The sequence below is a fragment of the Phoenix dactylifera genome, chromosome 9 (genome assembly GCF_009389715.1).
Source record: "Phoenix dactylifera cultivar Barhee BC4 chromosome 9, palm_55x_up_171113_PBpolish2nd_filt_p, whole genome shotgun sequence".
In the NCBI taxonomy this organism is placed as follows: Eukaryota; Viridiplantae; Streptophyta; class Magnoliopsida; order Arecales; family Arecaceae; genus Phoenix; species Phoenix dactylifera.
This window is the reverse complement of record NC_052400.1, coordinates 18585007-18727060: the sequence shown is the minus strand read 5'-3', so window position 1 is coordinate 18727060 and position 142054 is coordinate 18585007. Positions and strand designations below refer to the sequence as shown.

The 142054-nt window shown below is 39.6% G+C and overlaps 10 protein-coding genes, 1 long non-coding RNA gene, 1 other non-coding gene and 1 pseudogene across 45 annotated transcripts; 7 read left to right on the top strand and 6 right to left on the bottom strand.

Annotated features, from left to right (window-relative positions):
- Positions 1 to 7130: 7130 nt before the first annotated feature.
- Positions 7131 to 9196, bottom strand: LOC103702629 (basic leucine zipper 61-like). The gene is made up of 4 exons (XM_008785174.4): positions 8439 to 9196; positions 8266 to 8356; positions 8044 to 8170; positions 7131 to 7718 (listed from the first exon to the last, which is right to left on the bottom strand). The coding sequence occupies exons 1-4, from the start codon at positions 8909 to 8911 to the stop codon at positions 7588 to 7590; spliced, it is 822 nt and encodes a 273-aa protein (XP_008783396.1). The 5' UTR covers positions 8912 to 9196; the 3' UTR covers positions 7131 to 7587.
- A 3837-nt stretch (positions 9197 to 13033) lies between these two features.
- LOC103702712 lies at positions 13034 to 22236 on the bottom strand. 8 transcript variants are annotated; one of them, XM_026803842.2, is made up of 3 exons: positions 19705 to 22236; positions 18760 to 19023; positions 13034 to 13468 (listed from the first exon to the last, which is right to left on the bottom strand). In XM_026803842.2, the coding sequence occupies exon 1, from the start codon at positions 22078 to 22080 to the stop codon at positions 19759 to 19761; it is 2322 nt and encodes a 773-aa protein (XP_026659643.2). In that variant the 5' UTR covers positions 22081 to 22236; the 3' UTR covers positions 13034 to 13468; positions 18760 to 19023; positions 19705 to 19758. The 8 variants fall into 8 exon arrangements, with proteins under 8 accessions (XP_026659643.2, XP_008783665.2, XP_026659662.2 ...); XM_008785443.4 differs by having other exon boundaries at positions 18764 to 19023; XM_026803861.2 differs by having other exon boundaries at positions 18798 to 19023.
- Positions 22237 to 25946: 3710 nt separating this feature from the next.
- Positions 25947 to 29476, bottom strand: LOC103703061. Of its 2 annotated transcripts, XM_008785790.4 has the most exons (6): positions 27806 to 29476; positions 27610 to 27726; positions 27284 to 27441; positions 26984 to 27197; positions 26754 to 26912; positions 25947 to 26443 (listed from the first exon to the last, which is right to left on the bottom strand). In XM_008785790.4, the coding sequence occupies exons 1-5, from the start codon at positions 28340 to 28342 to the stop codon at positions 26772 to 26774; spliced, it is 1167 nt and encodes a 388-aa protein (XP_008784012.2). In that variant the 5' UTR covers positions 28343 to 29476; the 3' UTR covers positions 25947 to 26443; positions 26754 to 26771. The 2 variants fall into 2 exon arrangements, with proteins under 2 accessions (XP_008784012.2, XP_026659759.2); XM_026803958.2 differs by lacking the exon at positions 25947 to 26443 and having other exon boundaries at positions 26588 to 26912.
- An 8884-nt stretch (positions 29477 to 38360) lies between these two features.
- Positions 38361 to 39285, bottom strand: LOC103703132 (RING-H2 finger protein ATL17-like). The gene has a single exon (XM_008785910.4). The coding sequence runs from the start codon at positions 39283 to 39285 to the stop codon at positions 38803 to 38805; it is 483 nt and encodes a 160-aa protein (XP_008784132.4). The 3' UTR covers positions 38361 to 38802.
- A 2662-nt stretch (positions 39286 to 41947) lies between these two features.
- TRNAI-UAU lies at positions 41948 to 42021 on the top strand. Its single transcript has one exon. It is a non-coding gene; the product is annotated as a tRNA-Ile (tRNA).
- A 1283-nt stretch (positions 42022 to 43304) lies between these two features.
- LOC103703212 (protein IQ-DOMAIN 1-like) lies at positions 43305 to 50167 on the top strand. Of its 5 annotated transcripts, none has more exons than XM_039130325.1 (6): positions 43305 to 43658; positions 44669 to 44762; positions 46565 to 46708; positions 48530 to 48781; positions 49363 to 49476; positions 49566 to 50167. In XM_039130325.1, exons 2-6 carry the CDS (start codon positions 44688 to 44690, stop codon positions 49950 to 49952), a joined length of 972 nt encoding a protein of 323 aa, XP_038986253.1. In that variant the 5' UTR covers positions 43305 to 43658; positions 44669 to 44687; the 3' UTR covers positions 49953 to 50167. The 5 variants fall into 5 exon arrangements, with proteins under 5 accessions (XP_038986253.1, XP_038986252.1, XP_008784249.2 ...); XM_039130324.1 differs by having other exon boundaries at positions 43307 to 43658; positions 44684 to 44762; XM_008786027.4 differs by having other exon boundaries at positions 43313 to 43658; positions 44684 to 44762; positions 48554 to 48781.
- A 2159-nt stretch (positions 50168 to 52326) lies between these two features.
- On the bottom strand, positions 52327 to 55412 carry LOC103703352 (transcription factor PCF5-like). 8 transcript variants are annotated; one of them, XM_039130322.1, is made up of 4 exons: positions 54934 to 55412; positions 54741 to 54847; positions 52914 to 54650; positions 52327 to 52817 (listed from the first exon to the last, which is right to left on the bottom strand). In XM_039130322.1, exon 3 carries the CDS (start codon positions 54170 to 54172, stop codon positions 52961 to 52963), a length of 1212 nt encoding a protein of 403 aa, XP_038986250.1. In that variant the 5' UTR covers positions 54173 to 54650; positions 54741 to 54847; positions 54934 to 55412; the 3' UTR covers positions 52327 to 52817; positions 52914 to 52960. The 8 variants fall into 8 exon arrangements, with proteins under 8 accessions (XP_038986250.1, XP_026659949.1, XP_008784441.1 ...); XM_026804148.2 differs by having other exon boundaries at positions 52914 to 54676; positions 54757 to 54847; XM_008786219.4 differs by having other exon boundaries at positions 54757 to 54847.
- A 4996-nt stretch (positions 55413 to 60408) lies between these two features.
- On the bottom strand, positions 60409 to 63895 carry LOC120111931 (magnesium-chelatase subunit ChlI, chloroplastic-like). 2 transcript variants are annotated; one of them, XM_039130320.1, is made up of 4 exons: positions 63566 to 63895; positions 63267 to 63382; positions 62809 to 63087; positions 60409 to 60654 (listed from the first exon to the last, which is right to left on the bottom strand). In XM_039130320.1, exons 1-4 carry the CDS (start codon positions 63891 to 63893, stop codon positions 60634 to 60636), a joined length of 744 nt encoding a protein of 247 aa, XP_038986248.1. In that variant the 5' UTR covers positions 63894 to 63895; the 3' UTR covers positions 60409 to 60633. The 2 variants fall into 2 exon arrangements, with proteins under 2 accessions (XP_038986248.1, XP_038986247.1); XM_039130319.1 differs by lacking the exon at positions 60409 to 60654 and having other exon boundaries at positions 61205 to 63087.
- Positions 63896 to 66264: 2369 nt separating this feature from the next.
- Positions 66265 to 78836, top strand: LOC103703494. Of its 6 annotated transcripts, none has more exons than XR_003385465.2 (7): positions 66266 to 66855; positions 66926 to 67261; positions 68108 to 68257; positions 72052 to 72196; positions 72324 to 78058; positions 78178 to 78297; positions 78373 to 78836. It is a non-coding gene; the product is annotated as an uncharacterized LOC103703494 (long non-coding RNA). The 6 variants fall into 6 exon arrangements; XR_003385463.2 differs by having other exon boundaries at positions 72052 to 72212; XR_005513424.1 differs by having other exon boundaries at positions 66292 to 66855; positions 72052 to 72385; positions 77873 to 78058.
- Positions 78837 to 98520: 19684 nt separating this feature from the next.
- Positions 98521 to 124489, top strand: LOC103703632 (transcription factor GTE4-like). 9 transcript variants are annotated; one of them, XR_003385532.2, is made up of 8 exons: positions 98525 to 100461; positions 100561 to 100606; positions 100693 to 100812; positions 100931 to 101007; positions 122329 to 122512; positions 122613 to 122683; positions 123631 to 124106; positions 124236 to 124489. XR_003385532.2 is itself a non-coding variant. In XM_039130316.1 (6 exons), the coding sequence occupies exons 2-5, from the start codon at positions 98857 to 98859 to the stop codon at positions 100990 to 100992; spliced, it is 1833 nt and encodes a 610-aa protein (XP_038986244.1). In that variant the 5' UTR covers positions 98534 to 98661; positions 98778 to 98856; the 3' UTR covers positions 100993 to 101007; positions 116943 to 117475. The 9 variants fall into 9 exon arrangements, 4 of the variants coding, with proteins under 4 accessions (XP_038986245.1, XP_008784809.1, XP_017696864.1 ...); XR_005513421.1 differs by adding an exon at positions 122756 to 123541 and having other exon boundaries at positions 122329 to 122683; XR_005513422.1 differs by having other exon boundaries at positions 122329 to 122683; positions 123717 to 124106.
- Positions 123978 to 124489, top strand: LOC120111930 (signaling peptide TAXIMIN 1-like). The gene is made up of 2 exons (XM_039130318.1): positions 123978 to 124106; positions 124236 to 124489. The coding sequence occupies exons 1-2, from the start codon at positions 124000 to 124002 to the stop codon at positions 124357 to 124359; spliced, it is 231 nt and encodes a 76-aa protein (XP_038986246.1). The 5' UTR covers positions 123978 to 123999; the 3' UTR covers positions 124360 to 124489.
- A 2668-nt stretch (positions 124490 to 127157) lies between these two features.
- LOC103701274 lies at positions 127158 to 132266 on the top strand (annotated as a pseudogene).
- Positions 132267 to 138341: 6075 nt separating this feature from the next.
- LOC103703872 (GDSL esterase/lipase At5g45910-like) lies at positions 138342 to 141364 on the top strand. Its single transcript, XM_008786935.4, has 5 exons — positions 138342 to 138624; positions 138875 to 139090; positions 139174 to 139322; positions 139424 to 139697; positions 140926 to 141364. Exons 1-5 carry the CDS (start codon positions 138396 to 138398, stop codon positions 141138 to 141140), a joined length of 1083 nt encoding a protein of 360 aa, XP_008785157.1. The 5' UTR covers positions 138342 to 138395; the 3' UTR covers positions 141141 to 141364.
- Positions 141365 to 142054: the final 690 nt, after the last annotated feature.

Sequence of the window (142054 nt, the reverse complement as noted above, 5' to 3'; positions counted from 1 at the left end):
GGCATCCTACAAAGCGGTAGCTCAGCCAGCCACCAGTCCTCCAAGATGTCAATGGATTGCCCATCCCCCACCATCCACCGATCGCCGGAAGCAGTGAGGGCACGGAGGAGCAGATCTCCCGCCAAATGAAGGAGCAATGACGCCCACTCCGAAGCTCCTCCCACGTCGAATGGCCACCATACTTCGCCCTTAACAAGGTGTATTACAAACTATCTGGCTCTAGAATAAACCTGGCTGCGTGCTTTGCTACTAGAATCTCCCGCCGCACTAACAGTGACTGGACCCCCAAGCCCCCAAGCCTGAGAGACTGACAGACCACCTCCCATGCCACCAGATGAATGCCTCTCCTACCCTCTCTCCTATCCCACATGAAGTCTCTGAACAACTGCTCCAAAGTCCTCAACAGGGAGATCGGCACCTGAGTATTCACCAGGAAATACATAGGAATCAAACTCAGAACTGACCGCACCAAGATGAGCCGACCCATCATGGAGAGAGCATCCACCTGCCATCCCTCTAACCTTCGTCAGATACTCGTCTCAACCTCAGAACAGTCACTACGCCGAAGATGCCGGCCAGTGATGGAAATCCCAAGATACCTCATTGCGCCCTCTTGCTCACCCACACCCAGGATGTCTCTAATGGAAGTCTTGGTCCGTGGCTGGACCTTGGGGCTGAAACTAATAGCAAACTTGGCTCTATTCACCATCTGACCAGAAGCAGTACAGTAATCATCCATGATATCCCGAATCACCCTCGCCGCTCGCCGGGAGGCCCAAGCCAAAAGTTAACAATCATCGGCAAACAGAAGATGCGAGATCTGACATGACCCAATCGCCGGACTTTATACCTCTAGGACCTGCCGCTCCGCCGCCTTCCTAAAAGCCCTGGAAAGAGCATCAGCACACAGTATGAAAAGTAACGGGGACAACGGGCATCCCTGCCGGAGACCCATCATCGTCTCAAAAAACTGTGAGGGTGACCCATTCACCAGAATGGCAAAGGAGGGCGAACAAACACACCCCATAACCCAATCAATCCACAGCCCGTGAAACCCAAAGCTGACTAGTGAGCTGCGCAGGATGTCCCACCTCATCCTATTATAGGCCCTCTCCATATCTAGCTGGATGCCCATCAAGCTCCTCCGGCACGGGGCTCGCCGAAAATCGAACATAAACTCCTGGGCGATAAGGATGTTATTTGTGATACTGCACCCCCCTACGAAAGCATCCTGCTCCGGACTAATAAGTCTGGGTAAGACAACCCACAATCTGGCGACCAGAACCTTCGTTGTGGCTTTGTACAGGGTAGTGCACAAACTGATAGGCTGGTAGTGGGCCGGCTCTGAAGCATCTGACCTCTTCGGAATTAATGTGACAAATGTCCTCTTCCAATCTGCTTGTAGGACTGCGAAGGTGAAGAACTGTTGTATCACCTCAACTACATCATGCCCAATGATCGACCAGTACCTCCTAAAGAAAGCCGATAGAAAACCATCCGGACCTGGGGCTCTATCCTCCCCCAACGACCACAAAACCTCCCTAATCTCCTCCGTCGACACGGTCCTGATCAAAGCAGAAGAATCCATTAGGAAGCTGTTCCTCCTCTATGACTTTAGCTGGCGGCGGTGGTGGCGTAGAAGAATCCATCCGATCTGATTGGTCCGTCCACCTGGACCTAAAGAACAGCTCTAGCACCTTCCTAATGGCTACCGGGTCCTCTGTCATCTGGCCATCTGAATCTCTGATACCCCTGATCCTATTCCTCTGCCTCCAAATAATAGCTGACTGGTGAAAGAATCTGGTATTGCGGTCTCCCTCCATGATCCACTGAACTCGAGACTTCTATCTCTAGAATGTCTCCTGCTGGCGGAAAAGAGAGTCATGGGTAGACAGATGTGATCTAAGCTCCTTCAACTCCCCTGAAGTCAACCCACCACCCTGCACTTCCTGGGTCTGCAACCTAGAAATAACCTCCTCAGCCGCCTCCACCCTCCTGAAAATGTTGCCCACCTCCTCCCTGTTCCACCTCCGCAGTTGTCGCCTGGTAATCTCCAATTTACGAGAGACTCTATTCATGGCATTCCCCCTAACTGGTACCCGCCAAGCCTCATGCACCACCTCCCAAGACTGAGGATATGCCAACCAAATCTTTTTGAATCTAAAAGGACAATGAATAGGGGTAATCGAGAAGGTACTAACCAAGATAGGACAATAGTCCGAGGCTATCCGCGGCAGATGGCTCACCCGGTAATCTAGAAAACTCTGCACCCAGCCACCCGTGGCGAAGACTCTGTCGATCCGTTCCCAAATCCTGGCCTGCCATTGCCGATTGTTGCACTAGATGAACCTCGGGCCATCGAACCCAAGGTCCACCAAACCATTACATGTGATATCTAGCTCAATCTTGACTCGTTTTGGCGGAAGACCACCGCATGTATCAACAAGACAAGCTAATTTTCTTTCGATAGAAATGATTTTTATATTATAGTTGACTGCACATATCTCATCCTATTAACCCAGTCCAATCAGAATAAATTATTTGCTATACATAATCAGAATGTGGTCGGTCTAGTCACGTAGCCCAGTCCAATCCCCGCTGATTCAAAACGGAGGTTGTGATTTCTATCCTGTGCCCTACCAATGGGCGCTTACACCATTGCCCAATTCAACTTCAGCGACGGCCTGGCCGACCGATTGGCCACCCTAGGCTAGCATGGGCCGGGCCTTAACAGTCAATAATATTCATTGTCATGGGCTTTGGATCGGGCCTACTTACAGTTTGATATTTTTTAAACCCAAGTGTGGCCCATGATCGATTCTAGTTTTACTTAATGCCAATAAAAGTTGGGTTGCAAAAGAGAGAAAAAAAAAAAGAAAGAGTGTGCGCCGACGCTTGTGGTTCCATTAGATCCTTCTAAGGTTTAGAAAATTGTAGAAGGAGGTGGTTGAGAAATTACCGTCTTTGCTTAAGGTCCAAATTGCTTGATCTGGATCTACATTTAAGCTACACTCACCTATCATAACTGAAAGTTCTTAAAATTCTTCAATCAACAGCCCAGAAGGGGATGATGGCAGCTTAAGGTTCCATGATGTAGTTCTCGAATTGTAGAAATTGGTCACACAACCTGCTTTCTTCCGGCTAACAAGAAACTAGCTCGGAAATAATGTTTTAAGAGGCGAACATGAGAACCAGCAGTCCACCCAAAAGAGAGCAGTGAGGCCGTAGACCACCTTGTATATAATCCAATCCCAAAAAGGAGTACGAGCTAAAGTGATATCTTTCCAACAGTTTCGTTGAGCATTCCATCTTGGGCTAAGCTTCACCTTGCTAAAATAGCACCATCTTAATTGCCTTTTCCAATAACTGGAGTCATTCCGAAGCAATCTCCAAAGTATAGCTTTGTTGACCAGTCTAAGATCTTTCACTCCCAAGCCCCCTTCTTCCTTCTCCAAGCATTACCTTCGTCCAATTAACTTGACAAACAACCCTCGAAATAGAGTCCGATCTTCTCCATAGGAAGGCTTTTCCGATTTTTTCCAAATTTTTCATGACCCAGACCGGTACCTTATAGAGAGAAATAAAGTATCAAGGAAGGGCAGTCAGAACTGCATTTGCCAAGGTTAGCCTACCTCCAAAGGATAAGAATTTTCCTTTCCAAGCTGCTAATCTAGATTCAAACCTTTGGATCAACAACATCCAATTTTCTTTGGATAATTTGCCTGTCTTAAGAGGCAAACCAAGATAAGTAAACAGTGAAGAATCATACTTACAATTCAACCATTCGGCACGTAATTCGACTTGAGAGGAAGAATGCCCAATGCTCGCCTCCAAGCTCTTTAAATAATTTTTGGAGAGTCCCGATATCAATTTGAAGGCATATAGGATGATTTTCAAGATTGCAATGTTATCCTTCTTGACCTTGGCAAAGATCATTAATGTATCATTAGCATACTGAAGTAATTTGGTGCCACCACAACTCCATGGATTACCAAGGCCTTCATATATCTTCGCTAAAGAGGCATCATTAGACATCTTACTAAAAGTGTCCACAGCCAAGATAAAGAGATGTGCGATGGAACCAACCCCGTAACACCCTATTGGTGTTCACAGCAATTTTCGAGGAGAGAAGAACATTTGGCATCCATCCAATCCACCTTACTGGAGAGCCTCTATGATTAAGTAGATCAAGAATATAGTTTAAATTGAGCTAATCAAATGCTTTGGAGAAGTCGAGCTTACCCAAGAATCCTTCTACACCCTCCTTCTTTGAATGGTAGATAATCTCACTAGCACATAAGATATTATCCATGATAGACCTACCTTTTGTATATGCCAATTGGGCTTGGTCAATAAGCAAATTCATAAAGGGCTTCAATTTGTTGGCTAAGACCTTCGTGATAATTTTGATGCAGCTATGGATAAGGCCAATGGAACAAAAATCGGTAGGTGACCTTGTAGCTATCTTCTTTGGAATCAATGTGAGAATGCAAAGTTGAGTCTCAAAATGTCCAAATTGTGATCATGGTGCTGCTGAAAAAGTGACATCAAATCCTCTTTGACAAGCTACCAAAAATATTGGTAGAGGCACATGGAAATGCTATTCGGCCCCAGATTCTTATCTCCCTTGAAACTGAAAGCGGCCACCTTATATTTCTCTATGGAGAAAGGCAAATCCAAAGAATGTAAGTCCAGGAAGAGTGTGGAGCATATCTTCCCCCAGTCCGAATCCACCCCCGACTCCTTCGGGTGATCAAGTATCACTCTAAAGTAATGGGTGAAGGCTTCTTTAATTTCTTCCAAGTTGATGATCTCACTGCCATTATAATCTACACTTTCTTGTGATAATCTGCAATCTTATGAAAGAATTTTCTATAATTGCCACCTTCCTGAAGCCATTTCACTTTTGCACGCTGCTTTCAATAAATTTCTTCCCCCCTGTAGATAGTTTGAAGTTCTCTTTTCAATACATACCGTCTCTCTCTCTCTCTCTCTCTCTGTGTGAGGGCAAGAGAGGCACATTCTATTCCTTGTCAAGCAAAGCAAAGACGTTTTCACTTGTCTAGTAGTCCATCTTGCGTCTGCGCTTTATCTCTTAAGCATCTTCCTTGTAGCTCTGAGTTTATGGACCAGGTTAGCCGTTGCATTGTTAGAGACTTCCACTGAAGACCACGCCTTAGCAACTACCTCATTAATGTTGTCATTTATTAACCAAGATCAGTCGAACCTGAACAATGATTCTGGCTTCCATGTACAATCGAAAGATAACTAAATCTATACACGATCCTAGCATGGATTAGGCAGGACAGATTGTGATGACCTCGGACAAAGCTCATTCCACCATGTAGATATTGGAAATGTATCAAGCTTTGTCAAGATTGGATGCTCTCTATGATTACTCCAGATAAATATTTGACCTTTTAGCAGGATATCAATCAATGCAACGTTCGCCAATCCTGGTCGGTATCGTTTATGGTTGACATTAGGCTATATCGATCTGATCGTCTTCAAGAAAGTGACTAATAGCTTGAGCCGTAGCCCAAATTTTTATAGCGTGCTCGATAGCTTTTAAATTAACCTTTGCCTTTTGTTTGTTTTGATAGATACCTCTCATTATATAGGTCATCGGCTCTCTACCAGATCAGATGACCCGCAAGACTGGCAAGTCTTCCGTGGGACTTTGGGCAGAGGACAAAACCAAAACATGCTGGAAAAAATAAGGCCAACGTACGAGAGCTTGTAGGACATCAAGGCTTGTGCTTGAACCTTAAGATCAACTACATCTCTACTAGGTTTTTTTCTCCCAGGGTTTCCACGAGAAGGCATGCATTTGTCAGTCGAAGCAACAGAAGTTGAGGAGGATCTCAGACACATCTACCTTGAGGCTGGCCAAGTTCACAGATGCTTCGCCTGAGAATCACAAAAAATATCCCTCGTTGCGGGGGACAATGATGCACCTAAAAGAAGGGCTCTTTAACTGTTCATGTTACTCTGTTTCTCGGGGGATAAAAGTCAATTTTAACTTGTTCGGGTGTTTTTTTTTTTATTTGAGCACCATTGTACCTATGCATTGCGTTCACCAAGATGCAATGGAACAGTCATGGAAAATTGTTTGGTGTTTTACCTTTGAAATCTTGTGTTTACGTGAGAAATTTGTGTTTAGCTCTCCCCGTATGCTATCGAGCTACAAACGTTTTGGAAATGGACCATGAGAGAAAATGGCTCATTTTTCATACAAACATTGAAACAAGAAGCAAGCTTCGAGTGTCGTGAGGTGAAGCAAGCTAGATGATCGATGTTTGAGCTTCCACAATTATTCTACGAAAAAAAATAAAATGACTCCTCAATCAAATGGGTGAAGCCAGCCTCTGGATTATTTGATAAGGTGTATATAATAGACCTGGCAGGGCTTTGAACAATAAAGATATGACTCATACAATTGTTCAACTATTAATATATATGAACCATGTTCAAAATTCCGTAATTACAGATTGGTTTTCAATGTAGCAATGCAAAAGATCTCCAGCAAACATTCTCTCCCTTCTATGAGTAGAGTACTTGAAGACAATTCTGCCATGGTCATAATTAGCTTGTCTACGTAACCATGCAAAATAATAAAATAAAAATGATTTCTTTAGGAATGCCTAATATCTTTTAAGAAGCGTAGATTTGGACAAATTAGCATATATATAAAAAGAATGTTATACAATTAATTCAAAAAACAATATTAGATCCAATGACTATATCTTGTGTTCGTTGAATTATAAGTACACCACCCACTAATCATCTTGACCTGAATTTTCTATTTTAATTGTGAAAATTTGTTTTAGTGAAGCTTGAATTGTAAACTAGAATTTGTTATTATATGAAGACCTAAAAAAATTATATTTGATTCCCATTAAAAAATATTTCATAAAACTCACGAAGTTCAAATCCTTAATGGCAGTTTTTTAATTCTTAAAACTGTACAATAATATTATTAAAGGATTATTAATAATGTATGATGTTATTATCAGAGAATTATTAGAAAATTATTAAAAATGTATAAGAAATAATTAGAAAATAAAGTATAAAATTCTTAACATCAGATAGAACTTACAATGAAATACTGACAGATCATTTAGGATAGCTTTGGACTGAGTAAGGGTCTTTCGAGCACGTATGTATGTACTAATGGTGCATAGCAAAAATGAATCTTAACAAGATGAGCTCCAAGCTGTTTTCTTGGCCTCCATTCAATGCATTGCAGCCAGGGGAGATGCCCCTCGGTGGTACACATTAAATCCCGGCAAACCCTCCAACGCGGTGCTTCCCCTCCCCCTCCTCGACCCCCATTCTAAAATAAATTAAAAATAAAAAATAAATGCGATAAAGTTGCACAGGTTGCAGCTTTCACCGCCACCATCCCCACAACCATCACAACCCCCCAAACTCGGTAAAAAAAGGTCAAAAAAATTTACCCCAACCCCCAACAGGAATAAGTAACAGCTTGTCGTCCGCCAATGGGGCCTTCTGCCTCGGAAGGCTGGGCCCTACGGCCCACGAGGGCTTCCAAGGGGAAGCGCCACGGAGTGGGCGCCGCCGGTGCTAAGGAGCAAGGAGCCGGTTGTCAGCGGGAATGGCGGGGTCCGAGGTGGGAGCGCTCATCTTGTGGAGGCTCTGCTGGTGGTAGACTCGCCTCAGCCTCTCCAACTCCTTTTTCAGTGCCTCTTGATGAGCTGCATTGTTTTTTTTTTTTTTCTCTTCAGACGTAGAATAAAAACCAATAAACGCAGATCCATCTCAATTTATTCCAATATGATCGCTATTTTTTTTCATTATTTTGGTTAGTTCGCTTCATTCATTATTCCTATGCCCGTTGAATTATGTTATGACTGCATGAGGGAGGGAGAGACACCAATGCATGTCAAGACTGCTAAATTTCTAGACATCTAAGATAGCTGTTGTTAAGGTCTGGCATTATTACATAAACAAAATCTCAGTTCATGCAGTCATTATGAAAAATTAAGACTTGATTTAGTAATAGAAGTCTGAAGCACCCACCGTCCTTAAAGATATTATCCTGAGCAAGGGCAGCAATCCGTTGCTTGAGATGGCTATTGCCCACGGTGAGGAGGGAGCGCTGGTGATCAAGGAATACGACTTGGGGAGACAATGCCGATACCTCAGTCTTCATTTGGACAACGAAGAAAAGGATCAGCTCAGCTAGCTAATGAACATAACCTAAATTTTGAGCACTCGCATGAAGTCTAAGGCTTTGAGTACCTGCAATGCTGCTACACTGCGTTCGAGCTCGGAGACGTACTGCAGCTTCCTAACTCGGGATCTCTGCGCCGATTGCCTGTTCGCCAAGATCCTGACGAACCCGAACAGAATTCAGAGATTTTTGAGGTAAATTTAACGTAAGAAAACAGTTATCTATGCGGTGAGATCATCACCTCTTGACCCTCCGGGGATCAGCAGTTGGCTCCGGCCCTGCAGCCTGCGGCGCGGCTGCCGGTGTGGCCCGAGGCTCCACCTTGCACGCACTCTGCGCCTCCTCCCCTGTCTTCTCTTCGCTGCTGTTGCGGTCGGAAGGTGTCGACGGGGTCGACGACGAGACCGGTGCCACCGAAAAATGGGGCACGTCATCCGAGAATATGGACAGGAGCTGGTCGTCATCCAGGCGGTCGAAGTCCTGGGCCCTGCTCTCGTCGATGCTGCCGTCAGCCGGGGGCTCGAGGAAGGTGACCGAGTCGCTCACCGACCTGCGGTGGGCGCCGCGCTTGGCGGCGGAGAAGCCCAAGAACTCGTCCGCACAGGAGGGCTCGGCGGCGGCCGCGACGAATGTGCCCATCGAGGGGGACTTGTGGTAGCCAAAATTGGGCCAGTTGGTGGATAGAGTAGGGATCTTGGGAGGCAACTGGGCCATTTTCCGTAGTCCAGGAATTAAACAGCTTGATCCGAGCAAATCAACGGACCAATTCTAGATTGAAATTAAGGAACCAGACAGCGGTACCAGGCAAGTGGGAGATCGGCAGTTCGAGTAGGAAACCAACATTGCCATATCTCTCTAGGATTGGCATTCTATCTTCGTTCCGTTTCTCTGACATCCCCTCTGTTCTCGTTGGTGTGGTGGGCGGCGGTGGATTGGATGCTTTCGTTTCCGCCAATGAGGCGGAGGGAGGGAGAGGGGAGGATCACATGCAAGGGGAGAGGGGGACAGCTAGCAACAGCTGTAGACGGAGAGAGAGAGAGAGAGGGTGGAAGGTGGGAGTTGGGGCGGAGCGGTTATACGGGAAAGTCGCAATTTAACTGGCGGTCTCAGCAGCCACGTGCCGTCGTGACCGCAACTTTGGGTGCGCAGCCTACAGGCGTGTATTTAGTATACTATTTTATTACAATCATGCATAATCTTTTTGTGACAAAAAATATACATGCCAGGTTGAAATCTTAAAACAATTTAATATATTTTTTAGCACCGTACCCTTTAACATGCAAAATTTTTAATTCTATGATGACGAAATAAAGATAAAAAAAAATAATAAGATTAAGACTTTAAAATCTCAATAAATATGATAATCTAAAATTAGCATTTATGTTTATATATAGATTTGGAAATTTAATAGTTAAAAAATAATTATAAATATGAAAAACAATATGCCGAGTTGTTTTATGAAACCAAGATAATGTTTTATGTCATATGAGAGGATATCTAATATTAATTTAAACTGATTGTTGAACCGAGATAAAAAATCTGGTCTAAGATATCAAGATAAAGTTCGATATGGTGGTGAACGTAGGTATTGGCGATGGGATGGAGGGGTGGGGGGTGGGAGCTCTTGGAAATGATAGGAGCAGGAGGGGCATTAGAAAAGGGGGAAGCGTAGGGAGGTGACATGGATCTAAATGATGTCTTCCCATGTGCGGCGGTAGCACGCTCTTTCTAGCTTTATCCCTAAACTATGCTATATCACATGCGTGCCACATGTCCTATTTCTATCTCTTCCCACTTCTTTGGTTTCTTTCCATTTCTATGATATTCTTCTTGTTTTTAATGAACTTTATATCTTGGTCTCTGGCTGGAAAGAAACCAAATAAGAGTATTTTGTGATGGGTCGGTGTTTACTGTAACTGGAAAGTATGTACCATTAGCACTGGGGCTAAGAACCTAGATTAGATTATCAAGTTGAGTGATGGATAGTAGATCAGCACCGCCGGATCAATAAGTTAAAGAAAACTATGGAACATGTGAGTATTTGTACAAGCGTATGTTTAGTTTCACATCGATTATTTCATAGATAGATCTTGAGTATTTATATAGGATTAAGGAACGTAAATATTATCTTTTTGCTCGTCTTTTTGAATGAGGTTCTGAGTTGTCGAGAAACATATATGCTACACATGCTCTTAAGAAGATGGAAACCATCATTTTACATAGTGATCTAGAACACATCATGGCTAGATACTAGTGGTAGTAGAAACCAGAAATATACACGAGGTCAACCTCCATGCATTGGAGCAATCTTAGAGGGGATCCACTATATCCATCGATAATCCTGGGAAGGCAGTCGTTAGGTTGAGTAATTTAGGAATTCTAGCGGTGATGTAATTCTGGAGCCGCAGCTGATTCACTTGTGAACATCTTATGAGTCATGTCTTCACGTACACAAAACTATACATAGAACAGATGCACTTGGATTCCATCCCGTCATATAAAATGCAGCTTAATATCTGTGGCCAGCTCTCTCCACATGCATGTTAAGAAATTATGTTTCGACTTTATTTACTTTATAGCAAAAGCCCGAAACAAGCGCCAAACCACATGCTTCAAAAGTCGATAGAGTACCAAAATCCCTCGTATCCTTTGACGCTAAAACAACTCCTAGGGCTCGTTTGGTTCGCGGGAAAAGAAGGGGGGAAAGTGTGGTCAACGGGAAAGTAATGAGATGCCTCTTGTTTGGTTGGAGTTTTCAAAGGAGAGAGAAGGGAAAGTTATACTCCCATGGGAATGTGATTCCCACATTTCATGGGAAAGTCTTTCCCATGAGAAACATGGGAAAGTTACTTTCCCATGAGATGGGAATCACTCCATTTTTACTTTTTCCCAAAAAGTCCTTTCAGCATTAAAGAAGCATTAAAGAGGCATTAAAAACCTAATTTTTATTAAGGGCATAATAGGAATTATATATAACTTTCCTAGGAAAGTGGATGGCCAACCAAACATAAGTACCTTGGAAATTTGTCACTTTCCCATGGTCAACCAAACATGCCAAAATTACTTTCCTAGGCATCCTCTTCCTAGGAATTTGTTTCCCAGGAATCATATTCCTAGGAAGGAAAATGCTTCCCGCGAACCAAACGAGCCCCTAGTAAGAATATGGAGAGCTCTCCAATCACTTGTTTGATGTTTTGTACTTGATCTAATTGTTTTTTAATACAAATCTAATTTTCCTAAGGTCATGTGAATGACCTGTGAGGAACAAGGAATGAAGGATCTCAGCCAACAAGAAGATGAACTACCTCCTCTTTATGTTATTATAATAGGGAAGGAGAAAAGGCTGCTCTAACTCGTTATTTAACATTCTAACGTTCCGTTATAATGCAAATAGCAGCCACTTCATTTGTACTATTCCTCCAAATAAAATATTATTATTTCAATATTCAAACTTTTCTGCATCAATTATCTCGAAGAGAGATTGTACTTTGTAAATTTTAACCAAATAAACATTATTGGAAAACTAACGGTCAACATTTTCATACTAAAAAAGTCTAATAGTACTTTTTAGGACAAATAATGGCTGTTATAATCCATTATAACGGTCAACAGCAGTTTTGGTAGGGCCCATCAATAAAGGATGTCCATCCAGTTGTCCAAGTTAGTTGTGCCATGTGCAGTTGTATTTGTACTTGACGATAAAAAAACAATATTTTTCTTCTTGCATTTATTTTAAGAATAAGCCAGCTGGAAGAAGTTCTTAACAAGGATATAAGGCAGCCCCATTATCCTTCCCTTTTTAAACTTAAAGCTGAGCTCCATGCTGCTTTCGACACCTCTTGATATAGATGTTAGGCTCGCTTTAGCCGGGCAAGATCTCCACCTAACGTGCAGCCCCGGGGTGCCTATCCTCATTTTTCAGCCTTACACTTCTTAGGCTTAACAAATATCCTAGTTTTTATCTTACTCCTTTATTAACATTTATGCATCATTTATGTGTATATATATGTGTACCTTTCTATACATGTATAGAATCATAATAGATATGAATCTTTCTGTATGTAACGGGTTTGAAGCTAGGGTAGTACATGGCATGTAAGTTGGGATTTAATAAAAAAATGGATCCCTCCATGAGGCAGAGGAAAAGAAAGACGGCATGGCATTGGTCTTTGAAACGCCACAGATGTTGATAGAGGAGAAAAGTGGGTGTGGCATGCCAAAACCAGACACCACGACAAGAATCTCGAATTAAGAAATGTCAACAAGCGATGCTCACCAAATTCAAGACAGCGCGCAAATATCGATTACACATGCTCGAGCCGTCCACGAATCTGAACTCAAAACAGGTACATCTGAAACAGGCTGGTTACGAAATACCAGCTCCCAACTTTTTTGTGCGGATCTAATCAGGTTTAGCATGCAACCCCGTTTCTTGTGCAAGTTTTGTCTAATAATAAAATAATGTGTGGGAAAGATCTCCCCTAACTTTCAGCATTGAAGAAGAAGAAAAAGGAGAGCTTAGAAGAACAAAAACAAACAGCAATCCACACCAAATTCAAGAGGAATAAGGTACAAAGATAAAAGAATTAAGTTCTGGCAAGTGATCTGCTCAGAGGATAAAAAGTTCTTGCATGAAATCACCCAGGAAAATAGCTCTGATTCAATACGTCCTGATGAACAACTGACCTAACAAATTTCTGGAGTTCGTCCCATAGATGTCTTAAGCGGAAGTCTACCGACAGACTAAAGAACTCCCCTCTTACATCGGAGTTGCGTTCTTTATTTCTCTAACTATGACAGACAAAGCTACAGCATTCTAGATATAGCTGCATCTAATGCATATAATGTGGGAAGATATTAAACTGAATGCAAACAGTATTACCATTACATAAATCAGGTACATACTGCACGTTTCACTTTCCAACAGAACTTAGAACCAAAAACTAGCATAATCTGAGACATAATTCCATGTCACTGCGAATGCAAGACCACTTTAGCCCAACCAAAGCCATAAGTTAATTTTTAACCATGATAGTGATTAAACATCTTGCCGAGGCAGACATACAGGAATGTTCTGGATGAATGCATTTTCTGAAACAGACACCTAGTGGCCCTCCCTGGGCTCATGCAGTGACAGTCACACACAGCAGGGGGCCATGCAGTGCACAGTCCACTCGGCTCAAGGAACAACCCCCATCATACAGGCCAATCATGTATGCAGCACAGGCATCGCCACCACAGAAACATAGTCATTCTGGAGATCCTTTAAATCTGGAGAACATGGATGAAGTGTAACTAAGAGCCTTGCAGGGAACCTTGCAATGCACTAGTATCACCACAGCAGGAAAAACCAAAGCACTGCATGATACTATGAAGTCAGCACAGATACTAGCATCTACCATGCATCCCAAAAGATCATTCATTTGCAACAACTAACAAAATCATGACATAGCCAACGGCTGTTAGCTCAGCTGGTTAGCGCCCTTCTCCTAAGGGCTTGCCCAATGAGGAGGTCTAGAAATGGAGACAGATTCCCTACCGAATGTCGATATGTATTGATTCCACGACCAAGGGCAAAAATGATGAACAGTCTGACAACAAAAAGGGAGCCTGACGCATACCCATCTGGGTTTCCTGTCCATAACAGTTCTCAGAATTCTCAGAACAAGAGGAAACATAAGATGTTACCCGTGGTTGGAACATGCAAGTGAATAAAATATGAGAATTCAAGAATCCATAGGACCAAAAAAAATTAAACATGTCAAATAGAGTGTTGGTTTTATCCTAGGAAGCTGCCTTCAGGAAGTAATGTAAGCATGAGAAGATTGCCAGGATCACAGATCTGATATGGAAGGTACAATTCATCTCTACCTTAAACATGTCTAATAGAGTGTTGGTTTTATCTTAGGAAGCTGCCTTCAGGAAGCAATGTAAGCATGAGCAGATTGCTGGGATCAGATCTGATATGGAAGGTATAATTGTGAAAGAGTAAATCTTTACTCATGAACAGGTTCCAAACCTAGAACGAAATGTTAATTGAGACCAAGATTCGCCGTACCGGTACCGGACCCGTACTGATGCCATACTATCATATTGTTGGTACGGTACGGTACGCAGTACGCCTAGCGTCTCGAGTGTCAGTACGCCACTAGTACCAGTACCGGTACAGTACGGTATGCCCGGTACCACACGGTATGTTACGGTACAGCATACCATGATTGAGACAAAAATCATGGTCCATAATAGATATGCTAGAACTTCAAAGTTAATTTTACTGAGGAGCTGATTTACTTTCCAAATACACAAGATAGACTTTATTTTTGGCAAAAAGTTCAAAACTTGTCTGCTTCAAAACTGGTATGCGAAACCATGGTAATACTTAATCTCTAAGCCGAATAGATTAGCATTCTAGGAAAATTATACAACGGAAAAACAAAATAGTTGTCCAGGTAAATATATCATGAAATGAATTATGTACAAATTTCAGTGCCTGCTTGTAATACTAGGGGTTAATGGCTCCATGACCAAAAATTGGCCATAATCCTTGATGCATCTGCAAGAGATGATCTCCTAAGCTTACAGTAAACATCTTTAATTTGAAACAAGGTCATTCTTGTGACCTCTGGAAATTTTCTGAAACAGATTGTGCTCTCCATTTGGACATTATATTTGTTAATGACAAACTTACAAAAGGGGCTAAAAAATTTGGACCTTGCAGCTCAAACCTCTGAAGATGTTATCAGAAAAATAAACTATTCATCTTGATGAAGAAAACTCACAAAAGAGCATAAATTCAACTAAGACTGCAATTATACTGGTTCCTCAAGTCTGGGAGAGATATTAACTTCACCCAATGAATTAATTTGCAGAAAGCCATATGAGACAAGAAATTGAATGTATTATATTATTTAAACAAACTAGCCATACAAACAAGATGCATGCTGAGAAACTGATCTTTGCTCCACCAATTGTCAGTTGTCAAGGGCTGATCAACTGCAACAATATCACACAGGCAAAAGATCCGCCTGCACTATGCCCCTTCCTGCAACAGGTCAGGAATCCTCCCTATCAATTAAATTCACTCACTCTCAACTATTTCGAGTTGGCTTCACAGATTCTCATTTGTTAAGTGCTTATTCCAGGCCACCCATATTTGCAAACTCCCTATTTTTTTTCCCAACTTCCATCTATGTTCCCTTTGAACTTCCCCACCTCTTCCCTACATCCTTCAACACAAACTCAGGTACACCTCCTTGCTAAAGCCCTCCCAGATCCTTGTAGTAGTTAATAAAATAAAATAAAAAAAGGGAAATAGATAACTCAGATGTCACGGCTTTCTTCTGCATTCTTTCTCCTTATTCTTTTCAAGCAACAAAAACTCATAAAAATAAATGAAAGAAAGGGGCCATGGAGAATAATAAATAGGCCATGCCAACTACCAATGTTACTGAATTTCAAACCGGTTACACAAAGGAAAATGTTAGCAGGGTTGCAAACATCAAGAAAACTTCACTACAATGAGGCACACCAAAAGCAACTCTCCAAACATCAAGTTTTCTTGATTACGTCAAGGAACACTAAGAATGCCTCTCTTGACATCAAGCATACTAGAATTTTGAACCACTTACACAATGGAGAATGTTATAGGGTTGCAAACATCAAGAAGCTTCACTACAATGAGGCACACCAAAAGCAACTCTCCAAACATCAAGAAAACTTGATTACATCAAAGCACACCAAGATCACCTCTCCCGACATAAAGAAAACCTCACTCCATCAAGTGCCCAAGAAAACCTCACCGTATCAATTGCCTAGGGAGCTAATTATTCTCTGCAATGCCCAAGAAACCTCACCGTATCAATTGCCTAGGGAGCTAATTATTCTTTGCAATTGTCTTTTCATTGCACCGCAAAATACCAAAACCAGAACCAACAAGTCCATTCCAACTGTTTTGGTTTGGCTTCTGAAGCCTCTTTAACTATCGATAACCAGTAAGGCTATATCCACTGTCAATAACCTTTGCACATTTCCTTTCATTATTATGTTACATTTGTTTTCTTTTCTTACATGACCCTCTGATACAAATCTAAGACACTCCATCTACTGGAGCCCCTGGAGAATTCCTTTGCCATATTATTACCATCTTATTTAGTTAAACACCAAAACACACAGTTAGAGAAACTCTTAGACTTCCATCAACTGCTTGTTTAAATGCAATTTTTCTGATTTTGCCACACATCCATCCCTAAATCTTCATCTATGGGATGCTTATCACGAACTTGAACCATCCATTTACCAGTCAACATCCTAATAAATATAATATCTCAAGTCTTGTAACTTTTACTTGAAATGTCAAAGGTAGCAAACATACAAAACCTAAGAACTTATCCAAGTATGTAGTTTAAAGGTCACTGGTACATAGCTATCCAAATTAGTTTATATAAAATATGGCATAATATATCCCTAGAAAATCAAAACTGGATCATGATTAATACAGGTATATAGTCTTCGATGGGTGATTTCTTGATGAACACTGTTTAATGTTCAGCCACATCACCCTATTTTATTATCCAAGGGACCCCTGTCAACCTCTTCCCTGGATTTTCCTCTTGCACATATTACCTAAATTGATCTCCTTGTACTTTTCTGATTTCCTCATAATATTTCATGAACCTGAGGGGTGGCTAAAGTTTTGCATAAGCATGCACTAATATCTTTATTTTCCTACTAATTAGTGTTGTCCGTGGAAACTACTTCACCGCTTCTTCCTATCCATTTCAAGCCTGCCAGAAATGGAAAGCACATTCTCATCCCCTGACACCATATCCATCATGTGTTTTCCCTTCACACCCTCTTTTGCCAAGCATCCATGACCCCTTTCTAAAAAGATATTCAGCAGTGAAAATCCTTCTCAAGATAACTGGTCATGCAACGAATGAATCATTTGTAGGGCCAACATATTCAATATATGTTACATATATTACATGATTTTAAATTATGCTGCATTGCTTGTAATCTTAGTTTTCATAGTTCTGGTATTTTTTTTGACTAAAAGAGTAAAAGTATGAAGAACCATATTACCAGAAAAATTGTTAAGAATCAAAGAAGATGTCATAAAATTTGTTCATTCAATTGTTTTGACAACAATTGATTCTTAAAACACCAAATAATGTAGCTTTAAAAGTTAAATGCAGTAAGATAGAATCATATGAGTATGAAGATTGGATATAATGACAAACATTATATCAATCACCAAGTACCAGCAAAAAAATCTATAATCTAGCTGATATTAAAGATACCATAATTAGATATATATCAGTTAAGTGCCTTTAAGATTTAGCTAAGATCTAGCATAATTAAGATTATATCTTCTGAATTTCATTATTTAGGAGGCTCGCTATACTACACAGACCCTTTTCTTTCCGAGTTTTTGTTAAAGAAGTCTTCCGACAGCCTAAAAATATTCTCTGCAGCTACAAGGTGCTAGCTTTTTCTTAAAAATTTTAGAGCAACACCAAATACCAAAAAGAATGGAGAAACATCCCCAAAATGAGACATAATCTCTAGCCAACTAAAATCATTTTGGCTGAAACCGACCACCACTCAGCCGAAACTGAAATTTCAATCTTATTTCAACCAGGTTTCAACCAAAAATTTAAAATTTGCTTGGACCATATGCAAGACCATGAAAATTAGGAAAGTTTGTAGCAGAACCAAATAAGGAAATATTGCATACCATATCAAAAATCTCATCAAAGAAGCATCCTCACACAAAATATACTTGCTTGATGAAAGATACAAGCAACTGGTTCTAACCACACAACCTTAGAGATTCTCTCCCTTCCAAATAACTTTCACTATTATCCAAATCTTGCTGGTAACTCCATCTTTCCTAATCCCTTATCAAGCTTGAAATGGTTCTTATGAAACAGCAATGGTCATGATCTACAACAATATCGAATTGAAAGCTCAAGAGCAGCGGAAGCAAGTGAAACCATATGAAGTGGGTTTGACACCTCAAATAAAAGGTTCCCATACCCAGGGATGACTGCTGTAATAGTAACCATAGCCAAATTGGAATGAGAAAATATTTGGTGTTATGCAAAACCACAAAAGAAGGCAATACCTCACATACCAACGTAGTGAAGCTTTGACATCATATTGGTCAACATTCTGATGCTAGTTTAAGTAAAAGCATCCCTTCCACATTTATCAAAAAAGAACCTCTCTTCAGTGCTATCCTATTAGGTTCGCAAATGGGAAATCATGATGTAAACAATTTAAATTGTATAAAGAAATCACATATGAATATCATCAGGACACACATGCAATGGTTCTCCAATAAATGGTGAAGCCATTTGAGAAGCCAACAAGCAATCAAAAATGTTGGTATCCACACAGAAGCGTATTAAGTAACTTAAATGGTAAAGCAAATATTGAACCCATGCGTAAGAAAAAATTAGTTTTCTATCATGTCAAATTTCAGTAAAATGGAGTAATCCAATCAAAACAAAGAAATTATAAGGATAATATGGAGAGTGTGGGAAGGTTGTGACCACTACCAACCCAGATTGGTGAATCGTGTGAAATCAACTTCAACCTGAAAAACCAAGCAGATGGCTCCAGAACTTTGGGTGACGTCGGCAGTGCCCATCAACTGGCGCAAAATAACTTTAAAGCATGATTGATCTTGATGGTACAGAAACCTTTTTGACCTTAGATGACGTGTCTTCAGTTGTCAAGGAGAGTTCCCTCAAGATAATTTGCAACAATGGCATTAATTGGAAAGAAGGGATGCCATAATTGGTTGAAGAAGACAAAAAGACCTGCTGAATCCGAATCAGGTATTTACTCTAAAGATTTTCTAGTAACCCAAATCACAAGTCATTAACTATTTTAAAGGCCTCTAAAACAACATGTTGACGGACAACTATGAACACTAAGCTACGAAAACAAATTGGGTGATGTTGGCAGTCCCCATCAACTGGCACAAAATAACTTTAAAGCATGATTGATCTTGATGGTACAGAAACCCTTTTGACCTTAGATGATGTGTTCTCAGTTGTCAAGGAGAGTTCCATCAAAATGATTTGCAGAAATGGCATTAATTCGACTTGATAGTAACCCAAACCACAAGTCATCAACTATTTTAAAGACCACTAAAACAACACATTGAAGGACAACTGTGAACACTAAGCTACGAAAATAAAGACCAATATTTTCAAATAGAAAAAGGTACAGATACTTTGCATCACCACGCTAATGCATTATAAAATCTCTCTAAAGTTGTGTGCAATATGGATAAATACCTCCTATACACAAATAAACAAGCATGCCATGCTAGCAATTCAAAATACATATTTTAGGAATGAAAAATATCCTGTTTGAGTCGTGATACTAATTATATGATAAAAAGCATTAGTTGAAGACTCATTAACAAATATTTTGTTAAATAACAGAGAGAACTAAGAGGATCATTCTTTAAATATTAATAAACATGGACATACTTGACGAGACCGTCGGTTCCATGTGCGGCATAAGACAAGGTTCCTCCAGACAAGTCATGTGGAGCAAGTACCTTGGAGGGCTTGGGTCTTTGAACCCTTAATTGCAGCAAAATTTTCTTTTAGAAGCCTGATTTCTCCTTCAAGTTCCATAATCCTCTTAGTCAACACTGCAAGAAATGAAGCATATTGGTCAAGCTTACCCAGCCAGTCCTTTTGAAAATTATTTATCATCTCAGCTACAGCAAAACGCATTTCCTCCTCTTTCTGCAGCCGTTGTCTTTCCAACTCCCTAGTACTAAGAACCATACCACCAGTCCCACCAACATCTTTGTAAAGAGGCTCATCGCCCTGTGGAAACTTCTTTCTATACTCTGCAAATGCGATGCGGGTTTCCCTCAAAGCCTTCTTATAACCGAAAACCAGTTGGGCCATCACGTTGAGCTCATGCTCATATCGGTGAGCCTCCAGCTGCCACTTCTGTTGCTCTTCCACCCTTGTCTTCTCCAAGGAGTGGATGATCTGATCCTTCTGCTGAAGCATCTGGTGCATGTACTGCAGCTCCAGTTGGGCATTCATGCAAGCCTGCTCTTTCTCTGCAAAAAGAATTTTAGCCTTTGCCATACAGCTCTGGACTTGTTCCACGCATGTCTCAAAATCCGATGGTGCACGTTCCCAAAGTCCACCACTTCTCATCCTCTTTTGATGATTGTTTTGGGCAAACTGGTGAATGTCCTCATCATCGCCGTCCTCATCATCATCAATCTCCCCAATTTGCCTTTTGCCATTATTCCCAAAGAAGAAAGAACTGCCTGGTCCATGGTTTAGCGACATGGTCTTCTGAGCATCAGCTCCATCAGCTCTCATTGCCAAAAATTCTCCAGAAGAAGGGTCAAGGGTATTCACAGGCAGACTATAGGGAACATTAACCGTGTCCATTGCTTGGAGTAGGTCAGTTGAAGTTAGTCTCTCCAAAGAAGCAAACTTTGCAGATATATCATCAACATAGCCTTCTTCCGCTCTCGCTTCCCCAGCTTCTTTAGTCAAATTTTCAAACTCCATACCCCGACCAGCACTCGAGCTGCAGCGACGCAAGCAATGATCAACACCCTCATTCCTTTCCTCTGGAAGCCACTGCTCCTCATCTCCCTCCTTACACTCTTCAAAACTATCCATAACATCCACATCCGCATCCCCACCAAGTCCCAAACTCAACCCAGGCCCATGCTTCTCATGACCGGCATCTGAAAAATCCTCTAAACTTCGAGTCCTTGTTACACCATCATCTGCATCATCTTCCTCTTCTTCCATAGGTACTTCCTCTTCTTCCATAGGAATTTCAGTGGAGGGCTCAGGCTTAGGCTCAGACTCTATCTCATGCTCAGGCTCAGGGACAGGCTCATACTTGGGTTCTGCTTCATCTTCAAACAACCCGGGCTGCTGGTGTTTCATCAAACACTGGAGGTGCGAAGCATAGTAGCAATCCCCAGATTTTGGCACCTCCAAGAGCTCTTTCTCCACGAAACTCCACATCAATCCCGCCCAATCCACCTTCTGCGACTGACCCTCCTTCACCATCCGGGTCACCGTCACGACCTCCGCCGGTAGTATGCACGCATCATCCTGGAACTGGAACAGCATATAGGTCGACATGAAGTCCATTATGGCCGTGACCGACTCCTCCCTCGAGAAAAGCTCCTGCTGGGAGTCGCCGCCCTCCAAAGCACCGGCTTTCTCCTTCTTGACGGGGAGCAACAGAGCCCGGGCAAGATCGGCACGGCTGACGGAGAACCGGACATCGTTGACGAAGCTCCTGCGGTTAGGGGGATCGTAGTGGGCGATGAGAGCTATGAGGAAATCGGAGCGGATCTCGCGGTCCACCTGGACGTGGGCGAAGTCCCAGAGCCCCAGGGAGCGGAAGAGCTGCTCGTGCTTGGACAGATCTAGGGTTTTCTCGGGGACGAAGGGGAAAGGGCGGAGATTCTCTTTGAGGAGGGCGGCCTTCTGCTGGACCGCGGCCCGCTGCTTCTCCGTCAAGGGTTTCTTCCGTTTGCCGAGTGGTTTCCGGGAGGCCGGAGCAGGGTTAGGGACCGGGAGCTCCGGTGCGGCGACGTCGGGAGGGGGAGGAGGGGAGGCCGCCGCGGCCTGGGGCTCCTCTTCCCTTGCTCCTCCGTCTTCTACATCTTGCGGAGGCGCCGGCGGCGGCGGAGGCCGTGTGGCGGCTTCTTCTTCCCTGGCCGGAGACTGGGATTGGTGTTGGGGCTGGGGAGGGGGATCTTGGAGCATGGTAGGATTTGGGGGGAGACGGAGGAGTGGTTGTTCTGGGGCTCGCGGCGGGGGTTGGCGGGGCTTTCCTCCTTTCTTCTTCTTATAAGGCATGGGAGATTTGGGGGAGGGATTTTATGGGGTTTTCCCTTCTCCGGGTTGGACTAGGGTTTATGTTCGCGTGGCCATGTGGGCATTGAAACGGGCTGGAAGGACCGGAGGAGAGATGAGCGAGATATCGCTTTCCTCAACTAGAGGAGGGGAGAGAGAGAGAGAGAGAGAGAGAGAGAGAGAGATTGGGCTCCAGGGAGACATTTGAGAATGCTGAAATAAGCTGCTAGACTTTTGCCCTTGAATGGTACAATCTAATGTGGTTTACCCCAAAAGGCCAAAAAAACAAAAACACACACACACACACACACACACAAGCTAATTTGACTAAATTTGTAAAAATTTTGAATAACATAGAAGGTTAGAAAAATTATTAGAAAAAAAAATCAAAATTTCAATATCTAGGGTGATAATATAGGATCTGACCTGAGATCCAGAAATCTTGCTGAAACTATAAAGTCATCATTAGGGAGGATTACATGTAGGGTTAGGGAAATTATTTTAAAAAAAACATGCTTTTAGAATCTTGGGTAATAATATAGGATCTGATCTAAGATACAGAAATCTTGCCAATATGAGAACACCATAATTAGTGATCACTTTAGGATATGAATTTAAATATTAAATAATAAAGATTAAGGTTGCAAAATATCTAAGATTGATTAATATCCATGATTAGTGGATGTATTAAGATTTATTGAGTCGTAAAAGCCAAGATGCCAATTATATGTCTTATCATTGAGTGCGTGGTATCCATATAAAATCAACTATCATATACAATATCTAGATTTGTATCTGAATATCAAGTTTTGTAAGCTGCCAATGTTATATGTACAAAATCCTAGCCCTCTATCTTGGTTAATACAGTTACAAAATCTTTACTCTCTATATTAGCAAATATTATCCTGGCTAACATAAATTAATACATTCTGAGATAATAGCTAATATACTAATCAAGATTTTTTAACCTCTTTCTAAAATTGTAGATGATTTTTTTTATAATACAAAAATGAAGCAATGACTTAAAAATGATGCCTTAATATCGACTTAATCACATTTGTTAATAGTCTAATGTCATGATTTCGACATCACCTCACCAACTGAAATTTTAAGATATCTCAAGTATGCCAATAAGTGTTATTGAAGTCTTTTCAGGGTTTCTTACATGTTAATCACGGAAGAGGAGAAGCACCAGTGACAGAAAGTTCGGAATGTGAACCATGTACAGAACTTGTATCTTCGCCTACCTATAATATAGTTTTGTTTCTAGATGCAAATATATTGATAAGAAACACATTTCTCTTGTGCATGCAGCATTAATCATGCTTCTCCATTGTTTGTTTTAAAATAGGGAATATCCTGCATCACGACTAGCTTCCTCAATTCCTACTCACCATTTAACTTAAATGCCTTATTGGTCTTTTTGGATTGAAGATTGAATCATCAGAATGCCTTCCATGTTGAATATAACCAAACTTATCAATTTTTCATCCCTTGATCTTTTGAGCTTCTCGCTTGGGCAATATGTATTGCTTCAAGCATTCCGTTTTCCAATTCTCAGATTCTCCTAATGATCTTAATATCAGTAAACAGACTCACGAAAGTATGTGACTCACAACCGAGGGTCTCGGAGGAGTTCACCTATTTCTTGAAACCATGTGTTGTTTGGAAAGGTTAGATGAGAACCCAACCCATACTAATCAAAATCAAAGCCAACCAAGCCAAATATGTACATCTACTACGTTGGTTAATTTTGTGCCTACTTTCACGATCCGTAGGGTCGGGTCAGGCTCAGGCCGGGCCTATCAAGACCAAACCATCAAGTCCGAACCTGGCGAGGGGGAGAGCAATTTAGGGTTTCTATGTCCTCCTTTCTTTCAGTTTCTTTTACTCTAAATTTTAAAAATTATACAATATAGTATCATATTAGAATATTATATATTATATATGTTGTGTCGAGCTGGATTTAACAATGCCAAGCCCGATCCTGTCTAGATTTGAAATTGAGCCCAAGTGTAATATGTGGTGAATGGAAGCACAAGTTATTGATTGCCTAGTGTATCGATGGACCTTTTTTAAAAAGTTTTAATTTAAGCATTTTGGGATCAAAGAAACATATTCACTGTACAACTATTTTGTCCAACAATTGTATAGATAGAATCAAAGAAAAAGAACATTTATATTTCTAGAAGTTTGAAGCTTTTATGCTGTAGTTACTGCATGCAATTATTGACAGGGAGATAACTTGGTTGATGACTTCAACCTCCGGAAAATTATCATCTTAATTTACTATCTCAATAATTTAAAATTACATGGTGAATTTTCTTTTTTCTTTTTTGGTTGGAAGAACATTCCTGGGGAATTCAGAGTTAAATGGGTTTCTAAGAAATTCTACAAATGTACCCTTCTAGCTGCATTACTTTAAATTGGACGTGCGAGCATTCCTTGATCAAGTTTAAGCTCACCACCCATCTTACCTTGAGATATTTTACCAGGAAATCAAAAGTTTACATTGAAAGTGGTAGTTGGAGAACTTTTCAGTAATGAACGGGACACATCACTAGAGCACATAGTATGAACTTCATAAACTGGCTATTATAATCCTATTATGTTCATACTCTGTCATTATCACGTTAGATAAGCTTATCCATTATGCTGTACTACTACAAGGTAGCAACTTGGTCTCATAAGTAATAAAACTTGTTTTAGTGCAAGTTACCAAATCAATGGTATTATATCTTCAAAATTCCAAGTCGTGCTCTCTCGCATCTCCTTCATTTAGGCTATGTGGATGAATTTCCATCGTCGAAACAAAATTTGGACCCACAGTCTTTATTGTTGACCACTCCATTTGGTCCAGACTGCATAGATACAATTCAACTGCAAACTAAAATAATAAATAAATCGATAAATGCATTGATGGTCCAAGTTTAGAATGACGTTGTGCTTTGATTTTACTTAATTTTTACTAAGGTAGATTTATGGTGGGATGGCCATGAACAATACACTCTTCTCGACTGTGCTAATTGGCCTTCTTTATCTGAGACATTTGATCTGAGACTTCTCTGCTGAAGTACTGGTCATTCTTATTGTTGGCTTTGTCATGGTAATGTTCGCCATCTTTAGCACCACATTCCCTCTTTGGACATTTACCATCGCGCACCCATCAAATGCGTCGTCTCTGGTGCTCATTCATGTTCTTGACTTTGTTTTTGATTGATCATAAACTCTAAGATACTAGTAGAGGATATGAGAAGGTTTTGATGGAGTAGTGCTAGCCCAAAGATTTGTGGAATTTTCTTTTCCCACGTTTGTTGTGTTTAAGTGGTTGATTGTCAATGCAATTCTTAGTTGCTGGTGGTTTGTTATGCTATCTGCTTGTGCCTTTTGAATTCTACATTGTTACAACCTCTACATGGGCACTTGGTCTTGTATAAATGTTCATGTGAATGACATGTTGATATTATGTGCAGATAGTTCACAAACACATCATTACATTGAAGGTATTTATAACGATGCTCATTAGTTGAGGAGCATCTTGCATCTCATGCATGGACCTGTGCTTGTCATGTTTGAGTTCAACAAACGTTTTTGAGTGGTGTTTGAGACCAATTTGTAGTGAATAGATCAGCTTCTGGTGCTTGTAAGCCATTGTTTCAGGTTGCCTGATCAGTGGAACCTGGTCTATCAAAAAACTAATGGATGTTTGGAACTGAAAACAGTATGAAGAGTAGATTACTCGTCATATCACCCAGCTTTTTAACTTAGATATTGCACGTATGAATGCTTCACCAGTTTGAAGACAATACACCTCTAGAAGTGATGCTCTGGTCCAAATGCAAGTTTAGCGTGAAATCGATAAGCTTTGGTGAAACTGCTTGCACTCGGAGATATTAAATTAGTGTTAGGTCACATGCCACACCTACCAGCTCCTGTGGACTTAAACTTTATGTTACATACCATTCATTTTAGCTCGCTGCAGCACTGCTTAAAACTGGGAAACTCAATCGATTTGAAGATGCAAGGTTGTGGCACAAGTCTGGCAAGATTCCCCCTCATCTGATGTTTGTAATTGCACTCAAGTTCCATTCAACTCCATGGTGCTTGCATTCAGAAACCCAACTGCAACCTCTAGTAGCTAAAGAAGCTACTAATTGACTTCAAAGAGGGAATCGAAAAGGCATTCACCGACCAATTTATGCATGTTGTTTTCCCTTTTGAACGGTGGACGACAGAAACTTGATGAAACCTTGGAGTCTCTTACCAAAGATTAGTGTATCTGGCATTGCAGTGCAGTTGCTTCCAACAGCAATGTGTTATGTGTAACTCTTCATCTACCAGGTAGGATGGTCGGATTCAGCCCTTCCTAGAACAATGAACACTAATAAAAATTATTTGCATGGAATTGCAACTCAGTTCTCATCCCCACAATAGCAAGACAAGTATAAAAACACATTTTTCTTGGAACTAAACCTGAGTGATATGGCTTTAAAATTCAAGAACACCAAAATTAACAGAAACTGGAAAATCATTTGGCATGAAATACTTGGTTCTAACAAAACCAATCCATATGTTACTCTCTCTAGATACACATACTTCAAACAAATCCCGTTACACCTCACTTCATATTAATTGGCTGCAAACATGCTGCAACAACATAAGCATCCGCTAAATACCTTTCCTTGGCAGGACTTCTACAGCTTCAAGTTGAGATCAACACCATCCAGTGCTTCCCTTCTAGGTTCATTCAAAGTTTTCTCACAGCTGTTTGGTCCCATAGGCAAGAAACTGTAGAAGGGCGGTTGCGATGAAGAGATGGCATCACTCATGCTTCCCTGCATCGAACCCCAACATCAAGTGAAAGTTCAGCAGAATCATAACAAAAGAATGTCAGATATGATCTTACTTGAGAGGGCACAAAGCTGAATTCAGGATAATCTAGAACACTGGGGGGTTGGATGAGAGTTGCCTGCTTAAGTTTTGGGATGCATGATGCCGGCGAAAGGCCTAAGCTGAGGAAACCACCATCCATGGCACCACCATTTTCTTTATTGCTATTGTCAAGATCGACAAACCTTTTGCATTCAATGTCACATATGCTAGAACTGGAAGTTTCCCCTCTGCAGTCAATACATCGCATCGCATCCATAAACAACCAAAGCTAGAGAAATGATAAAAATTAGGACGAAACAAGCGACATAATTACCTAAAATCTGTTGTTTTAGTTTCGGATTTTATGAAGTCGTGCATAGATTCATTTGGTTTTAGATGTGAGCTCGAGAATGATGGATTTTTGCAGGGGAAGGACGTGTGACCAGGCATGCCGTCGAGATGAAAGGGCCATCGCCGCTTCATGCCAACCACCTATACTAGATTCTAACCAAATCTACAATTAGCAAATAGATTTTAAAAGAGATCTTCTTTACTGAAATCTTTTGAATCAACAAACACATCTGTTTTCTTCTGTGCGTATGCATTCTTTTAAAGATGGTAAACTATCTGGCATAAGCACAAGAACAATTTCATACATACCCTCTCCTCCTCTGGCCAGAAGGAGGACAAATTGTAGTTACTGGTATAACTTTGGTTTGAAGGGGGCTCCATCTGAAGACTAGCTCCAGACGATGAAGGCGGCAATGCCTTGTTCACCTGCGCAGGGACACAAGCCTCAGATATATATTCACTACAATAAACACAACGAAGAAGAAACTCGTTCCGTTCCTCTCACCACTGAAATAGGCGAGACCTGCTGCTGTTGCCTCCTCCGCAAAAGGCCAGAGGACCGCCATTCAGCATCCGGCGGAGTACGAAAGCCGAAATCTCTAGGCAGTGCCCCCGCATTGAGAGGGCTCGGCTCCGCTGTGTTCCACAACATGGGCAAGAACCCATTCCCAGAATTCCCCGAACCAGCAATGGAATTTTCCAAGACTTGAGGCAGGGTGTTGTTGAAGTAGCTGGCTGGGGTCGAAATAGTTTCTGGATGCCCGAGCAGGGGATCAGGATTGACCACCGGCCTCAGCATTGGATTCGGATCATTTGGGGCCGTCAGGAAGGGAAGGATGGGCTGCTGTGAGGGGAAAAGGCTCATGCCTTGTGAAGCACTAGAGGAAGAAGAGGCGACGTTCTTTTGCTGCTCTTCTATCCGTAGCTTCTCTAGCTGAGCAACTCCGAGACCTCGCTGAGGGATTTTGTTCTGCTTATTCTTCTTTTTACCACCACCTCTACTGCCACTGCTGTACCTCGCTTGCTCTTCTTCTAACACCATGATGCCTGGCTATCTTGATGCTTATGGAAACCCCCCTTCCATCTAAAAAGATTGCACCCAGGCAAAACAACATTCACCCAATGTTGATACTAATCTCCAGACAACGTTACAATATATATGCCTAGATCCAAAACAACATACACTACAGATACACAAAACAAAAAACACCTCTAACGGAGTCGATGTTTCCTCTCTTTAACGTTCAAAATTTAACATACATTTATCAACAACGCGCAAAAGAACTCATCTCGACACCATCAACTCCTACTTAAATGCTCCCAATCCACAACAAAAACAATAAACCCAAAGGACTAGAGGTGGCATCTACCATCCATACAAACGACTCAAAAAGCCAGGCCCTGGATCAACAAGAACCACGGAGGAGAAAGACAAGACCAAGACACGCGCACGTATCATTGGAACGAGCATCTAAACAAAACAAAATTAAAAAGAAAAAATAAAAAAAAGGGAGGAGAGCTTTGGATGGAGGAATGAGGTGATGGGTGGAGTTATATTAAGAAGAGAACGTTGGAGAAATTCATTAAAAAAGGGAACATCTATCTCCAAGCGCCAGAGATCTCGCTAAATTGGCAACGATTGCTTTGTCTGAGGGGTTGCGCAAAGCATGAAGATGGAGAGAGCGGGGGGGGGATCCAAAGGGGGTGTCGATCGAATCTTTTCCGGCGGCCGATTCGGCGCCCAAATCCTCGCTCCACTCCCCCCCAATCCTCGAGACCAACTCCACAAGATCTGTCTCACTGGTTTCCCCCCGGGATCCAGCGACCCTCCTCCTCCCTTTTTCCTCTAATACTATCTTGCGATTTAGATTCGCGTTTCCTTCGATTCAAGAAGGCCAACAACGGCCCTCCTCTTCCTCAATAATCGAACGGAAGGATCCTCTCTTTCCGCCCACGCCGCGCGTCGGACACTTTCCAATTTAAGCTTGTTTATGGCGTATCGCCCGCTGATAAATTAATAATCCTTTGTATCTAGAAAGAGAAATACTCCCAAATACTTGCTCCCACTTCCAGAAACACCAAAACCCCACGCCCTTCTACAAACGCACACCAGGCTATCGCATGCGGGGATGAGAAAGTGTATACTTCCAAGTTGCTCAAGAATGAGGAGCAGTTGTAGCCACTGAAGAGATGGTGCATCAAATTTAAGACATGCCTCAAATAGAGATCATGGTGACTGAATGGTGATGAAGCTTCCCAGAATAATTTATGCATATAAATAATTTTCTTGCCATGTAGCAAGAGAAAGTTGGTGCAATTCGTGGGATTTGTTGCTAAGTATGAAGTTAGGTTGATTATAATGTTGTTAAACCAACAATTGTGGACCCAATGAACTTTTAATGTACTCATAATAGGCACTCCAAAGATCTTTCACTGTAACACCTAGTGCTGTAGCATGTAATCCCCTCATGGTCAAGGTATTTCTCAAAACAAATTGGAATCGAGCTTACAAAGTAACTTTTGATTCAATGCAACAAAATGGGGTATATGTACCAAAAAGATCGTGCTTTTGACTTTTGGTTTTTCTCTTGCACTCGTGAAAAGATAATTAATCAACATGATGAAAATTTATTGCGTACAAATTACTCACTTCATATTAATTGTTATCACTAGCAAGATTGCCATTAGAACCTGGACACCCTTCCCTTTCTCTTGATTCGATCATACAGTTCGTAGCACTTATAAACTATTTGTTATAAATTCCAAGTTTGATCATTGTAGATTAGCTCTTTTAACTTATTCTGCTTTTCTTTTTTTCTTTCATATATGTGTATATTCTTTCAGAGATTCATTGATCTTGAGTTTTATGGTTTTTTCTTTATTAACATCGTACATATGCAAATGCAGCTACTACATTATTTTAGAGCACAAATAGTTTAGATTAGATATACATCTGTAGCCAGACAATTATTTACCTTACTTATTAAATATGGCTTACCTCTTTGGAAATGGAATTATAACACTTAAATACAAAGACATATCCAACAAAATGAGTGCTTACAATTTCTCACTTAGTAAATAATTAAAATACAATATGGGACAGGGCGACTTGGCAGGCCACTTAAAAGTCTTTCACAATTATATCGTACCAAACACGTTTTAAAGTTCCACTGTGCTCATTCATGAACTCTTTCGCTGTCCTGAAAGTATAGATTACTTCAGGAAGATGTTTGCGTTAAAGGTGATATGTTAAAAAGATGGCCCTTCTATTTGCTGTGAGTCTGTGACATGGGTGTTGTGGAGTGGAATCTAGTCATCGGATCTCCTTACGATGTTCCAATTGGAGGCACCTTTCGGAGCGGTCCCCTCCCTCCTCCAACGCCGCATCTGTAACTAAATCACGCCACACCTATTGGAGAGGGACAAGTGGGCTGCCATGGGACCAATTCTTACGCTAAAAGCTCCACTCCTCGCATTACACATGATGTGGAAAGCAACAAGATATTGTTGTTAGATACGACGACCACATCAAAGGATACCCTCGTCTCTCGTCTGGTTCCAAGGATCTTCCATTGTTTGCTTATTAATTAAACCAAGAGATAAGATCTATTGACATCCTCATGCTCCAATGCATCACCTCCGTTCCTTCCTTTCTAGCACTTAGCCTTAAACAACTTGTTTCTCAGCTTAATCCCTATCCTAGACAATAATGAGCTGAAGAAATCTAAAAATGTCAATAGGCCGAGTAAGAAGGAATGGTTATAATCCCTAGATGCATCAAAATGTAGTGTGAGAATCAGTGTAAGTATATATTTAGTTCCATATGGTTATATACTAAGTAAATTTTGGATATTTATATAAGACCAACAAACTAAAATAGTATTTTCAACTAGTCTTTTTAGGTGAGATTCTAAATTAGTACAAATAGTATCATAGTGGATCTGGTCCGTAATCTATGTAGACTAAGGAACATTGCAATACGGGTCTATTTAGATAGATCATGAGTTGATTGTAGAGTTGTAATTGGATTTGAATCTTCAGCCTGACGAGAGAACTATGACTTAATTGCGGAGAGCATGTGAAGACCTATGCGAGCGTATGTTTAGTCTCATATTGGCTATGCACTCGATAGAACTTAAGTATTTATGCAGAGTAATAGAGCCCGAATAACACCTTTTAACTAGTTTTTTTTTAAGTGAGGTCCTGAGTTGTTACGTATAATCAATGCAAAAAATAGCGACAACTAAGTTAATGTTCAAAGCATTATATCTTTGATAACATCAACTATATATGATTGTTCTGTCTCTCTTTTAGAAAATAAACGGTGATGAATGATTCAAAGCATTTTTAGACCCGGTATTCTAATTATGAAGATAAATCTTTTAAAGAGAGTGCCAACTAGCTAAGCTAGTATAGTCATACAAGAGATCTAAGTCTAGTTACACCCTCACTTGAATATTTGGCCAGGTTTTTGTCTATCTTAGTTCTCAAAAAGTCAAAAAAAAAATATTATTAAGATTTTTTATATTATAGGAGGAATATTAAATAAAAAGGAAATTTATGTAGTGTGTAACATGTTTGTTCTTACCTATATAGCATAATACATCTAAATATCATAGTTACACAATCGAATTCCCACCATATTGTCATGAAGTTATGGTGATATTTTGGGTGAACAAAATGAAACTTCTTTTTTTAGTTTTATTTGAAAACATTTAAATTAATGCCATTTTTTCCGGAATGGAAAGCTTACAGACCACCTTTTTCCCACTAGGGGATGGATCCCAAGTTAGACTTGCATCCAACATCTTTTCCTATAAATCTTTTGGTCCCCAAAGCATCATTTCCTTGCTTGGCTCTCTCATGTGGGTGCAGCATTTTGAAGCAACTCCATCAATACGTTGTTGTGCTAATATGAAAGGTGTGGTGCCAGGGTGGTTGTGTGGCATGCTACAAGGTTGTGTGGGAGCATCCGTCAACCTGCCCATCTAGAAAGGCATGCCTGAAAAAGGCCATGTCATGTACGCAAGGAGCTGCAGAAAATGCCTTCCATGGGCATGACAACCCCAATGGGTAGGTCATTCACATGCAACTCATGTGCATCTCAGACTGTGAAAGGTGATGGGGACTTGGACCGAACCATTGGTAGAAAGAAGTTCTACCCAATCCTGTGTGGGAGCCCCATCTAAGTACCTTGTCAAATGGAAATCTATGAGATTGGATTGGAAATGGTCCAGGGCTGAGAAATTTTGGAAGCAAGGTAGAACAGGAAAGTGGGATCCAAGGCCTGAGCTGGCTTCTTTTTGACACAGTGAACCATTAAGTTCATCTACTATCGCCCTCTTAAAAAGAGAACGATTTCGTCCATTATTGTTCTCCCAGTTTAGTAGCGCATGGTCAGATTGAGGAGGGGACCAGATACATCTTTGTTTGGCCAGCGAGTGAATAGTCACAAGAGAGACGGTTGTACTCGAATTTTGCATGCTATTACATATGACTTGGGTCAAAATGCGAGGATCCTTGGGATTAATTGTGATGCTCTCCATGATCCAAACCTTTTTCTCATATAATCAAGGAAAAAGTATTGGAATCCTCTCATGTTATGCATCCAGAGAATGCGATTCCGATTGCACAAAAGCCGGTGGCTCTTCCAAGTCATGAGTCAGCAGGGTTGGAGCCCTTGTTTTGCAAAATATGGTTTGCTCTGTCATGTGATATGTATTGATCAAAATCTAACAAATCAGCAAAATGTTAAATTTCTTTCTTTTTTTTTACTGGTAATTTATCCTAAAACCAATCTCTTTACGTGAACATGATCACCAAGGCCTTGACCTTTAACGATCTGCTACTTTGGCTGTCAAAATCAGTGTCATTGGAGCAATTTTTGTCTCTCTATTACATTTTTCATGGTGGAGTTTAGGGCAGCCTGGAAGGAACTGAGCTACTAAGCCACTAGTTGGAGGATGATTCCATTGCTTTCAATTTTCTGGGGCAAATAGTTGGTGGCCATCCTGGCACGCAAAATTATGTGGGTGATCTTTGAGGCTTTATAATGTTTTATACCTTCTTCGAAGGCCATTCAAGTCTCGATTGGCTCATGAATTGGGAGAGCAAACATGCCCAAATTCAAAGCCCATAAAGGCCCGTGAACGCCTTAAATTGCGACAAACTCTTATCATATATGACGACTGACCAACTTTGATGTGACTGTTTTCCGCAGTTATCTACCGCAATTTCTGTCGTCAAGGTTCGGCCGTGCCGTTCCACACCATCTTGGGTCCATCGCCATCACTGGTATGGATTCTAAAAGAACAGTAAAACTGTACAATTTTTTATACCTGGCAATCGGATCGCGTCGGATCATAAATGGATCGGATCACATGCAGATCGGATCAGAAAATCATAAACCTGAACCCGACCTATTTATTAAACAGGTCAGAAATTACAACCTGAACCTGACCTGTTTATTAAACAGGTAACCCGACCCGACCCATTTATTAAACAGGTAACCCGATCCGACCTATTTAACATGTTTAATAAACATGTAACCTGTTTATCCAACCCGATCCGACCTGTTTAATATGTTTGCCCACCCTGACCCGTTTAACCTGGTTATATCCGTTTAACCTGCCCAACCCGACCTGTTTAGACCTGTTTAACATGTTTAGACCTGTTTAACCTGTTCAACCCGCTTAACCTGTTTAGACCTGTTTAACCTGTTTAACCTGTCCAACAGTTAAACAGATTAAACGGTTTAAACGGATCAGACATCTAAAATCCGTATCCGACCCAATTAATAAACAGGTTAAACGGGTCGACCTGTTTACGATCCGAACCTGTTTAGGCCAAACCCAAACCTGTTTATGGTGGGTCGAACATGGGTCGGATTGGCAGGTCGAGTCATATTTTGCCACCCCTAACCGTCAAGCTTTTACCACATAATTTGTTTATTTTGTTAAAGAAGCACACTAATCGCTCCATGATAATTTGAGGCAAGCTAGTCAAACGCCGGACAGCCAAACTAGCCTTTATATATATATATATATATATATATATATATATAAACTGTTTTTGATATGGAAATCAGTTTTGTGGTATGGCCAGTATGGTCAGCTGAATTCAGGTGGCTCTTGCTGTGTTAGTGGGAGGTCATCCTCTGCTTCGGAATATTTGAGCTATAGTGGATGACAGAGTGGTCTTCCAGATCAAGCATTTATTCAGAAAGACAAATAGGGCTGCGGATTAAGTGGCTTCGTACGTGGCCAGACAATCCAAAGGCACCATGTAGGTTGGAGATGGAAAGCTGCCTAAAACGCTCTGTAATCTTTTATTTTTTTGACTTTATTGAATGTATCTATATGAAAGATGTATGAATCATCCGTTTCAGCAAAAATAAAGCAACAAATATAAATAATAATTATTTATAATAGTTATTTGTCCGACTAATCAGATTGTTTTTTTAGGGAACATAATGGATCCTCGATAGAATGACAAGGACCATGCATAGCTATTTTTATTTACATTCCTTTTTCTTTAGTGATTAATGATGATTTGGATGCATATTTAAGCAAGCTTAATGAAACCCTATTTCTTTTATTGACCGATTATGTGGGTTGAGCTCGAAACTACAACTCGCCCAGCCCTAGCCTTCCAGTCATGCATCGTATTCGTCACACTCCATTGCCATATTGGTTCACACTTCAACAACCAGCAGGCAAACACGGACTCAAGACTTGACGCATACGCTCTCCTCCTTTCCCCTTCTGCGTCTCTCTCTCTCTCTCTCTCTCTCTCTCTCTCTCTCGTCTATTCCCCTCCACACCGCAGGCCCCAAAGGCCAGCTTCGGCCTCCAACGGTAACACAGCACTCCCTTCGACATCTTAAACTTATTCTTTTCGTAAGTAACTCCAGTTTCAAATTTAATAGCCCATCCCTTCTCTTTTATTAATTCTTGGCAGAAACCAATACGCTTCCCACTCTCTCCTCGCACCCTTCTCCTCTTCCCCTTCTCTATTTGATTTCACTGAAAAAGCACTCGTTAGAAATGGCGAGAGCTGTTCACTTCTCATTATTCCTCCTCCTATTCTTCTCGTTGGGCGGCGGGCGAAGAAGATGTCGAGGAGCGGCGGAAGGACGACGAGGGGCCGGCGGTGGCGACGGTGGGGGAGCTGCGGTGCGTGGCAAAGAACAAAGCGGACTGGGCCTGCGGGCCAGGCGGGCCGGACTGCCGGGCCATCCTCGAGGGCGGGGCGTGCTTCGAGCGGGAGGACCTCTAGGCCCATACCTCCTTCGCCTTCAACGGCTACTTCGTCCGCCACGGCTTCTCCTCCTCCGGCACCGCCGCTGTCACCTCCCTCAACCCCGGTCCCTCCGAGTACAAATTCTAACCTCGAAGGAAAGATGCAGCGATCATGACCTGCAATTTAAATTACAAAAAAAAAGCCATTAGGATCTATCATCTTTTAAAATAAATGAAAGGAAAAAAGGGAAAGGAAAAAAAGAGTAGTGATTAGGAATCATTAACTGGTAGTTCATCTGCTTGATCGAACTAAGAACATGGGATGGTTAACATCCATTGCATCAACCTTATCACCTCGTAGTTTGTGTACTAAATAAAACTCTGAGCGGACAAACACTTCCATTTTACACCAATGTTTTCTCTTATCTCGATTAACGGACATAATGTAACCATAAAACGTCTACTAGCTTATGCCGAAAGCCGAAAAGGACAAACTATAGAAGTTCCACAAGCAAAACCATGGCAGACCTTTTCAAAATTAATGGTAATGAAGTAGACAAAGTCGCGTACGCTCGTTGCTAACCGTCTATAACTTTCCACTACTCCCCATAACACACCAGCAATGAAAACGTTGACAATTCCACTTGCAATTCGAAATTAACCTCACCATCGACCTCCCATCCCAACCCCTACCTTTATTTTTTTTTTTTTCCTTTTGATGTAAACCTCGCATTATCTTGTCCAAAAGGAGTTGATACATAGGGCAAAATAAAGCATAACTAAACGCACCTACCATCATTTTCGAGGGACGGTTTGTATCTTTCGCAAAGGAATTATTCTGAATCAGCCATTGGTCACTTTAAGATCTATACAAATAAATGAATGGCAGAGTTTGTAGTACTTTGAATCTATATTAGTGATACCTTGTGAAAATAAAAAAATCCTTCTTTCGTATGAAAGATGCAACCCGTGTCCCATGACAGGTGCACTTATTTCCATTCTTGTAGTTAGTTATACATATTTTCTTATGATTTTAATATAGCGCACAAAAAGTTTTAGCCAATTTTTTTGCATATAAATCAAGTGAAACAAAAGGAAGCAATTAGGAAAATGCCAAGTTTTTTTACCAATGTCCCGCTAAACTTCAACAACATCCTCCTGCATCAATTCACATGATCAACCACTTGCCTACATGTTATTCTCCGTAACAAGGATTCCTGCTGCCATCTGGCGTGACCTTCGCCAGCGTCCCCTTAAAGGCACCACCGGCAAAGTTAGTGGGCCGATTCCTCACCGTCCTTGACTCTCTCGGCCACTTTCGGCAGTGGGTAAATCAAGTGAGAGTGCAACCACATGTCAAAGCACTCCTTCATGGGCTAGGCCAAGGCTGATTGCACACTGTACCAACGTGTCTTTGCCATTGCTATCCAGGGTTCTTCGATAGGTCCAATGGCCACCATAGGCCCATGAGCCTGGCCCGATACCAAGGTGACACATCTCCCATCCTATGCTGATTAATTAAAGGGGTGCCACATGGGTTATAAGTCTGAACTTAACCTTTTGGGCTGTGAGTCCATGACAAGTGGTATCGAAATCAAGCCTATTGTGCATCACCATCTTTATTAGTTATGTGGATTCCTTATTAAGGGATACCAGGATCAAGAAGGATCAAGTAGGATAGAGGACTTGGGCCATGATGCCCCCTATCTCGAGGAGAAGCCTATCATGACGAACTTTTGGGCTATGAGTCCTTGATATCGATATCGGACTCCCCTCTTTTCCTTTTTATTTGCGAACCCAAGCCTCCATCACTCTTTTACCCTCCTTTCTTCTCTTCTCACCAAGCACGACCACCACCACACACCCGCCACCATCACCAATGCCACCCGTCTCACTATCTTCTAGCGACCATCTTGCTGTCCTCCCTTTTGTTTATCTCTTTCTCGCTCTCTTGTCTCCTCTCTCTTGCTACCGGCCTTAGTTCCTTCTCTTTTTTCTCTTTTTACTCTTAATGCATTTGAGCCCTTCTTCCTCTCTCCTCTTCTCACCGTTTTTTTGGTTTCCTATCTCTACTAGGTAAAATCCTTGACTCTCTCTCCATTTCTATTGAGATTTCATGCCACACAATCTAACCCTTGATTTTGTTACTTTTTTAGGAAAAGATGACCACCACTTTAAAAGAAAAGAGATCAGATTTGACTTCCAATTCTAACAAGAGATATAATTGCAATAATTTTTAGCCCTATTTCCATATTATTTGACGGATTAATGTAGGTTTGAAGTAGATTTATGGAAACACTAGGTCTGGTCTACGTATTGGTTATGTTCGATATCTTTTCAGCCACATGTCCATATCTTTGGAGCTCTTATGTTCAATGGTTCCAACAAAACTAATCTCGTAAAATTTGAAGATATTTTGTTAATTATGAATTATTTTTTTATTACAAGAAGTGCCTAAATCTAGAATTGAATGCTAATAATATATTTTTACTTTCTCTCAAACATCTACTGTTTTTCAAATTTTTATCCGAAGGATCTGCTGCTAAACAAAGTTGGCAAATCTTTAATACTTTCTTTCTTGTTTACGAATCAGTTTGGAAGATCAACCCAAGCAGGGCAATTTGATTTACCATTCATCAGTTCACCGAATCCGATCAGACTGGGTTTTGGCGGCAAGAACCCGAAACTAAACATATACAAAAACTCTAATAGGCCTAGCGCGAGAACCGGGCTGAAATAAGATCAAATTTACATTGCGGGTAAGACCGTTGACATCGTAGGTTGAGTGTATCATTGTCTTACTCCACCGATTGACGCTGGTTGCAAGCCAAACTGCTGCCTGATCATTCATTCAAACCATATTTAAATACACAAGAATATCTCAACAACCATACAGCCTATAAACAAAACTTCTACGCAAGTCACCGGACAGACGAAGACAAACCAAGTCCTTTGCCCTTTCACCGAGTACCAAGTCTCTGAACTTCCGCTCCCCCATTAGCCAATCACGACACCACCTAAAGCCATGAAAACTTGCAGGTAAATACCTCACAAAAGCAGACAAGCCCTTCACTAAACAGAATTTCTACAGCAGGAACCCTTCATTTCTCTCAAACCGATGATTTACGAAATTAAGGTAAATCAAAAGAATAAATCTACAGAATTTCACAAATTACTACTGCTTCTCTAAGTTCTCTCTTCAGCGCGCAGCATCCTCCCCGGAACGGCGAATCCATCATCCTGGGCTTCACCAGTATACAACTCAGACGGCGGTGGTCGCGAGGTCGACCTCGGCTGCTCCCACCTTCTTGGCCATCTTCCTGGGCTCGGCGGCGCTCCGACATAAGGGGCAGGTGGAGTGGGAGTGCAACCACATGTCGATGCACTGTACATGGAAAACATGCTTGCAGTTCGGCAACAACCTCACCTCCTCCCCGTCCTCCACCACGCTGATGCAGACCGCGCACTCCGCCGACGTCCCCTGTTTGCCGGCGCCGGTGCCGCTGCCCTGATCATAGGTGGCTCTTCGGTAGGCGAAGGTGGGCAGGGCGCGGATGGCGGAGCGATCAAGCCCGGCCGTGGCGCGCTCGTGCCAGGTGCTCCGAAGCAAGCTGCGGGAGAAGAAGAAGATGATAAAGAGAACGGCGCAGGAAGCCAAGAAGATGCCGACGAGAACGAGTGTTGTCACCGCGCTGCAGCAGCTGCCCGTTTGGTCCTCCATGGTGTTCCCTTCGTGGCTGGACATAGCGGCCCGGTGGGTCGAATCTTTCTCCGTTATCTATCTCTTAATCTCCTTAATGACAAAAATTAAGCTTTGCTAATTGCTATTACCATGCAGGGTGCAGGGATGCAATGTGGAAAGAAACTTGTGGTTTAACTGGAGCTTGATTTTGAGATATTTTGTTACGATTGGATAAGATGGAGGCATCATGAGGATAGAAACTTGATGTCTATCAACTTTTTTTCGTTTTTTTTTTCTTAGTAAACATCAACTGGTAGTGAGCCCAATACTGCGGTAGCCCTCAGTTTGGTAGCAGGCGGAAGATTTTTTTAGCCCAATACTGCGGCAGCCCCGGTTCGGCGAGATGCAGTAAAAATAAGGATAAATTAATAAGAATGGTTTGTATGCTCCAAAACTAATATTTAAAATAATAATAATGGATTGCCAGCTCCAAATAAGGAGTCTCGGGACAAGCGGAAGAACTTCGTTGTCCGACAGCTGTGATGACACGATTTTTTCTTTTTTCTATTTAGAATACGTGATGGTACGATCTTCTTAATATTCCTATATATAATATTTTTTTTCCAGATTAAAAAAAAGAAAGTGTTAGCTGTAGGAGAAGAGAGACCATCTGTACTCATCTGAGATGGGAATCCGTAATTTGTATCCGGAAATATAATATCGAAGTCTTAAGAAATAAACGCCATTTAAAACCGAATTGACCCTTCGCTTCCAAGCAAGGCATGATCATTAAACAAATTCAGCATGTTTTTTAGATGATATGAGACCAGAGGTGATATATTGTTCAATGAACGGTCCCAAGCCCACATAAAGCGGGGTGGTTCGAGTGTATTTCGCATATAACTACAAGTCGCTCTAGTTGCATTTGAGACTTACTTAATATTTCAGCTCATTTAAATTCAAGTTTAGCGTCTGGATTCAACCGGACCCACTTTTGGGTCAGATCAAATAGATTAACAATATTAATTTCAATAGGGAATATTAGTTAGGTAGGTAGATTGGGCTAGATCACGGGCGATCATAGTTTTGTTGTTGGATCAGGGTAGATCTCTGAATCAAGAGAAATAGTCATAGGAGAAGTTCGTTGTCTGATAGCTGCGAGGCATGATTTTTTTTTTTTAAAAAAAAAACTCTTTTTTGGAGTGATAGCACGATCTTTATAATGATTGTTGTGTATTGCGATTTTCTTTTTTTTCCAGATCAGGAGAAAAGTCGTCTCTAAGACGCGAAGATACCTAGGCTGATCCAAGACATGAATCCATGATTTGCGCCTGGGAAATTCTGGAATAAATTACCCAGGGTCGAAAACTTGAGAACCGTGTTTAAAACTGGAAACCTGACACCTTGCTTGACCATCGAGCCCTGTAGTCGTCGTCTTCTTTTCCTTTTTTTTTTTTCTTTCAATATGACTTGGGAGTGGAGTTAACATGATGGTGATCAAAGTGAAGTTTTACACCGTTAACTTTTAGATTACTAGTAATTAAAACCATAAATTTTAGAATTTGGCAACTTAGTCAACAATGTTGATAAATATTTTAGGAGAATTATCAGACTCTATGAACTATTGTGGTTTACTATGGATAGAGTTGGACAGAATCTAAGAGCGAAATCTGTTATATTAGAAGTCGAGTCGCAAATCGAATTTTCGGAGACCATAACTTAGTTATATAACGTCCAATTGAGATTTTTGAAATCGGCTAACTTTTTGAAATCTACAACGTGAAACCTTCTGTAAAGAGTATGGCACACTCAGTAATTAGGTTCAAATTCCATCAGTTGGATCTTGAAACAGATCAGTCAAGCCAAAATTTTTCTTTTGAAAAGAGATTTTGATTGAACGTATCTCTTAATCCAAGAGAAATCATATGGAGCGACCGAAGGCAAAATTAATATAGAAGTCGAAATTTACCTTCTTTAGATTTTTAAATTTATCGAGTTTATTTATATTAGTCAAGTATATTTTAAAAAAATGAGTCCTATTAAAACCAAAAGAGGAATCTAACGTGAATTGTACAAAAGCAGATCTCATCATTATAAATAGAGACGATGTGTCTCGATATTATGATAATCAATAAAATAAAAGAGGACGTAAACTATAATTTTGAAATTTTTTCTTTTTTTAAATTTTTTTGAAAAATTCGAGCCGATCGAATTGAGAAAATTCTTCATTCTCCTGATTGGATCAACAATTACGCAAAATCAGAAAATCGTACTAACTAAGCTCGATGCTATCTGCTCTTTAGTGTCACATGATCACACATGGTTTTTAAATTGCCGATGTGGCAACTAATGGATTATAACATTGCCATTGGAACAGCAACCCTCCCTCCTTCATTGAGTCCAGTATTTAACATAGTGACAGCTTTTTTCCTGCCAAATAAAGCTCCCACCATGTTAAATATCTTTTAACACCTATGCTAGATTATCACAGCTAGTGAAATCACTCCACTGTTGCCTCTCTAAATATTCCAATCCATTCGTATGCACCCTTTTCGCTGGCACCTGTCCCTACTCGGCATCTCCAGCTGACCCACCACTATACGCAGGCGATGGTGGGGGCCAACACCTCAATCATCTCCACTTTGGCTTCCAAGCAAAGGGCATCGATCAAAAATAGCTCTGTTTATAACTATATTATTAAGCTAATTGCCGTGTTCGCGTCTTTGGTCCCGTAGCTCAGTCGGTTAGAGCGTTGGTCTTATGAGCCGAAGGTCGCGAGTTCGAGCCTCGCCGGGACCAGTAAAATTAATATTAAGAAACCTAAAATTCATATTTTTAGTTATATTTTTCAGTTTTGTGTCAATGTCCACTTCCTTATAAATACAATTATATCTTTGCATTAATATCATGCAACTTTCATGCTAATTTAGCTATAAAATATATCGGTGGATTCAACTGATGATGCTGGTTTTATGATCTATAATGACAATCACAACCTTAAAAAAATTTAGCACTCTTTTTTTTTCTTTTTTTTTGTCATAGTGCCGAGCTTTTTCATTAAAGAAACAAATGCCCTCCTGGTCTACCTGCAGCTCATCGTAGTTTGCTCTTTTGTTTTGATGCGCTGATGCTTAGCTTCTCAGGTTTCATCTTTGCCTGCTTGCTTTCCCTTAAACTTGCATGTACTGCTGATACCTTGTTACAATCAGTTCATGGTACTGTAATATAGTAGTTGTTCTACCAAAACAAGAAACAAATGCCTTATTATATGTAGGGCTCCATCAATCAGGATGATCACACAAAACATTAGAAAGACTTCTATTTTCATAAACATTTTTGAACGTTTCATATGTGTCAACTTTTGTTTCATGTTTGGACCCCAATGAGACCTCTTTAAACTCCATTCCCTCTTAATAGAAGTAGTGTTTCCTTCTCATTTTATATAAATTGAACATGAAGTAACGTATAAAGAAGTACATCTTTCTCACTGTAGCTCATCCCCTTAATCCAACCAAGTATGTTTTTATTCCACATCAGCAGATCAAACTATTGAGGCAGGATCGGCTTCAGATTGTCTTACAAGCCTATAAAAACAAAAAAGAGACCATGCGGCCCCATGGATCGGCATCAGATGTTCAAATCCCTTCACGTTGGTTCCCCGGTCGCTGTTTTGGGGTCGGAACCTGGCAGCGACCACGCCTTTCTGATTGGAGAGGCTTCGGCTGTACTCAAATTTGATATCTTCTCTTCTCCTTTAGATTTTTTTTTTTTTTCGCGTTAAAGCGAATATTTCATACACTACGAGTATGAATAGATCCAATGAAGTCAGCAAATAATAAATTATGAAGTGCTCGGGGCATTGTCTGCTCTTCTGCCCATAAGATGCCTCCCGAGTGGTTAGCCGTATGTGTTGTCATTCAGTCAGCCATTATGTTGACCTCTCAATACATATAGTTGGCCTCAAAGACTACTGCATCACTACTTAAGTTAGAGCTATATAGAATGCTGCATTTATTATAAGAAAAGAAAAGAAAAAAAAAGAAAAGAAAAGAAAAGAAAAAGATGAAAAGAAGACTACTGCATCACTCACCATACTCCTTTGGATCCTTTGGAGAGAAAAAGAGATCGAAGAGACCGAGTGAAAAAACCAAGCTCGAAGGCTGAAATAAAAGTGAAAAGGGCGACGGCAATAGATATCGTCCCCACCCGCATCTTTCTCTCTGACTACCAATCCACATTGCTTCGTCCGGGTGGCTTCTGTCTTCCTCCACACCCACTTCTCCTCCTTTGAAAGCCCCACACCACCATTAGCCTCTTTTCCTCCGTCTTTACAGGCCTTCGTCTCGGGCGCTGTCGCCGCTTCCGTTTCTTATTCTGCAGCGGAGTTGATGCACACGACGTTTTTGTAGATTTTCGCCGGAGTGTTCCAAGCAGAGGTTAGTGGGGACTCGTGGGTTTGTTTGTATGTGCTTCGATTGACAGGCTAGATTAGTTCTCGTGTTTCAGGGCTTCATTAGTCCTTGTCATGTATGGTTCTTATGATCTGGTGGGCTGTTTTGCAAACCGAGCCGTGATATGCTTTCAATTTGGACATGCTTCATGGTTTGCTTATACGTTGTAGACTTTTGATGAAATTACTTTGGTGCGGGAAATGGGATCTGAGTTTCTCAGAGATTGTTATACCGTGAACTTTTCTTCTGAAATTAATTATTGTTCTGTCTGGAGTTTCGTTAATTAATAACTTTCTGCCAGTGTGGATTGAGCAGATCCCATATTGGATATTTGAGTTCGTGATTGTCATTATTTAGTAGCTATTTAATTTGGTTGGACAAAAGTGGTTGGATTATGCATCAACAGACCTTAAATTCATGAATAATTGAAAGGAATGTGATTAACTGATGTATTTTTTGGCAATATTCGGCTGATAAAAAATAAATGATCAGGAAATGTTATGGATGGGTGTTTCAACTTTCTAATGCTCTTTTACTTATGAATCTTCGATCATATGAATATCAAAACAGTTCAATAGGATTTGAGACATGTAGAGGGTAGAATGATTGTTGTTTTGAGTCAAATCCTCAGTAAGGCTTAGAGGATTTTAATTGTAAGCTATTCATCAAGACTGGGGCATTGTGGATCTAATAGCTTGTTTTTACAGGCTGTAACTCAACAATATTTCACCAGGAGTTCATTACATTAGAAGCCAGTTAGTTTTTAAATCTGCATGTCACATATCACATATACCTTGTTTAAATAAATCACCTCAGCTGAACATCTAGCACTCTCAATTCTGTATCTAGCATACTTTCACCTCTTACACCATCTCTACATTCTATCACAATAGGGTTATATGGCCTGTAATAATTCGTTTGCATGATGATTCATTTGTCATTTTGTTATCAAGGTTACATTAACATAAGTTTTGTGTTTTATGTCTGACATTAAGTGAATTGCACATTAGGAGAATGGGTTCTGGAGATTGGTTTAAAACAATTATTTGCCGGAAGAAAACGAAGCAAGATCAGTCAAAGCAAGTGAAGGTAAAACATTAACTTATTTGATTGGTTATCTGCTTCTTATTTTGACCATGCTCTAACTTTCTATAGCTTGAATGAGTAGAGGGTGCATGCATATGGAGGAGTATATCGAGATTCTCAAAATATCCTGGAAGTTGGAATGTCTAGGAAATATGAAGTAATGTTAGCAATAGTGAAGTGCTAGATATCGACTTCTACGGAAACTTGAAATTAGCATATAATAATTGAATTGAAAGTTGAGCATTTAACATATGTTTTGCTTGTAGAGCTGTAGTTGGTAATGCAATCTGATGATCATAGATTATGCTTAACTAATGAGGGAGTTGGATGTGTCAAGGAGAGATGCAGTCATGAATACTACAAGGATCAAACTCTATGGCATTGGTTTGGGCCCGCATGGGCACCTTCATAATCTAGGTACATAAACACATGGCATTTTAGTAAAGCCCTAATGCTCCTAAAGCGTCATAGTTGATGCCTCTGTGCCTAGACAGACAACTTCATATTTAAAGTGGTGTCAAAAACACAGATTAGTGCTTAATAAATTTGAAAAATGAATGACACTCTAACTGATTTGCTGTCTTGCATTAACATGTAACAAGAAATGGTTTCAGCATCATTTGGAGAATCCAAAACTACGTACCTGATTTTTTTTTGTGTGTGTATTTTCACTCCATCCTGTTATGGTGTAGTTTTAAAACCCGTAAAGGTGAATATGTAGTACAAAAGTACATAGCGTAAAACTATCTTCCAATCTTCTCTGATAGGCTATTAGATGTGTTGCTTCATACTTCAGTATGCAAGGGATAGAGGGCTTGATATGTAAAAACACTTAAATTATGTTTGAAGGGTCCAGCAGGTCTCAACTTTTTACTTATCTGTTCTTTGTTGCTTAACAGAAACATGCGAAGATTGATTGGTTGCAGAGTTGGGGATGAACCATGGTCTGTTCCATACTAGGTTGAAGGTGGGGCTTATAGACCATAATGGGGTAACATCAACATTTAAAAATAGATAAGAATTACAGTAATGGGATTTGACTTACGGTATCTATCTCGACATGCTAGCTAATTCAGAGTTCAAGATCGATACAGGGACATGCTGTTGCTTTGAAAGTTTTTTTGTCAAGATAAGAGGTCAAATATCATTGACCATTCACAAATTATAGAAACAATCAAATAGGGTTTCATGTTTTACTGGAAAAGAAGAAAAGATGAATTGGAAAGTTGAATTTATGATGTAGAATTATTAAACTTGAGCTAGCTGCAAGGTTTAGGGAGATGTTATAAAGAAAATTGAAATAAGTCTGTTAACTTCATTATGCATGAAAAAATAGAATACCTCATACACAAGCGAGTAAACAAGAAAAGAAAGAAAGAAGATGACATAAAAATGCCATTTGTTAAAACTAAAAAGTTCATGCTGTAGCTGTAGAAGCAAAGCAACTGGGACAGATAAATCTAGGGAATGGTAACAATATCGGAGCAGGAGTCTTATCTACTATTACCAATTGTTCCCCTAAAGGATGAGGCTTAGTAAGAATAAATGAACCCACTTAACAAATAAATTGCTCACCAGTACTTGTTCTTTTATCTAATCAAAACGCCATATGGCTAGATGTATGACTTAGTATATTTGTTCATAATATGGATATGGAAGATGGTTTTAAATTGCTATTGTTTGATGTACTGGTTGATGTTGATGTTGGTTCTGTAATATTCGCCTTCTGCTTATTCATGTCAATCAGCAATTGTTTCTTGCATGTCAACGTATTCATGATTCACACAAATCCTGCCTCGGAACAGGGCACTTCTTGTCAACAATCAAATGGGTTCAAGTGGAGAAATCAATCTCACAGAAAGTCTAAAAAATTATATAATGGTTGTGGTAGCATGAGTATTGAGGACTTAGCAGCCATTCAGATTCAAACTGCATTTCGAGGCTTCAGGGTATATATGAAAACATTTTATGCTATATGCCCTTCCATGTCTTTCTTCCGCAAATGTTTACGTTTAGATTATATGCATAGCACGAAGTCATTCAATTTGATATGAGTTTCTTTTTCAATTCACTGTGGAGCATGATTTTTATCTTAATTATAGTTCTGCTGCATCCATGCAATCAACTGTTACCTGTAAAATTGTTTCATGAAAACTTTTTAAGCTGTATTACCTACTTCATGCCTTTTTGCACATCAGATTGTGCTGTAAATTATGAAAAAGGGGTAAGGTGGGGGCAGGTTGCTTAAGTATAGAGTTTTTGTTTTGTTGGTCTGCGAAAAAAGGGTTGAGAAGTGAAAAAGGGATTATGGAAACCTGTCATCTCAGGGCTAAAGAAAAGTATCATGCCATGTTGACACGAATATGAGTGGATTTGCATTAAAGAGCTACTATTGTGGCATGTGCCATGTGCATGCTTTAATCAAGATGAGGGAGCATTTGAGGGATGCCTGTGGTAGGCTCATCCATTAGAAAGGCTGATCCTTGAGAAGCATCAACAAAGAGAGACACTCCGCACAGTAAGATATTTGCAGGCAAGTAATTCTCGAAGGAATAATATATAAGCCATGTGTCTGGTGGTATTTATGGATGTGTGGATGAATGAATGAGAGATGCCAGAAATTATATTAAAAAAGTGTCATGATATCCAACTGCCACGCATGGCCGGATCCTAACTCTTTGCCATTATAAAACACTGTAGATGTATAGGGTGTGACTGTAAAATATCAGACTGCCATTCATCTAATTACCATTTTCATTTTCCCTCAATTAATTACTTTCATGATCATCCTATGCTTTGATTAGTGCCTCCATAGTACCATCATTTGCTTTCTTGTCCTTGTCCACCTCACTCCTAGGCTACAATTACTTTATTTGGCTAGGGAATGTTGTAATCAACTCTTCACTTCTGGCTTCTATATGTCAGCTGGAGATTCCCTCATCTTCTTGAAAAGAAAGAAATACGTTATTGTGTTGCTTAACTGCCATGGAAATGTATCAGTGCTAAATCTCATGCTGCTAAAGAGGTTGTCTGACTCCATTACCTTATCGATTATGCTAGTGTAACATCTAATACCACGACTTTGGAATATCATGATAATTGAAGTGCTATGCTAGTATCCATGTTGAGTTTTTCCTTAAGTTGGGAGAGCACAATATGATTGATTGCCACTACTGTTACCGCTTCTTCCCATATTTACTATATCCAATCTATATAACAATGTCCAGAATTCCTTATCAAGATTCATACTACCATCTCTCTTATTTTATCTGGAAATATCTCTACTGGTGATCCATTGAGGGGATATGTCACAGATCCATGTACGGTAGTATTATGTGACTTGCCTTTTATTGGTGGATTTTTTGCATTTTAGCATGGCATCTTTTAACTCCTCAAAATGCAATTTTTTGTTTGTGTGTTATTTGTGAACCTCATTATGACATGTTGAGATCTTCAGCATTTGCAATGAATATAATTATATGCAATTTTCACAGTTTTGTAGTGACCAACTCCTTGTTAGTGAAGGGAACACTATGGTGTCTAATGCTCAGTAGCTTTGTATAATAAATATCTGATGTCCTTTTCTTTCTCCTCCCACAAATTGCCCACCTCCAATTATGTATTGAGCCGTAGTAATGGACTTTTTTTTTTCTTATGATTACTTTTGTTAATTGGCTTTCCTACTAATCTATTTCATATCCAAACACAGATTCTTTGTCATGAAACTGTATTGATCTGTCACGGCAGGTAACTGCCATGGTGATCTGCAGATTGATAGAATAGTATGTATGCAGGCTAGGAAAAACCTTTGTTCTTTGAAAGGGACAGAAAGACTACAAGTCCTTGCCCAAGGCCATTCTGTTAAGAAGCAGACATCGAGCACTTTGAGTTATATCCAATCTTGGAGCAAAATACAAGCACAAATTGGAGCTCGCCGTATTTGTATGGTAACTGAAGGCCACATTAGGCAGAAGAAACAAGACAATCAATTGAAGCTTGAGGCTAAGATTCATGACTTAGAGGTAAGTGGTGTCTATCATGTTACTTGTTTTTAACAGGTCTGAACTCAATCTGTTCTATTAGAACTTACGACGTAACATTGCAAAACCTTAGTCATAGCTTAATGCATGTGGTATGACAATAGTGGCTTTCTGAAATAGTCATAATGGGACATCAGTTGATTTTGGTTTTGTAATGAGTGCAGCGGCATTTTCATGGTTTACTGGTTTTAGATGGTTGTTAATTTTGTTTGATAGAACATAATCTAATACTGGTAAAGAGCCTTCATGTTAGATGACCGGCTTAAGGATTATGCGCTGAAGATTGTTTATTTGTTTTGCATGTCAATGGCCTTAACAGTACTCATTTTGATAAAATACAAGTCACCTCTTAGTCTTCCATGTAGGGCTAGAGCTAGAAAATTGAGCACTTATGGGGGCACCAAAACATTTAAGACGTCGTATCGTATCTCTTGCACACGTGATGAATTTTTATCAATTTGGGCTGATTAGGTACATTTCCACATGGTTGAGTCAGGAACCAACAAATTATACCTGCTTCCCGTTCATTTAGAGCCTGGTCCTGACCTTTGATTTTCAAACAGGTGGAATGGTGTGGAGGCTCTGAAACGATGGAGGAAATACTTGCCAGGATACAACAAAGAGAAGAAGCAGCAATCAAGCGTGAACGAGCCATGGCATACGCATTTTCACATCAGGTCAGGTTTGAAGAACTGGCTAGATATCTTAAGCATGTAATTAATACAGACTTGCCATGGGACTCATGTATTGTTGCTTCTGCCTGTAGTGGAGGGCCAACCCTGGCTTGAACCAGGGGCCTTTTGTTTATGAATGTGGGAAGGGTAATTGGAGGTGGAGTTGGATGGATCGGTGGATTGCAGGTCGTCCATGGGAAACCAGGCTGCCCACTGTGATCCCCAAGCAAGCCCAGACCAAGGCAACAAGCAAAGTTGGCAAGAATACAAATCCGTCAGCCGAGACAGCATCAGATTCAGTTAAACCTGCAGCGACTGATGGGAAAGGCTCTACAAAGAGATCATCTCAGTCAAATGATGGGAAAATGGTTAGCCGAGAGCAAATTGCCAAGGCTGCAACTTCTCATCAAAAAACCAAGAATCCAAAGATGAAGGAGGAGCAGCAGCTTCCTACACAGACAAGTGACATTACTGCCTGAGTCTAGCTTGAGATTATGTGCCGGATGAAACCAATTCATTGTTTGCAGAAGTGAGAACATTCAGACATATATCTATATAAAAGTGATGGTGTGAGTGATAATTTTCTGTTGTTTTTTTCTTTTTTAAATCATTGATTATGCAGAATAAAAGAGGCCACTTGCCATTGATGCTGTAAAAATTATTGAGTATATAAATGCATGTGCTTTCATGTGAAGAAACGTTGTAGATTGGCTGTCCAAGGAGTGGGCCTTCTTGTTCCTGCTAGGTTCTTTCACCAAGATTTGCATGGCCACCTGGCTGACTGGGACTCGACATGCTCTTTTCTGGCCCTGGCTGTTGTGGAACAAAAACCCTTTAAACTAGTGTCCATTTGTAATCATTCTTAATGCTTCATCGGTTTTTCTGTGTGTTTTGTTGCTTGGGGCAAGGATACGGAATTCGTCCGCATGTGGAATGTTAACCGACCGCATTCTTATATACTGATGTCTTCTTCATGCCACGAGACCCAAAGGTAATTCACAAACCTTAGATCCGATGTTGGACATGTTGTGCCACTTTTTTAAAACCGCAGCATCGGCGGATGCCATCATTATGCTCCAGAGGACGAACACCATTTACGTATTTTGCCGGTGGGGTAGCTCATTCAGAACTATTAAGAAGTATTCAAGTTCTCGTCCAACATCGTAACGAGCATATAACAAGATGGAAAGTGTAAATCTCAACTTGGAATGGATACATTTGTTTGTTTTGTGCTTAACCGTGCATTGATGGTGGGTGGAAATCAGTCCAGCCTTGCGTTCAGAGATCCAGCGGAGATCACCAGCCTACTCATACCTTGTTTGAGGGATTCATTCTGCTTCACTTGAAATGGGGAGTTTTCCAATTTTTTCAGGCTTAGCACAGCGTTTGCTTAAAGAGTCTGTTTTGTTGCTTTTGCCTCTCAGTATTGCTTCTTTCTTCCTGTTGTATTTCTCTGACTTTGTATCTCTACCCCCTCCCCCCCTCGTATCTCTCTGCTAAATTTTTTGTAATTTCTCATGGTATTTGATCTTTAATAAAGCCGGGTGGCTGCTCTTCCAGCATCCCTTATCATCACACACACAAAAAAAAAGCCTATGTATACCTCCCTAAGGATTCTTGCTTTTAATCATCTGGCAATGCAGTTACACCGTGCATGAGCTGGTGCCATCTCATCCTGGGTGTCGACTGCATCCAAGACAAATCCGCTCACGAGGCGTCTCATGTGATAAAGCCATGAAGGGATGGGTCTTCTTCTTGTTTGTGCATGAGGAATTGCACGCTTTCTGTATTGGCCTAGCAAGGCATTGGGCTGAAGTTAGATCTTGAATGGCTTTAGAGGGCCCTCCGGTTCAAACAAGCTGTTTTGCTTAATTTTCAGGAAGACAAGAAGAATAGCACAAAGATTCTGCTTGTCTTTTCATACTAAAAATGAAAGAACAAGGAGAGGTACTTTCAGATCACTTATGGGCCCCTTTCACATCATAATTCCCTCAAGAATATAAAATTGAATAATTCAATGCGAGAGATCTTCACACTGTAAACTAGGAATTATCGAGGCCAATTTTAAATTGGTTGTTTCCTTTTCATGCTTCATAATTGAGAAGTATTATTGTAGGAATATGCAAGTGGGTTCGAGCTAGTTCTATATAATCAAGAGGAAACAAAGGCAAAAGGATTTTATCCAAAGACTGGAAGCAGATTCCCTCCAAAGAGAAGTCCTCAATAAGGTTTCCCCACCAAAAGCAGCATTCCGAAGAGCGAGATAGTACAGACAAGAGAGACATAGGAAAAGCCGATCAACAAATAAAGAAAAATAATGCAATCAAGGAATCTGTCATACGGGGAAAGAGACTCAAAATCATAAAGCCATTCTTCTGAAAACAACGTTTTAACAGTCGCAGTGAAAGGGCCCCAAGTAATCTGGTAGTGTTTGTGGCTTTTTTTTTTTTTTTTTATGGAGATATCATGCCACATACTGTAGGCAAAGAGCCCACGCAGTCAATTATAGCCGCTTGTTTCTATAAACTTTATCTCAGTTGTATCTTTATGCCATCTGAGTGTGACTACATGATGCATGCAATCTAGGATATAATGTCTCTTTTTGCTGCTCAAACTGGAAGTTTGGCTAATGAGAAATAATATAAGCGGCCGAGCTATGAAAGCAGGTATGACCATGAAAGTTTTCAAATGGTAAAAGGCCTATGTTCAGCATTTTCAAATGGGATGGCAATGTGCAATCATGAAAGTGTATACTAAATCCATCTACTTTAGGTTTTTGAAAAAGTGGAAGCAACATCAGTGCCGTGGCTTCTCTTTTTAACACCAACACGAAACATAATATAGCCAAGGAAGTGGGAAAGGGACCATTCGTTTCCAATCAAAGCAAAGCAGCCTCCATCTCCTTATCGGTATGAAAACAACATCTGAGCTTCTATGTCAAAAGCTCAATAAGAGTTTTTGCTCCACTCGATTGCGCAGTCATCGTGGAACACTTAACCATCTATTGAATTCAACACAGAACCACTCACTAAAGGCATTTCCGGGTGACCAGAATCCAGGGAGCCCTCTCCCTTTTGACGACAGCTAGAAGGGTAGACCGTCACGAGCACAAGGAGCAGGAGCAGCGGCAACATGAAGCAAATATAACAAACTACTACAACAGCAACCAAGACCAACCATGGCAAACGAACGAAGGGCCGCTGAAGCCCATTGAAACAAAACCAAGAGAAGGAGAGAAGAGAGGAACCGACCAACCAGAGAATCAAAAGAAATGGCTTCATACGTATCAGCAGAAATATTGTTTCCTTAACTTCCATCACCTTCCTCGACAAAACCACGCAATCCTACCAGGGAACAAAAAAGTTGGCATTTTTTTCAGGGTGAATGCTAATGAGATAAGCAACAGTTGAAGTTTATAGAGGGAGTAGAGGGTAAATTACCAGGGGAGGTGGGATTTGGTGGTTGTCAGTTCTCTTCTTCCGCTCCATCAATGGTGAGAAGCAGAGGAAGCAGAGGGCGGCTTGTCGGAGATTCCGTCGTGCTCCTCTTCGCCCTGAATCCGTGCCGGAATGCGAAACCCCGAGAAGCCGGCACCAGATGCGAAGCCAATTGACGACACCGAGGGACGGAGCGCAGGGTGCATCTGGTGGTCGGTTGTCGAAGAAATGGGGTCCGCCCAAGCACGAATGGTGGGCGGGCTACTGGACTGAAGGGGTTCCCTCTGAGTGAAAAACTGGCTTTGGCCAAGCACCGGGTGCAGCGGCACAGCCTGCGGCGGTGCTGGCGGCAGCACGTTGAACTCGTATCCCCCGCCGCCGCCGCCGCCGCCGGTCTCCGCCACATTCCACGGTACCATCCTCTGGCTCTGCTCGGACCAGCCGGCGGAGGCCGTGTCAAAGGCCAAATGGGCGGAGCCGGAGAAAAGGGCGTGCTGAGTGGAAGGAGTGGGGTCCTGGTGGTGGTGTCGGCTGTGGGGGTGGTGGCGGTGGCTAGGGTCGGGGTTGTGAAAGATTGGGTCTTGGAAGGATTGGAGAGAGAGGCGGAGGTCCTGGCTGCTAGTGTGCGACGAGAGGTCTGGCGGGTAATTCTGAAAGCCGATTGGAGGACTTGAAGAGGGCGCGGTGGCGGCGGGGGCGGCCATTGGGAAGAAGGACTTGATGGTGTCGGCTATAGCATCAGAATCCAGAGACGGCGGGAGAAAACTAGCACTGCCGCTGCCACCACCAAAGCCAAAGGCTGCAGAAGCAACCGGTTCAGCAACTGGAATTGGCGTGTTGCCAGAATCTCCACCGGGCTGGTTGTCCGCGGCGGCGGCAGCCTGGGTTTCCTGAGGATTCGAGGCGGATGGAGGGTTGAAGGCGGAGGCGGTCGGGTACCGGCCAGGGAGCTCGGTGAGCTCGTCGATGGCGGCCTTGGCGTTCTTGATGAGCCAGTCGACGGCCTTGCTGGGGCGGTCGTAGCCAAGGCGGTCCTGGACGTCGTAGAACTGGATGGCGGTATGGGCGGAGAGGCGGACGCGGCGGTCTCGGGTGCCCTTGGCGGTGCACACCTTGCTGTGCCGGTCCTTGCGCCCGGTGGACCGCACAATGTGGCCCCCCTGGACCTCCACGATCTCCCCGGCGCCCCTCAGCCCTCCGCCGAACCTCGGCCGCTGGTGCTGCTGCTGGTGGCCGTAGCCATGGACACGCGCCTCGGCCATCCGGTCGGACAGACGGGCATAGTCGGAGGAGGAAGCCGTGGCAGGCGAGGAGGAGGAGGAGGAAGGGGACGGAAAATAGGAGCGGCCCCCGGGTGGTGGGTTCCAGTGACGGTGGAGGGGATGAAGCTGGAAGCCTTGGGGTTGCTGTACTTCTTCTTGTGGTTGCCCTGTTTCCTCTTCTTCTCTCTCGCTTTCTCTTGGGTTCGGAATTGGGTGGTACGGAGTCCTCCGGGGATCCAGATCCTCGGCCGCCCTCTTCCGTCTTCCGTCCAGCTTTGTTTTTGCCGCTAGTGGGATTCCTCTCTCTCGGCTCCCTCTCGCCGCTTCTCTTGCCTCTTCTGCTCCTGCTGCTGCTGCTGCTGCTCTGGAAATAGTATGCGCTGGTGCTGGTGCTGGTGCTTTTCTTGCCTCCGCTTCCAAAAGGCTTGGCCATCCAACTCCCAGAATCCCATCACCATCAGCACCACCTCGGCTGGGACTAACAACAAACACAGGCCACAAATTCTTTTATAAGGAAAAAAAAGAAAAAAAAATCAGAAATCGAAAGAGAAGGAACTGAACACGCTACAGGTAAAGCCCTCGACCTCTTACTGGAAAGCACAGGCCTGTGCAAGCGTGCACAAGGAAAGAACCCAGCTATTGGCTTGTATGCACTACTCGCCCCTCACCATTCTCCTGCAAAGCAACCACTAGCCCAATTAGAGAACCAGACCGGCCTTTTCTCTGGGGACCAAGAACCCAAAACAAGCTTGCAATCTCACCCATCCCATTTTAGCACGCAGAGGCGGAGTTCAGGATCGACGAGAGAAAGGAAGAGGGACTAGGGCAAGGAGACCATGTACAATAAAAAGAGAGAAGGGATTTGCGGTTTGGTGGTAGGGAAAGGAGAGAGAGACTAGGGGACAAGTGTTATCTTGGGCCGGGCCTATACGAAAGAGGACAGGGTTGAGGTGTACTAATGGTGGGGGGGGTGGGTGAGAGGGTGGTGGCACACACAGACATGCATTCAGAAATTAAAGATCCTGGTCATCTCAGCGGCCCACCCATCTCCCTAAACAAAATCCCCAGCTCCAGCAGCAGCCCTCTCGGCTCGGTGTCCTGTTGGGAGCTCCAACACTCGTCCCCTCCCTTTCTCTCTCTAGTCTCACCTTCTCTTGCCCGTTTGTCAATCTGTCCATCTTTTTCTTTAGAGTCCGGACGGCGACTCTCCAGCTTTCGGTTTTTTTCTCTTTCCTTTTATTGCTTGGCCAAAAGAAACATCGCCTTTCCCCGCCCACGGTGTTGCCAAATTATCCCCCCCCCCCCCCCCCCCCAACGCCCTCCCCGCTTTCTCACTGCCCATGTTTCCCCCCGTGAGCCCACTGAAACACTGCCTCACGCCCTCCTGGAATAGACGGCATTACTTGATTCAGTAATTATTTAATCTCCGACACCATTATTCTAGATTATTGTCGTGACGGGTGTCGCAACAAAGGTAATCTAAACAGGAAGAAGGGACTCAAACAGAGCCACGATGGAACCTACCAAAATTCCCAATATTGCCCCCATCCCACTTCCCTTCTCCAAATCCACATACACCTTTGTTCCTAAAATCCACCTCTTAATTCAAGGCATATGGGTGACGGATAGAATTGGAGGGATCTTTCAGACCAAACATGTATTCAGAGAGACCAACGAGGCCGTAGATTAGGTGATTGTTTATATGGTTAGTTATTGAAACAACACTCTGTGAATCTGGAAGGAAAGTTGCTTCAGGCACTTTGTAATATTTTATTTTTAGATTTTATTAAGTATGTTTCGTACTTGTATGGTATGAAGTCCGCAATAGAAAAAAAAAAAATCATCTAAGATTCCCACGCGGTTGTTTTGATTTGATTGTGCGGATGTACTGACCCGATGATTGGTGGCCATGCACGCGCCATATCGCAGCCAATGCAATGTAACATAACCGCTTCTTTATCACATACTTAAAAGTGGGTAAAAAAGTGGAGAGACTAATGATATGGTATTCGTCGTGAAAAGAAGCAAGTCTATTCTATCCCTATCTATGAAATACATTTATTTATTAATTGAGAGCGATCTCTCTCTTTTTTGGTCCACAAGCAACCTCTCTTCATTAGCGAGGAAATATACCATCTCGTGGGGTCAAAAAGATCATTTGACAGGACAGGAACGGGAATGGGAGGGATATCCCCTCATTCTCGGTTCAAATGCGGCTCATAATAAATGGAACTACCTACGCCTGTACAAATTAGAACAGCCAAAAGATGGGTTTCTTGTATTTGTTTATTAGCATTTGCGAGGGGCGATGGATGGGCGGAGGAATTGGTGGGGGGTTCCATCATACGAAAAAAGGGGAGGATTTTTGCGTGCCGATGTGCTGTGTGGCGTCGCTTTCTATTCCTCGCCGCCCCACAACCCCATCCATCTCCTTCTATTAACGTCTCTCTCTCCTCACTCCTTTCTCTCTCTTTCTCTCTATTTTTCAAATGTCAGCGGGCCAGCCCCAGCAACAGCCAGGAGGAGCAGAAAATAGCAGAAGCGGTGGACTCTCTCATTCTCTCCATTTTATATTTGTTCACAGGCCAACGTGTTCACTCTTTACGGTTGGTCTAGTTTATTGCAGGCCTACGCTAGCTCACGCTCCAAAGCTAGAACTCTACGGCAGTAGCAGCAGTTCGATCCCTCTCTCTCAATCAGCCCATCCATCTCTTTATTTCTCTGTCCCTCCAAAGAATCGGCATGATTAGAAGCCACATGGGCAATGAGCAAGGATGAGCTGCCCAAGTCTAGTACGAAGGGAAGAGAGAGAAAGAGGGGGCGGTGCAGGACATACGGCCAAGAAGGTACGACAGCCAAATCGATTGAAAGAAAGAGAGCAAGCCAGCACACAAGATTTTTAACATAACGCATGGAAGGGAAGGCCGGTCGTTTTAAACTTTAAGGCAACGGAAGTTACGTCCGTGCCCTGCCTCTTTTTCTTTCTAAAGGCGGATATACCTGTAAGGCTCTGCGCGTGGTTTGGACGGCTTGCGAGCTTGTACGCGAGTAAAAATCTAGGACTCGAGGGGGGAGGAAAAGGTAGGGACATCTCTCGGTCGCCGCCACGCGCACCACCGCGAAGGGGTCCCACTACGGCACCAAGCGGCGTCCAAGACTGGATTTTGCTTTTGATGGGAGATGGTCCTTCAGAGAGAGCCAGATGCATGGGTTAGCTGCGACGGGAGCGGGACGGGACATTCTAACGGATATAAATAGATAAAACGAACATTCCTGATGGGTGTAGTCTTCTCACGAGTAATGCTATGATAAGACGAAAAGAGGATGACAAGCTTATGTGTCGCGTCCGTGGTATGTCAGGATGGCGTCTAGTTGGCATGTAAAACCCCAAAGATCGTCTCTTTTTTATGAGAGAGAGAGAGAGACAGAAAGGGGAAAAAACCTTCCTTCTAGAGCTGATCTTTCTCATCGCTGCTACTGGCTCCCGGTCGCCCATTGCCGCCGGTGCGACCACCGACGCCGATGAAGATGACCCATGCCACAACCTTTGCCGTTCCTCTTGGCTTGGCCCATCCCACCACCCTCTCCGCTGCGACGTCGAAAGGCAAGTGCAGGGTCGGCAGCGGCGGTATTGCGCGACCAGGAACCGGGAGCAGTGGCAAGAAAAGGCATAGTTTTTCCCATACTCTATGCATTTTAACCAGCCCGCTAGCCTCGCCATTTCAGACAAGGAATTTGGTTTGACATCTCTCTATGTCATAAAATGAAAAAAGAGAGTTAAACTGTTAATTGTTGCCGATTGGATGCTAGCCTAGCACGCCACATATGCCGACATAAAAGCGAGTTATTTTTTGTGTTATATTTCGTATGATTGATGATATGTAGCTGATAATTGACAACCAGCTCCTTTAATTATAGTAACTTGGGGTATACTCCATTTGGAAGGAGCTCATGGATTTTTATCATGGTGATATTGTTTTTCATATATGTTGATGTTGTGGAAATAAAGAGTCTCGAACTTAGTTCCATATCGACTGAATGGCAAAAAGATCTGTACCTTAAATGGAGGGCTCGATTACTTTTCCTTCAGAAGACGCTTTTTAAAGAGCAAAACTGTGAGGAAGGCCGACCTGTGTCGTACCCTACCCTAAGGCAGACAATATTTCCTGTGGGGACGCAGTCTTCTTTCTCTGTTTCAGTTTAATGAGGGCTAAGGTCTGAGGTCGGAAGAACCCCCACCACATCATTGGCGCGCCAAGTAGGGGCCCTTGACCTCGGTTCAGACTTTCCCGTTGGAGGAGCTAATGTTGTGGGAATAAATAGTCTCAGACTTAGTCGCACATCGACTGAATAACGGAAATGTTTGTGCCTTAAATGAAGGGCTCGATTACCCTTCCATCAGGAAGCGTCTTTTAAAGAACAAACCATGAGGGAGGCCGACCTATGTCATACCTGCTCCAAAACGGACAATACCTCCTATGGGGACGCAGTCTTCTTTTCCTTTTCCAGTTCGGTGAGGGTTAAGATCTGAAATCGGAGAAACCCTGACCTCATCATATGTAATCCACCTAGTTGGGTTTATTGTTTTTAGGTGTTGAGTTTTGAGTGGTGATATATAGGTGTTTTTTTCAGATTTGTCTATCTTTTGTTGGGTCTAGACAAATATTATTTCTACTTATAATTTGTGTGCAAACCTCTTTGATATTGGTAAATTTCTAAAGAGAAATTTCAATCAATAATGTTTTATCGTTATTACACATCCACATATAGAAAAAAAAGAGTGTTTAGATTTTGTACAAGTTAAAATCAACATTTACTCTAAGTACCAATTTAACCAATTCGTTCATATCGCAACAGGCAGAAAAAAATAAATACACACAATATTTATATGGTTCAATCTATTGATCTACGTCCACGAGCTAAGATGATTTAAAAGTTTTACTATAGAAAATTGAAGATTAAAGAGTTCAAGATTTTCTCACAAACCTTAGCCTCTAATACATTATGGGCTCGTTTGGTTCGCAGGAAAAGGAGGGGGGAAAGTGTGGTCAACGGAAAAGTAATGAAATGCCTCTTGTTTGGTTGGAGTTTTCAAAGGAGAGAGATGGAAAAGTTGTATTCCCATGGGAATATGATTCCCACATTTCATGGGAAAGTCTTTCCCATGAGAAACATGGGAAAGTTACTTTCCCATGAGGTGGGAATCACTCCTTTTTTATTTTTTCCCAAAAAGACCCTTCAGCATTAAAAAAGCATTAAAGAGGCATTAAAGACCTAATTTTTATTAAGGGCATAATAGGAATTATACTTAACTTTCCTAGGAAAGTGGATGGTCAACCAAACATAAGCACTTTGGAAATTTGTCACTTTCCCATGGTTAACCAAATATGCCAAAAGTACTTTCCTAGGTATCCTCTTCCTAGGAATCTGATTCCCAGGAATCATATTCCTAGGAGGGAAAATACTTCCCGCGAACCAAACGAGCCCTATATCTTTAAAACACTCAATTGCTCTATTCTATGGAACATTCTACAAATCTTATAAATAAATTTTAGGGAACATTCTATGGAATGAAACATGAACTTTATCTCATGTGTAAGGAAGGAGGCGCACTATTAATATATGCTAACATACCATGCACTTTATAAGAACCTTTGTACCTTCATGGTGCAAAGGCTTGGCCATCGTGCAAAAGATTCAACATGAAAGGTTGCAGTTCATAATTTACTTGTGTAACATGGAATTATGGATTGTTATGAAATTGTACTTAGCACGAGCATAAGAAAGAGGAATAAGACAAACAGTGACACATGGCATAGTTATGCCTATAGATTATGTGTGATTTTTATCACATTGGAATAAGTTGAAAATTGAAATAAACTATCCATTCCTTTGAAATGACACAATCAGCAATAACAGCTCAGGCTTTATGTAGATTTTTAGTTTATCAGCATCAAAAGCATCTCTCATATCTTATGAAATGTATCGGCCACCTAGTATCGCATGCAAAAAATCATGGCATGGGAAAATGATACATATGAACATTGGCTCTCTTTGTGATACTTTCTTGGCTGAAAACGGGCCGAAAAAATCCGGCCATTTTCATTTTCAAATAGGATTGGATACGGATAGGAAATCTGGCATCCGATGAGATGAGACACAATCCGCATATTATTGGTAACTGGGATACATGTCTCAACTCTCGAGCACTTGATCAGGACATGTACTATCACTTGGGTGCCCTGTACCAGGGCAACATGGGAGATAAAAATTATCTGCTTAATAATCCCAAATCTTTACAACTAATTCAGTATTTCTAGATTTCATCAGTTTGGCAAACAATCCCCAACTACAAGATTGTGTTTTACCCTCCACCACCATCATCTTATCTTCCCCGGCCACCACGATCAGATATCATTGAAGAAGCAGCAAATGCTTTGATCCAAAGAATACCAATATGATCAAAGAAAACCTACCATAAGCTAAATACAGAATATACCCTCCATTAGCATATTACAAAAGAAGAACCTCAAATATCTCATTTCAGATAAAGTTGACTACAAAATTAATAACTAAACTAGTAACTTTCTCTCAGGTATCTATATCATAGAAGGTATAATATTCTTTATATTGGCAATGGCATGTATTTGCATGTGCGCATCCTCGTTAAGTATACATGCTATGTAATGTTTACAATTTTCACAGCCATGAACCTGCTAAACAAGTACATGTTCATAGATTTTGTGTTAGATGCTTCTATGTTCTATCACTACTTGCTCATTTTCTTTTCTTCATCCTGAGTGTAGATTAAATTTTAATAATAGTAATTATGCCAAGTATACTGATGCAATCATTTCTCGAACATCCCTGGCTTAGACCGGGGTGTTCCCTGTAAATGAATTGGGTAATTGTGATGATATCAAAGTTTTAGTTTTATTCATACTAAGCTATTGTTTTCATGATGACAAATAAATAAATAAGACAGGTTTTTCAGTGGTATTGTAAGCTTTGATGTATGATTATACCCCTGCATTTCTGTAAGCAAAGCACAAAAAAAAAACAGCTTCATGCTGCCTTCTTTTCTATATCACATTTAAATCTTTTTGTTCCCACAAGCAACTTTCACTGTAGGTCCATAGAATACATATGGAACTGAAATATCAAATCAGCTTTCTTTCTAACTTCAACATAGCATTGAATGTATTATGTTCTCAGTTCTCCTTTCACAATAACACAGAGACATAAGTCCTCTTTTTTCACTTCTTTTTACACAAAAAGGTAGACTGCCACCCTCTTCCATTTCACAGAACTTAAAAAAGTTCAGCTTCAAGAGCCATATCGAAATCCAACCCCATTGAGAGGAACAAACAACATGTTTTCATGATGAAAAAATAAAAAGGAACGTAAACAGAAATGACTGAATTTGAAGCATTAACTTACCACTGGATGTTTCTGTCGCTCCTAAATAGATGAGCTGATGAAAAACTTGGATGTCCAATTCAAAGAAGTGTCGTTCATGATGAATCATTCCCTAACTAGTTTAATTGTTATGAATTAAGGTAAAGTTCCACATGCAGCAAAACAAAGGCAAAACTCCACAAAAATATTACTACTACTGATAAGAAAAATTCTAGAACACATTACACATCCTCTTTCATATAAGTAAGGCTGACCATACCATGACAGTCCAACCTTCTCCCAACAATAAGGCTGCTGAACTGAACTAATTTCTTTTTCCAAAAAAATGAAAAATTCACCAAACTTCAAAAGAGGGGCCACGGTACCATGCTGATCTCAAGTAGCTTAAGATAACAGACCTTCCATGTAATGAACTTAGGCAGTTGTTCTAAATGGTTCCATCAAAAACTATTGTGTCAACATATGGTCGAAGTTGTTCAGTCTTTACTATGATTATAGTTTCTGACATGCACTTTCTAGTACTAAATCATTATTTCTTTCGAAACTAAGACCACGGATTGCATCTCAACTCTAGCAGACGATTATGCATAGCTGCATTTTTACCTTGCTATATTTAACCACCAAATTGTTTAAAATTGAGACAGCTGAACTAACATGAGTTGATTATTAAGTAGTAAACACCTTAGTCTTCAGACAATTTAATCTTTATACAACAATTTTCCCTCCCTTTGCACAAGAAACTTCGGTTTTAACTAGAATCAGTACTTGTGGTTTCCAAACACATGACTAAATTTTCTTATTTCCATGAATGGCAAAACTTGCAACAAACAACAATCTCATTTTCTATTACAATGGATAAGATGTATCGTAGCAATACAAGTAATGTTGATTATTTAAAGCTGGAGCCAAACATCAGTTTGTCATTGCATTTTCTTTTAAGGTCCTATAAATAATCACTAACACCAGATGACAAAAGAGAAATAGACAATCAGCAAGGAATAATTTATCGTGCAACAGTAATCAATTAGCAGCAGTAGTTGGATTCACGAAAATTAGGACCGATGTTTTTTAAAAAAAGGAGGGGAGGAAACCTTAGTTGGATACTTCAAACGTCTTCTTGATCCCTGCTAGTCTGAACTTTATATAAATGCTTCAAAATTACAGAAAACTAATAGCTTAGAAGAACAAAATGATTTGCAAGAAAAGGAAGAAAAAACCTTCATGACGCACTCCCTGACCTCCATGCCCATGGACTCAGGGTCCTCGGGGTCCGAGTTGAAGGGGTGTCCGACAACCACCCTGATCTCGGGAAGCAAGTCCACAAGGGAGCGGATGGTGGCCGACTTGCCGGTCCCGCGGTCGCCCATGATCATGACGCCGCCGTTCTTGGGGCCGATAACATTGAGAAGAAGGCATAATTTCATCTCGTCCTGGCCGACGATGGCCGAGAAGGGGTAAACCGGTGGCTGGCTTTCCTTGGCCGCCAGCTTCTTGGCCTAAGAGTAACAAGATTTTAGTGGATAGAGATTAACTCTAATTCTATATAAGAAATCAATTCTTATACATGAAGAACAAAGTTTCAACGAGTAGTATCTGTTTGATGGAATGCAGCGGTCTCAGATGTGAATAAGAAAATTAGAGGCTGAAAAGAAGGGGGAAGGACAGAGGGATTTACTGCTTCAGTGGAGCTGATATCAGGGACTGCGACAATGGATATGATGGAGCGGCGTGCCCCTCTTCTAAAACCGGTTCCAATTTTTCCATGGAAGCTCCTTCGATGCTGAATGGGGGCTGTGGAAGAGAACAAGAAAGCAAATGATGGTGGGTGCAAATGAGCTAAGGCTTGTAAAAGGGTTTCTTCGTTGATTTCTTTACTAAATTGGTTCGTTCTGTTTTTCGATGTATTCGTACCCATGATGTATGAAATGACCGCTTTAGCAAAAAAAAAAAAAAAAGAGATGTAAGTTGACTTACCGGGAAAGTGAGGCAGGGGAGAGAGGTGCGGGGAAGGGAAGCAATGACGGTGGCGGATGAGAAGGAGGTGGAGGAGAGTGCGATTTGCACCGCCATGGGAGGACGGGCTCGAGATGTGGCGTGGTATGGATGGGTAATCCGCGGCGCTCCTTCGAGTTCCGGCCTCGGCCCTCGGGGACGGAAGCGGAGGAGACGGGAGTGCATTGGATTGAGGAGGAGAGGGGAGGATAGAGAATGCCGGATTCTGGGAGGGCTTTGGTTTGGGCTTGGGGGAGTTGGACCCAAATCGGACGTACGGAGGCGCATATGCGTTAGGGTTCGGTTTCATTTACCCGCTTTGCCTAATATTTGGGGGAGAGGTTTAAACTTAGATGGCAGCATTCCCACCATCTTTCTTATGGAAAAGAGGCTATATCTTCTTCCTTGTCTAGCATATTTTGTGCATTCTAGATCTCTAATTTATCAATGAACTTTAGCCTCAAGAATTCTAAAAGAAATTCTTGCTCTATAAGGATGGATTCATTTGAGAATAAACGGACCACTTACGTAAATTTCTAGCTCCCTTGCAGAATAGCAATCAACCTTACAAATGTAATGCTTGTTGATTTCTAATATTTCTATTTGCCTATGCATCTATTCTACCATATAATGTGAAACCTTGTATGTGAATCGTGTAAGGCGCTCGTGTTGTTGGTATAGAAATATTTTCTACTTTTTCTTGATTATATATCTTTATGTTTAGAATCCTTTCCTAAGTATGTTGTCACTATATCATGAATCCTTTCCCAATATGAATATCTAGAATCCATCTCATGTATGAACTCCTCACACTCATTAGTGTGTACTTGTATTGTCCACTGTATTCTATTTTTTTTCTTATTTTTTAGGCATATATATCATTAAAATCACACTCGAGTTTTAAGAATAACAGCGAAAGCATTGCTAAGATTTAACACTAGGAAGATTTGTTGTTTACAACAATAGTGGCATGGAGAGGTGCTCGAGGCGTATGTGGATGTCCTTGAAACTAGAGGAGTTTGTGGAGAAGGAAGAATCTTTTCAGTGGAGAGGAGACCCACATTAATCAAATCTTTGGTCTTGTTCGCTATCGCTCAGTATCTAAGCCTTTCTCTAGTTCAAATTTCTAATACCCTTTTGAGAGAGGTTTGTGTTTTGGATGTAGCGAGTCAAGACACTTCCATAAGGAGTGCAAGAATAGATCTCTAGCTTGGGAATTTCAAATCTCCCTCTACAATATTCTTGAAAAATCAACTTTTTTAACTTTTTGCCTACTCTCCGTTCTTTCTTATTTTACCTCCTAATTTCAGAGCCAAGAGTTCAAACCCATAAATTCATTCTCTTTCCTTCTGACTCCAAACTTTGAATGCTAAAAAAAAAAAAGGAGTTCAAACCACCCTAGAAAGGTCTAAATTCCATTTCTCCATTACAAATACCCCTCCCCATCCTATCCAAAACTAATACTAACCATCTTTCTTCATTCTCTTCCTAAGAGACCTTGCCTCTAAATGACTATGGAACTCCTCTCCATCGAACATCATGATAAGGAGAATCTCTTCCCCTTCTCTACTGGCTTCTTATGGCCTTCCAAAGGGTCAAGCAAGTAGGAAAGATGGCGGAGGATGAGGAGAGTGCCCCTCAAAGGCATCACCCCATACTTCACCACACGAGATGGTCTGTGTTTAGGGAATGGCACGATCCTTTCGCTTTGCTGGGTTCTAGCATGGGATTATTGCATCAACTAGCAAGCAAGGATGGACCACCTCTAAAGAGAAGAACGATATATGCCTCAAAAAGGACTACTTGTGTGTCTCTCCTGAACGTTAATTGGCTTTTTACCTTCCATCTATTCCATGCGCTTTGCCTATTATAATCTTCTACTATATAATTGTTGAAGAGGGCTCTGGTTCATTTTTTCCAAATTGGGATTTTGGATGGACTAGAGGATAGTGCTATAAGCTAATATACATGTTAATGTTACCTTGAAATTTTATGTTTTCTTGTTCATGAAAAAATTAGTTATGAGAGAATTATATGGTTTTCGTTAGAACTTGGAGAGGTGTTCTTCAATGCGATGTTTTTCCTTAGTTTCTCTCCTCTTGTGTGCCTCTTGGTTGCACTTTGTGAGAATTATCTTTTATGTTATAGATCTATTTAGCATTTTACTTGATTGGTTTTGCTAAGAAAAAATAATACTTGATTGGCCAAGATATCAAAGTTAATTCATTCTCTTTATTAAGATTTTATAATTAGTTATGAAAGCAATATCATGCATAAATACACTATTTTCATGATTAAAATTGATAACATTAGCTATCATGCATCTTGAGATGCCCACGCATGCACCTCTAGATGAGTTGGGCATTTAATCGGCGTACACAAAATTAACCATTTTGTAAATCTGCTTTTTTTTCTCGAAGCAAAATTCTACATAATTTTAAACATTCATGAAATATTTGATGATCTTTTTTGATGTTTCAAAAAAAAAAGAAGTGATCCAATATTTCTGTCCACGGTTTACAGCCAAAAGAAGGAGCTAATTAGCGATGAGAATTGTAAAGTAGGTGAACGGTGATCACAAGAGGCTTTAAGTTCAAACGGTTGCAAGAACCCCCGACCTACCGCCACACCGGTACAATGCCGACCAGGGTCACTGGAACAGCGGAATACCCACACCGTGGGAACGGATATTATGCGACACTTGGCCCTTTCTCCGAATCTCCTCGTCATAAAGAATCTCCTCTTTCCCTCCATTCCCCATCTCGTAAGAAACGGGAGGTACGGACAACTTGGCCGGAGCCTGTCCAATGGTTGTGCTCCGGCTCTCTCCTCCCCCACCACCGTCAAGAAACCCCACCGACCTTCTGTTCCATCTCCCTCCCTCGTTTCCCGCACTCGGATCCCTTCGACTCCCTCCCCCCAACCGGCCCCCACACTTCTCAACTCTCAAGAACCTCCCGTCTGCTCCTGATCGCTCGTGGAGGCGCCCGTTTTCCCCCCTTCCTCCGAGGCCCACCGCAAGGACGGCGTCCGACGGCGCCCGCTGCGGCGGATCTGATGAGGAACTGCGGTGCCCTGGTCCTCGTCCCGGAGGGGATGCAGCGGAGGGTGGAAGACCACCCGGTGCTCCGCCAGCTCATCGAGATCGTCATGGATTTGGAGTGCAGCCCCTCGCCCGTTTCCCCTCCGGCGACTTTTTCCTCCCTGACCGCAACATCTCCGACCAAGATCTCCACCACGCCACTTCCAAACCCACCCAAGAAGCGAAAAAGGTAAAAGAAAAAAAACAAAACAAACGCCTCAAGAACCTCTTATAAGTAGAATTTCATCCCTTGTTGACAGGTGGTGGACTTCGCTGTGGACAACCGTGAAGGGATTAGTCGGACTTTGCATCGGATTAGGGCTATCAGCAACCGAAAGGGCGCGATCATTAGCCTCACATGCCAGGTGGGGCGCGCAGTATCTTGAAGTGCCAATATGTTGCGCGATTTGGTGAAGAATAGGGGCTCTCCGTTGCTCATTGGTCCTCTGGGAGTTTGGAAGAGCACAATTATAATGTTTCTGTCTTTCTTAATGCAAATTATAGGGTTTCATCCACTGAGATAATGTATCAATGTTATAGCCGGCGATCTTTGGGTATCAAAATGAGGTTCAATTAACCTGGTTTGCTTTCGGAGGGTATAGACTAAACTCTACATGAGTAATTGGTTAATATATTATTCGATAGAGTGTTTTTGATATTAAAATATGCCTAATGAACCTTCCTTTCTTTCTCAGTCTAATTTGTGCTTTAGTGAGTTCTATGTGCTGCATGTACTTGCTAGCCATTCTTGTTCATATAATGTGCTAATTGGTGGAATGCCTGACTGATAGGGTAATGACAAAATCATGATAACATATGTTTTGCTGTATGATTAATGAATTTAAATACTTTAGCTGATTGAATGCACTGGTTATCACTCTATCAGTTATCCTTTATGGCACTAGAAATTTGGGATGAAGCTTGTTGGTTATGCTCATGGTCTGCAATGTTATTTCTTTGTTGACCAAAAAAAAAACTATTTTGTTTATGGACTACATGGCAACATACGTGACTTATTTGAGATATTTAAAATTAGCTTCTTGTTATAACATGATACCAAAATGGTAATGCAGCAATGCAGTTTTGTAAGTAAACTGAACTTGTCATACTCAAAGAATGCATCATATAATATGATTATACAACTTAGTAAGAGAACTGACCTTACCATACTAGAATAGGACATCATAAAATGAATTTACTTTGACTTTCCTAAACTTTCGCGAAATTAAGGACCTGTGTTTTAGCCAGATATATTATTGCTCATGTGATAAAGCCAATAGTTGGCTATTCTTCCAGATTTAGAACAATTAATAAGTGCACCTATTGGCTGAAACTTCCCAAAACACTGCATTAGAATATGTTGGCTTCTGCTTGCTGATTGGTTTATTGGTTTACCTGGATTTTTAGCTACCATGAGTTAACCTGGTATCCATATTCTGCAGAGAAATAGCCCGATGCTTGCAGATGATTATAAGAGAGGAGTCTTGACAGTTGACACCTCAAATGAAATAGGTGGAGATGGTTATATTCCTCATGCTGGTATTCACAGTGCTCCTAGATTGCAAGTACCTAATTCTGACATGCAGCACAAGGTTGGTTGATTTTTTTTGGAGTTTCAATGTATGCTTTCGCATACAAAGGATATTGCTATAGCAACTAACAGAAGCTTCTTTCCGGTCTTTTGTGTGTTTTTCCTCTAAAAATAACATATGCATTAGCATACATTTTCTTAGTTTAATGCAGTGTTTTTACTTGTTTTAATTTGTTGAGATGTGCAGTCGGGTTACTTACTGCTATACGCTCCTTCAGAACCTACTCTTCTTGCTGTATCAGAAGTCTTTTTTTTAACTAATAAAAAATATGAGTTAGCTCTATGAATAGGATAATGTTGGTTTTCCTTGGGCTGCTTAATCTTTCAACTATATTTGGAATGTTGCCTAATCATGTTATTAGCCGGCTTCATTCAAACTCAAAGGGATAGCTTGGAAAACCCCCACCGACACTCCAAAGTTGCACAAACAATTCCTTCATGACAGTGAGCATATATGATATTCTCTCAATAACTGATCATTATGATATGCGGTTTTCTGATTCTTTCTAGGCATTTGTGCTTTTCTATTCATTTTTTTGCACTCATGTTCATTGATTATTTCTAATGTATTATGCTATTGGTGTTTGATACTCAAAGAAATACATGTAAATGACATGTGGTTAAGGATGAACCTCACATATGGGTAGCAAATCTTAGTAGTTTTTCTCAGTGATGCTTCACTGTTTATCCTGGTAAAGTGATCATTCTTCAATCTGCATACTAATCAGGTATCGACTGAAGCAATAGAAAATCACATGCCCCAAGTAATTATAATTGATAAAATTGGGACCAAGCTGGAAGCGATGGCTGCTAGTACAATTGCACCACAGCATTCAGCTTGTTGCCACTGCTCATGGAGTAACTATAGAGAATTTGATAAAGAATCCTTCACTAGAACTGCTAGTTGGAGGAATATAGGTATGCCCTGCTTCTACCATTTTCTTGCATGTCTTTTACATTATTTGCAAAAATAGATCATAAGGAACAGGTCAAGAAACAGAAAGGGGTAATCTTGATTTCTCTTATGGACCACTGGATTTTTAAGCTATAACACCATGTCTGCTACAAAGCAATATGTTGCATATGCTTGAAGTGCTCTATCCAAAGACCAACTTTTGAGTTAAGACTTCAGATTTGGTGAAAGTATTTGAAGTTATCAAGGAGCCCATTCATGAAGAATATAATATCATCCCATTTGCAAGTAAAAGAGTGTCTCGTCAAAAAAAAGAAGAAGAAGAAAATTCTGAAACATCAAGGAAAATTATCAGCATAATCACATGGGGCAGGGGAAGGCTAAGACCCATCATATGGGTGGTCAGAAAGACAAAGAATAGGACAAAGAAAACTCACACTGTTTCCACACAAGGTTGGTAAATGGTTTTTATAGTACAACATCCATACAAAGGGGAGTTCAACTCCTCTCAGTGCCATGCCAAGTGTCGACCGTTTAGCATGGAACATGTCAAATATCTGAGGAGCCACGTGTTAGTATGTGACAAGTGGGTACGGGCCCAAACCTTTACACAGACCAGACCTATTATCCATTAGAGAAGGGGCGGCGGAGGTCCACCCCTCCACCATGACCCTGTAAAATCCTCACCCCTCCCATTCCCCCGTATGCCAAGGATGCCCAACGGCATAGCTGCCTGTTTGATCGAGCGTGGCTCAGAGAGGGGAGGGATGTGGCTCCCCTTTTATTCCACCCCTCATGTTCTCCCCTTCTCTATTTGTATGCTCCCACACGTCGGAAATTGCCATCGTTGATGCCGCTTGTTCTCTCTCTTTCTCTCGCTCTACCCCTTCCCTCCTCTGAGCAGCGGCCGGTCGCTGAGAACCACTGGATCCAGCAACCAAAAAAGTCCCCCTTTTCCCTCTATTTCGCAGTTGAGCCCTCACCTTTGTTGCCGCCTCCAATAAGTGGGCTCTGAGCTTAATCTCTCTCCCTCTTCCTCTCCCTCCTCTTTCTCTCTCTCTCTTTCTCTTTCCGTTCCCTCTCTTCCTCCCTCGGATTCTGCCAAGGAAGCCAATTTAAATTAGACGGGACAAAGAGATATGGTTCACTATTCGGGGGGTAGGGGCCGTACTTGGTGGCGGGGAGGTGCATCGTGATGTTATCTAGGGCTCACACCGGCAGAGATTGTTGTAGTCGGTAGCGATGAGCATGCCAGACTTGCGGCCCTAAACGATTGACTCTAGGTATCCTCCATTGATGTTGAATGTTAGGGCTTCAAATCCGTACATATTTGCCTCAAGATCGTCCTAGGGCAAGTGAGGAGAGTTGATTTGAACACCAATCTCTTAGATCTGGTGCGAGATCGAAAGAAAATCGAGAGATCAAAACAGATAAAGAAGGAAGGGAACATAAGAAGACGATAAACCCTAGAAATCCAGAGGAGTGACCAAGAGCATCAATAAGAGAAGGGAAGATAGAAAGCAAATCCATGGCTAAATAAAGGAATTGTCATTATAGTAGCTAGAGTGAACATTGGGCTGGGCCAATAATATAAGCCGGTTGGGCTTAAATATTCATAGGCTTCGATTATCTTGGTTTACAAAAATTCACCCAAAATAAATAGTGATTTGAGCTTGGACCGGTGGTTGTGAGCCTGCAAGCCCAAATCAACCCAGCTCGATATTGAATAAGGTGCACTGCATTTTGCATAAAACATCAATTAAGTATTGATTTACAAGGGAAACAAAGTTTTTTTTCTTTTTTTGTTCTAATGATACACATCTAGGGGTCTTTTAATGATTTTTTTCTTGGATTTAAGTATGGGACAAGCAATGGTCTAAGCAAATATATATTGGATATTCAAAAAAACATGCATTAAAATTTATATCTAGCATTTTATATGTACATTGAGAAAATATATCAATCAACTCATGCCTATAGCATGTCAGGGATGCAAGGTAACTCTTTGGCATAGTGGTTAGGCTGTGTAGCATTTATCTTACTTAAAAGCAATATATGATTTGTGGTTTGGCATAACCCTCCATGGAAAAGGTCTAGGCTTAGGTCATGCTTGCTAAGAAGGAAAACATGAAGTTGTATGTCATAGTAGCCTAGAAGATTGCTATTAATAACAATGATGAAAGTGGAGGGCCATATACCTGTCATGTTTTTAAAACTGAGGTAGAAGTAAAGCATGGAGGTTTCAAATGTTGAAAAAGATGTCTTTTGAAAATCTGTACAACTACATTAATTTATGTTTGGTAAATTCATAACAGATCTTTGATATTGTGAGTTTGTTAATATCCTCACAAAATATGCATGGTGGTGCTTCGAAGAATAGTTTCAAAAGAATGGAAGGTGATCATTTCAAAGAAATTTATCAGCACTTTGTACGTCATCGAATGTTCAATACAACCAGAAGTTTTGCTTATCTCTACCACCCTACTATGTTTTTTCTGTTATTTAATTTAATCCTGTTGCATAGCTCAAGTTATTTTATAGTGTTCAAAATGCATGACACCGAAAGCAGGTGAGACTAGAAGTGGATGGCTGAGTGTGCTGGCTCTCTTAATGATATCAATATTGGCATCATAAAAGCTTGGAAATTGACTGAGCAAAGCATGGCTGCCTTCATCTCTCTATCAACAGTTTCTATAAATCTAATTTACACCAGCAACAACTGAATGAATTGTTCATTATTCATCAATAGAACATAGTAATTATTTGCAAGCTTTAACTATTTTCAATATTTACATATTTCAATGAGGATTGTTAAATAAAATATTTTTATAATTCCTAACTCTCCATTAATATTTTGCTGCATTGCTTCATGTGTTTAACAGTGGTACCTTAGGTGATGAAGAGGCTAGCAGGAGAGGAGCCCAAAAGACTGTTCTGGAATGAAAAGGACCTTCAACATTTACATGTGGTGCAGAGATCATGTTGAAGACTGAATTATGAGTCCATCGTAGCTTGGAGGCTATAGTGGTAGCTCTTCTTCCAGGTCTCTAGTTTGTTATCGCTCCTTGATGAGGCTGTTATGTGTGAAATAATGGTCAGTGGTCCCAATAATCTTTTCACAAATTCAGATGGTTTTATAGTTTTCTTAATACAGGTCCATCTCCAACCTTTGAAGTTCGCACGATAGAGCAAAAAAGGATGATAAACGGTGATAAGGTAGTCAATCATGAGTTTGCAGGAAAAAGTGTAGAGAGATCTCATCAAGTTCCAATGGGCTTTCACCTCATGTTTATGGGGTAGAATGTCTTGTTTTAGTGTATCTTGTCTTTGAACTCATTTTTGCCATCTTTATTTATAATTTGAATTTCTCATGCCTGGTGGATGGCTTTGCCTCTTGCTGATTTGATTCTTATTATGTGACCATATTTTAGCATTATTCCAGATCTCTTAATGGAAGTTTTGTTATTTTTGATGGCTAAAACTTGGCTTACTTTGTCATACTCTTCTTCTGATAATTATCATAGCAACTTCACGGAGCTTATTCGCTTCCTCTTGATTTTGTTTTATGTTTTATATGCCTCCTGTTTTTATTTAGTTTCACAATGTAGCGCATCATTTATGGGTTTGTGATGTAGTTTGAAACTTAGGTTCTTAATATGTACTAGAGATGATCAAATGCCTATAAGATCTTTCCATGCATCTGGACTCATTCTAAATCTGGGTTCAATCACTAGTTTTTATGAGGTTAAATTACAAATCCATAAGGAGGGTTTCTCTTTCTGTCACAAGAGTTGTTGCAGGTTTTGATATTGCCCATTAGTTGCCTTGGCCAGAAATTTGGAAGGGTTTATATTTGGTTGAGTGTTGGCTTTAGAGCTTTGATATAATCGACGGAATTTCAGCATGCAAACTGCAGATAGGCACAACACTTTCAGTCTGCAAATTTGACTTCACGTCCTGAAATCTAGCTTGGTTTGAGAAATTATTATAACATGAACCTTAGATAGTTCTTATCTTATCGAGAATCTTATCGAGAACTGTCATTCATCCATGCTTTAATCCCATAATCATCAGTATTCTTCCCAAATAAAATTGAAGCACACATTATCATGAATGTTATTTTTAATCTTATATACAAGCAAATAGCATACTGCTGATTTTATTTGTATCAAGGATGACTTCACAAAGGAATATACTACCAAACTGAGCCTCTCTCAGTACAGGGAGGCTCCGTATGGGTAGAAACCGCCTGAACTGCACTCAAAGTGCTGGAGCTAACCCAGTTCAAGCAATTTGGGTGCATAGCAAGGTCGGTTTGCATTGAACTGGCCATGAACCTCTCCCGAGCTGATACATTTGTCCAGATAGAGCTCGGGGTGACTTTTTGATCATGTTTCTTACTCGTTTCCACCATTGAAAGGTGGAAATGAGATGGAGGAAGAAAGAAGATGGTAACCATCAGTACATTGATCATAAAGGATTTGGAATGGTCTTAAACCCATTGAAATACTTAATTAGTTACATACCGTCCTAAAATCGAGAAATAATCCAAGTGTATTATCTCTGTTAATCGAATAGTATAGTAGTAACACATGCATATTATCTTAAAAATTTTAAAAAGAAAGGAAAAAATTTTAGAAATTAAATATAAATATTATATAAAGAAAAAATTGCAATCAGTTCAAGTCTTGAAGGTGGGGTGGGGGGAGGGGAAGGGGGGTGAGAAAAGAAAGAGAGCTAGACCTTGAGGGCAGAATTTAATATCATGGAGAATGAGACTGGTAGAGAAGATAACAAATCAATAAGGTTTGCATATGTGTTTCATATTCCAGCACTGAGTTTAGCACAAGCATATAAAGAGATGAAAACCCTTAAATGAGTGGTGTTAAAGTCTTAGATTTAACTTTAATTTCAAAACCAGAGAATTTCTTCAGACATGCAAATAAGATACACATCTCCAATCATTGACTAAAGCACAATACAAGTAACAACTCCCATGATTTGTCAAAAACAAAATAAGTAACCATAGTTTGTATATTCGTATTAGTCAACAAGCAAAAACTTAGTTATCAGATATTATTATCCTAAAACCTTGTCAATCTATACAATTTAAGTAACAAAATGAAAAAGAAAGTCTTATCCTTTAGCACTGATTATTGTAAATTACCCTATTTCTTTTTCTTTTTTTGTTCACTAGTCAAATGACGATACTATTTATAAACTCTTTACATTGATCTACTAGTTGTAACTGTGGTACACTGCCTGTGTACTGGATCTATGAATTTTAGCTGTCTAATTGTTTTTCAAATGCTAATCTTAACATTTATATATGTTCCATTTTTTTAGATTCCAATTTGTCTGTTTCATTTGATAAATATTCCTGTCTCTGATTTCGACACAGAGAAAATAATGACTAGGATAGTTAACTCAATACTCCCAATTCTACCAACTTCTTTCTTGTTAGTTATCTTGTTATGATTTTTGATTAATTTCTTGAGGATGTATAGCATTGCTGTTGATGGACACACTTCTGTCACAGTGGACTCCAGTATTATCCTGCAATGGTATTCTTTGACAAATGAACAAATACATTTATCCCGTTCACCTTGCACTTCCGTTAGATCTCACAAAGTTATACCAACCCTGCAAAATATTTTACACCCTCACGGTATCCTTTTTGGTTTCACTTGCATGCTTGTAATACTATTTATCTTGTGAAGCTTGTCATAATTCTTTGTATTGGTGTCTTTTTCCCAAAGCATTTTGACAAATCATCTCCATTTTTTACTGTAACCTTGATGATCAGAAGACTTAAGCCAATGTGGTATATTTATTTAGCTATTCTTTTCCCAAAATATCATTCAATTTTAACTATTATTTTCTTACTAGAGTCTTACTTATTGTATTTATTTTTTTTGCTTCATATCCTTGATCCTAACATCTCCACAGCCTCCTCTTTTGGCTTTTGAGTATGTTTCAGAGTTTCTTTGTTTTCTAGCTACCTATCACTTGTTGATCTCTTTACGTTGTTAGCCTTTTAGAATATGGCATGGCATTTCTGGACCCTCATTATCTGTCATTAAATTCTCTGACTCTAGCAACCTGCCATTTAGTATCTATCTTTCTCTGACTCTAGCAACCTGCCATTTAGTATCTATCTTTCTCATTAGCGTATCGTAGAAATTATCAGTGTGTAACGAAAATTCTGCATCCTGCCAAACTATCCTTGGGCATTTTATTTTCATCCATTCCTGCTGTTCAAGTAGAGCTCTAAAATAACTTTTCTTGATGTTCAGATTTTTTTTCTGTCATAGCTTCATGCTTATTAACTATTTCACAATCTTAATCAAGTAAGGTGATCTATCCTAAAAAGCTCAAAATATTTTTTTCTCATTTAATTAAGCGCAAGTCATGTAAAAAAATTCTTGAAACAGGTATCCTCTATGTATATCTATTACTTTTGTCTAAAAAAAGAAAAAAGAAATCTTTATTTGGTCTGTTCGGGTGCTGCATCAATATTATCATGTCTGTTGACCTTAGTTTATGCACCAAATAAGTGGTGTTTGAGGCTAGTAAATATGCAGGCTGGCAAAGAAATCTGAGCTTAGGACGTATATTTTTTAGCATCCTTAAACTATCTGGGTAACTAAAAGTTTTTCTAAATGCCTGTTCAATTGGGTCGCAACTTGGGTTGGTCTCGATCCAAAGTTGACCAGCCCAACCCACTTGTTTGGTTGGGGTGCGATGAGCTTTTATGAGCTTGAGTTGGGTGAAGGCTCAAAAATTCCAAATGACCCGAAATTGGATTGGCAATCTAAGCCCAACCTGACCCAGCCTGATCAATAAGAATTTTTTTTTTTTTTATGTTTCACATAAAATACTGATATATTTCATTTGCCTATATGCTTAGCCCTCTTTAAGTTGTAGAATTTTGTAAGTGCAGCAAAATGATAACCCAACTGCCCCAACACTAAGCTAACAAAAATATCTGAAACTTTTTCCTAATCTCATATTACCTGTACAGTCAACCTGACCAATTAATCTGAACCAACTCAACCTAACCTCATAGTAACCTTACCCAAGTCAAATTTTGGTTTGAGATGGGGCTGGGTTGGGCTGTTGGAGAAATCCCAACCTAAGGTTAGTTTAGGTTGGGTTAGAGCTAGGAGATGTTAAGCTAGGAGGCACGGATGTGGATATGGGATACATATACGAATATACGATATGCCAATGCAACAAATCTTGAAAAAGTATGACATGACACGTTTGGGATACAATGAGAAGTATTTTTTTTTACTTATGTGCTAAAAAATATCCAAAAAATGTCATTACTTTCTTATAAAGCAACATATAATAGACAACATCATAAATTCTAAGATAGTTCAGAAAATGAAAATTCAATAAATTATAAACATAATAAAAATAAATCTAGTAAAGATATATAAGTTGCTAAGAATGGATATGAGTGAAAACGAGGGTAGCAAATAACTTACTTTAAGTTCGCTGTGGATGAAAATCCAAATTCAAAACCTGTTTGATGTGAGCTTGGCAACCCACTAATATATCAATATTTTTCCTAGGAGTATCCTGGAATTATCTTGGAAGTATACGGACGTATTCCAAGAGTAACTAGGAAGTATTCAAATGTATCCTAGAAGTATCCGAGCCTAGCCTGCCTTAATTAGAAAAAAAATTCAATATAGTTCTTTCCCATATATATCACATATAAAACCATATCAGGACATGGGTGGTGTTTTGGAGTATCCATGCTTCCTAGATACAAAGTTAAGGACTAGCCTTCAACTTGACTCAACCAGCCTCAAGTGCACACCCAGTTTAAATTCACACCACTATCTTCCAATGTTCCCATGTTACCAATGCTACAGTTCTCCCAGTATATGTGAAACTATGACCATCGCAATTTTAATTTGTTCTTTGTTCAACAACCTGGGATTTCCTGCATATTGAATGCAATATACTCTAGTCTGTTTTGTTTGTTAGTTGCCCTTTAATAGGGATCCTCATTACAGGTGAAGAAAAACATGTATTTTTGCTGATATCTCTAGTTTCTCTTTTCCACTCTTCTCTTCTGTTTTTTTTTTTCCTTTTTCTGAAGAAGATGCCTCCGGCTTATCTCAAGAGTTGAACAAATTTAAAGTGATGCTTCACGGTGTTGGTTTGTTAATAGTAAATGAAAAAAGCTTTGCAAACATAGAATAGATGAGTTTCTAGAGACCCAAGAACAAGCAATAGTTTTTGCTTGTCCTATTTTTTTGTTATAATTGCTCAACTTTAACAATTGGCTATTGGTTTCTTAGCATTCTGACAAGTATAATTGCTGTCATGTATCATTCTGTTAATCTTCAGTCTGCTGATAGGTTCTTCACCATCTGCCCTTATTTAATGGTTGGATTTTTCAGGATGTTTTTTTTTTTTTTTTTTTATTTTATGAGATTCCTTCTTGCTAATCTAGAAAACCAAAAGGAAAATCACTTAGAAAATATCTTGCACAGTCATGATAAAGCAGTTACTATTCTATGGACCCCACCAATTAATAGCTTCTAGGTTCTAATGAATCATTAGAACATTATGATGTATGCTTATTATGTGGATATTCGCCAGTTAATATGATACCATCATTATCATATTTTGAAGCTGTAATTAATTGAAAGAAGCTCAATTTGGAGCTTATTGGTCGAGCAGTTGTTCTAGATCACGGAGTCATGCTCGTTGCAAGCAATTAAGCAACTGGAAATGGAAGAAATATTTGTGTGTACCAATGATATATGTGAAGCGGATGCATTTCTTTCCTTATGCTCAAAGCTCAAGAAGAATTCTCATATTCAAGCATTTGCCAAATCTCTCAACAAACCAATCTTTGTGACAAAGGTAGTGTTGCATATATATGAGGATTTTTCTAGAAGTTTGTTTTAATTTGTTTTATGTGAAAATGTACATACTATTTGATGTTGCTTTTTGGTCTTGGGGACTTGATCTGTTCTTTGTAGAAAAACTCTAAGTGCAAATAACAACGGCTTTTTGTGCCCTTATGAATTAACATGTTGAAGGTTTCAAAGCTTGTGAAGCAGAAGAGAGTCAGTCTGTCAGAAAAGACTGATGCTTCAGAGGTAATATAGTTTTAAATCTTTTGGTAATTTCATTCAATTTCTTTGATCCTAGAACTCATTTTTTCCCCATCCAAGACTTTTAACATGGAGAGGAACACATTAATTGCCATCTTAAGAAGCAAGATTGGCTATTGAACAAGTTGTGATTCCAAGAGGGGAGTCTGTACAGCTACTTCCAAGGCCATCACACAGCATATCTTGTCAGACAGACATAATCAAAAGATACAAACTAAAGTGGGAGTTAGTAGGTCAGGAGCCAGGTGTCTCTCTACGAATCCTTCCCCTTCAGGCTTGGATAGAATCTTCCTGATCTGGTTGTTAACAGTAGGAGCACATTTGAGGATTGTAGCAGCTCTGATGGCTCAAGGAGTTCACAAAATATTGTGGCTAGCTTGCCTCTTCTCCCTGAATGGTCAAATATTCTTACCTGTATCATTATTTTCGAAACCAGAATACCCAGGGTGCTTGTATACTTTAATCTTGTAACTGTTTCATTGAAATTAATTTTTTATCATGACATGGTTGAGGTGAATTTTGTAGATAACAATGCTTGATCTCAAGGTGGATTTGAGCTCTCGAGGGATCAATTCTATGACATGGTATATGTCATGTGTGAACTTATTAAAGAACATCTGATGGAAATAAGAATTGCAGAAATAATTGCAGCCAAAAATCTGTCCCAACTATTTGGGGGTGATTTTGTGAATGCTCGGTTGCCAGTTATTTTTATTGAGGCATATTACAATGCCAAAATAAGATCAAGTTCAACGGATAACTAGATATCATGCTTGTTGGATTTTGAGTCTCCTACGGTGCTTGAGTGACTGTATCAAAGCAAAGTCCCGGATGAGGTCAGAGTCAGATGTGACTAACTGGATGTGAAAGATGAGTAAGCACTGATGCCAACTGCCAAGCTAACCGTAAGTTGCATTCAACTGTAACTGGTCAAGCCTTATTCCTTAGTTTAATAAATTAAACCATCTTAGCAGGAAGCAGCATTGCAATAAAGTCAATCATAGGAATCAAGTCTCAATGCTTTATTATTAGATCTAGCCTCCGTTTCATAGGCTTTTAGTAATGGGTGCGCATTTAATTTGCGGTGGATGTCATTGCAGACACTAGCTTTTGGAGGTTGATTTCATCCATCTAATGTGTGTGTTTTCGGCAGCGTCTTCTGTTATATTTAACTTGAGAAAGTTGCGTTTGGTCGGTATCACTTTGGCAAAAGAATGGCGGTTTGATTAGTTGACTCACACTTTAACTGCAAATTAATATTTTTTTTTAAAAAAAGGAGTCCTGGAGTCGGTTTCGCGAGCTTTGACTTTGGTCTGCTGATTGGATAGGTATGGCATCGCAGGATGGAATCAACCCTGGTTTAAAAAATAAAAAAAAAAAAATAAAGATAAAGGAAGGTTGCTTTTATGATCCTTTGGGATGAACGAAAGCATGAACATTTTTCTGATAACAAACTTTTGCGTCAATCCCATAACAATACACGGCAGTTGGAACAGGGCCGTCCAATGCATTGCTGCAATAGTGGATAGGAGATTCAAGATTGCATTGAAGTCTTTTGATTTCATGAGATCGGTCACGACCGCAACTTCTTTTTCTTATTGTGCTCGTCTTTCTCTACCGTCCATATAATCCACTACGTAACGTGGTGCCAAGGACGTCTGCCATGCACTTGTCCACTCTGGCCGACCAATCTTCTGTAACTCTAAGATTTGGAGTCCACATTGTATTCAATGAGAATGAAACGCTGCATCTATGGTCACTATAGAATTAACTTATTGTTTCTGCGTAAAAAATTGTAACTATTGCTTTCCTGTTTTTGTTCACTAATTGTACTGGTCATCACTGATGCCAAGTCTTACCCCTCTTAAAGCCAGAATGCTTTTCAGTGGAGAGAACTTCGCTTAATGGATCAGTTTGGAAGCCTGGGCATAGGTCATATTAAAGTTTAGGTTTATTTAAGAAGGAAAAGCTGGATAGAAATGGATGCATTCTTAGCCAGAAAGAAGAAATAAGAGGGTGTTGAGTGGGACTGCATGAGAGGTCATAAGATAATGGTAACCACTTGCGTGCCGCAATGAAATTGCATACTAAGAGCAGGCCACGTTTTGGCCACGGAAGCCACACTCTATTAGCTCTTCCACCGTAGGAGATAGATGTGCGGCACCGTCATGATGACTAGATCCACACTGTTTTAGAGAAATGACACAGGAGATGAAGGGATTGGATCGCCGGCCCCCACCCCCGGGAGGAAAAAAAGACTCGAGGGATGGGGATTGGAAAGAAGGAGCCGTTGTAGAATCGAGACGGGTCCGAGGTTTCTAATTTTCTCTGCTTTCTCTGGCAATTAAACCTCATTAGTACAACGCGCGGAACAAAACGTGGGTTGGATTCCTCTATGCATGCATGCATCATGGTGTACGAGTATGATGTGGTAGTAGCAGTGACCTCTAAGAAAATTCTCTTAACATAGTTTCTCTCATGGTTTCTACGGTATGGATTTTGTTTTTACGAAGCACATAGAAGCTGTTTTGCTCTGCTTGTTTGGCTCCAAAACCCACTAACCAAACATGACGTGGGCTAATACAATGTGACATCAGAAAAAATAAAGGACCTATTTGGCATATCAGTTTTTTCATATTTTTGTTTCAATATAAATAAATAAATTATCACGTTGAAGATAATATTTATATAGAACTGTGCCATCCTTGCTTTTGTTCCCTCTTTTTTGAAAGTCATAAATCTTGCTTTCCGATTTCTCTAGATTTTACCATACGGTCTAATTCATTTTCTTTTGTTGGATTTTTGAAAATAAAAATAGAAAACAAGATATACTAAATGAACCCTAAGCAAAATATCCTGCTTGATTGTAAACTATCAAAAAGCTTTCGACCAATCTTTGGAAGATTAAGAATGAGTATCGTATTCAAAGTGCCCGTAAGCAAAGCCGGAGCAATTTTTGTCCCATTATCTCATGTAAATTGCCATCTTATGTGCAAATATTGAAAATAAATGAATGCAATGGTTCTATATTTATATGCTACAATTTCTTATACAATAAGTATTTTAAGATAGACATATATTGACAAGCTTAATATTATTGATTTGGGTGAATTCATAGCTCCTTTAGTCGACGCACCATTTTGCTCAACAATCAGATATTTTGAATTTGATTGTCCTTAAACAATTTTGATCAGAATCATTTTCTTTCTTTTCTCTCAGAAGATATCTTCGATTTAGAACCAATTGTCTTTTAAGCAATGAGGACGATGAATAGTAAGTTCAAAATTGTCTTTTTACTTGAAGAGGGAAAAACTTTATCTGGTACTTCAATCATAAAATATAACAGAAATTAAGAATCAATTCATCAACATAGTGCCACTCTAAACCTGGGTCTCTTTGCAGGATTTTTTTTTTTTTGAAAAAAAAAATTATTACGACAAGAACACTTTCTGGTTGAAATCTTGGACCTCTTCCCAGCCCACAACTTGATAAGAGGAAAAGCTTTTGTTATAAAAAGAAAATTTGCAATCACATCGGTACGGCAAAAGGGCTACGAGCCCATCTGCTGGTCTACATCGAACACCATTTACCTCGTAATTTATTCCCCCAGCTCTCTCTCTCTCACTTACCGACACGCACAAAGAAGCAGCAACCATTAGTTCATCATGTAATTATCGGTCTAATTAATTTTTGCAGTGCAGTCCTCTCTATCATCACAAGAACATCACGGGGACCACTATGTAGGTTTGGGTCTAGATGCTAGTTAAAATCTAACAATTCACATCCATGTTTCGTCATGCAGCTATCCTTAGTCGGTCTAATTAATCTTTCCAAGTCACTCCTCCATCATCAAAGCAATATCATGGAGCCGACAATGACAGATTTTGATCTAAATGTCATGTAAAATCGAACATTAACAGTTGAGAGGGTATTTATCATTGACTACTCCAATCGATCTCATGCCAAAAATTAGCTAGGTTCAGCTCTTCGAGAAATCGGGCACCATCACAACTTGTTGGGGCATCATAAGTGCGGCAACATATGTGACTTTTGGACCCGCAATTCTCGTATTGCACCAAGCTAATTGGCCAGCGATCATGATTCCAGCACTTAAGGATAAACGAAATGTAGAAGTCGACTCATGTCGGCCGGTGATTTTTAGCTGGTGATATTCCAAGGCCTACAAGATAGCAATCTTTCACCTAATGGACTTGTGAATTGCCATCCTAATTATGAAGCAAGTATTTGAGTCCTTGATTCTAAATCGAGATTATCAATATTTTATCAACTGAGAAGATGTTTACCTGCCCTAACCATACTTATCTCAACAAGTTGGATAGGTCTCAAGTTCAACTCATAATGGTGGCAATGCCACCATGTTACTCAGAAAGAGAGAGAATTGGAGGAAAAACAAGAAGCAATAAGCAGAATGGAAAATCCTACCTATTGCTTCTTATTACAAAGTGTTGCTATGATTGTTATGGAGTGAGCTTGGCCTACTAAGAAAATTAGTTTCGAACCCAAGGCCACGTGATAACATATGAATAGGTCTGCAAAAACATATCCGGAGCCTAATTTTATGGGGAAAATGGCTAATTGGAAAGAAAGCCCAATTATAATCTAATTTGGGTTTCAAACAAATAAGATACACAATAGATCTAATTTGTTAATATTTTTGATCGATTGAAACCATTATTAAATTGTAAAGAAGCATCCTCGATAAAATAAGTTGCTTGAAGAGTGTTTTTTTTTCTTTAAAAAAAAAAGGAAAATGAGAGAGGCCCACGCACATAATGATTTTCTAGGCATAGAACTTCTGTTGCAGCGAAGAGATGTAACTATAAGGATAAGCCTCGCTTCTGAAATGAAAAGTGTTGTCCATAGGATATACACTCAATAAGGATTGGATAGATATCATATCATCTATTTGCATTTTTTGCCTAAATCAAATTAGATCAATAAGTAAAACTTTCAGTTTTATTTCTCTTCTCTTTTTAATTTTTCTTAAAGAAAAGGAATCGAATTGAGGTGTATTATAGAAAGGAGATATAAAGAAAATGAGCCCCGAACAAGCAAGGACAAAATTAAAAAAAATAAAAGAAAGGGAAAAAAAGAGAGAAGGATAGCTAAATAAACATGACGGAAAAAACAACCACGAAAACACTCTACTGGAAAAAAATGGACCAAAAAACAATAAGGCCACAAACCCTTTTTCTTTTTTTAATTAATTATATGGAATATCACTGCAATTCACCAAGCAACAATAATCTCCATAATCCGTATAAATAGTAAACAAGCAAAATAATTAAGCAACCCCCAACAAGAGATACACAATTGTAACATGAAAAACCCTTCAATATGAGGAAAAAAATCACAAGACCTATTCCAGTAAAGATTTTCTACTATTTGAGATAATAGGATTACAATGAATCTTCTCTAAGTTAACTAGAGGCTATACAAATATTATCAAGATCTAATCTTGGCTTTCACAATAATAATATTCATCAACAGTAAAATAGATTTTCAAAATAAACAACAAAATAAAAAATAGATATCACCAAATATAGATGCCTTAAATATCCAATGAAGAAAATCTTTCAAAAATTTAAACCATTCAATTTGCAGCCTAAATGTCGGAAATAATATACTAAAATTTTAATAAAATTGGGATAAAATCGACCACAAAGTAATACTCTAACTTCATAAGGTTTTTTTTCCACCGTCGGCCGTTCTCTCTCCCTCCTCTCCTCTTTTGTTGCCGCCCTCCAAAAACAGGCCGAAAGGGGCTTGTGAATAAAAAAAAAAAGGTTCCAAAATGAGCCACGTACGCCACTTCTTCTTTTTCTATTTTTTTCTATTTTAAATAATATGGTCCCACATAAAAGAGGGACCACTCCTGCATGCTCAACGACTCGGACCATTCATCAAGATAAAGAAGAAAATTTTGCTTTACTGTAATAGTGATATAAGATTGATAGGCAGCTAAGACATATTCTCAATTCCTTCTTCACAATCAAATCCTATAATCTCTCTCTTTAATTTTCACCATCATTACTGCAATTTTTTGAATGTGGTGATGCATTGTCAAAGGATCCCTTGTTTTTCAATATGGCACAGTTGCTCTTTGTAACACATTAATTTTCTTCACCAAGGCGTTTATCTTTTCTTCTGAGGATCCCTTTAGTTGGGGGTAATCTAATATGCGAAAAAAAATTTCATATTAGATTACCATAGTAAAATAAATACTATTAGGAAGGTAGTTTGAAATTATCAAGCGGAGTTAATATTACATTAATAATATTAATTTATTAAATAAATATTAATATATATTTATAGATTCTATTAATTATAATTAATATTCTAATTATAATATAATATTAAATATATTAGTAATTAATGTATTAATCAAAGTATTTATTATTGTTAATGTATTTATTAATTATTTATTATAATTAATATAAGAAATTGATTGATTATAATTAATATATTAAATTAACAATAGTATTATTTATAAATAGTAATATAAATATATAATTAATAAATCTAATAAGGTATTTATTAATATTTAATATATTTATTATTAATAAATATATCTATAAAATTTTTAAGTAATGGATTTATTAATATACCAAAAATACATTAAAATTTATGTATAATAACAAATATATTTTCTAATATATATAATTAATTTAAAAAAATTTTATTAACTCATGTAAATCTATTTCAATATTCAAAATAGCCCATGTTGATAGTCTTCATGTAAGTGGTCATGAATGGTCAATAAATGGATGGAACAAAAAAAAGTGATTACTTAAATTGTTTATTCAAGGGTAATGTTGAAAATTTGGTAATATTCTCAAATAAAATTAGCTCCAACTAAATTTATGAATCGTGTCAGTGCTATTTTTTGAAGAAATTTTTTCACCAACCACACATGCCAAAATTTATTTTTTGCTACAATCATTTTTCTAAATAGAAGATTTTTAGGAATTACCCATAATCTGATAAACCCGAACCAGATGAACCTTTAGGGATACCGGGCATTTTAACCTTGTTTGTCATCATTATCCTATTGCAATGTGGTAATTTGGATATTGTTAAATAATATTAGAGTTGAGATGCCAGCCATGGATTTTCACATGTTAGCCTGATTTTGTCTAGCAAATATCTTTGAAGGCATACATATGTGACCTATGGATCGATCTAATTCCAAAAAATGTTGCAGGTGTGCCGACTAGTATAGCTAGTAAAGTCATTGAGAGTTGGTATCAAGTTTCAAGTCTAATTTTTGGCTGAGTTTCCTTCCCATCCTGGTTCTTAAAAAATCCTAAGGGCTTGGCATATGACCATGGGTTGCATCTAAAATTGCCCTTTTAAACTGGATATTGCCGATATTTGATTGGAACCATTGGCAGGATTTCATTTGAGAAACAAGCACAAACACTGGTCATGGTGGTACGGACATCAAGATTTGGTACATTTAATTTGCATGAAGTTAATTTACGAGTGAATTAGTTTGCAAAATTACAAATCGAAAATAAAACTTCATATACGAATACTGCTTATTGGACTAAAAAATGGGACTGGCTCATGATTTTCTTGAGCAAAACTGTAATTAATGCGGCATCAACTGTTCCTTTAGCATAGCTCTACCAGTTCAACAAAATAATAACACTTGTAAGTACAAAAAGTGGGACAAATACCATCTTATAAGTTTTCCCATAACTTCAGTCCTGCATACATCTCCACCAAACACTTCCCTCTGAAAATAATCATGCATGAGAAAACCAAGGTGTATCAAGATCGAGAGTATGCAAAAGTAACAAAATGTTAAATAAAATGTGGATAATCTTAAGGAATAAAAAAAAGAATGTCGACAATGTCATTTGAAATGCATATAAAGAAAGGCAAGGCTTAAGTGATCAAGCCTATCCATGTATCATTAAGCACATTGTTTTCCACTATTACTCATTAATTAATCTCCCTCTTGCCTATAGAATAGTGAGGGAGCAGCCTATAAATAGCCCGCAAACTAGAGCCCAGAGGCCACAGATCTCTCTAGCTCTAAGTTGGAAGCACCAGAAGGAAATAATGGGGACTACGAGACCAAGCTTTTGGTTATGCATCATCCTGATCTTGTCCTCCTCTACTCGGGACGTAGAGTCTCGTTTGGTGTATCAGGAAGCGTCGGGAAACACTGCCGGAGGCCCCACGGCGAACATGACAGCTTCGTTCATGGCAAGCACCGGACAAGAGGAGACGTCTGATACTGCATACAATGAATCCAAGAGGGTGAGCCCTGGGGGACCGAACCCTCAGCACCACTTCATGTATCCCACTTAAATCGTCTCGGTGAAAATTACTACTACTGAAGAAAACCTAGCTAGTACTCGAGTCTCTGTTTGTACCCATGTGTGTGTTCTCTTTTGTTTTGTGTTGCTATGTTGTCTTGCGTGTTCACTTGCCTTATTTGAGTTTAAGGCCAGTGTTTGCACTCTTGTTAACAGTGTTGGTGCGTCAACAGTTGGGTAATAACGTTGTAAAGGATCCATTTTTATTGAATCCTTCGCATCCCTCTTTATATATCCATAAGAGGGGAATCACTTGATGCAAAAAAGTTTGAGTACTTGGTGCTTCTAAATTTTTGAGAATATTATAGTTAGTTACGACCACCCAGGTTTGGATATCGGATTCCGTACCTAGCTACCAGAATAGATTTTTCCAAGTTTAGAGTATGCATATATTCTATATGCTTGTTTTTTTTTTATGATAGGGGTTTGAAGTCTTGTTGTTGTTTATGGGAAGACGAGAGCTTTTCTATACCTTCAGGTTCCACAGGAAGTTCATCGTTGTAGAAAACGTAGGAGGCTCGTATGCAATGCTCTCGAACGGTGATGTAAGCTCACATTAATGCATGCAAGAATATATCCAAATTCCCATGCATCGTTCGCTTGATTCAGAAGATGATGTTCTCTTCGCTGGTCGTACATGCACTCTACCAATGAACGCGTAGGAGTCAGCGCCAAACCTTCATCCCCTTTGGAATGGATTTAATCGAAAAAAAAAGTATAAGAGACTTCTCTTTTTTTAATTGTGTGTGTAAAAAATAGCAAAGTAGCATGAGCATGCAAACATTGAAATACAGTACATAATTTGACATACAGGTGAAACGCATGCGAAGGGCACATGTCATGGTATAAGTTTCCTTTCATGGTTTTAGTTATATCAGGCCACCCGATGAGGACTCCATTGCAAAATAACAGAAACAATCTCTACCTTCTACTGAAGAGTTTACACATCTCAGTCCCTCATGCGTAAGACCAAATCAACTTTTTTGAAAGAACTTTTCTTTCGAGAAAGTATTTGCTCTGTCACTTTTCAGCATAATTTAGCAGCCTATGGATGGTTTATCATGTCAGTGGCTGAGTTGTCGATTCAAGCAAGTTCTTTCAGAGTTGCTACTTCACTTTTGTTGGATCTATTTAAATATTAAAAAAGCTTGGAAAGGCAATCCTACCTATGCGTTTGCTAGGTTCAGCTGAGAACTTTTTTGAGCAAAACGGAGAAAACCCGCTCAGATTACATCAGTGAGATGAGAAAGCATCATTTGATACTCAACATCTTGAACTATTCTTGATTCCTTTTGCCCAAAAAAGCCATTCCGCATTCCTTTCTCTCACTTCTTTAGCATCCAAATTGTTTAAGTTCTGTGTAAAATGGAAATTTTCCTTGGGGGTTCTTGGCTTGATCCTTGATTGGGAGATGTTTCCGAATTTATCAACCCAAGTAACACTAGTTGGTGGGGCTTCCATGGTGGTTCGTTAAGAAGGGGGGATTGAGGAAAGAAAGAAGAAGATAGTCTTTGCTTGCTCAGAAGCAGCTCCAAAAGCTGGCCCTGGACCTGTCACCATAAACCAAAAGAGATTCATGCTCCAACTTTTCCCACGCCATCTCGATGAGTTCAATTTTACTTGCGCCATTTTTCTTGCCGTCAAGTTGTGATCCTCGACTTTATGCTGCTGAATTGGAGCTTAATATTCTTGATCATTGACCATACTATGCCATGGAACTTGATCACTTTATATATCTCAGTAATTGCAGTGGGAAGAACATCCTCTCGAAGAAGATCTAAACTTGAGTTCTCCATGGTGCCCAACCTCACAGTTTCAAAGGGATCCTTTACCAATGATACGTATAGTTTCAACCTATGCTGGAGTCAGCTATAATGGACTCACCACCCAAATGGTTCGTTGCTAAATTATAGGGCTCCACTTACACTCATGGTTGAAGCCCAGTGGCTTTCAACCTCCAGCTAATTGAGTGAGCAACTACTAACTGTTATGAACCTTAGTGAAATTCGACCTTTGCGTGATCGCCTTAAAGCAATTCATATAGTATTTTCTAATCCACATAAGTTATGGAGTGGATCCACTCTGATACTATTTTAAAATGATTAGCCGAAAGGTATTATTTATATTTCTTGATCATATATAAGTACTCAAGATCTACACAGCGAATAACCAATATAGAACTAAACACACGTCCGCACGAGTCCTCAGAAGTATCGTCCGCAAGCTATGCTTGTCCAACCAAACTTTTCTTTTACAACCAAATTCAAACCATGCAAAGCCTCACAGTCTCTGCTAACTTATTAACTCCCTAACCATTAAGATAATTACAGCTCCAATTGCATGCTTGTGTTGCATACTTTTGAAAAGCGTGTGCTATTTTGATCGACGGCGTAAGCTCCCAATGGTGGACCAACTGGGTGTTTTCTTAAAACAGCGCTGGCTTGATCATATTTATAACTGAAAAATAGCAAATGTGAAGTGGAGATGGTCTTTGAATGATGCGTTCATCATGCATGAGAAGCTCTAACGGTGGTCGATCTGCATGGAGCAAAATGAGAACTCATAGATAGAAACTAGTTGCTTGGCGTTACACATATTGAAGGGGAGAGGGGGGAGATTTGCATAAGAGGATACTGGATAGATCCGTTAAATATCTCTCAATAGTGGAGTTCTTGGAAGTGGAGTCCTAACCCAAAGGAGATCATATATTTTTTTTTCATCAAGCTCCTTTTTTCAACAAATTTTCCACATATAATTTTCTCACGCCATTAGACATCAACTTACATATTTCTCAGTTTGCAGACCTGCATTCGTGACTTTACTTATTGTTACTATCACTATGGCAAGGATTTGAGATTACTGAAGAGGTCTTGGTTCTGATGGAAATTATATAAAGTCCTATACTGGAGAATGTGGTGGCTGCAGTGAGGATCCACTAGATTTAGGTGACCGAACCAAAAATTTGGTACCCAAGTTCGGTGGATGCAATTGGTAAAACTTAGGCCTTGAGGTGACCTGTCACGTATTGGTGACGAACTTTGTACTGGTGATTCATATCAGTACTCATGCGGATCTACTTTATTTCGTGTGTTCACTAATCTCACTCGAGTTTAGTGCCGATACTGCGGCAAAGGACAACTACTTAAATTCCCACATCAGAGCCGTGATTGCTTGATGATTTCTATACAAAGTCGAGGCCACTTAATTCCAAGTTTCGTCTGTCAGCAAAAAGTGGCACTTACTAGACTCATGGAAGGCCAATCCCGTACGGTTCGAGAAATCAAGGACTGAATTCCTACTAGGGAAATGATAATAGAGACAGGCCGTAAGCGTTTGACCTCATTTTTATTTTTTATATTTTTAGAATTAGAAAAATAAAAATTTTATTATTTTAATAATTTTAAAAATATAAATTTATTCACTTTAATCCGTTAATTTAAAAATATAGATATAGCAACGGCGATCGCAGCGATGATGAAGGCAACGAAGGCGATGGCAATATTGATGGCGGAGATTAGAAAGGATGGGAGGAGGAAAAATAGTAAATGCAGCAAAGACAATAATGATGGTAGCAGCGATACCACGGAGATAATGGGATCAGCAACAGTACTAACGATGTGATAGAGAGGCAGGATTGATGATAGCTATGGTAGTGTGGGTGTAGCGATAATGGTGGTATATATAATCACCATGACAACAATTGTAAAGATGATGTTGTAGAGACGGCATTATCGGTTGTAATAATAAAAATATAAGTTTTTTATTTTTAAAAATATTGAAAGTAAAAAAATCTTTATTTTTTATTTAAAAAAACAAAAAATACTGTTAAATATATATTTTTTTTCTTGATTTAAGTAATATATCATCCTAGACTCGAATCTAGAACTTCATAGAGCGTGACTGCTGAGATAATGCAACATACTCAAGCATTGCACTAGTAGTGGCATGGGAGGGTCGTACTTTGGAAGTGGTTTAAAGACCATGATACATCCAAGCAACCAAGGGCCACCTTTTGGAGGGGATTGTTTAGTAGTTCTGGTCAGGTCCTTCCTGCCGCCAAGGGCCACCCTTTCGAAGGGTAGGAGCATGCATCCTGGTGCCTCCATGGTCACAAGCACTAAAATGTTCTTTAATGCAAGGGTGCACCCAAAGGATTAACATAGAGTAGTCTCTTTTGGCTTCCGACCTCCAATCAGCCTATAGATCATCTACTTTCAAACTCAATCCAGTTCTAGATATGCGCATGTTGAGTTTGTCCAATAAACCTTTCTTTTGATGGCCAAACCAAAATTAATTGATTCATTCTGGAAGGCTGCAGATGATCCACCTTCCATGCTGACATAGTTTATTGCATGCTCTATGGATCAATGTTGTAAGCTCGTTGGCATCATTGCTTATTCTCACAAAGGAGGCAAAAGGTCCATCAATATAACTCAATCATAGTCATTTTTCTAAGCAATACCTAGAATTTGAACCATGAATCTCTTCGAAGGACAAGTCCTCTAGGGAGAGATGTCAACCGACTGAATTAATAACTGCCGTCAACAAGATTATAATCATTAGAGATAGAAAAAGTGGGGAGAGGATTTGTATAATCTGGTTTGAAGTCAATGAAGCTTTTTTATCATGTTAAAAGGCGATACTTTGTATTGGAATTCAAGACACTGTAACAAGCCCCGCATTGTGACTCCACGTTGCATCAGACCAGGTTTGAGTGATCAATATAGGGACATGTATTCTATACAGTGGCGTAATCCGCCAGCCTTGGTGTTGGCTCAGGTAAGGTTCAATAAATCATTTAGTTGAACATAAGCCATTAAGACTCATATGCATCTCTACCCTCTATCCATGCTCTTATCCATAGGCATTAGTATATCTTCCACGAGTTCCACCAACTGCCGTTCTCTCCCATTAAGCCACTACTCCCCCCACTCAATTGCCCTCTACTTTCTATCACACATGAAAAGAAATAAGTTTGTCCAATCCAAATCCACAGCATCGACTCATTTTATTTGTTATCAACAGGGTTCTCGCATGACTATTAGGAGCTTCGTTTCTTTTGTTTTTTTTTAATTTCTTGGGACGGGAGATGTTCTATGCGACTTATAAAATTACTAGGAGCAGGCCTAACCCATCACAGTAGGCCATGCCATGCCCATGACTGTTCACATAGGCTAAAAAGGCACTCTTTCCCACTGGATGTGCTCCCAAAAGCATTAGGCCTAAGTCCTGACCCTTGTGGAGAAAATGAAATAAGCAACCCCACATAAACTTCAGCATCACTTAATCCATAATGAACCATAAATTAATGCTCAAACTTGTATCTCTAGAACGAGCTGAACTCCAAGATAGGTACAACCGTAAAGAGACTTTATACTAAGTAGGCACATTTCGAATGCCAAACTTGATGAATCAGTTTGTTGAGATATAATCCCTTTTTATTTAATTTGGCTTGGAATTCCTTTATGGTTGCTTGGTACATTGATCCAAGTCCTTTTGATCATCCTATTACATTAAAAAAGGCACTCTATTACAAGAGGGAAAAACATGTCGTGGTCCACGGCTCTTTTGGAGCTAATGAAAGGTTAGGGCCACCATTCACATGAAATCTAGTGATGATACTTCGGATCATCCAAAGTCTCATTTGGCTTTGCAAAATACGGTGAGCTCAAAAGGGATGGATAGGGGATATCGTCAAATGGGCGTGGCGACCCGGTTCAACCATGCACAAAACTTGTGGCTCTTTAGATGCTCTTTGGGGTCTCTTAACGTCCAAACAAGCTAGTGATTAATGACTAGATGGTCAACTATAAAATGTTTTCTTCTCGTAAAAGGCATTTATCGCAATGGGAAGGGAGAGCTCTTTCTTCGTAGGATTAACTACACCCTGGATTTAGTGATATTTCTTTCTAAAGCATGTGGGACACATTGATCAAAATCTAAAAGTTGTATGTCCTACTGAAGATATCAGTGTATGGTGGCCATCAATGTCAAACACCTAGAAACGCAGAGAAAATTGTTATTTTTAAGACTATTGGGGCCTAAGCCTTCATGTTAAAATTCATGGCATGAATTATCTTTTTGGGGACTACTTTGTCTTTATCATCCTTTTTTTTCTAATTTTTTATTGATAACGGAGAATGACTATGTAAGAATCTATGCAGGCATATATTTAGTCTCATATCAGCTATGCAGTGAGTAGATCTTGGGTACTTATATAAAACAGATGAACCTAGTATGGACTAAGCACTATCACGAATGAAGAAAATACCACAAGCATATACCCCCATTAGGTCAACCAGCGATGATGGATATTCTTCGGTCTAGAAAGCTTCGATCCAATTGGTACTTGCCATATTCGCCAAATGATCAGCAACCTGATTTGCCTCCATAGGAATGTTCATCCAAGTACCCACAGTTTTCGAATTCTCTTCTAACAGAATTTTGTCCGTATGAAATCTGTCCACTGCTAGTTGAAGGTCATAATGGAACGGATGCTGCACATAAAACCTGCCCATAATGGTTTCTAATAACAATTCCAGCACCGGCTGAGTTGGGTCGCGCAGATCCATCAAAATTTTTATTTTGATCGTCCCGTTGAAAAGGGTCTTCCCCATCCAGCCATGGCTGCAAATAGGACGGCCTGTGGGCCAATTTTTATGTAATTTGGCATGTTGGCCCATTTGCATCCCTAATTCTTACCGCACGGTGAGGTTCAATAAGTCATAAGGCCAGACCTACAAAACTGGCGCTCGATTGCAAGGCTTGAAATGCAATGATCGAGGCCCACTTAGTCCCAGAATCCAAGGCCCAGGGTAGCTTTGGATTGAGAAAGCCCATAGGCGTCACGCAAAGAAACCAGTGGAGGAAGTCACAGTGACTGCCTGCTACGCTGGATTTTGTCCAGCAAGCGCGGACCGTTGGTAACAAAGGAAGCATCGCCCAAAAGACCTGCATTTCCGAGATGATAAATACTGTATGGACTCATGTAAACATATATTTAGTCTCATATCAGTTATTTGCTGGATAGATCTTAGGCATTTATACAGTATCAAGAAATCCAAATTATACCTTTCGGCTAACTATTTTGGATAAGGTCCTTGATTGTTATAAATAGTATCAGAGTGGGCCCAGTCCATAATCTATGTAGATTAGGAGACACTGCAGTACGGATCTATGGAGGCTGATCACGAGCCGATCATGATATTTGTGATTATATTTGAATTAATTTAAATTTTTAGTTTAATAAGGACGTTTGTTTGTACATAGACGTCAACTCGATGACTCATAAGTTTTTCTATTCCCATAGCATAGGATGGATAAGATCCGGATGACATACCTATGGTCTTTGGAATACTGATGGCGGAGAAGTACCATGATGATGGTGCGAGAGAAGTACCAGGAGGTCCGGACCCCTAATGCCATGTCCTCCCGTCAACTATTCCTCAGGCACTCTGTGTGAGTGAGAGATAGCGGGATGCAAGCTTGGAGATGAAGTTGGACTTTGTTAGTTGATCCTCTTTTAGTTAAAAGAGACTATGGTATTTCCAAAATAAATATATTCAGTAGAAATGAATGCAAAAAAGTAACAATTCTATGAACTAGATGTCGGCCAATATATTAATTTTGTCTTCTGCCGCTTTATCTAACTCTTTGTAGACTAAGAAATTTGCTTTATCAAAGAGTTTCACTTTTTTTTTTTTGTTTTAACTAGTCCATTTCAAAATTCAAATAATAAAATTTTATTCTGATTACTAAGTCTGCGGAGCCTTTTAGAGATTACTATCATATCGTAGAGCTCAAAAAATTAATCCAAACAAAGCGGCAAATTGGGTTGCTCAACATTTTGGTGGTGCTCTTTGGCACAGCCACGAAACCACACCTTCTTTTTTAAATCTCTTTTTTGTTTTATGATTTTATATAATATATTCATGCTAGATATGTATAATCTTTCCGTATTATCTAAAAAAAATATTTTATTTAAAATAACTTAATTAGACATTGCATAAGGAAGTCAGGATTTCTACATGTTTGACAAATAATTTGATTTTTAGATAAGGCAAATCTCACTTCTAGACACTTTTCGATCTTTCCTGCAACCACCAGAGCAGTCAAAATTGAGTCCAGTAATCCTCTGGACTATTAAATTTATAAAGGTTATAAATAGAAGTAAAGGAAGTAAAGGTTAAAAGGTTGGTTGTAAACAGAGGGGTATATAGTTTGTTAAAGCACTGCTTTTCAACCTATTTAACTTTTCATTCTTAAAATACCAATTAGGTTACCAATTAATCCTTCTTTCTTTCCCATCAAACCGAACCACCAGGAGTAATTCATAATCTTCTTGCAGATGCCTTATTTGATTTCCATTTCTCGCAGCAGATCCATTGGCCAAAAATTTTAAATTTGGAAGCTGTCTCTCTCCGGGAGGAGCAAGTTGACTCCCTATAGACGGAACCAGTTAAATGGCTCGTACTTGTAAATTCGACAGGCTTTTCACTTGTTTTGCTTTACCCATTTGATTATGGTTTATTTTTCCTGTCATGTTTCCTTTTTTGATTGAAAAAGAGGTTAAAACCACCTATCTTTCCTTGATTAGAGCCAAAAATTAGAAGTATAATTTGCTGCCAGGAGGAGAAGATAGCAAATCAAATAAAAAACCGTATGTTGTTGCAGGGGAGTAAACAGAGTGGAGGATGATAAAACATAGACAAAAGAATAAAAGTCCTCTTCAGCCCAAAATAACTCTTTGCAAACAAAATATCAGCATCCTATCTCAGCTATATGAGACGTCAAACATCTAACTCGTAGCATTTTACTATCACATAGGATGGACCAATTGCTGAATAAGTGGAAACCTTCAGTTGCAATGGATGAAATCGGAGCTTGCTAATTTGAAAAAATTCTTGCATTTCTTTGTTTCCAACATATCCAACAATGGCGGCAATCAATATTACGATCATTGGTTGGGCTGGTTTACAAAAAAAATCTCTCTCCAAGAGGGAAACCAGATATTATGGGAGAGTTTTGAGTCCACGCTTTCTCCCTTCAGTGCACTTGTGCGCATGTAGTGTGAGGTACCGTTGTATTAAAAAAAAAGAACGAGAGAGAGAGAAAGAAACCAGGCATAACAGTACAAAGTATTAATCTCTAAAAATTGAATCAAGTGCAAAGCAACGGTGGCCCCTATCCGAAAGAGATATTACATTAACAAAAAAAAAAAACCCTTGCCCTATAAAAAAGCTACTCTGTAGCAAGGAGCCCATGCTTGTTTTCTTTCTTGCACTGATGTAATGTTTTCCTTCGGTCAAGATGACAACCACGCCTAACATCATTATCGTGATGGTGAAGAAATTCAATAGCTGAAAGATTTGAGGGAATCACCAGGGTCAAGTGAAACGTAGTGGAAGAGTTAATCCGCAATGTCTCATGTACATGCATCCTATTATTTGAGTCAATGCTTCATGTGTAATAGACAAATGATTATTCAGAGGTATATTGACTTAACCCATCCAATAATTTTTAAGATTATAATATTAATATAATCATATAATTTAATTAAAAAATACTAAAATAATCAAATATGTTTCTTTTTTTATACTGGCGATAAAAATCGTGCTTATCAAAGAAGCAAGCTTCCCTTGCTAATAAGCCTATTATTTAGTGGATAGCTTTTTATGAGAAAAAACAAAGAAAGAGGAGGGATCTAGATGTATAAAAGAGTATAGGTATTTTAAAATCTATCCTTTTTTTTTTTTTGAGGTGGCTAATGTGGTATTGTTTCTAAACTTGAATAGGTTCTTTTGCCAATGGCTACTAGCATGCTCAGTTGGCACCTTTCTCTCCAAAGGCTTGCTCTTAAGGAGATTCACTATTCAAATTCTGAGTATTCTTTAAAAATAAAAAAGAAATTGAATGGAGACTCATTTGCGTTTCTTGGCTTGTGGGCATTCAATTGCTTTTCTTTTTTGTTTTCTTATCAAGAATCCATGCTAATTTGGGTCAAATCCTACTTGGTTTCTACTCTAGGAATCAAGTAAATTCAATCCAGTTACAAAATCAACATCACTGCTCCCTAGGAATCTTTTATTTTTAAAAAATAGAAAAATATAATTGTAACTTTTTCTAAATATATGATTTTAAGGTTCAGTTGTAGTTGAGATATGGGAACCTACCCTACCCATGCAAGTTTGACAATTTTGTTGAAAATCAACTTGCTAAAGTCAGCAAATGAGCATCTTTTCTGGCACTAGGTATTTCATTTAAATATATACTAGTATTTTGCATATATGAGCCTTTGATAGAAAAATAGAAAATAAAAAATAGAAAAGAAAAGGATAGGTGTACGTGGCATTTGAGGGACCCCTTTTTTTGCAATAAGTATGCTAAAAAAAGGGAGAAAAAATTGCACTATTAGGAATAAATAAATAAATAGAGTGAAAAATTAGTTATCGTGTATTAAAATTAGTGATGAAAATTTTTAGTTATTCGTATTTAATATTTTAAAGACTTTTTTGGTATTTTAAAAATTGAAAAAATAATTAAGAAGTTTCAGATATGGCCTGAAGCCTAAAGCTTGATCTTAGGCTCAAAGTCTTCATTAGATCGGGCTTAGATTATTTTAATCTTTGAGCAAAGCCCGACACATCAACACCTTTAAATGCACAACAAAAATGTATAGAAGAGATGAAAATGAACAAGTATGTGTCTCCTCCTCCATCACTTAGGACATGGTAGGAAACAATTCTTAATTTACTTAATAGTTTAAATCATCAGAAAATAGTTTTGCAAATAAATTCTAATGCAAGATCACGAATCTCCTGAATCAAGCAATTGCAAAAGATTTCTGTTCTCGATCTTCCCTTCCTCATGCATGCTTGCATTGTTTAAATCATGAACAAAAATTATATGGGCGGGCGTGAGAGAAAAATATATGGGTTAGGCTTCCTATATTGCCACATTTTCTTTAAGTGCGCATGTTGAGGAATAGATTCGTTTTACTAATGGCGTCGTCAGTTCTATAATTAAAAAAAAAATTACAGTACATACTATATAGCTAAATAATACACACTAAGCAAATTAGCTATTTAGCAAGTCAATGCACACATCAATGTAAATTGATACATAATTTAAGGAATAAGATGTTCGCCAGTACACAGTACAGGGTTAAATGATACATACTTAGCAAAGTAATCATTTAGCAATCCAATACATACTTCAAAACAAATCAATGCACAATTTTCGGAATATTATATTTACCAATACACACTACATGACCAATGATATATACTCGTCGATTTTCTGATGCATATTGCAAACTTATTTGATACACATATAGCAGTGATCCAATACATACTTCCAAATACATCTATATACAGTATTCAGAACATGTTTTTTTCATCAGTATACATTATATCACCAGATGATACACAGCAAACAACTAATTATATTTTATTTAATTTTTTAAAATTATGAGATTGATGGACTTCTAGCAGAAATCTTATTTTTATTTAATTTTTAGATTTTTTTTCTACAGATGAATGCCAGGAAAATATGGCTTTATAAAATATTTTATAGTGCTCATCTCATATGATCGTCCCCCAATCTTTGATTTCGCGCGTGCGCCCCTACTTACACGTCCATCCACGGCTCTTTGACCATTGCATTCTTTAGTTTTCTTTCAGGAGAAAGCTTCGAGAGCACGCTGCCCTGCGGCCGAGCCCAAATCCCAAATCCCGCTCGTAGGCATCGGGCACACCGTGAAGGCGGATCACCCGGGCCATCCGATCGGCCACTAGGTATATTCTACCAACGGTTACGATGACGCGTGCGCCACCGCGTCTTCTCGAATCCTAAATAACGCGGACTGTCCGAAACCAAGATCCACGATAACCAGATCCAGGGTCACTCGCCGGGCTCGGGTTCTCTTCGAAAGAAAGCGTCGTTTCTCATCGGAAAGAAAGCATCGTTTCCAAGCCCTCCACCCTCTCCGGCCCCTGAGGTAAACCTCCGACCCATTTCTTCCCCTTATTTATCCTCTTCCATTTGGTACTTCGATCTCGCCTCTCCAATCGCTTTGACCGCCGGCAGCCTCCAATAGATTTCCTCCATATTTAGGATTTCTTGGCACAAAAACCCTAATCCGAACTCCCCCACCAAAGGAAACCCTGGAATTCTCTCTCCGCCCTTTGCTTGCATGGCGTCGGGGCCTCTTGTAGGGGGCGGCGCCGGCGGTGACGGCTCGCGGGAGAAGCAGCGGTGGGCGGAGAGCAACAAGGTCTACACCCGGAAAACCCACAACAAGAACCCCAAGCCCGCCTCCAATCCCCAGCCCCCGCCATCATCCGATCAAACCCCCACAGCCGCCACAGCCGCCGACGACGCCGCCAGCTCCCCCCGCCGCCCGCCTCCGCCGCAGCCACCTGCCCCCTCCTCCGTTGCCTCCGACGATGACGCCTCCAGCCTCAACCGCCCCCAGCCCCCTGATGCTGCTCAGCGGAGCCAGCCCAACGTCCACAGCCGCAGCATCACCATCAGCCTCGCCTCCCGGTCGAGGCAGGAGATCCGGGAGCTCCGCCGCAAGCTCACTGCCGAGCTCGAGCAGGTACGTGCGCTCTCCCGGAAGATTGAGGCCCGCGAGGTCCAGCTCGCCTCCGCCGCGGCCGCCGTTTCCTCCGCTCCGGCTGCCGGGTACACCCACTCCCAGCTTTCCGTGACTGACCCTAACACCCCTGTCTCTACCAAGACCCCCGCTTCGGCCCCGTTCCGCCGCCAGCCCACTGTTTCTGTTGCCACCGAGAACAACCCTAGCGAGGGCTTGGAGAAGGAGAAGCGGACGCCCAAGGCCAACCAGTACTACCGGAACTCTGACTTTGTCCTCGGGAAGGAGAAATTTCCACCCCCTGAGCCTCATGGCCACAAGAAGTCCAAGGCTAATGGCAGCAAGAAGCATAGTTTAGGGGAGTTGGACCATGGCACCGATGCTGTGGAAAAGAAGTTTGCTCAGGCCTTCAAGAGCTGTGCCGTGCTTCTCGCCAAGCTGATGAAGCACAAGCATGGGTGGGTCTTCAATAGCCCAGTTGACGCGAAAGCCCTCGGCCTACATGACTACTTCAGCATCATCAAACACCCGATGGACCTCGGCACCGTAAAGTCCCGGCTCAGCAAGAACTGGTACAAGTCCCCTCGGGAGTTTGCAGAGGATGTGAGACTCACCTTCCGCAATGCTATGATTTACAACCCTGAGGGGCAGGATGTTCACATCATGGCCAAGCAGCTGTCCCAGATATTTGACGAGCGGTGGCCTGCCATCGAGGCCGAGTTCTCCTACCTTTCCCACCCACCTGCGCCAAAGAAGCCTCCGCCGCTTGATGTGAGGACTTTGGAGAGGTCAGATTCCACCATTTATCCTATGGCAGTAGATTCGAAGATGAAGCCGGTGAATTATGCCCCACCTGTTGGCCGGCCGCAGGCCCTGAAGAAGCCGAAGGCAAAGGATCCACACAAGAGGGATATGACATTCGAGGAGAAGCAGAGACTGAGCAATAACCTACAGAATTTGCCACCAGAGAAGCTAGAGAACATAGTGCAGATCATTAAGAAGAGGAATTCATCTGTCTACCAGCATGATGATGAAATCGAAGTGGATATAGATAGCGTGGATGTGGAGACACTCTGGGAGCTTGATAGATTTGTGACCAATTACAAAAAGAGTCTAAGCAAGAACAAGAGGAAGGCGGAGCTTGCTGTTCTAGCCAGGCAAGAGGCTGAGCGTAATGCCAGGGAAATGGTGCATGAAAGGGTAGTTTCCGCAACATCTTAACTTGCTTCTTTTCTTTTCTGGTTAAATTTTTCTATCAACCAAGTTTACATGCTGATACTTTTCTTGGATTTTTCACAGGCTCAAGAGCCTATCCCTGTGGAAATGCCCAATGAAAGTAAGACAGGTAACTTCATTGGGAATATGCATGTTTTGGTTCTTGTTATGCAACATGATGGTCTCATGTTATGTTCATGCCAAATTGGAATGTAGTGGTGGATGAGAAGTACGTGGCTTCTTCGTCACCAGCTGGAGAAGAAACAAAAGGGGATAATGCCAGTAGATCAAGCAGTTCAAGCAGCTCTAGCAGTGATTCAGGATCCTCGTCCACTGGTAAGTACTTTTCTTTTACATGTGTTTAAGAAGATCTAGGTCATGTGACATCTAATTATGATGTTTGGACATTTAGGAAGTTAGATTGAGCTATTGCACTCATTTTGAGTCATTGCAGATTCCGACAGTGAAAGTTCTTCTGCATATGGATCGGATGTGGCACGTTCACCTAGAACATGAGCAGATTCAATGCAGGTAGGATATAGGTTATTGCTAATTGTTTTTACTGCCATGTGTCTAGCTAAAGCTGGAACTGAGATAATTAGTTGATCCAATTAACTTTTTTGTTATTGTTTGATATGCATACATGATTTGTTCACTGGATCATTCAAGGTTTCATTTTACCTTTCTATATTAGTTTTAGGAAAGGTCTTATGCTCCTGTTAGTGGAATGCGGAAAATATATGCTTACGATGTTTTTTGTGCACATATCTTAGAATATGGATACTTTCTGAAGCTGTTGACTGTCTGTATCACTTTCCACTTCATGTACCATTGAAAACGGTGGCAAGTTATTACCCAAGAAAGCATCTACACTTAATGAATGTTCTGGTCTTTGTAAAGGTTCTATGTGAGGTATTGACATTTACTCCATCAAGTAAATATCAAAAGAGTTATTTGTAATTAAGCAGTCTGTCTTAGAAGTTCATATGGAGCATATGTGGCTGTAGGAGGAAAAACGGTACATGCCAAAGATTCAAGACGTAGGAGCACCTAGGAAGTAGCAACTCTGATTTAAGTTTTAATTTTAAATTAGATAAAATTTTTATTGGTGTTGCTGTTGAGGTAATTTGATGTTTTAACTAGCAATAGATGGGTGTCCCTTAAAAACATGACACAAGGGTTCATTAAAAAAGGAAAAAAAGTGTTACTAACCAGGGCTGCTGTTAGGAGAATGAGATGACAATTTGCAATAGGAAAAGTTTGACACTGGTGTGTGGAAGTTTATAAAATTGGGGTTAGCTGGTTAAGAGTTGGACTGGGAGTGGAGTGAAGTTTTAAAATGATTCAAGCATTTTATTTTATACTCCAGCTGCTAGGTTTACTAGTACTCAGATCGTGAAATGAAGCAACTGATTCAAAGGGAGCGTGCGATCTATGGGCGGTTTTCAGTTTCACAAACCTATAATTTTTTTGGATTAGTTTCCTCCCATGTTTAATGGTTTGTGTGAATTGATGCAATCCAGTTTTCTGTAGGTGCAATCTCCTTTTCTCATAGATATTACATGGCAAGATAATTGGAAGAGTTATATTTTCTATGTTGGATTATGTATTTAGATAAGTGACCTCACATCCTTGTTTGAGCATTATGAATACCTGATTGATTTATGCAAGTTATTGTGACTGATAGGACAAATTAGTAAGTTGGAGGAACTTCTTTAAGAAGCATGCTGCCAAACCTGTAAATTGCAGAATGATTTAGGGTGTTTAGTTGGGTGTTGTGGAATTGTTTTTTAAACTTATAAACACAGTATGGTTCCTGAATAGACTCCATATTCAACAAAAATCTATGAGAAATCATATAGAATAAAAACAGCATGCTTATCGATAATGGAGCATCATTTATGGCTTTTTGAAGGTAAAATACACTGTATTATGTTGACACTAATTGGGCCTTCAAAGACAAGATGTAGGTAACACTTCGCTCATTCATCAATTGTAGATTACTGATCACCTTGGATATTGTTACCTCTCTTATGTTGACAATCTAAATCTGTCTGGTATGGGCTGTGTGATTGGGAACTTCGGTGATGAATGTCAACGTGCCATGTGGAATAACCTTAGTGGAGATATGCGAATGTGATGACTATGCATGCATTGATGGTTTCTAGGTTATCTCAAGATCCTTGATTAGGGTCTTTGCAGGTGGAAAGAAACTAAGTTGAGTGCTTAGTTGCCAGAATTGGCAGCTGGGAGCCTTTGCGAGTGCGTGCGCAGGAAGCGGATAGTTTTAGTAAGGACGCTCTTAGAAAGCACGTGCAGTTTTGATTATTGTGTTACTATGTGTATTGGTTGGAGCATGTTTCACCGGAACATTGAATGCTATTTTGAATGATTTTTATAGGTCTTCGCTTTAGTGGGAAACCCTTTGTAATACTAATGTTTATTCCATGCTTTAAGTTGGAATAACGAATTTATGTTCCTAGGGAGTATATGGGTAGGCATGGTGCTTTTCTTAGGTTCACAGGTCCAAACGTCACAAACTACAAAAGCCCAGCCATTTCTTGCAGCAGCAATTCCCTGTTATGATTTGCTAATATTCACAAGGTAGGTTATTTTTCCTCAATAATAATTGTCCTTGTTTAGATGCATTTTTCTGCTTCTTTAAGAAGAATTATTACTTTAGGGATAAGAAGCTTCCTAAGTTGTTGGCTTTGAGTGTGATATTAATCAGCAGTTGGCGAGAAAAATTGTCATGGCCTCTATGCTAGAGGCTGCTGCTTTATTCTTGCCGACTTGATTTACTAATACAAAATTAGAAACAGAGAGGAAGGGAGGGGCTAGGAAGATGCCTTTTAACCCTTGTAAACTATATTTCCCCATTTTTTTGATTACAATACTCCTTTATCCTTCGAACTTGTAGGTTCATGCTTTATCCAAGTTGTCAGTGCGGTCAGGCCTCAAGCAGTTGCTAAGGTGTAGGTGACCTGTAGATGTCTAGGCAGCCTCTAGTGCTTCGGCACCCAAGCGAACTGCCAAGTAACTCAGGTGGCCTTTTTCTCTCTTAATTAAATGAATGTGTTTGTTTGTGTGCATATGTACTTGCTTAAGAGTATTTTGATCATTAAACTAAAAAATTTATGTTACCTAAATATAGAAATAATATTCACACAATGCATACAATTAAAGTATCTTCTGTTAGTACATTATTACGGAACATATAATACTTCGATTATATGAGTGATATACTAGGAAGTTTATAGAAGGAATAAATGTTGATGATCTTGGAAGAGTAAATAAAATATCATGTGGCATACTTCCCATTTCTAGTATTATATATCATGATTGTGGAATGAAACTGGACATGCCAATATAACCACTCATATCAGAGGAATTCTCAGTCTAGAATTTATATACTTAATAGATTTCTTATGCTTCATGCCTTGTGATCTACGAAACAGTGTTAGCAAAGTGGGGTAATATGATTTTGAGCACAAAATGTCGATAAAAAGAGGACAAATAGTCAAAAACAAAATAAACAATAGGGGGAATGGAAGGAGGAGAAGAAAATTGGAGGAAAGAGAAAAGGAAGTCAAAGAAAAGCTTCTATGGGACGAAAAATGGGAAGTCTTTAGAGAATAAGATGAGGATTAAGAAAAAATTAACAATGTTAAAACTGAAAAATATGGTTCAAGTGGGAGGCTCCACCAAATGGTGTTATAAACATCGTCAGATGCATTGTAATGTTAAGTGGATAATTAGCAGCAATGGGTTTTATATGTGAGGATGAAGGGGGAGACTTGTATTCGGTGCTGCTAAATCATCTTGGACTTTGGATGTCTAGAGTCTAGACATTGGAGATTTGTGCATTGAGAAAGGGCCTTGCATGGACCATAGGTGAAAGCTCTAGGATAATTTGGATGGAATCAGATTCCAAAGCTGTGTTGGGTTACACATAGGACAGTTCCATAGGCCAGAGAAGTACAATCCTATACTGAGTGGAATGTGATGATGTGTGGATGATGTATAAAGAGGCAAATGATGCTGCAGACTGGCTAGCAAATTTGGCCAGGATCAAGGAAACGGAGTGCTATAGGAGTCAGAATTTCCATAATGAATTGGTGCAATTTGCTTAGTGAGGCATGCTAGAGTTGTTTAATTGTTGCATGTTTGTTTCAGACATCTGTCTCAGTTGCTTAAAAAGAAAAAACTGGGGAAAACAAAGAAAGAAACTGGAATGATGAAGAGCTAGAATATGAAATAAAAAAGATACATATACGTTCGTACGTTTATGTATATATGTTGACTGTAGTCAACTGTATAGTTATGGCTTAATTATGTAGAAGTTATGCAGGTATATTATATAAAAGTTAAATTAATTTTAAGTGGATTAATGTGTCTTGAATTAACCTTTGGTGGACTGTTCAATCTATGGATTAGCCAGCAATGCTTAGGCAGCATGCCATACCTAAGTGCTGTAGTGGACCATTTAGGTGCTTGGGTGGTTGCTTGTGACGCCACTAGGTTAACTTTTTTCCCCCTATTGTGCTTCCAGTCTCAACCTTCTTGCTCTATGGACCTGTTTGGAGCGACATGTAGGATCAAGGTGGTGGATGCTATTATGTGGGAAAATAGTCAATAGCTTGAAGCTAACTGATTTGTGGCTTTGTTATTTTGTTTGTCAAGTTTTCTGTTCATAATATCTTGAACCTTGATCTGTAAGAGACATGATTAGACATGTTCTTCATCTTATTTGGGATTGTGAGGTTTTACAAAAAGTTGATGGCTATGTCAAAACCATTTGGGGATCAAGACAGCTGGATGAGTTAGTAATTCCAGCAAGAAAATTATATGATGTTATTGATACCTGACACGCAACAGTAAGAGCAGCGCTCCTACTTTATCATAGTTAACTGCTTCTTTTTGTTTCTGTGAAATGTTAATTAACAAATGAATAAGTAGGCGACAATTGTGATCTATGGTGATTTGCATGATGGAATCCTGGATTGTAACATAGCATCGAAGAATATAATCTGAAAGGCAGGTTACATGATATGATCAGTCATAAGTAATTAAACCAGCTGCATAGAATTGAAGTGTGAGTTTTTATGCTTATGAAACAGGTTAGAAGTATAATGAACGCTTATGAGGAAGTGCTTGTTGAGGCTCTGTTCTGTGATATGATACAATTATTTTTCTCCAGTAATTGAACTTGATATGTTTCCATTCTTACCAAAAGCTGCAATTTATATATCTGGAACAATGTAGTGAGATGAAATCAAGTGTACTTAGTTTTAGGTACATACTTCTAGCTGTGTTACGTATATTGTGTTGTTAATTATTCTGTGTAAGGTACTAGGCATTGTTGTGCTATTTGTTTTACATACATCATTTGCCATCTCAAAATAAAAGTATAATTATTACATGTAAAAACATTTTACTGCATTATAATGTAATAAATATGTATTCATTGCATATTTACGAGCTTGCGTGGATGTTTGATGTTATAGTTCTCTGAACATGTGGCTTCCTGATACAGACTTCTCCTATTTAACCTTGGGATTGTATGTTATAATGTCTTATTTACACCTGTGGCTCTAGAGGTTTTCAGGATGGGGGGACAGGACCTGAAATATTTAGTTAGTGCAGGCAAGGGTGTGTATGTGATGTAAGGAAGAGAAATGTAGTAATTGTTCTAGCTTGAGGTTCCATTAGAAGATTTAGGGTGTTAGATAGATATGATTGTCAAAACAGATGACTGTTAGTAGGTTTGACAATTTAATATTCATATGTACATAGTTAATTGTGGACTTAAAATAGATAGAAAGGATTCACCTGCTTCATTCTGATATTGACCATTGGTGAAAAATTGGCAAAAAGCCCAATCTTATTATTATTGATGAAAAATTGGAGAGGGTAAGGTTGTTAGTATCATAAATATTTTTAATCTCTTTTCTGTTGTATCTCCTGTCTTCATTTTTTTATTTTTTTGGCTGAAATTTGCAATACCAAATGAGGCCATTAGGGGTGGTGGATGGTTCGAAGAATCTATGACAATATAATACAGGAGTCTATATAATTTTTCAATCATGACTACTTAATGCATATTATTTTTAGTGGATTTATTTGGGAAGATGTGTATGTTGATGTAAGGAGAGTGATTTGGTTGACATAGGGTACCAATGGATACTACAATCAGCAATAAATTCATTGTTATCTTAATTTAAAGTGCGATGTACTGCCTAGGAAGTATCCATGGCAGTTGTGGATTGCAGAGTTTGTGGGTGGATATATAGATGTTCATGGCATACCTAACTTTCTCTCATCTTTCCCATGGCCTAGTCGATGGTTAGATATGCCTTTCAAAGGATGCTTTAGTTTGAGAGGGGATGGGGTGCAGGAGATGATTGTGAAATAGCAAATAAGGCAATCATTTTGATAGAGCAGCAGCTGTTTCTGGAATATAGAGGACAATCCTTTGAGTGAGAGTCTTATGGTTTGATGTTGTGAGGCAGTAGTTAGGCTTTAGGTGAACTTAGCCATGGTGAGGCGGTGTACATGTTACTAAAATCATCAAAACTAGGTGAAGCAAATAATAATATTGAAGATCACATTCCTTATTTGTAGGTAGAAATATAGAATCATCAATTCTAAGGCGACACCAATAGCAATATTGAAGATGACATACGTTCTCCTTTAGTGCTTCATTTGGGAGCTTTCTGGTCGAGGCCTAACCATGGAAAATCTTGAAAAGCAGCTTGTCTCTTGAAGAGAGACAATTTCTAAAGGTAGACATTCTATTACTAAATTCACAATTTCTAGCCATCTCACTGTAGTTCTCTTTATTTAGGGCCACTACCATGGAAATGGGGTATACGTTGGTGAAATTTCAAGGAAATATGGTTTGAAGGTGCTATAACTTCAGGTGTTAATAATGAACCTGTTTCAGACCAGAGTTGTAGAAACTTCTCCTAACTGATCGGCATTTTAGAAGAAATTGATTTTGCATCATCATGAAGGTTTCTAATAGTACACAAGCTAATGCGGATGTTTGTGAGCAATTTATTTGATTTTCCAGATTGTAAGGTCGCCTGCTATTTTTCTCCTATTTAGTCAATTTTTTAAAGCCTTGTGGGATCTTAAACAGTGTAAACCCAAGGATGTTTCTTGATTGTATTGTCCTTCTGTAGTTGTTCCCTTTTTTTGGCATTTGTCTTTATCCTGCTTGTAGTAGGTTGCAAAATAATACTTGAAGGGTTGGACTTGAGGCTTTGATTTCGAGAAATGGTTTTGGCCCCTTCTGCTATATGGATGTTGTGGACGGAGATGCGAGCATTGCAAGAAATATTTGTCCCACTTTGTTGAAGGATTATAGATTTGCAGGAGATGGTAAGGGAAATCCGGTACTCCTTTTGCTTTTAGACCATCAGATACTCTTTTGATATTATATTGGTTAAGGGATGCTTTGTAGTTGGTTTGAAACAATGAATAGATGGAGCTTCTGTGATTGTCACATTGGAGGGAAATGAACCTGTGACAGTTGATATCCTCATATTAGTAATGGTAGATGCTTTCAACCGTCAGAACCCTTGAACTTCTAACAACTGAGGTCCTTTACAATCCTCATTAGTGAAAAGAATTCTCAGGGACCTTCTTTCTTTGACATGGATCATCTGAATTCCCTAAGAGTTTCTGTTGGTAGTTATCAAAGAGATCTTGACCTGTGATTATTGGGAAAAAATGTAAAGATCATGTTAAGACTCTAGACTTGCATTAGGTGTGGGAAGGTTAAAGGAAGTATCTAGTCATCTTCTGATCCACTGTGAGGTGGGTAAGCAGATGGGGTATCACTTGTTGGAGCTAATAGATATGCCCTAGATGCTGCAAACTTAATAGAGAAAATTGTATAGCTGTGCGAGCCTTGTTTTGGCAATGATTTCACTACTTGATTTTGTAATTCATGTAGGGAAAAAAAGGAATAGAATATTTACTGTTGACATATTCTAATCTGCAGTTGAATTGTTGAATCGTATTAGAGATATTTCTCTATGATTTCTGCTGGACTAAAGTCATTGTCTATTGCTCTCTGTGGGACCAAAGTGGAATGTCACTCATGATTTCACGTTCGGAAGATGTGTTACATTCCTAGGCTGCAACCACCTCATTATGAATGTGAATTGTTCAATTGTAATGGTAGCTTTTGGTGATTTGATTTTTCAAATTTAGTTGGCTGTTTGAAGGACCATTTCTTTTTATTTTTTATTTTTTTTTGGTGAGGTTTGACAATTTTGCTTTGTAGAGTTGGTGGTGCCCAAGGCTCATTGAAAATTAGGAAGGATGCGCATGCTGCCTCATTATAATTTTATTGTCAAAGAACTGTGCTAATACTTAATTCTTGACGCGGTTCCCAATGTTAGCATGAGGATTGTCATCTTGTTGGTCCCTTTATATTGATGCCAACAAGTTATTGGATTCTCATGCCACTGAGATGTCTTGACACAGCTTTTTTTTTCACATCCTTTTCTGTCCAATAATATAACTTGTCCCCTTGTTCCATTCTGGTGTCTTCTTCACTGTAAGGCGCACCATTTGTCATGAGAAGTAGTCTTCCATGGTGCTCAATTTGTTATACAAGATGTCTTACTTATATGGTGACTTCTCTCTCTCACTGCTGTTAATCTGTCACTCTATGGTTTGCCAAAATAAACATAAATGATTCACTTTTTTTTTGTTGGTTGTGTTGCTTGTTTTATTATTGGTCATGCGTTGCTTCTAAGCCTTGGACATTTAAAAGATGAATTGTTCCACACCACATACTTGGATGTGAGTTTTTAAACATCCATCAGTAGCCGGTTTTCATTGCGATGATTTTGTTGATTTTTTTTCCTCCTTGGTGCTACAATGCCATTTCGTTGATTTTTTTTCTCCTTTCAGAATTTTTTTTAGTTCCAATTGAGTATGGACAAGTATTTCCTACTAAGGTTAGTTTATGTAGTGCTCCTTTTATTTGCTCATAAAATCCTCCGTGATGCAAGTGTTCTCATTGACTATTGATTGCGTGATATATTTTTATTGTTCTCTGTCTTATCACATTCCTTTCCTTGCTAATTCTATCGTAACTAAAAAAAATGCCTTCTCAGATTTTGAACATTTTCTGGTTATGCGATGCAGGTTATTTGTAAATTACTTGTTAATTATTTCAGTGTAATCATATTGACATTTCTGGTTTATCTATATATTTATCATGATGCGAGTGTACAGTATGATTGCAAGTTTTCTCATTTGTGGAGTCCCCACTGTTAACTTCATTTTTTGGAATTTTCAAGTGTTTTTGGCACAAGTTAAATCTAGACTTTAAAGTTGTGACTATGCTTTTTGTTGGTGTTGGAATTCTAAACCCACCTGAATAACCATATAACCTAAAAATTTCTGGATTACCCTGTTACAACTTGCAAGTACATAGAAGTTCATAATGTTCTTGTGCCTTGCATGCTTGTACTTTTTATTTTTATTTTTTCTGGAGGATTTGTTTATGGCTGCCTTTGAACATGGCCCCTGTTGAACAACAACAATGTTAGTTTCAATTTCAGTGACAGCTTTTCTTTCTTTTTTTTTCTGTTGTTATTTATTCCAGAGAGATAATTAGAATGTTTGGAATATTGATCTGATTTGGGTTCTAAAACCCTTTCATGGTGTTTCTACGTGATTATATTAGAAATGTAGATGCACGTTTGCAGGCTTGCAGCTTATTGCATGCATGAGTTGTGTGGCATTACTCTTGACACCAACAAGTAATACAATGACAATGCTGATGGGCAAGGAAGATGGACAAATAGCTTGAAGATGATTAATTTTTTAAAAAGCAGCTAACGGGCATGTGGTAGATAGCAGATAGTGGAAGCTGTAGCAGTAATATGTACCCAAAGGGAACAGCTGGAACATATCAATATTTTTTTTTAAGTATTAAAAATCAATATTTTTACATCAAATTCATGCAAAAACTAATGAAAAGAAATCAAGGTCAAAGCTATAAAACATCATTCATCCAACAGAATATCATGTTAACATCCATATAATGTAAAGGTGTACCATATAATGATATGTCATCATCCTTCAAATATAATAACATTACTTATTGGATAAAATGTCCAACACGTAATATCAACCATAAAATAAAAATGTCCACAATCACATAACATCAACAATGGTAGAAAATGTGCACAATTATATAACATAATTCCCCGAACAAAGCATCATCAGGAACAGATAAAAGTCTCCATTTGGTTAGGGTATGAAATAACTAAACCAGCTCGTGCTTTAAACAACCAGTTAGATTGGCTGATTGTTGGACTGGTTCAATTGGAAATCAGTCCTGCTGCTATGGAATAGATCACCCGCTTTGAGCCTGTAGTACAGTGGCAGCTATAGCTGATTTTCGCCCGATATATCAGGCATTTATATACCCAATCGCCATATAACGCTGCTATGGAACTTAGCATACCAGTTTTGTACCGAAACTGTTATAATGGCTGCTATAGCAGCCCTAACGGCTGATGGCTGATTTTTAAAGCAATTTAGACAATAGGCACCACCATTTTTATCCGTGATGCTTACACCTAGTGGAAGTCAAGAGGAGTTGGAGCATAATGAGTGGGCACATTAGGTAATCGACTCATATAATTCCTTGGTATGAGATCGCCCACCCCCCACTCCCCTCTTTTTTTCCAAAAAAAAAAGACTTTCACCTTTCTGGTGCTATATTTGTGCTAAACTCTCACAAGAGCTATGTTTTGGGTGGTCTTAGAAACAATATCAATCAAGATAATCAAATAGACGAAATAAGTGTACTATAAAACATGTTTATAGGGAGGGTTCCTTTAAGCGGAGGGGTCAAAGGGGAGGGGAAAGCAAATCCCCTCACCTTTTTCTGTGTTCGCTTTTTCTCTTTGTGGAGGTTTCACATCACATTAGTCATTCCATTCCTTCCGGATAACCTAAAAAGGTGCGTGCAGGCCCACCTAAGAGTTGAATAGATAGGGGTACATTCATATTTTCATATAGGGCGATGTATACGATGGGATATAGTTGAAGAAGAAGAAGAAAACAGGTTCTTCTCTTGAGCCTATTTTGTTTGATTGATCTTGCCACTGAAAACAGGTAGGTAGGTCGGTCTGTCTTTCTCTAGATCCCGCTGAGCTGAAAGACATGAGACATACATATAAAATAAAAGAAAGAGATCCGGACCGGGCTCTCGAAAGCTCATGTGACCGGAGGTGGGAAGATAGGGGCTGGAAAAGCACGTTAATAAGAACCGAAAAGCCCGCCCTTATGCCCTGAGTGCTCAGCTTCGCCCCAGAAGTGGAACTAACTGGAGGGTCGGTATGCGAAGAGAGGTCTCCCTTGTCACAGGAGTTTTTGTACACAGTTTAGACAAAAGGTTGAGATATCATGTCTAGAGTTGCAAAGATGCTAGAATTGATATCTTGAGTCAATATAAAGAATGAACCAATTGTTCTAATCTACTAATGTTTGAGAATCCTTTGTTTTTTTTTTTTTTGTTCCAGAGATCCATACTATATCAAAACGTCACTTGTAATTTCAACCATCTTATCTGTCTTTTTTTGCCTTTAACTTTAAGAGGCCGTGTCTTCATATGTGGTCTATGGATGATTTGATTGTTAATCTTTTCAGATGATTTCTGGACACTTTTTTTATCATTTTGTAATATTTTTCTATATATAACCATTTCAAAATAAGTTATGTCCAGTAAATACTGTAATTCTTAAGTAGGGTTTCTTTTGAGTCATAGAATTCTTTCCTGCATTTACACACACCCATCTTAGTGAATATGCAAGATGGTACTGCCTAACCTGCTTGAGGATGTAGGTCTAATCTGTGAATTAGGTTATAGACATAAGCCATGAATTTCTTATTCAAATCTACTTTAGACTGTATTAAATACTTAGGTCCACACTTAATTGAGCTACTATATCCTTAACCTTGAATATTTGTAAGAATATTGATTCTAGCATCAAGGTTTATCTTGATTTTTATTTATGATCCAAAACTGGAAGAAAATGTTTTGATGGCCTTGCCTGTTTTATCATTACTTGATGGTTTTGATATGAAATTTTTTTAGTATCATATCAAAGGTAGATGAGAAATAGGACATGTAAAAAATATAACTCATTTACTGAATTTACAAATGGATGTATAGCAAGTAATAAGGATTACTGTTTAAAGCATTGTTGTCATTTAAGAAGTTAAGGGCTTCTTTAATCTGGTGGATGGGGAATGCATCTAGGTCTGTTGTTTAGGTTGAAAAGCAGGTTATTACAGAGTTGAGGAGCTATGCTTTAGCAGTTGGTAAGATGACAGGTTCTGTTCTATCCTCTCTCTCTCTCTCTCTCTCTCTCTCTCTGGGTGTGCGCGTGCATTTTTTTTGAGTGGGGGGTGGGGGGCATGTGCATGCACTTGTGTGCATCTGCTGTTGGTACAGTACATAAGTTTCTGTTATATATGCTCCCATGCATTTATGAGTAGTGGTGTACAGGAGTGAACAAGCTTTATGTCCATGAGTTGCTGTTAGTAATTGAAATTGATCTGTCTGTGTATCTGTCATTTCTATCTCTTCTATTCCAATTATTTACTTTCAAGCTAGTTTTTAATGCTCGAATAGTTTTTGAGAAGAGAAACCTGATAAATCAGGTTCTATTGTTGATCATAATGATTAGAAGTGTTGAAATTCAAGCTCTTGAAGAGGAAATAATTTTATGGATTAGATTTTACCATTTACTGATGCTTTAGATTATAATTCTAGCCTATACATTAATTTGATAATCAACAACCAATATTTCCTCGCACTACACTGTAGTTATGTAGTGCATGTGCCATCATTGTGTGGGCTTGTACTTGACACAGCATGTGTCATGCCAATGCTTGGCATGCACCAGCAAGACAGCAAGTGTCATCATGAAGCTGGTATCATACTAGACTGATAGCGCCTTGTGCCAGTGAGGCATTGATATGGTACATATTGTGTATATCATGCCGACTAGCACGTAAATTCATGTGGGGTACTCATGCATAGTCTTCTCAGAATTCTCGAGTCTCTCAAAACTATTAATTCTTAAACGATTTTTAGTTTCTGTGATGGTTGGATTAAATAGAGATGCGGGATCAGATTTTCATTCTCCTTGTAGGAGAAAATTAACGTATGTGACAACAATCTCTTTTCATTATTCTAGATATTTGTGGGAACATTCGTATGCAATACCTTATTTTTAGTTAAAGTAAATTTGGCTGGCTGATGCAAAACATAATTTTTGCAAATTTATATTTTTTTAAGATATGCACTTAGGTGGATATTATATGATTTATATCCAAGTTGTCATTTGAGGCATTAGTCAAGTTTTCTGCATTATGTGTATTTTAAGTGAAATAAATCAAGCTTGAGAGTTATGAAAAGCATTATGTTTATTCTTTAATCTTGTACTCTTTGATCTTGGTCAGAGTTGGTCAGATATGGGATATAAGGCCACCTTGATAGGATTTTGGGTGTTGGAAGAATTTTTTCTGTTACTTGGGATGTTAAATTTGGTGAAACGGGGTTTCCTTTTTATTTTGGGGCATGGATTGCATGATATTATTGGAGGTTCAAACTTAAGGAATATAATATCTATTGTCCAATCTCATATGAATGACAGTGGGTGGAACTTTGGAAAAAAACATTACAGGTTCCGGAAATTAATGAACAGGATCTTAATTGTGTGATCTTATTGAATAATTTGCATCATTACATTCTTTGTGTAATAATGTATTGTGTATGTTCCCCTAATCTTGTTTTTACAAATGGTTATTTTTGTTTTTGCCCTCTTGAAAGATTGTTTAGCTTTTGGAACCCTCTTAAAGGAGTTTTTGGCAAAGTTGATTTGGGTCAAGGTTTGTGAGGGATGCTGTGGCTTCTAACCATCGGAAACATGTGATTTTCAGCTATGTTGATTGTGATCATTTTAGCATGGGGATCGTAGGGTTTTTCATTATTGGGTTAGCAATTTTGGTTTTCTTAAAGATTAATAAAATTGTTAAGTATAAACTCAAATCAACTGAACTTGACATTAGCACAGAAGCCACTTTAATGGGAAACTGGAGGATATAAGTTATATGATGGCAGAATTTTTCAGTATTTAGGAGTTACAACCTCCAAAAATGGTAATTTCTGATCAACTCTAAGCGGAAAGGTCATGCGGCAACTAATGAAAATATGAGAATTATATAATAATTCATTAGTTGTAACTTGTAACTTATAAAATGTATGGTTAGGCAAAGAAGGGCATAAGAGGTATAACATTCAACATGTAAGCCATGAAGCGGATTATATCGATTTCAACAGAGATTTTGATGTTTTGGTGAATACTAGAAATTAAATTAATTCATTCAACAGTTGTTGAATGAGGACTTATACTAGTAGAGTAGGAACACATGAATGTCCATGCTTGTGAAAGGGTGAGAATTTGCTTTAGGATAGCAGTGGTTATTGATGGACAAGATTTGGCAAACAACTTGGTGGGCGTGGTTAATTTGCACTGCGTATTAAGATCTTGAAATCAGATTATTTTTGGGGGATCAAGGTCACGTAATGGCTTGTAAGAAATTATCCTTGCAGAAAATTCTGTATATCGGAATCTAACAGACGAATCAGAGCAATTGCAAGCACAGTTACAAGTATATAGGAATGCTGATTATCAGGGCTATATCATTAAGTATTAATGCAAAGAGCTAGGAGATGATCTAAACACGGTTCTTTTCAGTTTTCGGGAAGCAAATGCTAAAGAATTGAGAGAGAAGTTATGCGGTTGTTGCAAATAACAAAATTGGTTCCTGCTTTGGAGAAATTATTATTCATGAATATATGTGAAAATTTCTGTTTCCTGCATAAATTGGAAGTTACTTTTTAGTCTGAGAGTGGACAATGGCAACCGTTGAATGTGAAAAAATGGAACTCTAAGCCTTATAGAGAAAGCAATATAATACACATTTGCATGCACGCATGCATGTACATGCACACATGGGTGTTTGCCTACGGATTTGTCTCTGTGCAAGGGTTTGGCTGTTGAATATACTATGAACATATTGCTGATGCCATTTAGTTGGGATATTGCTTGCTTTTGTAATGAGAAGAATGGTGGGAAACAAATTGTGTTATTATGTAGTTAGCAGTAAAGCAGAAGTGATGATATTTAGGTCATGTGTGTTTTGTTGTTTTGCCAACTAGCTAGACAAGCATATACATAATATTATAAGAATAATTTTGCTATAATGATTAGAATGATGGGAAATAAGTTGTGCCTGCACAAGGACATGGAATTTAGTAATGTATTGAGTCCAAAGAAGTTCATGTGATGAATTACATTTGTTGCTGTTTGTTGTTGTTGTGGCGGTGCATTCTCTAAGTGGTCATTTCTTCCACTTGCCCACTTAATGAGTATTGCCTTAATCAACAGCCTATGAAAAAGTTCATTTAAGGATTCAAAGAGGGTGAAGGTGTGCAAAAATTTAGTTCTGTTTTAGGCTCTCCTTTGCCTATCCCCAACTATTTTCATGCCATTTTAAGAGCCTCTGAGTGGCAACTTCTGTGAACTAGGCTTAGCCTTTTTTTCTCGTGCTATTTATTTTTGATTTTGGATTTGCATGAAGATAGATGATTTAAAGGCTTAAAATCTGACATAAATTCATATCTACGGAAAGATAGAAGAGGTTGGGGGAGGTGTGTGATCCACTGGGGGAAGGCAAACTCCCAGGCCCAGGGTACTTGCCATGCAGATAAAGAATAAAACTTGAGTTCAGATTCTTTTATAGCACTCCTATCCCCTCTATCTCTTCTATAGACTAGTGCCTGGAGGTAAGTGTTTTTTTTCTTTGTAAAGGTGCCGATGGGATTGTTGATGAAGTTGCTGAAGTCGTCACCAGCATCCTGGGTTCAAAACCTGCCTTTCCTGTAATAAATGGAGGTAGGGCTCTGCATTTGCCTCTCAAGCGCCCCCACACCCCCCCCCCCCCCCCCCCCCCCCCCCAAAAAAAAAAAAAAAAAAAAAACAAGAAGACGCAAAAAAAGAAAAGAAAAGAAAGCTTTCTGTTACATTTTCTTGATTTTTAATAAATATTTTTTTTTTGGATACTCTTCACTTGAGAAATTAAAATTAAATAGAAAATCATGTTTTCTTTTTTCTTCTGTTTCATTCTTGAAGAAAGAATTTATGTGTTTTTTTCCTTCCTTTTCACTGTTCTTGGTTATTTCTGTTCTAGTTCCTTGCAATCTGACAGCTTTATTGTGAATACTGATGCAACTTGCAAGATTACTATTCATCTCGATCTGACAAATTAAGTGAAATATATGTTGAATCACTTTAATTTATTTTATCTTGATATTTTGCAGCTATGACAAAATATCATCTCATTTTCTGTTGCAGATATTGTATTCAAATTGACCCATTAAAGACACTGGCTTTGCTTGTTAGCTTGGCACCAGCTTTTCCTTTGGAAAACTTTCTGTTTTCTTCATTATCTCTTAAGACCACAGACTGTTGCTAGGCTCCTGCAGTTTCGGTTAGCAAGCTGGTGGAAGCCACAAAAGTCATTGTGGGGGGATCTGTACTTGTCTTAATTTGCAGTTCCTTTCTCATGCAAATTTGTATGTATTTTAGGAAGTGATTTATAGGTTAGAGGGGATGCTCTCCTTCAGTCTGATCAGTGGTCACAGATAATGTAGCCAATGTATATTTAGTCTTTTACATTTTGCCGGTGAGGTAAGACCTAGGTCCAAGTGGATTTAGTGGTGCCAGTTTCTTAGAAACATAAGAACTAATCTGGGGAATCTGGGAATAAACAAGACTGGTTCTGCTTTATACTGGATCAACTGTGAATTATTGCTTGTGCTGTGCTTGGGTTTGCTTGAATCTCTTATTTACTGCTGAAATCAGTGGTAGACTACAAACGTTTGTCCTGTTTTCATTCTTCTGTTGTATGCAGTGTGAACAACTTTTTGTTTCTTGGCTAAGCTACGAGGTTTTTAGCTGTTTGCCGCTGTTGAAAACTCTCTGTTTTCTTTGTTGTCTCTTAAGACTTACAGACTGTTGCTAGGCTCCTGCAGTTGCGGTTAGCAAGCTGGTGGAAGCCACAGTCATTGTGGGGGGATCTGTACTTGTCTTAATTTGCAGTTCCTTTCTCATGCAAATTTGTATGTATTTTAGGAAGTGATTTATAGGTTAGAGGGGATGCTCTCCTTCAGTCCGATCAGCGGTCACAGATAATGTAGCCAAGTGGATTTAGTGGTGCCAGTTTCTTAGAAACATAAGAACTAATCTGGGGAATCTGGGAATCAACAAGACCGGTTCTGCTTTATACTGGATCAACTGTGAATTATTGGTTGTGCTGTTCTTGGGTTTGCCTGCAGCTGTTATTTACTGCTGAAATCAATGGTATACTACAAACGTTTGTCCTGTTTTCATTCTTCTGTTGTATGCAGTGTGAACAACTTTGTGTTTCTTGGCTAGGCTACGAAGTTTTGAGCTGTTTGCCACTGTTGATGCAAATGGAGAACATAGGCTTGGAAAGTGTCTTAGATTTGTATATATTAAATCTGTAGTAGCTATAATCTGGGATTGGTAAGTCTTTCTGAAATTTATGATCTGCCATCGTGACCATGGGTAACATGGGGTTTGGAGCTATTCACCTTTGAGGTTGTAGGGAGCCCAAGCCGGCAATGACGTGTATATGTTTCGATGGGGCTCTTTGAAACAAAGATGGCTTTGATTTAAGTTGTGCCCACCGCTCTGTTTGTTCCTTGCAGTAAGCTGTTCATCCTGGCAAGACTTTATCTAACCATTTCTAATCAATTTTGTTGCCCACCATGACATAATTCCATGCGCCATTTTTAGATTCTACAGTTTTAAGTGAATAACCTGTCACGTCCTTGTAAATGCTTGTTCTATAGATGCCAAATTTGTATTATGGGCTCGTTTGGTTTGCGGAAAGCATTTTTTTTTAGGAATATGATTTTTAGAAAGCAGATTTTTAAGAAGAGAATGTCTGATAAAGTAATTTTTGGCATGTTTGGTTGATAATGAAAAAATAATAGATTTTTAGAGTGCTTATGTTTGGTTGACCATTTACTTTTTTGGAAAAGTTATGTGTAATTTCTATTATATCTTTAATAAAAATTAGGTCTTTAATGCTTTTTTAATGTTAAAGAGTTTTTTTGAAAAAAAATAAAAATAGAGTGATTTTCAGTTCATGGAAAAGTTATTTTTTCATGTTTTTTATGGGGAAGATTTTATATAAAACGTGGGAATTATATTTCTATGAGAATACGACTTTTTCGTTTTTTTTTTAAAAAAATTCTAACTAAACAAGGGGTTTTTCATTATTTTTTTTGTTAGCGTTTCCCGCAAATCAAACGGGCCTTATATGATTTGCATGGTAGAGAGCTGGTGCATGGTGGGATAGTTGGCATTGCTTATCTTGGAAGGCTTATGTTAGAAATGGGGGGCTCTTGTACAATCTCCCAACTTTCTCGCATAACCTTTCAACCTTGCGTGTTTGGTATTCGGTCAACGTTGTGGAAGCACACACAGCACCCTGCCGTATAAAACATGCATTGGAGAGGGATCTCGACTATGAACCTATTACAGCGAACATATAGATATATTTTTTTTGCTTTTTTTTAATTTTTTCTAGGGCGGATATGTTATATCCATATAGATTTAGTATACCCAACACGATCAAAAAACAAAATTGTCTTGTAACTAAACTGGACCAAGGTGAGATCCTCACCCAGTATGATTAGCTACCACCGTGTAGATCTCTTGCTGGAGGATAAATGTTAAGTAGCTATTATATTACCGTCACCTTGACCATCTCATATAATTTACTTTTACATAATATCCTGCACAAATGTCCAGTACTACTTCATGATTCTCAATATGTTACATGGCCAAATATGCATGGACGAGAAGGTACAGGGTCTGGACGAAAGAAACCACCATAATTTGTTTTTCAATATATTTGTTCTGCCAATGCTATCAGCGACGCACATTAATTTGTGAACCGTGAATTTTTAGTAGTGCCGTTGCAGGTAGTTAAGGTCGTATATGATCCTAGAGACTTGGAGTGCGACGGGTACTGCTGGGCCCGCCTGCCTTGCCCTCACGGGTCGGTACCACGACGGCGGCATCCAATTCTTCTTCCCCGTAACCGCGCCCCCGCAACGGCTGGGGCCTCGACGGCCCCTGCCAACCCAACGACGCCGCCGTCCTCGCCGACGACCCGACCGCCTCCGCCTCCGTCTCCTCCCTCTCGGAGTGCGGCTCCCTCGTTCTCTCCACCCCCGACACCCCCCACCCCCCCCTCCCCCGCGTCAAGTCCAGGCTCTCCCAGCACACCTACTCCTGGCGGCGCCGCCATGGCCTCCCCGTCGGAGTCGCTCGGCCGATCGACCGTCCTTCCCGACCCGATAGGCCTATTTGGTACCTTATCTTTTCTATCCTCTTGTGTTCTGTTTTTGTTGAGGGAGTTCATCGAATGAGTCGAGGATATATATCAGTAGATCTCGCCGAAGGAGGTACCCGCGCACAAGAGCTTGAGCCTGCCACTCAATGTTTACAGACTTGGCGTGGGACACGGTGGCGCGTTTCACCCCTTACATGAAGGCCGTTGGGGACGTGTTCTTCTCTGACTTTGCTCAGGTGGCCGATGACGAGAGCCGGCACTTCGCCTGACGCTCGCAGAGGTGAGCTGAGCTTGGTTTCGGGCAGGGAAGTTAACTGGGTGATATCATTTCCTTGGGTAATTTTAGGCTTATAATTTTTAGGGCTCAGGGCTTTTCTTTCAATACGCTGTCAGTATTGTGATCTTATTTCTTGAAACCTTTGAAGATACCTGTTAGCTGGATGATGAATTGATGATGATGAATTAGGAAAAGGATTTGCAGTAGCTTGTTATTGGATGAGACTAATTTGTTTAAATCAAATGCAATTAGATATCTGAGTTGTTGCTGTTGTTCTTTTTATATTTTAATGGATATTAGCTAACTCAAACTTTGTCTATCCTTATGCATATAAATCCTTAAAAAGTTCAAGTATCCAACAAACAAGAATGACCTAGAGCATGATCCCCTCTCTTGCTAAACTTTGAAGACAGTTGATAATTAGCGCAGATGCATATTGGCATTTGGTTTCAAAGAGTGAATGGCTAGAAAACAGAGGCAAAGATTGTCCTGTTCTAGTCTTCTTACTTCATCTATACTTAGAGACTCTCCTTTAGCCATTGATCCATGATGCACCGGATGCTGGTGTGGGGAATAGTTAAGCTGTCCTTGGACACTTGGTGCATTAAAGTTTGCAATGTCAAAATGATTTTTCCATCTTGTTCATAAATAATTTTCATGACTATCCTTGTATGTGAAATGGAGCTCTCCTCATTGATTTCTCTGGATCTTAATGGAATGTATGTACTTACAAATATTCTCTGCAATGTACTTATTTTTTCCTTGTTATAGTCTTAATATTTCATATAATCGAGTAAGAAAAATCAAATGGGGTTGCAGAAATGAATTCAACAGACAGGCAAGAGCCCATCACACACATACACACTCGAACCAGTTTATGACAGTCTACGAGCATTTAATTAGTCATGATCATACTGGGCTTCTCATTTCCCTTGTTTGGATTGAGTGGGCACCTTTGGGTGAAAATTTAAAACAGCTCAAGGAATTTGGATTTATACTCATTTTGGGGTTCTTGTGCATCTTAAATACTTTTGTTTCATGGCTCAGTAATTTTTGGCAATGTGCATGATGAAGAATTTTGTTCTAAGGCATTATATGGGAAACATGGAAGGAAATGAATCATTTTTTTTCTAAAGAAAATATCTTTTTATGGTAAAAAACATTGAAGAGACCAACATGTCATTATTCTTCAGCAATAGGTCAAACTTCATCTAATAGAAACTGTTTTTACAAAGTAACTATTCAGGATATATGACTTGAATCATGGTTTGAAATCTATATAATCATGATATTATTGTTGATCGTGACACAATTCTTAAGCAGATATTTCCATCTTGAATCCTGTCCAGCTAGAATAAATGAGACAGTATAGTCTTGGTAAAAATGAGTCCAATATGTTTGTAGGAAGATCTGTGCCTTCTTATGCATTGACCTTGTGGAATACTAATTCTTGTAACTTGGACAAAAATTCGGGCTTGGGCAGCACAGAGCATGCAACTTGTCACCTTTCTAACACAAGTGCAAGACTCAATATTGCAATCCCACAGCGGTCTCCACATCGTTTTAATTTGCATGGGCAGTATAATGAAAAGAATAAGTAATAGCATCCTCGTTTCTTTAGTGTTATCTTCTGTGATTTTTTATCCGAGAAGAGTTGCATTTCTTTTGCATCAAATGTCATCTTAAAATACAAAGCAAGCTTGTAAAAATTAAATAGAATGTTTCTCGAATTCTAATTTGGTAGTTCTTTAGTCTGCAAAAAGGACAATCTTACTTTGATGATTGCATCCTGGAAGCGTGAGAAGTCCTAGCAATGCAGCATTCTGTAAAAGTTCTTTTTTGTTGGTTCCCTGCTTTCTGAGGTTCTGTGTATATATTTCTTTCACTTGGCTTTGAGTATTAAAAAAAAATTAGTATTGAATAGTTGTTCTTTCTTTTTTAGTAATGAAGCTTGTCTTATCTTATGTTTCCCTTGCTTGATCCATGTTATTTTCAACTGAATTACCAAGAGATTCACTTTTGTTTAATTTGGTCTTGTATTGGCTGATTGATTATATTTAGAACTCTTTCAGGAGGCTAGAGGCCTCGATGCTGGACCTAGGCTGGTGCAGAATTTGGTGAGTTTTGGGCATCATAGGACATCAAACATTGTGGCAAAGATTGCTGAGGAGGAAGTTCAACATGTCACAGTTGGTCTGTACTGGTTCATCCTGGTCTGTCAAAAGATGGGTCGAATTCCTTGTGCTACTTTTAAAGGTAAATGCCACCTTCAATTACAAATGCTTTATCTTTTTTTACATACTTCGTACTACAATATTCTCATATAACAAATGATGACCTTGGAGACTTGTTGAAGGAGTACAACATGGACGTGAAGGTCCCATTCAACCATTCAGCTCATGATTAAGCCGGAATTCCCTGTGACTGGTAAGCCATTTGTAATCAGTTAAACATTAATATGTAGTCCTACATGCAAACAATATTTTGGTTCTGATCCAGGTTATGATGGTACGCTGAAATGTGAGACCAAGAGTAAAAATCTTTCAAAGGTAGATCTAGGCAACTAGAATATTCATCGTATGTATTCCGTGGTTGATAATTATTTATGCTCAAAGGGTATGGTGGTTCTGTGACAGGTGGATGATAGGCTGGCTATCATTCATTGCGATGGGGACACAGAACTTGAGTTTGAATGAGTAGTCGCATTTGCATTTTATAACTTATAAAGTGCCATAAATTCAACTTTCATTATGCTATATTTTTCAAAACTCTCAGCATGTGATCATTGTGATGCATGTGGTCTCCCACAGGCTTTTAACAAGAACTATTCTGTTTTTTTTTTTGGCACAGTTAAATTTAATGCATATTTTGCATTGAGGTATGGTGGTAATTGGTGAATTAGTATCAAGTAAACTATCAGCACTTATCAAAAAAATTAAAGGAAAAGTAAACTATCAGCACAGTATTAGTTGTGGATTGTCGGATAAACATCCTTCACAGCCATCATCTTATGGAGTATTTGTGGGAACAAATTTCTATCAAAATAAGAAAATTGTAAGGATTTGTTGTAATTAATTTCAGAAAAACTATTAATCTTCAATGACCTTTTCATACACTATTTCCTGTACCAACTACCAAGGAAAAGCTATTTTGTCTCCAAACGGGGATGAAGGATTGAAGGTGCCGTCTTGTCAATATAGCAAATTTATTATCGCTCTTTATTGAGAGAAGACACTCGTGACGTGTTAAACTTGCACTGCAGCAGTTGGCTAAAGACATAGTAATGTAATTGACTAATGGAAAATTTGGGCATGCTTTCTTTATGTTTTAATATAATTTTTTTACACGGTGTCTTCTTGCGTCTGTTCTAACAGCCGCCCGTTTCCATGCTGCTTCGGGCGCCTACTTTGTCGCCAACTCCGTTTGACCTCGGCCTCTTGGGACGTATCCTTGTGCTTAGGCAAATGAGCAATAAAAAACGCGTTTGTTTTCTCCGTCGCAAAAGAGGACCGGACGCAAGATAAGAAGGCACAGGTAAGAGAAGCAGCTCGAGTCTGAAAGAAAAGAAACAAGAAGAAGAGGGTGGCTGAGAAGAGAACTTCTTTCGTCTGAGTAGCAGAGGAGAGGGTGGAAAACCTGCCCTGAGTTATTGGAATCGAGAAGAAACTTGCTTAAACAACAGCAAGAAGAGAGAGTTTTGAAGCTGAGGAAAGGAAAGGGATAACACGGTAGAGGAGGAGAAAATGTGCTGCGACGGCAAGTGCCGGCCGCTTGGATGGCTGTTGGGACTCCCCTTCGCCTTCCTCTCCCTCCTTGTCTCCCTCATCGGCGTCGCGGTCTGGATCGTAGGGTACGTCCTCTATCTGAGTCTCATGTTCTCCTTTCTTCCCAAAAAAATCACAAAGAATAGGAAGATATATGATTTCTAAATGCAGAGGAGGCTTGCATCTAATTGAGGTTGGTTTGGTCATAATTACAGGTTGCTGCTGTCGTGTATATGCCCGTGCTGCCTCTGTGTGACGATATTGGTGGAGCTGTCGATCGAGCTTATCAAAGCACCTCTTCACGTCATGGAGTGGTTTACCTCCAAGATACCTTGTTAGTTCTAGATTGTTATTTTTCTTTTTTCCCCTTCTCTTCGTCATTAGCCCCTTTGCTTGCTATGGTTAAGAGGTAATTGTAGCGATTTGTAAGCGAAAGTTTATTGGATGAGATTGCTGTTCAGAGAGTCTATCAGTCTATGTTTGTGATTTGGAAACCTGATGTTTCTTAATTTTATTGTCGCAACTTCATCAGTACAATTTCAGGATTCTGTTTTCTAGGATACAAGCAGATTGCTCCGCGCCAATTCCTAAGAAAAGCTCTGTCGTAATATGGAGCCGTGCCTTCCCATGAGATGAGATTGCAGGGTTAATCCTTTGGCAGTGGGATTTCTCCAAGAAATCCCATCAGATTGTGACTCGGTGCCTTGGAATAGGTTAGTCTACATGGGTACGCCATTGAGTGCGGCAGATCAAATAGGCATCTGTTCACCATCCACACGAAGAAGGATACTTTGTGGCGCAATTTTTGCACCCTCCCATGATGGATAGCCACCGCATTATCTATTTTGGAGATGGATGACTCTTTTCCATCTTCTTCATTATGGTGATGTGCCATATATTTCGAGGATAATGCTATTCTAGGAATCAAATAAGGCTACCCACCTCTAAGATGGTGATGTGGTGGCTATCTTTAATGGTACACAACTTTATAGTGCAAAAATGGCATCATAGCTATCTGCTATGGTATGTGTCATGGCAACATGAAGGATAGATATGTCTCTCTATTTTAACAGGCATGCGTGTCATTAGTTTGACTTCGAAGAACCCAAGATTTAAAGAAATAATATAGACAGATACGTGTCATGTGATTTGCCTTATTGAATAGGTATGTGTGTAATATGTTTTGACTTCAAACAATCTAAGTCGGATACTTCTCATCCATTAATATATGACACATGGTATAACGTATATTTTTTCGAGAAGCTAATAATGTTGCTGATTGTATAGCGACATATATTGCTAATCATATAGAAACTACATTATGGATTGCTATGTCGGATATTTTTTTAAAAACTTTTTCCACATTTTTTTTTCTGATTCATACAACTGATTTTTTCTAAATTGGTATTAATATATTCTGGTTTTATCAACAAAAAAAAATAATAACAAGAGCAAGCCTGTGTTAAAAACAAATGGAATCAAAAAAACAAAAAGAAAGTTAAAATCTTCCTACATATTAGCTTTGGGATCCGAGCATGCATTTCTCTTTGAGGTTTCTCCATGAAATCGCACTACTTGTAACGTTTCACATAATTTTGAGATTTTGGCCGATCACGTGGCACGAGCATGTATAAAGAACATTATTAGAAGGCTTATTTTTTATTATTTTTTTGTCACGCTTCTTTGTGGAAACGGAATCAAAATTTAAAATTCTATGAAAATCAATTCGGCCTCTCACCTCTCTCCTTCTGTTGCCATCCAATACCAATGCGATCGTCTTAGCATTCACAGGTCTGTAGGAAATTCGGCAATTTGATGCAGGGTTTCTGCTTCATGATCATACCAACCAAATCATTCATGTAGCAGCTAGATCTTTGCTCTTAGAGCTAGATGGGAGGGTATACATATTGCGATGTATGTCTATAAAACCGCATAGATTTGGATGGAGGGAGATTCTGTGACAGTGGCATAATGGAAAATCAGAATAGCTCAGGTGCTCCTTCTCACCTACCTTTACTCCAACATATTTTGCAGATCAAACAAATTCTCCGTGCAAAGTGCCTCATGTAGCTAGCTGGTTCCATCGTATAAGATCTTGCTTATTTATAATGTTAGCTGCTCTTGTTTATTGGTCTTCTTGCTTCTTGATATAGAATGGATGGGTGGAGTGTAGCTTTTTCAAGACCACTCATGCAGAAAGGCTAACATGGTTGCTAGCTGAGTAGCTTTCTATGCGGCGCATCACTCCGAAAGCTTTTTTTGAAGAAGCCAAAAGGATGTTTTCTACTTCTTTAGCCAGCTTCTTCTTCTTCTTCTTCTTCTTTAACGGGTTCTTCAGACAACGCGTGTCCGAATACACCCAAAAAAATCAAAATATACAATCTCACGTAGTGCCAATGGCAGCTCCCTCTCTTCTGCCCACAGGGCGTATCCTGAGTGGTAGGCCACGTACGCAGCCACCCAGTCCGCCGTCCCGTTGGCCTTCCTCTCTGAATACATGCTTGGCCTCAAAGGCCACGCCATCCCTCACCATCATCCTAATGTCCCGGATCAGAGGGTGGTCAGTGCTCTCACCACTCGGGCCTCGCCGAATCCACCCAATAAGTGTAGCCAAGTCGCCCTCCAAGATGATCGAGCTGGTCCGCAGCACCTACCGCGCATGGCGAAGACCTACCCAGGCAGCTCGCAACTCTGCCCCTGGAACTGATATGTCGAACAACCGGCAACCGCCCGCTGCCACTACCCTTGAGTGAGGGTCCCGTATGACGAAGCCTGCCCCGCCTCGCGTACCTCCATCCAACACCGACCCGTCAAAGTTTACCTTGAGGAAACTCGGGGGTGGGGGTTCCTAGGTGAAGAACATCGTCCGAGGAGCTGTCTGAGCAGAGAAGGAATCCCAGATGTTCCAAGCTATCAAGGGTATGTTTGAAGGGGTGGTGAGTCTGGACTCCATCGCTAATGCTCGAGCAGACTCCGCAACAAACCTCGGCGATATTCTGCGCTCGCCGAAGGTGCGAGCGTTCCTTGCCAGCTTCTTTTTTTTGATCTACGCTCATGTACATATGGTGCGAGGGCCGGTATATTAAATTTTTTATTATTATTATTTTCTATTTCTGTTTAAAGGCTTCCCTCCCTCTCCCGCTGTCGCCTCCGCTCCAGCCTCTAGTGCCAGCCTCACTCTTTTTTCTCCAACCTTTTTTACTTCCATCTTTCCTCCTTAGAATGAAAGAAAGATGAGGGTTTTCCTTTTCCGATCGGTTGAAACCGCCGTCAGAAGAGGAGGTGGGAGGAAACCGTCGGCGCCGCCGGCGGCATCGGCCATCCCCTCGCTCTCCTCATGAATCTCAACCCTTTGGTCTCCTCCCTTTCCCTCTACGATATCGCCGGCACCCCGGCGTCGCCGCCGACGTCAGCCACATCAACACGCGCACCCAGGCCCCCCCTTGCCCTTTCTCGTACCATCTCTCATCTCCTTCTCCCTTCCTAATCCTGGAAAATATCTGATCGAGGGTTTTGGATTCCTCTTTTCTTTATGTCGGTTGTCGGATTTATGGGCGAGGAGAAACTCGGGAAAGCCCTAGAGGGCTTCGATGTCGTCATCATCCCGGCCGGCGTCCCTCGGAAACCGGGTATGACCCGCGACGATCTGTTCAACATCAATGCCGGCATCGTCAAGCCTCTATGCACGGCCATAACCAAGTACTGCCCTACTGTATTCCACCACCACTCCTTTCCATTTCTTTTCCTTTCCTTTTCTTGCCCCTTCTTTATTTCGTTCATCTTGAACGTATGCAAACAATTGTGTTTTTTGGTTAAATTTAGGCACTTGTTAATATGATTGGCAAGCCTGTGAATTCGACGGTGCCGATTGCGGCGGAGGTGTTCAAGAAGGCGGAGACCTATGATAAAAGGAAGCTTTTCGGAGTCACCACGCTCGATGTGGTGAGAGCTAAGACTTTCTTTGCCGGGAAGGCAAAGGTTCCGGTTGAGGGTAAAGCTTTTGCCTTTTCTTGGTTTTTATGTATGTATTTGGTGGTCTTCCCCTAAAAGTGTCCTTTTTGGTTTTAAGTGGTGAAAGTTGTCCGCTGCAGAGGTTAATGTACCTGTTGTTGGTGGGCCTGCCGATATAACCATTCTGCCTCTGTTTTCCCAGGTGGGTCTCTTTGTTTCATGCGTGTATTCTGTTATCATTGTTGTTGACTTTTTTTTTTCTTATTATCATTGGCTTCATTCAGAGCTCTTATATGACTGAGTTATTACTTTATTCTGATTGGCAGGCTATTCCGGCAAGCAATGCGGCTAACAGCTGAGGATAAGAGGACGCAAGATGGAGGAACTGAGGTGGTGAAAGCAAAGGCTGGGAAAGGCTCTGCAACCTTGTCCATGGTGTAAGTGTGAAGATATCTGAGGCTAGCAATAGTTGTTTTGGACTTAAAGCTTTCTCTAACTAGTATGTTTGTAATTTTGCAGTCGATAATTTGATTTATCTTGCATTACTGTCTTTTATGGAAATTTAATGGGGCAATGTCAGAGGTTTTTATTATTAACTGCTAATTTAACGGGCGTTTTTTATGCATATTACTGCTGCTTAATCATACGATCTCAAATTTTGATAAATCATGAAAAAAGAATGAAAACTGTGGATTAAAATTTATTCTTACCAGAAGCTATGCCATCTAGTTTACCTAATAATTTTCTATGCTATCAGATGAAGTTGATATTCTACTATCTGCAAGAGGTTAGCCTTTACAAGATTCTTATTTGCTGTCAGAATTTTTATCATTTTGCTTAAAGATTATGCACCTTTACTCAGGATATGATTTTATTAAAATTTCTGTTTTCTGTTGAACTGTTTCCATACTGAGTAAGGGCAAATAGTTTCTTGACACAGTTATTATTTTATATTTATTTTATTTAGGCTCTATCCTTTTCTTCATATTAGCTAATCAGTGCCACCTTCCTACTCTTTTTCTCAAGTTTGAGGTTTCATGATATATTTTGCGTACTTTTTTGATGTTAAGAGTCCTTAATCATTTCATAGAGAATCTTCAGCATGGGGTGGTTAAGTGGCCAATTTACAGGGCAATTTTGGTGACCTCAAAGTTCAATTATAACATTTAAGAGTAAAAGATCTTGGGCTTTGTTCTGGCTTGTATTTTACTCCTTAAATTGCTCGTGTATCATTTTTCTTTTTGTTATAACTGGTATTGTCACTCCTTAAATTGTTCATGATCATTTTCCTGCCTTGGCAGGAATTTTATTTAGATGAACTGTGCAATGTAGGTTAACTAAAACAATGATCAACTACCATCCTAGATCCTGTTTGGAGACTGGAATCTAGAATATACTTCTGTTTTTATCATTTTTTCTTTTCCCTGTGGGTTATGTGCGTTATTACAGTTAGTTGTGCCATCAATCATGCCACCTTAGGGTTTTTCAATCGACAAATGTTGTCTCATATCCTCTTCAAGGAACTTTCCTTGCTCTCTCTTTCCACTAGATCTTGCTAGATGTTTAAGAGTTATTTCCCTTACTTCTGGATCTTGCTTGAACTAGAGCCATACAGTTTTATACTCGTAAACTTTCTGTTTACTTTTTTCTGATTGTTTTGTTCACTAGTAGGGGAGGTAAATCCAAATGTGATTAGAAGCATGGCTTCCTCCATATATTGATATATTTATTTATGCCTCCTGTTCTGTGAGATATCTTATAATGCAACAATAAGTGTTAATATTTTACTAGTTGCAACTACTTTTTGACATTGTGCCATTTCTGTCTTTCCTTACAAGAGTTTTTTTTACTGGTTATAATTAATTCTTGACCATTGTAATATATCCGTTCTGCCCTTCCTTTTTTTTATTGGCATCTTATACTCTTTTTATGACAATAACATATGATTCAAAAGTAGTTAAATTTTAAATCAGATTAGTCAATAGGTCTTGTGTTGAATGAGACAAGCAACAATTTATCTAATACTTCAATTGAAATTTGTATAGTTTTTTTGGCCTTACTTCTCAATGTTGCTTTTATGCTCCTTGCCTTGTATGCACATCTTTCTGTTTGATGTGATTTCCTATGTCCAAGGCTTTGATTTTAAGAGTTAGTCTAGAAATATATAGGTATGTGTCCGGGTCTTAAGCAGTAGCATTTGGTACAGCTATGCTGGTGCTTTTGCTGATGCATGCTTGAAAGGTCTTAATGGGGTTCCAGATATTCTGGAGTGCTCTTTTGTGCAATCAAGCATATTGAACTACCTTTCTTTGCCTCCCTGGTGATTTCAATAAACTTATGTGTATTTTTTTTTGATACAATTTTTACAAAAAAGTCCTTTGATACATTCTGATTTATACTTAATGTGATAGCTTTCATTCAGTAATTCTATTTTTGTTCAATTATTTAAAATGTCCTCTTTATACCATTGCCGCGATCTTATAGCTGATTAGGAAGGTATGAATAATACTTCTGCTACATGCTGATTCTTGAATCACTATATTAACTTGCCTACTTAGTTGTTTGTGTGACTAATTCTACATTTGCTGCGGAGGATTTACAATGTTTAATGATGTCCCGAGGTATGACCTATAAATATTCAAGATGAAATTAGTGTATTTTTGAACTTATATATGACTAAATCATTATCAGAAAAGAAATTACTTTCAATATCAATTATGAATGTGTGCTTATGTTGAGGCAGATACCTCCTTGTTTTAGCTGTCTAGGCATGTCTTTTGTATGAATGCTATACCTTTCTCCATATGGCATTTTGATGAGAAGCAAAATCTGTCAAGTCTAACTGACAATTCTTTAACTGGATCTTTGCAGTTTTTATCTTTTGTTGTGTTTTATGACCTTAGAATTTCTTAAAATGCTCATTTGGACATAAATATTTTTATTGAATGGGGAAGTATTGTTCTATTTAGCGATCGAAAATGGTTTTCATCGTCAGTCACCATTGCATCATTAATTACTGCTTCTCAACATGTTAAATTTCCCCTTGCCTGCTTTCTTTTATTTATATTGATCTCTAGGTAACTTGTGTGCATCGAAGTAGCAGTCAGTTATAATGGATATGAGGAGGTTTAAGTGCTGAAGAAAAGAAAAGAAGACACTTTGACACACTACTTGATGCCTCCAACAACATATGAACACATTAGAGAAAAGCAGTATGAAGTATTATATGCTGTTAAGCTATGTGAAAATAAAAAAGGGCGAGACATAAGATGTCAAAAACTGGTCTCTGAAGTTTTACCCAAATCATTTTTTAAAACAAAATTGAGACCTCATTTTGGGACTTTGGAACCAATGCAGTGGCTCTTGAACGACTCGCAATTCTGACGTATTGCATCAAACAGCAGACTTGATGGTTAAATGCCAGTTCTAAAAAAGATCATGAACAAAAAAATACTTTTCTTCTGTTAACAAAAGCATTGCCAATATGGATGTATAGAGAATTCTGAAAATTGATGTATAATTAAGGTTGTGTATGGAAATGCAAAACAGGGGGATGGAAGGATGCTGTGCTGTTGATGCCAGTTTGGGAAGGAGTGTTTTTCCAATGGCAGATACTTGAATAAACTTGTTAATATGGTTCCTGTTTTGTTGATGCCTTGTTGATAATGCTTGCCTCCTCCTCTGCCTCTTCTTTTTTATATGCTGGGGCCAAAAGGCATTAGTTGGACCTATTAGGCAGTATATATTAGGTTTCTCGTACTTGCATTTAATTTTACCAAGGCTGCTTGAATATACTGTCCACCTTTTTCCCAGAATCACGATGCTAAGCTTTGAAGAGACTGTATGATTTACAAATTTTCAACTTGGCTAGGAGCATGAGAGATAGGATAAAATTTTACATTGTATAAGATTTGTGGAGGTCAAGATAGTATTAGAATGCGATAACCAAGTACGCCGCTAGTGGCAGTGTAGTTTAGTATGAGATCAGTATGGAGAGGGATATTTACTATTGGTCGTTTTAGATAAGGGCCTAGATAAATCTTTAATATGGACCCAACATGGAATTCTGCAGTGTTGAGAGTAATAAATAAAAAAAATGCTAGACAATGAATACGTCGACTGAGCTTTTAAATGGATGTGAACAATGACAATGTAAGGACCAGGAAAAATTTAGATGTTAGATAATATATATTTAACATTAGAAGTTTCATGAAATAAATATAATTTTTAGAATATTTTGGAACTAATCTAATGATTCATAAGTTACACTGTGAAGATACATTATAGGTGGTGGTTGTCAGATTATTACGATTTCCAATTTTGCATTAACCAATCCAGGAGCTACTGTTAGTTTAGAAGTTCTAGCAGCTACTGTTGAATTAAAATAGAGGGCTGCACTGAATTACGTGTACATCCCATTTAGATGCAGAAAAACAGATTAAATATTTTAAAAAATTGAACTGTTTTTATATATTGTTTCATTTCTTTTTGTTGATTGAATTTAAAAACCCATAAATGCTTGCTTGATTTTTTGACATTCTTTTGTGGTTCGTTATTTATCTTTTTCAAATTCTTTAGTAGTGTTCTCTGACATATATTATGCAGATTCATCTGAGGGTATTTAACATTAGAGTAATAGATCGACAAAATTTCTTAAAACACACAAAAAAAGAGTAGTTGATCAATTGATTAAGAAATTTTAATGAATTAATACAAATATTTAGCAGCCTCTGGTTTATCCATGTTCATGAGTAGTTATTGATATACATGCTTGGAGAGATTTACTATGGTCATTATAACCTTTTTGTTCTTAAAAAAGTCTTCTATATAATCCTTTTCCCAATGGTTTTAAAAGAGTTTCCCATTTTACATATTCAGCTCGATAAAGTGTGGTTTCTCAAAAGAATAAGGGCTGCCCAATATAAGCAACCCCTAAGCCCCAGCCTCCCCACGGAAAAATAAGAAGAAAGAAAGAAAAGAGAAAATTGTTCTACCATTTGAGAGGATGAAAATTTGAAAGAAAAGCATAATGTTTTTCAATTAATAAAAGCATAACCAAAACATGCACATGCCCAAGCAGCCAACCAGTACAAAGTAGATTCCTAGGGAATCTCCTTTAGAGCTGATTTCTTGCTTTTTGCCCCCAGTGGAAATCCTTGCCAGCCTCCCTTTAGTTTTCTTTTGATGTAACTAGGAGTTTTTTAGTTCTTTACACAGCGAAACATGTATTACTTGCTATCTGATCTTCTTTGTTTGCCACTACTCTAATCATTAAGTGAATCGGGCTTAATTGCAATGATATAACAATAAGTGCAATCTTTCTTAAATAGTATGGAACTCTTTTTTTCAGCACTGAAACAAACAATGAGATTCTCTGCTGATCTCATATCTAGTACTTGGGTGGAACAAGTATCTAGACAGCTTAACTGACCTGATACCCGAGTCCTGTTTCACTTGTGTCAATACTTATTGAGAAATACAACTTATAGACCCTCTAGTTTTTAGTGAAGTATGCCTTCCTGCAACTTATCATGTAGATGGTGATCTTTCTGCAACCAGTTCGCGGTCTAATGCACTTATGCCTATAATGTTCTTTTACCAGACTTCTGTGATTAAAATGAGTAGAAATATTCCTATGCTATCTGTTGTTAGGTCATGATCTTTGAGTCAGCTTGCATCTCATAAATATAGCTCCCTTTTTTGTTTTACAGATAAGGCTGGGAAAGAATGGCGCGGAGGAAGTACTTGGATTGGGATCACTTACTGATTATGAGAAGCAAGGCTTAGAGAGTCTCAAGGTCGAGCTCAAATCCTCCACATACGCAAGGGTTTAGGCTCTTCTAATCCCATCAAATTTTGGTTATGTACTTTGATGGAGGCGGTCTTCGCCATTGTCTGACCCGGTGCTTGGTTTGGCTGTCAGATTAAAGCAAACTAGGCTTTTAGATTTTGACTACATCAAAAAATCATGCAGATTGTGCAGAAAGGAACCGAGAAATATTCCAGGTAGGTACAAGGCCTTTAGTAGAGTTTGATTACGTCAATTAAGTCATGCAAATTGAACAAAGGGACTGCGGTATGATTCTTCTTGGACCATTGGCTTATGGTCCCTTGTTTTGAAGGCTTTGGCTTTTTGATAGTTCGATTGGTTTGTCAAACCTTGCTTGATGTTTTCTTATCCTGCCACTCTCCAAAATCTCAGTTGTCAGTCTCAATGAATTGTTTATCGAATTAGTTCACCTAAGCTCGGACTATCGGATCACGAGGAGAACGAACTTTTTTCCTTTGACAGCTCTTACTCAGGGCCATGCCAAAGGGTGGCGGCCTCCTCGTGGCCAGAAATTTCCCCGGGCTAGCTGGGTTTCGTTGGGCTGTCTTTTTCTCGGTTGCTTCTTCTTTCAGCATTCTTATTTTCTTCTTGTAGTTTTTGTCAGGCTTGTCGAGTAGCGTATTAAATCATGTGTATGTGAACGTGCTGCTTACGCGAGTGATTCCTGCTTTTAATGATGTGGGATCGCCCATTCTATTATTGTTGATCATCTTCACTTGTCCAAGGGTGGTTCTATATACACCCCCCCTATTGCTCAGGACACCCCCCAAAAATTAAAAAAAAATTAAATACTCTCTACACCCCTCCATTTGCTAAGGACACCCCTAAAAAATTAAAAATTCCTAAATTACCCCCCACCCTTCCCACCCCCTCACCTAAATTGCTCTCTACACCCCCCAAACCCCCCCACCCCGCTCTTCCCCTCCAAAACACCCGCCGGCTTCTCCCTTCCGCCCAAAAAACCTCGCCTCAAGCACCTCCCCGGCCATCTCCCGAGCAACGAGCACCTCGCCGGCGGAGGAGGAGGGGGGAGGCGGAGGAGGAGGACGGGGAGGCGGGGGGAGGCGGAGGGGGAGGTGGGGGATGGGGAGGAGGAGGAAGGAGGACGGGGAGATGGGGGAAGAGGAGTGAGAGGAGGTGGCGGAGGAGGACGGGGAGGACGGGGAGGTGGAGGGGAGGAGGGGGGGGAGGTGGGGGATGGGGAGGAGGAGGAAGGAGGACGGGGAGGTGGGGGGTGGAGAGGAGGAGGAAGGAGGACGGGGAGGTGGGGGAAGAGGAGTGAGAGGAGGTGGCGGAGGAGGAGGGGGGAGGCGGAGGAGGAGGAGGGGGAGGTGGAGGGGGAGGTGGAGGGGAGGACGGGGAGGTGGAGGGGAGGAGGGGGGAGGTGGGGGATGGGGAGGAGGAGGAAGGGGGCTACTGAGAAAATTTCAAGGGCAATATGGTAATTACACTAAAGGTTAGTTTGGGTTTTTTTTTTTGGTTTTTGGGGGTGTCCTGAGCAATAGGGGGGGTGTATATAGAACTACCCCTTGTCCAATTGTGTCCACAGCGAAAATTTCCTATTTGTAGGTCACCTGATTAAATTATCATGCAAACGAAGCCACTCCAATAAATTATTGTTGTAAGCGTGTATCAGACCGTGGATATTCCGGCAGGATCCCATGGTGGCGCGGAGCGAGGAGCTGCTATTTGAATCCGGCAGTGTTATTTTTTTCTTTTTCTTTTTTTGTTTCCCGAAGAAGGTTGGTGAGTGGTACGGATTAACAAGGCGTGGTGGTTCAGGAAGGGTCATGTGTTGGAATGGTTTGGTAGCCGCACCGCTCAATTCAGTTCAGGTGTGGAATGGTATGCTTGAATGGTTTGACGTTGCTTAACTGCGTCTTTATTGGGAAAAATGACATTGCTGAAGTGCGTTTAGTTTGGGCTAACCAGAGAAGTCTTCCTATACCCTATACTCGATCTTAACTGCCCTCTGGTCGGTCAATTTCTATCACCTTTTCTTCAAAGAAGCCGGTTGGACCTTTTAGTTTGTCTTTCATAGGAATATAGTATAGCAATAAGCAGCAGCGAGAGGCTTTTTATTTGTTCGTATAGCTAACGAAAGAATTACTAACTAGATACGAGTGCAGTGCATATACTAATAATATATAGTTAGCCTGTGGGCTGCTACAGGGAGTTCATTGAACCAGAGGGACCAAATGGATTAAAAAAAATGAGGATACGTAGATGCATGGGTAGATATCTCATGCCATTGTGGATAAGAATCTAATGGCTAGTCATTGTTCAGAATCCTAATAATTGTGGCAGGTGAGAACTTTATATCCTTATCGAACAGGCAATTGGACAAGCAATTTAAACTCTCTGTCCTTTCGGGGGTATTATTTCTCAATGGAAAATGTTAGCATGATAGCTACTGACTGACTGTATGGTTGACGGGGAGGGCTACATGCTTGGGGCGGCCCCTTTTTTTTTCAGGTACATGCTCATCCTACTTGGTTAGGGCCACGAATCCTTCAGCTTTGGAATCGCATCCATTGCACCTGCGACTGATTAGCCCGAGAGGTGGGAGCCACATGGTATAGGGTGGTCGGATATTATATACTGCAATCCTGCATGAAAATTTCTTGCGCACAGCTGCCCGTTGGCACGTCACGATTGGCTCACACAAATCTTCATCTAGGCACCAACTCTAAACACGGATATCCCCACGTCGATGAAGCTGTTCGATGGATGGTTGATCGTGGAAGAGTAGACCCTCGTGCAGTTAGGCAGAGCATCCTACATCGAGGACTTTCACAACGTGAGCCGGTAGGGTTTCGTTTTTGAGTAATGCACAGCTCTGAAAATTTTTTTGCACCGTAGAGTTCTACAGTTATGGATACAACCATATTATTTATTTTGGGGATAGATAGAGCTCATTTATACCAGACGTGGTATGAAAATTTGTGGTGGAAAATTAGTTGTTTCCTCATTTTAAAGACTTTCTCAAGCTCCTGTAAAATTTAGAGCTTGTGGCTATTTTGAATCCTGGTATTTTTTTCTGAAAATTTTTGAAAAATTACTTAGAACTTTCAGACAATGAATGCTCCTGTTTCTTGGTCTAGATAAAATTTTTTTTCTCCACTGATTATTAGACACTTGGTTTGAAACCATTTAGTTTCTTTTTCTCGCATCTATTTCTTTTCTCTTTTGATAATGTAATTCATCTCTGCCTTTTATTTCTGTTGTAAATACGATTAATATTTAATAAAAACAATATATATATATATATATATATATATATATATATATATATATATATACAAGGAGGAATCAATGAAACGACATCAATTCAAATCCTGGATCTTCGAATTTAGAGAGATATCGAGAGAGATCAAGAATTCTCACTATTTCTTAGATTCATGGATCAAATTCGATTCAGTGGGATCTTTCATTCATATTTTTTTTCACCAAAAACGTTTTATGAAACTATATATACATACATATATATATATATATACATACATATATATATATATATATATATATATATATATACATACATAATATATATATATATATACATACATATATATATATATATATATATATACATACATATATATATATATATATATATATACATACATACATATATATATATATATATATATACATACATATATATATATATATATATATATATATATATATATATATATATATATATATATATGATGTATCGTATTGTATTAATGATGCCTCATTGTGCTGCAGAAAAAAGAAAAGGAAAAAAGAAGGAGAGGGAGAGAGAGAGAGAGAGAGAGAGAGAGAGAGAGAGATGTCTCTCTCCAATATGGATATCATGGGATCCACGCAAGTTCTGCCTATACCATATGGCCCGCTCTAAAATCTAGTCATAATGAAATTATACAGAGGGTAAACGCCATCCTGCCACTCGGGCCATTAGAAAAGACGCCTCATTTTGACTCGTCAGCGAGTGCTATCCCTTGCTGCAATATTTTGCTTAAAAGAATTCTGCCTAATAATTACAGAATATATCCTTAGCCAGCTAGCATAGTACCAACCACACGTTATCCTTTTAAGAACTCATGATTGATAAAAAAAGCTAAGAAGAAAGATTCTAAAATGATCCCGACTCCATCTAATGCTTTATCTTTTCTTCGCAAATATACATTTTGGAGAATCCTGGTAAAAGAAATCAAAATGATTCAAACTCCAGCCTAAAGTCTTTGTTTCCTTTTGTTTTTTTAATCTGAATTCAACTCTGAAGAGTAATAATGACACGATTACTAGCCGGCTCTTCGAAATGAGGGCAAAATTTTACCGTTTCGTATGCTTCGAGCTGTTGCGCATGTGACTGGGAATCTATTAAATTCCTATAGATTGCAGCTCGATCCGCCAGCCTCGCCGACAGGAGTTTTCCAAGCTAAAGGTGGTGGGAATAAAGAAAGTAACTGAGAGGAAAGAGATAGGCAGCACAAAAGAAAAGGAGATGAGACAACACGAAAGACAAGGAAAACGCTATAAATGAGAGGCACCCCCAAGCCTATCACAGCATAGTTGAGAAAGTTTCCCTCATCCTCCTCTCACCATGAAGCCTTCTCTCCTACTCTTCCTCCTCTTCTCTTGCTTCCATCTTTGCTATTGCGCCCAACGCTATGATGCAATATTTAGCTTCGGGGACTCCCTTTCTGATGCTGGAAACCTCATTGTCAAGAACCCCAGCGTTTATCTCACTTCCAAGTGGCCTTATGGCATGACCTTCTTCCACAAGCCCACAGGCCGATGTTCGGATGGACGCTTGTTCATCGACTTCATTGGTATCCTTAACTTGTGCCTCTATTTTTCCTTTTCCTTTTACTTAAATGGTGGGAGTATTGTATTAAAATTATCCTAGTCAAACACTTGATCACCATCTCTAAAAATTCGAACCAAAACCACCTCCTAAGAGGAGGAGAAACTCGATCCCCTCTTTCTAATTTGCTCTTCTTATGTATAATTTTTAGTGTAAAATTTCCAACTTAGCAAGTTGAGACTGACTGTAAAGTTGGTTTTGGCGTAATTATGCAGCTGAGGCGGTTGGGCTGCCGCTGCCTCCACCATCTTTGAAGTCTGGCGAGGACTTCCAAAAAGGAGCGAACTTCGCCACCACCGGCGGCACAGTACTTGAGTATAGCTTCTTCCAGCGAAGAGGTCTTACCAAATCTATATTCACCACCGATAACCTGAACACCCAGATCTCGTGGTTTGAGCAGATGAAGCCTTCCCTTTGCAGCACAACCCAAGGTGGCATGGTAACTCATGAAATCTTTTTTACCAATTTCATGTACACTTTTTGACCAAGAAATCAATATGGACATGAAGCGCAGGCTGCAAAGACTACGTTGGCAAATCTCTCTTTGTCGTCGGAGAGTTTGGAGGGAATGATTACAATGCTTTCTTGTTCTCGGGCAAGAGCATGGCTGAAGTGAGAGCAAACACTCCCACTATCGTAGATGGCCTTGCAAAGGGTGTCGAGGTATGCGACTTTGAGGGATAGAATTAAACTCAATTAGTATATGGATCTAAATTTGATCGCTAAGCAACGCAATTGTTGCTGTTTGTTAAATTTATACGCAGAGATTGATTAGCAACGGGGCTGTGGATCTGGTGGTGCCGGGAATCCTGCCCATAGGATGCTTCCCTTTGTACCTGCAGCTGTACAAAAGTACTAGCAAAGATGACTACGATCAGTTCGGATGCCTGAAGAAGTACAACAATGTGGCCTTCTACCACAATCAATTGTTAAAGATCAAACTGCAGCAGCTCCAGCAGAGATACCCGGGGACGAGGGTCATCTACGGAGATTTCTATAATGCAGCCATGCAATTTGTGACAAATCCACAAAAATATGGTGAGTTTTTCCTCCATAATTTATGCATGATTCCTGTTCGTTCTTGCAATGAGCTCAGTTTAGTTCTAACATAACAAAAAAGAAATGATAAGACCAAACCAAATAGAATTGATGCCGTGACAAGATCGCATATAGTGGGAGCTGGTTTGACTTTGCAGCTGCTTGTTAATTATGATGGCAAGCAGCTATCAACTTTTGTGGGCAATTGCCTGGCAAGTTGGTATGCTGTTCTTTTCTGGATAACGCGTCATCACGTGACCTATGGACGGCCAATGGAAAGGACGTCTCATGAAATCATGTCGACTTTTATGGACAAAAGAATGCTAATTAAACCGTCTTGTACGTTCTCCAGTTGAACGTCATATCCCAGCTGTAATGATGCGATTTTTTCCTGTAGGAAGAAAAGATTTCTGAGTTTTTTTGTCCTCACAATGGTCGGCATCACTACTACTTTTTGTCCCTGATATCCACTTTACAAGGTTCCTACTGAGAAAAGAACAATGCTAACCACCTCGAAACTAAGCTTTCCTGGATTCTCAAGTCCAACATTATTTTGCCTCTAGAAGAAGTTAGGGTTGAGTTTGCTAAAGAAGAAGAGGGCCAAAACAAAAGAGTGAAGGTCATGCGAATGAGAGCCAGGTCTGCCATCTACCGGATACCCAATCAAATCAGTTTGACGCAAGACAAGAAAATAAGACCTATCATGTGGTCCAGGAGTGAAAAATAAACCCTGATGGTTAGGTCTGGCCGTCGTCTTAGACCAATTCGCAGGCATGCATCTCTCTGTATCAATCTATTGCCATACGGACATATTCATTAATTAAAATAAATTTTACATTGGTCTATACATATATACGTATATCAAAAATAAAATCTACAATAATCATAAGATATTTTGGGTTGGCTTGAGTTTGCTGTACCATTTTTTTTTCCAATTAATGAACACAAAGGAGTCCAACCCCCTTTGTATAAGTTTCTCCCCCCCCTTTTTTTTGCAAGAAAAAAGAGTAAGGCATATGAATATTGTATATAGAAAAGTAGAGATAAACATCAATTGGTGGTTATAAAGTTGAGTGTTGGATAATTCTTTGGTACCATCAAGTTTATGAACTTGAGCATTTAAAAAGGGCATCATCTTGATGGAACTAACGAACGATAAATTAAACTTCATGTTTGTATATTATTGCCAAGGTATCCCTTATCCAAGTCTTGTAAATAATTGTTGCAGGATTTAGCAATGGGGCCCTGAAAGCTTGCTGTGGGGGAGGTGGCCCTTACAACGTCAATCTAGACTACAGGTGTGGTCAAAAGGGGTCGAACGTATGTAATGATCCCTCCACATATGCGAGTTGGGATGGCATTCATTTTACTGAAGCGGCTAATCGCTACGTTGCCAACGGTTTGCTGAGAGGTCCCTACGCCAATCCACCCATCATGAGCTAGCTTTGGGGCCAACTGAAGGGGGAAAATAAGATGAACAGCTCTCGGAGGAGCATCCCCTGTTACTATATTTTATTTCTCGCTATAGGTTTTTTTTTTTCATTCATCCACCGAGAATATAATTCATTTGACCAATAATTAAGTTGTAAACTGTTCGGTTCTCAGGAATGATGAGGCTTATGGCCCATGCCTGCGAATTAGTATATTAAAATGGTTATTCTGTACCTCGTGAGTTGTGGCAGCATTGGAGCTTTGTTTCCTTGTCTTTTTCTTTGATTTTTTTTTTTAACCATTGCTGTTCGGATGCAAACCTGACAAAATTCAAAATGAAGCTGGCGTACAGTCAGGATCTTGCTGCAAGAAATTAGGCACATCAAACACACACACACAGAGACAGAGGGAGACGTGGCTCATCCCACCGTTAGGCTACGTCAATTAGCGAAGGGAGACTAGGAAAAGCTTATGCCTCAAGGCAAGACAGTAAGAAATAGTCTTAAAGACTTCTGTCTTGGAGTCAGTCGTTAAGGCTTACATTTATGAATTATAGCATATGTCTCGTTCTGATTTTTAGAACAAAGAAGGCAGTGACTCTTTATTCCTTGTATAATATCTCTTTAAAATTTTAAAAAATATAACTTAACTTGATAATTATGCTCTCAGAAAATATTTTAACCCACTTAATATATCTCTTGGTTTATCTCTGTCTCTTCGAAGTTTTCACATCCTTCCCAATGCTTGACGTCTTCGAACTACTTAGAGCAACCCATAATCGATGTCTAGTATTCTTATATTGTTATTGAACTAAATATTTTTAAACTGTCTTCAGGGTTACATCTCGTATTTTTAGGCTCAACCCCCTTGCCCTTGTTTTTCGGCCTTCTAAGGCTTTGCTGTCAAAAGCTCACCAAGGAAGTCCT

Excerpts from the sequence above, each read along its gene's own strand:
- LOC103702629 (XM_008785174.4), bottom strand. The coding sequence starts at position 8,911 with ATGGCCCAGTTGCCTCCCAAGATCCCTACTCTATCCACCAACTGGCCC. Across the intron at positions 8,357-8,438 it reads GATCCCCGGAGGGTCAAGAG|GATCTTGGCGAACAGGCAAT; the intron begins GTGATGATCTCA and ends CGGGTTCGTCAG. Across the intron at positions 8,171-8,265 it reads GCAGTGTAGCAGCATTGCAG|ACTGAGGTATCGGCATTGTC; the intron begins GTACTCAAAGCC and ends GTCCAAATGAAG.
- LOC103702712 (XM_026803842.2), bottom strand. The coding sequence starts at position 22,080 with ATGCCTTATAAGAAGAAGAAAGGAGGAAAGCCCCGCCAACCCCCGCCG.
- LOC103703061 (XM_008785790.4), bottom strand. The coding sequence starts at position 28,342 with ATGGTGTTAGAAGAAGAGCAAGCGAGGTACAGCAGTGGCAGTAGAGGT. Across the intron at positions 27,727-27,805 it reads AGGTCTCGCCTATTTCAGTG|GTGAACAAGGCATTGCCGCC; the intron begins GTGAGAGGAACG and ends GTCCCTGCGCAG. Across the intron at positions 27,442-27,609 it reads TCTGGCCAGAGGAGGAGAGG|GTGGTTGGCATGAAGCGGCG; the intron begins GTATGTATGAAA and ends AATCTAGTATAG.
- LOC103703132 (XM_008785910.4), bottom strand. The coding sequence starts at position 39,285 with ATGTCCAGCCACGAAGGGAACACCATGGAGGACCAAACGGGCAGCTGC.
- LOC103703212 (XM_039130325.1), top strand. The coding sequence starts at position 44,688 with ATGGGTTCTGGAGATTGGTTTAAAACAATTATTTGCCGGAAGAAAACG. Across the intron at positions 44,763-46,564 it reads ATCAGTCAAAGCAAGTGAAG|GGCACTTCTTGTCAACAATC; the intron begins GTAAAACATTAA and ends GCCTCGGAACAG. Across the intron at positions 49,477-49,565 it reads CATACGCATTTTCACATCAG|TGGAGGGCCAACCCTGGCTT; the intron begins GTCAGGTTTGAA and ends TTCTGCCTGTAG.
- LOC103703352 (XM_039130321.1), bottom strand. The coding sequence starts at position 54,172 with ATGGCCGAGGCGCGTGTCCATGGCTACGGCCACCAGCAGCAGCACCAG.
- LOC120111931 (XM_039130319.1), bottom strand. The coding sequence starts at position 63,893 with ATGAAACCGAACCCTAACGCATATGCGCCTCCGTACGTCCGATTTGGG. Across the intron at positions 63,383-63,565 it reads TCCCCTGCCTCACTTTCCCG|CCCCCATTCAGCATCGAAGG; the intron begins GTAAGTCAACTT and ends TCTCTTCCACAG. Across the intron at positions 63,088-63,266 it reads ATATCAGCTCCACTGAAGCA|GCCAAGAAGCTGGCGGCCAA; the intron begins GTAAATCCCTCT and ends TGTTACTCTTAG.
- LOC103703632 (XM_008786587.4), top strand. The coding sequence starts at position 98,857 with ATGGCGTCGGGGCCTCTTGTAGGGGGCGGCGCCGGCGGTGACGGCTCG. Across the intron at positions 100,462-100,560 it reads GGGAAATGGTGCATGAAAGG|GCTCAAGAGCCTATCCCTGT; the intron begins GTAGTTTCCGCA and ends GATTTTTCACAG. Across the intron at positions 100,607-100,692 it reads GCCCAATGAAAGTAAGACAG|TGGTGGATGAGAAGTACGTG; the intron begins GTAACTTCATTG and ends ATTGGAATGTAG.
- LOC120111930 (XM_039130318.1), top strand. The coding sequence starts at position 124,000 with ATGTGCTGCGACGGCAAGTGCCGGCCGCTTGGATGGCTGTTGGGACTC. Across the intron at positions 124,107-124,235 it reads GTCGCGGTCTGGATCGTAGG|GTTGCTGCTGTCGTGTATAT; the intron begins GTACGTCCTCTA and ends TCATAATTACAG.
- LOC103703872 (XM_008786935.4), top strand. The coding sequence starts at position 138,396 with ATGAAGCCTTCTCTCCTACTCTTCCTCCTCTTCTCTTGCTTCCATCTT. Across the intron at positions 138,625-138,874 it reads CTTGTTCATCGACTTCATTG|CTGAGGCGGTTGGGCTGCCG; the intron begins GTATCCTTAACT and ends GTAATTATGCAG. Across the intron at positions 139,698-140,925 it reads GACAAATCCACAAAAATATG|GATTTAGCAATGGGGCCCTG; the intron begins GTGAGTTTTTCC and ends TAATTGTTGCAG.